The sequence below is a fragment of the Dicentrarchus labrax genome, unplaced genomic scaffold, assembly GCF_905237075.1.
Source record: "Dicentrarchus labrax unplaced genomic scaffold, dlabrax2021, whole genome shotgun sequence".
Lineage (NCBI taxonomy): Eukaryota > Metazoa > Chordata > Actinopteri > Moronidae > Dicentrarchus > Dicentrarchus labrax.
Genome location: NW_026136702.1, coordinates 5,482,876 through 5,590,820, shown reverse-complemented (window position 1 = coordinate 5,590,820; position 107,945 = coordinate 5,482,876). Strand labels below are relative to the sequence as shown.

The 107,945-nt window shown below is 40.7% G+C and overlaps 4 protein-coding genes across 8 annotated transcripts; 3 read left to right on the top strand and 1 right to left on the bottom strand.

Annotated features, from left to right (window-relative positions):
• The first annotated feature begins 358 nt into the window (after positions 1-358).
• gpr137ba (G protein-coupled receptor 137Ba) lies at positions 359-5,958 on the top strand. The gene is made up of 7 exons (XM_051421233.1): positions 359-1,026; positions 2,375-2,424; positions 2,847-3,069; positions 3,379-3,525; positions 4,447-4,575; positions 5,202-5,323; positions 5,426-5,958. Exons 1-7 carry the CDS (start codon positions 646-648, stop codon positions 5,538-5,540), a joined length of 1,167 nt encoding a protein of 388 aa, XP_051277193.1. The 5' UTR covers positions 359-645; the 3' UTR covers positions 5,541-5,958.
• Positions 5,959-8,355: 2,397 nt separating this feature from the next.
• egln1a (egl-9 family hypoxia-inducible factor 1a) lies at positions 8,356-30,172 on the bottom strand. Of its 2 annotated transcripts, XM_051421244.1 has the most exons (5): positions 29,072-30,169; positions 16,304-16,423; positions 9,236-9,372; positions 9,083-9,150; positions 8,356-8,967 (listed from the first exon to the last, which is right to left on the bottom strand). In XM_051421244.1, the coding sequence occupies exons 1-5, from the start codon at positions 29,810-29,812 to the stop codon at positions 8,912-8,914; spliced, it is 1,122 nt and encodes a 373-aa protein (XP_051277204.1). In that variant the 5' UTR covers positions 29,813-30,169; the 3' UTR covers positions 8,356-8,911. The 2 variants fall into 2 exon arrangements, with proteins under 2 accessions (XP_051277204.1, XP_051277212.1); XM_051421252.1 differs by lacking the exon at positions 16,304-16,423 and having other exon boundaries at positions 29,072-30,172.
• Positions 30,173-31,917: 1,745 nt separating this feature from the next.
• tsnax (translin-associated factor X) lies at positions 31,918-39,556 on the top strand. 2 transcript variants are annotated; one of them, XM_051421265.1, is made up of 6 exons: positions 31,918-32,015; positions 33,549-33,638; positions 33,759-33,873; positions 34,213-34,343; positions 38,205-38,326; positions 38,944-39,556. In XM_051421265.1, the coding sequence occupies exons 1-6, from the start codon at positions 31,958-31,960 to the stop codon at positions 39,319-39,321; spliced, it is 894 nt and encodes a 297-aa protein (XP_051277225.1). In that variant the 5' UTR covers positions 31,918-31,957; the 3' UTR covers positions 39,322-39,556. The 2 variants fall into 2 exon arrangements, with proteins under 2 accessions (XP_051277225.1, XP_051277235.1); XM_051421275.1 differs by having other exon boundaries at positions 31,950-32,295.
• A 3,610-nt stretch (positions 39,557-43,166) lies between these two features.
• disc1 (DISC1 scaffold protein) lies at positions 43,167-88,981 on the top strand. 3 transcript variants are annotated; one of them, XR_007888283.1, is made up of 14 exons: positions 45,241-45,384; positions 48,234-49,144; positions 50,670-50,739; positions 52,312-52,468; positions 53,544-53,631; positions 53,960-54,192; positions 58,668-58,722; positions 60,511-60,613; positions 60,783-60,971; positions 69,546-69,606; positions 76,687-76,930; positions 78,102-78,137; positions 79,302-79,346; positions 85,251-85,303. XR_007888283.1 is itself a non-coding variant. In XM_051428702.1 (13 exons), exons 1-13 carry the CDS (start codon positions 43,730-43,732, stop codon positions 85,521-85,523), a joined length of 2,499 nt encoding a protein of 832 aa, XP_051284662.1. In that variant the 5' UTR covers positions 43,167-43,729; the 3' UTR covers positions 85,524-88,981. The 3 variants fall into 3 exon arrangements, 2 of the variants coding, with proteins under 2 accessions (XP_051284662.1, XP_051284654.1); XM_051428702.1 differs by lacking the exons at positions 45,241-45,384; positions 78,102-78,137 and adding an exon at positions 43,167-43,799 and having other exon boundaries at positions 85,251-88,981; XM_051428694.1 differs by lacking the exon at positions 78,102-78,137 and having other exon boundaries at positions 85,251-88,981.
• Positions 88,982-107,945: the final 18,964 nt, after the last annotated feature.

Here is a 107,945-nt window from a genome sequence, read left to right as displayed (position 1 = left end):
TTTGATTGTGAGTGACTCCAGTGATTTTACACATAAAGATCAGTTTATTATAAGTTAATTAATATCAGTTTATTACTAAATCTAAATAAACTAATCTAAATGAATGTGTTAAATTTGACAGCATTTGACAGCAGCCCTGGTTTTCTTCTGTACCTGCATGTGTTCAGGTTGTTAATGCCCCTTTAATAAGAATGAAAGTAAACACATGTCACAGCTCTGTGCCGCTCTCTGGGGATCAGTGCTGCTGTGGGAAGCCCCATCACAGGGTTAAAGGTACAGCAGCGTGCGTCAGCTGATGCGTAACGTCACGTAAGGAGTGCAGGAGGGGAGGAGGGAGGAGAGAGGAGGGAGAAGGGAGGAGGCTGGTCCTCCCGCTCTGAGCTCCTAGCTGCAGCTTCCTGCCCGCTGTTGGCTCCTGACAAACGGCTCATTCTCATCACTGATCATGTGCCTCTGTGCGCTCTGGTTGTCTCTGCAGCAGGAAGTGAGCCTTGTTTTCTTCCCCCTGCTCGCGTTTTCTCCCCCCTCCTGACAGCCGACATTCACAGCCTGCTTCCTCACTCTCTGTGCCGCGGAGAGAGAGTGAGACAGACCGGGGCGGCGAACACCGGTCCTTCCTCCCCCCCCCTCCACGGCCAGTAGTTCATGGAGGCCCCGGCGGAGGAGACGGAGCCGTCGCCGATGGATAAGTCCCTTCCTCTGCCTACCTTGAGCCCGGCCGTGCCCCCTTATGTCACTTTGGGCCTGACTGTAGTCTACACCGTCTTCTACTCCCTCCTCTTCATCTTCATCTACGTGCAGCTCTGGTTGGTCCTGCGGTACCGACACAAGCGCTTCAGCTACCAGACCGTGTTCCTGTCCCTGTGCCTGCTGTGGTCGGCCCTGCGCACCGTGCTCTTCTCCTTCTACTTCAAGAACTTTGTCACAGCCAACAATCTGGGGCCCTTTCCCTTCTGGCTGCTCTACTGCTTCCCTGTCTGCCTCCAGTTCTTCACACTCAGCCTCATGAACCTTTACTTTGCACAGGTGAGTGAGCAGCAGGTGTTGTTAACAGAGGTTTTTAATGTAGTCTGCACCTATTGTCTAAAGAGATTTTAACCCCCCCCCCTATTAAAAACTTTAAAACTTTGTGTTACTTCATTTGCTGTTTGAGTTTTACTGTGCAGAAGGATGTTTGTGCAGAGTTGTGCTCTCCTCGGGGGTGTGATGTGTATGTAGACCAGGATTTTAAAACATCACAACAAGTTTGGTAGTCAATCCAATGTCCAGTATGCAACTTTCCTAAGATATTAATAATAGTTTCTGGACTTTTAACAAGGTAATAGACATTTAAATGTGCAAAAAACTTTTAAAAAAGGTTAATAAAACATGTCTTTGGATCTTTTATCGTACACTGACCTCTTGTGACCTGGGGGATGAAGCCTTTTTGGCCTTGTGCAGCCACTGAACAGAATATAAAATGGCTTCCAGTAATCGTACAGTAACATCATTTAGACATAGTCTGTCTGTAATAATCATTTCCCATTATTGATCTGTCAGTAGTCTTTTTCAATAAATGAGTGGTCACTGTCATTATGTTGATAAAAATGAATGTAAAATGTCACAAGACAACATGTCACAACTTCCCTCATCTCAGTGTGGGGTTTTTATTTGTCTTACTTTGTCCTACCAGCCTGTTATTTACCAGCAAACCAGCAAATGTGTGCTCGAGAAAGCTTGAGATTAAATGATTATCTATTATTTTCAGATAAAAATATATTTTTCCAATGCCAGTACATATCAAGATATGTATATTATGTATATAGATGTTTGCTCTATATCTAAAAAAAAAAGCTTAAAACCAAACATTTAACATCTGATGTTGTGATTTTGTGATTAAAATTTGACTTAAATTTCAATTTAAAGAATTTTGTAAATCAATAACACAATATAACAACACATTATCACCCGGGCACATAATAAAACACATTTGATACTGTATGACACTCTAATAGTCACTACAGACTGTCCAGTAAATATAACCTGTTGCCATCAGTGTAACACACTCTCATTCACATCCGCTACAAAGTGCAATGCAGTGAATTATTCCTTCATCTGCTTACTTGATCCAAATATCAAATAATAGCTTCTCTGGCCTCTATGTAAAGTTTATTTTTAGCATAATCCTCTTGTGCTGCTGTGAGTCACAGTTGATACAAAGCATTGCATGCGGCCCTGTTCTGTGTGACTACTGTGCATGTAGTCAGAAACTCAGCTGCGACGTTCCTGTTTCAGAAAAAATTCTCAGAAAAGAGCAAGAATACAGAAGTGAAAATGGGCTCGCCAGACAAGCATGACGCATTTGCATCATACAGAATTTCTTTGCTTTTCACAGGTTGTTTTCAAGGCGAAGTCGAAATATGCACCGGAGCTTTTGAGATACAGGTAAGATCAATTCAATTCAATTCAATTCAATTTTATTTGTATAGCGCCAATTCATAACAGAAGTTATCTCAGGACACTTTTCAAATAAAGCAGGTCTAGACCGAACTCTTTAAAACATTATTTACAGAGACCCAACAGTACCACCATAAGCAAGACCTTGGCGACAAGGGCAAGGAAAAACTGCCTGTTAAAAGGCAGAAACCTAGGACAGATCCTTCGGCTCTAGGTGGGTGGTCGTCTGTCTCGACCAGTTGGGGTGAGAGAGAGAGAGAGAGAGAGAGACAGACAGACAGACAGACAGACAGACAGACAGACAGACAGGTGTACAGGTTTCACACTTCATTTTATGTTAATGTAGTAAAATATATGTGAGTTATCTTGGCAACCTTTGGAGTTCATATGTTTCCCGTCTCCACCCACAGACTGCCGCTCTACCTGCTCTTCCTGTTCATCAGCCTGTTGTTTTTAGTGGTGAATTTAGTGTGTGCCCTGCTGGTGAGGATGTCCTATGCAGAAGCCCACACCATTGTGCTAGTGAGAGTCGCAATCAACGACACACTCTTTGTCCTGTGTGCCATCTCGCTCTCCCTGTGTCTTTACAAGATCGCCAAGATGTCTCTGGCCAACATTTACCTGGAATCCAAGGTAGTGTGTGTTACCCTTGAGAGTAATCTATGAGTAGTTACACCCTCTGGGATCAGAGTGGCTTGGGTTCTTGTTTTATGAAAAGGTATTGTGATACAGCACACCCCTCTTGTGAAGATGCACTTCTCCACGTAATTCATGCTTTGTACATAGCTATTGTTTCCTAGCAACACAGCGCCGTCCTTATGCGTGACTGGTTGTACTGTGTTGCGTTCACAAGTACAGCATGGTTGGTTTCAACCAGATTATGTTTCATTTCCTCTAAAAGTAGATTTGCCATTTCCTAACGCAACTCTTCAAACTGTGCAGGGGACGTCAGTGTGCCAGGTGACCGTCATAGGAGCCATCGTCATCCTCCTGTACGCATCCAGGGCCTGCTACAATCTGGTCGTACTGGGACTCTCAAACAAGAGTATCAACTCCTTTGACTACGACTGGTACAACGTTTCAGACCAGGTGAACCACCAGAGGTCATGATGCCTTTCAGGAAAGGGTCGGACATTTTTGGAAATATCCTTATGTGCTGTTTATCTGATTGTTAGATGAGAACATTGATAACCGCGCTCTGTATTTAAAATACCAAGCTGCAGCCAGGAGTTGATTATCTGAGCTTAGCATAAAGACTGGAAATAGTCCACTAATTAACATGTTACATCTCATTTGGTGGCAAGAGGGTTGCATGGAGACTTTAAAGGATCAGTGTGTTGGATTTGTTGTGAAGTGTGTAGTAATGCGCCTTTGTCTACAGCCAATGTTTGGTTTGTGTTTGCTCATCCTAACGTGACAAAAACATAATGATGCTTATTTCTTAGGCGATTATACACAAATGAAAATATTATATTCCATTTCTGTCAATAGATCCTCCTAAATGTTACACATTGGACCTTTTTACCATGATTTTTAAAATAATTTATAAATTTTTAGCACTTTTCAACAATCTATTTATTACTTTTAGTTAACTATTTAGAGTTCTCTGCTCGCTTACTAATTAGTTTTCATCAATCGTACAATCCTGTTGTTCAGGTAGAGCTGATTCAATATGTTGATATATAATCAAGCAATCTTATCACGTCCAAGTACCCCTGGTAGGCAATCACTGGTTGTACACGCTGTATTAACTATATGTTGGCCGGGCATAGCAACTTCCTGCAGTCTTTTTAGGACTAAGGTAAGCTTATTGGCCGCTTTCTGTAGCTTCTTATTTACAGACATGAGATTAATATCAATATTTTCATTAAGTCTTAGCCAGACAGCGAATGAGTGCATTTCACAAAATGTCCAACTATTCCTGCAAGTATTTTATTCAGCAGTGATTGATCAGGTGCATTGTTGTTGTTGAAATAATGAATGAAATAGATTTCTTTGTTTGTTTTTCAGGCGGATTTACAGTCGACTCTGGGCGACGCCGGCTACATCGTCTTTGGAGTGGTCTTGTTTGTATGGGAGCTGCTCCCCACTTCCCTCGTCGTTTTCTTCTTCAGAGTTCGGCAGCCCAACCAAGACAGGGTGAGTCAGCAATTAACCTGGGAGTCAGGAATCTTCCCAGGGGGTCGCGAGATAAATCTGAGTGGTCGGGAGAAGATTTATAGGAAAGCAGATAAAATACTGTAGTTCAGCTACACAGAATCTGTCTCCCTTTCTGTCCTGTATTTCTTCAGGCCTTTAAAATGTAGTCTTACTCCTTGGTAAAACTGCTCACAAGTTTATTTTTTTTACAAGTTTTATTCCATGCACATTACAATGTAATATACATTGTTATCTCAGACAGTAGTGTGTTGTTTTAGATGGGTTTTTATGAATGAATACAACAAAAATACATTAGTTATTACTGTAGATTTCAGAACGTGACTGGTGTTTAAGGGAGAGTGGGGAACAGTATGTCAAATGCATTATTATACGTCATATATACATATATAAAGCTAACCAGTAACAGTCTTAGATTAGATTTGCTGTCATTTAGGATGGGAGAAAAGTGTTGGTGACTGAGGAAATTAAGGAAAACAGCAGCATGCGTGAGAGTTAATAGTACAAAGCGGACCTTAATCTGTCCACCTATAGGTCTAAAGGTTTTATAATGTAAGAAATTCACTCCATCTTCTACTCGTTTGTTGTCTTGTTTTCTTGTCCTGCAGAGCGTCTCTGGGCTTCCTGGTCATGTCTTCTCCTCCAGGTCTTATTTCTTTGACAACCCGCGGCGTTACGACAGTGACGACGACCTGGCGTGGAGCGTCATGCCTCAGAACATCCAAGCCAGGTAAAAAAGTCACGATTTAAAACCACCAAATCACTGTACGTGAAGCAGGAACGTGGCTAAAGGGAACAGAGTTCAAAACGCTTGTTTTATTTGATTGTCCAGTCTGGCTGCTGACAGCTACGAGTGGGGGAGCCAAAGCAGCGGCATCGGTGCCTACATCGGAGGGGACGATAGTTACCACCTCCCACCTCCTCCAGAGGAGCTCAGCCATTACTGACTGGAGTTCCCAGTGACTCCCGCTGACCTGTGGCATTGTTTTTGTATTTGTATATTTTTTGCACAGTCTCTCGTAGTGACAGAGGCACATGGGGCCGAGAAGTCGCGCTCTACTCGATACATTCAGTTTTCTACTTTGTCTAGAGGAGAACTAACAGACCTTTCTCTCTGCCAGTATATGAAGGTCCACTAATGGGACATTAATTTTGCACACTCCTTGTATAAAGTATGATCTAATTTTAACTGCTCTTAAACTTTTTCATTGTATAGTTTTTATTGAATACTGCGTAATATATTTCCTGACTCTTGTAATATGTACTGTATTACTATTTTATGTACTGTCTTTTGTTCTTTTTCATACAGATGTTGTTTATATAGAAGAGATATTCATTTAATTCATATTAAAAAAGTTAAAATGCTGTGAGAAATGCAGTTCATTTTTAATATCATACCAATACTTTATTGATAAATCATGTTGTGTTGGAGAAACATGGATTTCTAAAAGGATAATTGACTGATCACAGTTCTTCTTCTTCACACTTATTATAATATATAACTTAAAATATCTGGAATACCAGACAAGAAACAAAAAACAAAAGCTGTGCATTATAGTGTATTGAGGTATAGCTATCTATAGAGCTATGAGTGCATTGTTCCAGGCCAGGTAACCTACTGACATAGTTTATTAATGGGTTTCAGTTTTATAAAATCTCTTAATAGAGCCATCGTGGGTGCATCTTTTTTTTCCCCAGCTTAATATTCAGCATCAGATCTTTAATCCGCTAGTTGTGTGTGATGGAGGGATTACATCTTTCTATTTGAATATTATTGAGCATGCAGCTACTAGAGAGGGGAAACGCAGTGACCTTCTGCAAGTGAGCAGGGCGAATCAAATCATCTGGAACTGAGAATTCAACCAAAAATAGCAATAGTACGAGACGGCACAATATTACAGCGTCATGCCTCTGAAATGGAGTCAAAAAAGGATGACGGAAAGGCATAACAAGGCCATTACGTGGTGAATGGTCACTGGGGTCAGTTTGTATCCTAAAAAGAACAATGTCCCATTCCTCATCTGACAACAGTACCCCTACATCATCTTCACGTTGTTCTCTAATGTGAGATATAGATGGATTATATCTATCCGTGATCTCAGAATAAATCATTGAGAGCCTGCCCTTATTTATTCATGTTGACCTTTAACGAAGAATCAAGGCGAGATAAAGGGGGGCTAGTTGGAAGAGTAGTACGAAGTCCCTGATTTGTAGCTAGTGGAACAAGTGAATATTAGTCAGTTAAAGTGTTTACAGTTTGTTTATGTAATATTTTTAAGTCTCTGGAGTGTTCGAGTACATTAACAGACTATGATGGTGACTTTTTAAGGGGCTCCTCAGTAAACTGCAGCGCCCTCAACTGTTCTGATTATAAAGAAGACCTTTTTTTAACAAATAAGACTGTCAGAGGTTTTTAGTTATGAATCTAATAAAACTGTCTCATTCTGAGAGCGGGAGAGGCACAGGAAAATGTATTAATACCAGAGTTTACAAGTTAACTGTTCTTAATAGTTGTATCAGTTTTCTCTCGTATGAATCATGAAATCTATAGTTTTTTATCTTGATATTTTCCCCTTTAGGAGCATGCAACATTGCCTTTCTTGTTTATGTAACATACATCTTGAATCCTGAATCACATCACAAAAAGGTTACATAAAACTATCTTACATAATCACTATAATAAAATGCTTACTGACTGGTAATAATGACTAATGAACATACAGGAAAGCTTCTCCGAACACAACCAGATGAACGGAGCAGCTGAAAAAGATATACTTTCCATTCCAGTGGGGAGCTGGGTGGAAACCATTTGCTTTGCTCCAGTTAGATAGGAAACAAGCAGTGGAAGAATAATAAAGCCGTGTTTCACTGAGTTAAACCACTGGTTGAAATTGAGGACAGCTGACACTGTGGTTCAGAGTTGGGACATTAAAAGAACGTTTATTAGATTTTCAGTGTCGGAACAAACGGATCAGCAGGCCGGACGTGTTTTTGTACTGTCACCCCATTTTATTGACGAGCTGTTTTCAAAGATGGTTGCGTTCTAAAAGCACTTAATACACGATGTAGCAATGGAAACGGACACAAGTTAACATTTTTAAATTAAGCAAGTAGCTGATTGTGAATGTACTTGTGAGGCTTAAGTTTAGAGGCGGTCTGTATTGGTTTTTAAATGATACAGATTAGATTAGTAAGTCATTTTATTAGAGCACTGATTTGTCATCTAATGAAGAAAGTGTAAATATAAAACTGAAAGACTGAAAACTAACTTTGGTACATAGTGCAGGACATTAAATAACCTCATCACTGAAATAGTGTAATACTGTAATACTTTAATCACATTATCTGATTTCCTGTCGCTGTAGTTTTCACAGCAGCAAAGACAACACTACAGATAATATTGATTGGGTGAAAAAATAAGTTAAAATTTGCTGTTGAGTGAAGTATTTCTTTCCTCTAAGTGTGAAGAATTTCTTTTCCATTTTGAGTCCAGAAAATGAAAAAAAAAACGAATAACTGCAATCTGATGTCGACCTGCAGAGGGCAGCACAACACTGCACATAGTGCAAACAGGACCACAGCAGAGGCAGTTAACATACTGCACTGTGTCCTTAAACCACAGGGAGATGTACTGTATGTGTGTTTCTTCTTAAATTCAAATAATCTGTTGTCTTTAGAGAAATCAGGAGGAGCAACATCATAAATGACACCGTGAGCGTCTACTGTGCCGCAGATGAATGAATTCAAACTAAGACCAACGGATTTCTGTCAGAAAAAGGGTGTTTTTTTTTTAATTCAGATCATTCCTCGTATTATTGCAAACTCAAGCACATTTTGCCATACAGTAGCTTATAACAGCTGATTCCATGTGAAAAGCATAACACGTCAAGCATATGCAGAACACTGTACCTTTTAAGAAATTAACTGCAAAAACCAAAATATGCAAAAGATGAAGATTCTCTCTGAGCTTAATTCCTGTTTGAATTGATTTTCTGAAAACGTCTGCTGTAATGTAAGCGTTCCACCGAAGACGTGAAAGGAAAAAAAAAAAAAAAAAAACAATCCACACAATCCCTTTCAGTACAATGTCATGACATTCAAGGTCCGCTGGGTTGCCCAGGTTTGCTGAAAATGAACAGGAATCACTTTGTATTTGTTTGTTTTGTCTCCATAAGCATGGATCATCCACCCACTCAAGCAAAAAGTCAGCTGTTTTGCCATGTAAAACACACACACATGCTCTCTATAGGCCACTTTCTTAGGACAGAGCACTTAATGGCTGTTTGGAGGGGGAAGGGGGGGGGGAGCAGGCTTCCCATTAGCTGGGATCCGATGATTTGCCGAGTTCAACCTTTACTCCTTTTTCTCCTGCACCTGCACACAAAGGAAAGACAAACACGAGAGATGACGTGAAAGAGCGTAAAAAAACCAAAAAAAACCACTGAAACAATAGAAACAGGATTGTGCAGTTTTGCACATGAAATCCTACCAGTTAAGTACTTTTCTTTAGCTCTGGCTCGCTCGTCTGCGTCAAAATACCACACCGTGATGGCATACCTGCAGAGAGAATTAGAACAATGAGTCACCGTGAAACAGACCCGGATGATCTGAGCGCGTGCAGCGGAGAGACTCGAATGCCGACCTGGTGGCGAAGGCGGGCTGAACCTCGTGAGGGTTCCTCCTGTCTGACCAGAAGAGCAGCAGACGGTCAAATTTGGGCTCTATGTCGGCAAACTGGGCCTTTCCTTCTGGGAAGATTCGAAGAAGGCCACCGTGTTCCTGGAAGAGCAGAACAAGAAGAAACAACCAGTTATGTATACAACTGAGGACAAAGCAATAGCAGGAAGGTAAAGAGAGACGGTTGGAGGCCAACACTAAGTGAAGCCTATGCCGTGATCACGCTTGTGGGTTCGATTCCTGTCGTGTTCATCCACATTAAAGAAAAAAAGTCCAGATTCAGGGAGAGGGGATGTCTCTTAAAAACTGCATTTTTTACACATATAATAAAGATTTTTAAAATACACCTCATATCTCAGACTTTTTAAATGATCAACATAGGACGACAATGTTAAGGAAAAGGGTTGTCCGACTCCAAGGGCTAGGAGGAAAGCTCAGGATCGGAAGCAGCAGCGGGGGGCGGCCTTCCTGTGGAGGGATAGGAAGAATAACTCACAGGAAAACTGCTCTGGCTGGATAAAGGACCTGGAGAGTGAAAAAGCAGATTGCTGTAAGCGTGCCGCTTAAACTCTCACACAGCTGATATGATAGGCCCCTCTCTTCACACGCAAACTAGCAGAAAAGAGTTCACACCCTTTGTTGGAGGAGTAATGCCATTTCCATTTATACTACTTTGAATGAGGGGGAATGCCGGTGGTGTGACCAAACTAAATAAGGCACAATAGGGTCAAAGAAGACAGGAGAAATGTTTTTTTTCCTGCAACACGTGAGCACTGATTTTAACAACTGTTTGCACGTATAACCACACGGTGTCGACGATCACAGTGCGGGCCTGTAGATGGATTTGGGCGAACACCTTCGCCTGCAGGACATGACCTTCTGACCTACGGATGGGTGACAATTTAGAGGCACTGACGCGACGGCAACGACTAGCGCCGACAAAAGCCGACTGTCGCCTCACGTTGCGTTTAGGCAAAAAAAAGTGAGACTAGAACACACTGCACGGACTACAGCGAACGGCCAAGTAGCACGTACATTCTCCGCCTGCGTGAGAGGTGATAACTCTCCATACCAGAAGAGGGCGGTAGTCTGCATTTGTCATTCAATTTCAAAAAAGAACACTGGAAGACAAAGAAAATGTCTGATAAGTTGAAAAAATTTCGTGATTTCTGCTTTGCTCCCTCTCTTGCACTGATTTGCTTCAGTCAGACGGCCAATGAGAGTGATATCTAACACCAACGGCCTCCACCACCGATTACACATGCTCGGTCGGCCAGAAAAAGTTACAGACACTCACCGTTGAACTGGTGTGTCAGCGACTTAAGGGCAAAACCAACACAAAGCTCCCTGGTGTTCAAATGATTCATTCAAACCACTCAGTGACTCAGGATTTTTTCTTGAATTTGTCTCCTGTCTGTACATCAAGCTGATGTTCTCTGGATGCGTACAAGCAGTCAAACTACACCGTGACCCAAACTGGACTGACCTTTGACATTTTTCAAGTTTTAGAAATAAAAGAAAATATTCCTTAGAATACAATAATTCTTTTGATCTGCAGTTTGTATCATTTCGGTGGGAACTGGTTTGACCACAGCAGGTTTTATTTTAGGAGAATACTTCTCATTCTCATACAGCACATTAATATAAAGTTCTATAATTTGCAATATTTAGCCGTAATCGACTACATGGATTTTCATGGATATGCAACCATGTTTCTTTTTAACCCTTTATACCTATAGACCTTTAGGTTGCTATGCAACCATCCCCAGTTTTTCATACTATTTATGGTTGTAATGTTTTCTGCAATAGTATTTACATCTATTGATACCTCTCTATATCATAGGTTTCATTGTTAAAGGTCCAGTGTGTAACATTTAGGAGGCTATGTGTATATAATATATATGTGTGTATGTTGTCATTATTGTATAATCACCTGTATATAAGAATTGTTATGATTTTCTTACAATGAGATGTTTTTATCTACAGATGTCGAAGGTCACCCTCCGCCACGTTCACCATCATGTTTAGTAGCCCAGAAGGGACAAACCCAACCCTGGCTCTAGATAGGAGACGTCCACGTTTTTCACGTTTCACAGACACCGTAGTTTCTCCTTCGCGCTTGAAAGGGGAATGTCAAGAGATCTGCAATTACACTTCTAGATGCCACTAAACCCTAAAACACTGAACTTTTAGTGTACAGCTCTCCATTCCTGCGCTGGATTTAAATGGCTTATTTAAATATATTACTTTATTGAAATCAGCCTCATGTTTATTCTCTCACAGCCACATCAGAGCTGTTCACATGGTGTATTCACAGTACCAATGTACCACCAGTATGAATGTTTATCAGTAACAAAGTTTCCTGTTTAATCAGACCTCATACTGGTGTCATTTCTGTTGACACTTTAGTGTTTAACTGAATTTACAGCTAATGCAAATCAAACATTAATGTTTTTGTGACATCGGTTAGTGCTGACTGTGATTGTTCATCAGAAAGATGCATCTACAAAAACAAGGCACTGGATCAGTTTTAAATATTGCATTAAGTAATGATACCAGGAGGAGCAGCCTCAGTGCTGCCGACAGAGGGCAGACTACCTCAGCAAGGTAACCAACTCCTGTTTACTTCGTCTCAAGGAGTGTTTGCTGTAGCATTGAACCACACTCGCTGTTACCCAGACAACCGTGACTGTCACCAAATCAACCAGGAATAAATCTTCGGTCTTCGGTCGACAAAAAATGTCCTCAAACGCGGCTGTTGAACAATATTCGAGCTGTGTGAGCGTCGAGCCCTGTGCTACAACTCATGCATCCTGCTGTAAACATATGCCTGAATTTCCTATAGAACAGAATAAGATTATACATCATTTTTCTTTGTTTTGATATCAGCATTATATATGTATGTGTATATATATATATATATACATACATACACACACACACACACACACACACACATATATAGCTGCCATCGGCAGCCTTGCTCTCTAAATATCCCACATCGGTTCGACCAGTATTAAGGATTATAACTAACACAACAGCATTATTTAAGGGCTTTAATTCAATATTCAGCTGTATATTTGTAACCGTCTTATCTTTTTACGCTGTTCTTTTTGAAAATTACCCAAAAGACAAGCCCTTTGAGGCAAATTTGTAATTTTGGGCTAAATAATAAAAAAAAAGACTCGATAAGAATCTTATCAAGACACAAATATATATATTTCATGTTTATATTCATGTAGCTGTACTTCAGTGGACTGTGAAACTTCTACCACTGCCCACACACAGAACCAGCAGATGGTTATGAAAATACCAACACAGATTATTTCTAGAAGTTTGGTTTGTAGTGGGTGGAGGAAAAAACAGCGGATGGAACAAAGCGTTTTTTTTTTTTTATGTACGACACCCTGTCCAAGCTAAATAAAATCCAGCCAAACCTGACACCCACATGGCTGCTGAGAGCCTTAAGCACAAAAGGAAGTCACATGGTGTACCCACAGATACCAGTATGAATGTTTATCAATAACAACAATGTGTCTTGTTTAATCAGGCCTCATACTGGTGTCCCTTTTGTTTGACTTTCTTTAGTGTTGAACTGTTGGTGAATTGGAGGCATCTTGCTCACACTGGTAAGGTGTTGGTGTGACTGAAAAATGTTACTATCTTCAATCTGATTCATGTGATGTGTGAGGGTTAAGGCTGTATAGTTATGGCAGGAATGATGTGTCCTGATTGCTGAAAAGTAAGAGTGGTGTAAATGCGTTTGTATGTCTCCACAGTGCGTGCCAGCTGTAGCAGACCGATGACCTGTCCTTGTCTCTCACACAATGTATGCTGGGAAACACTCCCACCCCCTGCAACCCTGAGCAAGGTAAGCAGTTTAGAAAATTAATGGATATTCTATATCTTGCTGCAGCAAAAACATTACTCTATGGCACTTTTGCATCTTAACACACAGCATTCTGTGTTTCTCAGAATAGCAGCAGTTGCTATCTCATCAAAATTAAATATTGAATAGCATTTTTTTTTTTGTGCAGATTAAACCCTAAAGCATATTTTGAATCTGTACTAGTTATAGAAGGGAAAGTATCTCCAGCGGCTGACTCATTTCCCTCCACTTTTTATTTTTGCTTGCCTGAATCTTTTCCCTCCCACCAGCGCGGCTCGTTTCTTTTATTTCTGTCACATGGGTGCACCGGGGAAAAAAGTTGTGACTGGTCATGCATAAGTGAAGTACACCATTTACCACACTTTGGGACTTTGAGCAGACTTGGGAATATAACAAATAATGCTCCACACTTCTATGACTATTAAGCGCTGAAAGCACTTTATGCATACAGAACACATGCAGCTAACTCAACAACCTATACGTTGTACAGTATTGACGCAGTTTAAAGGACATGTTGGTGAAAATTAGGGGATAAATAACTGGAACAACTGAACCTGAACATTCCAAAGCCATGTCATTCTCTCACGGAACCCCGGTATCCAGGCAACCGCATTCTATGAAGGACCGCTCATCACACGCCTAATGAAACAGCCAATCAGAGGCCAGATTGGAATTACTGTCCATAACATGGCTCATTTGAATCACTGAAGCCTGTGCATGAAAAAAAAACAAAAAAAAAAACAGCAGAAAGCATGCAACAGGGCAGCGTGACCCACCTGATGCATGTTGTTATAAGTGTCAACAGGAAAAGAAAAAAAAAAAGAGTTCTGTTGGCTATAAAGAGGTGTGGTGTGCGTACCCGAGAACAGGCCCGGCCATTTGTGCCCAATGTGCAGGTACACTGGTTAAAGAAGACGCTTACTGTGCCTGCGGGTTATGCGAAACAAAAATCATGATAACAAATGCAAAACAATGCGCATCAACAGAGAGGAACAGCAGTCACATGTTGAAACCGGATCGCTATGGAAAATTAGGGATGCATATTGATTTTTTTCAGGCGATAAAATAACAATAATGACTTGCTTCTCATGACCGATACCGATAAGATGACTGATAATTTCACGTTTCTGTATTTTAAAAAAAGAGTTTCATAACCTGTAGTTTATGCATGCGAGATGGTAAGATAGATGTTCTCACCAAATCTAACTGAAAACAAAAACAAATGACAGCTTTGTTCAAATGTAGTATCAAAAAACTTCAAACTTTCATAGAGCATAAAGTCTGAAATACTAAATTATTATTAATATGGACCAATAATTTGTTCAGCTGTAATTCTTACAAATATACATTTCCCATTATCAGTCACTGATGTATCTGCCCTGATAATTACTGTGCATCCTTAATGGTAATGCAGCATCAGTGAACCTTACTTAACAGTTTGAGTACTGATCCATTAGGTGTTTGTTATTTTAGTAGAAGACAGGTCCCCAATATCACTGCATTCAAACTGCCCTATTGCTTGTGTGATGACAGTTAATAATGGTCATAATGGGTTTAGTTCTCAGAAAGCAGACTTATGCATGTTTGTGGTAAGATGCATGGGCTGCATTCTATCACAAACTAGTATCCAGAGGCAAAACAGAGTTTCCTGTAATTACGTAATTTTCATATACAGGTCTGGAGGTCAACTATTTGAGGAAATCTGGGAGACCATCTCTACTTATGAGTCTTGTAAAGTCCTCGGAGAAGCACAAAAACCACCATTCTGTCCCACAGTTGTTACTTTCTATTATAAAGACTGTTGTTACTTCCTGGCCTTTATCATCCTGCTTATCTGTCTCTCAACCTGGCAGATGACATGAGGTAGAAACAAATTTATGTCAACAAAGGTTGTTGTGGTTATTCTGGTCAGCCAGGAGGAGCACCCAGAGCAGGCTAACAGCTGTGTTTGGGCATTGCGGTGCCTTTAAATACTGAATTCTTCCCTTCACATTACCATCAGTAGGTTGGGTTATCACATTCGCTACCGTATTCCACTGGACACCCTCTCTTATACAGTTGTGATGACACGGTGATGGCTGTCAGGCTACAGACTATCTGCTTTATGATGTGCTTGGATTAAATGCAGTTTTGTTTTGATGTTGATTTTAGTATTTTATTGGTTAAAATTGTCTCATCTTTGACAACCCTTAAAAAAAAGGTCCACTGTGTAGGATTTAGTGACATCTAGTAGTTAGGTTGCCAGATTGCTACCAATTGAATACCACTCGCAAAAGGCCCCATTTAGAGCCAGTGTTTGGTTTGTGCGTTCTGGGCTACTGTAGAAACATGGCGGTGCATCATGGCACTGTGGAAGGGAAATATTATATCCCTTTTATACCATGATTTCTACCAATAGGTCCTGAAATCTTACACACTGTCCCTTTACATGTACGGTACAATACTGAACTGTTCTATTAATTTGAATGCATGAATGTTGCATGCCTGTATTTAATTTATTAAGTCACACATGGGCCAGGTGGTTGCTTTGAACACAAGGTGAGTCAGTGACAGAAAGGCTCAGGCTTTTTCAAAGTTAATGTATTTGACCTTTATATTAATATTTCTTCGCAAAACACAGGCAAGTTCATCAAAACACCATAATTATTTGAAATATATATAGTAATTTTACAGTGATACCATAGTAACAGCTCAATGTCTGCCTGTGAATCCACTTTCCTGCAGGAGGAACAATGGATGTGTAAAAAGACAGCATTGGGGCGCTCTGCTCCCTGACTGGGTGTGGCTGGATTAGCAGGATTCTCTGAGTTTTAATGGGATAATAAATGGGGAGAGTGGCCGAGCAGCACGTACCGGCACGTAACCTATAACACTGACTCCACTCGAGTGTGGAATAAAGCAGCATGGAGGATGACGACCCAGCCACAGTGACAGGAACTGTCATGTGTTTCTGACAGGAAGTCCAAGTGGAATATGAAGACCAGACACAAGGCCTTTCTGCAAATGATTTTGTTTTGATGGTCATTTTAGTGATAAATTGAAATCACAATTGAATCAAGCAAAATTTGAAACAGAATTAATTAAGTTCAAATTCAAATCAATAACACTAACGAACATTATTTCCTCCACATATCACTCACATACCTTGGCAGTCCAGTCTTTATTAAGGTAATATATGCATGTCACACACCGCCCGTCGCCATTGGGGTTATCCACATGGCGCACGTATCCTGTCCCGTTTCCAGGGTAACATGCCACCATTGCCTGAAGACAGGAAGATGAAAAAGCATGATTAGTAAAAAGCAGATACGTTGTGACGAAAGCACAAACGTACGCATACAATCTCCTACGTGTCGTTAAACAAATCAACAGGTGTACAGCAGGAACATAAAGAAGGAACCGTCAAGGTCACTTTCAGATTGTGCACATTGGTGCAAATGCAACGGCCGGCGTGTATCCAGTGAGTTAGAACCGAAGCTGTGGAAGCAGCTCAGATTTGCCTTTGTTTGCCCGTGATGTGGATGCAGCAGACGGTCTTGGCACAGTCAGATTGCATTGTTCTTGCCTCACCTGCACTAAGACTGACACAAGCAGAGACTGACACAACACAGCTGCCTCATTATAAACTTTAAACTAGCGAGGAAATAAACCGGAGATATCATGCTGCACGTCAACTTCCCCTTGCCTTTTCCTGCTCTATTAAGACTTGCATGATCTGCTTGGGTGTTGGCAGTGAACCCCTATGAGCTCTTGTAAACTTCTTGGTGTAAACAGCGAGCTAACGCACTCATACAGCACTGTAAGTTCCCTTGGGAATAAGACACACAGACACACAGACACACACACGGTGACTCGCATAATGCCGGGAGGACTGTGACTGTCATTTTCTTCAGAAATAAGACTTCCATGGAAGACACTAATAGACATAAGACATACATTTTGTGAGAGAAAAAAATCCATCTGTCTTCATAATCTTAAATCATTCAGTTCTTCCAGGGCCTGTGATATCAGACTGCATATAGTATATCAGATATTAGACCACAAGCACTGGAGATTACAACCAACACCAAAACACTGTGCGTCTCTTCTGACATGAAAGAGGAGGCGTGCCGCGAACGTGCACAAATGCAGAGGGCAGATTCAGCCCTCATGCACCGTGTCTAAGCAGTGATATGACAAACAAAAGGCAAGTTCCTCCACATTCTTCCTTGCACTTGGATCAACATAAACCATAGCAACATTATTATAAACACTCACAGCAGACTAAACTCCTTCACTTGGTCACGTGCCAAGCAAAATAAAGTTCTCCCAACCACAGAGAAATGATATGGTTATAAGCTGTATTTTAAAATATTTGGACTTGGACAAAATCAACTAAAACTATGTCTAAAAGGTTTATGTCATTGTACTATATAACAACTGTATTGCAAAATCTGTGCGTGCAAATTCTTGCAAGGCTCACTGAGAGAGAATTAAATCATTTACATCACACATACGTCTGAATCTTATTTTCCTGCGCATCTGACCATAGTTGCCTGCGTCAGTCCACATTGTGCTCACATCTTTTGAGTGATGCAGGTTACCACTGGAATGCACAATATCAGGGCCTTCAAAGCCAAAAAACAACAAAACTCCAACATAAAGACAAGGAGAGGTGAGGAGTCTTGCTCCGGCTGCACAGACTGACAAACTGCTTTATCGATTTAAAAAAAAAAAAAAAAGAAAAAAGGGTGGGACTCGGAAGACACGGCTGCTGGGAATAGAGGCGGGTAAGGGGCACGCAAACTGACAAAAGGCTTCCTGTCACTAAAAGGCAATACAGTAAGCGGGGGGGGAGAGAATGAGGGAAAGAGGCACAGACAGAGAAAGCAGAGGGGTGGGGCTGGAGCTGAAGAGAAGAGTGAACGGCTGTAAACTTTGACTCCTGGCCTCCCTCCAGCGGGAGCAGTATTTTAATGGTTGTGCTACGTGCAGAGCGTGAGGAGGGTTGGCTGATCCTCGGCTATGTCACCCCTCCCACCCTTAACTGCTTGGCTCACGCTGCAAGGCTAGAGATGGGTAAACAGTCTCTGCTAGGAAAAGTGTGTTTGTGCGGATTCAGATGTGCAAGGATGTGTGTGTGTGTGTGTGGGGGGGGGGGCTGACTGAAGGTGTGAGAGCTTTGGCACTCAGTGAAAAATCGGACACAGCAGTTTCGCCTTTCATTTCCTTAGGCTGGACAGCTGGTGAAACTCTATAGAGCTTCAACTACGGCAGGAAAGCTTAACTCCAGCACAAGCTCAATTATGCAATTGTGAGCATGCTGGCTAGTGTTGTTAATGAATGATTTGCACTTCTCGAAACCTCAACAAAAGTAAAACAGTAATAAAAGCTTGAATAAAGTAGAAATTAACATATGACATGACAGCATACAAGCACATGTGTACACCAACTATGTGCAGAAAATACATGGAAATGGAATGCAGATATGCTATCTGTAAATGTCAACCTTGTAAGTGAGTGTTTAACTCCAGTTTGCCTTTCATGTGTTCTGATCATGAAGACCCAGCAAGCTGAAGAACCAGGAGAGGATTGATTGATCAATTCCTCAGTCACAGAACCACAGATGGCTCGGAGCTAAAACCCCGAAGGAAAATGCAACTTCGTACTGGCAAGATGTGGAAGAAAATCAATGATCCTCCACAACAAAAGAGATGTATTACTACTGTATCTGCTATTCCCTTTCTCTGACTGCACCACTACAAACTCAATGTAGGTAAACTAAATGCAATAATCTTGACAGAATTCAATATTTTAATATAGCCTGGTTTACACTGCAGGAGGGTTTCCTTCCTTGCCATCTTCACCTCTGTCCTTTATCCCTGTTTGAGCTTCCTTTCTTCTCAGCCACTTATTCTTCCGCATTCTTCGGTGGCCCTCATTAGGAGTTTGACCTCGCTCGTCATGCCGTTTATTTACATTCCACAGCCACGGCTTCGGAGGCCGACTGGCATTTACAGGCAAATAGCGAGGAGTAGAGGTCGTCAAAACTAGATCACTGAGGCCAAATTAAAGGCAAACGTTATGCCACAGACACATATATATGTGAGCATCATAGCGTCATAAACACCAACAGTCAAGGGTCACATTAAAGAACGGTTTCAGTGGCATTAATGTAGGTAATAAAAGGAAAACGACCAGCATTACAGCTCTGCTTTAAGCCTGTTCACTGCAGGTGTTGGTGTTTATACAGTTACTTTAATATTTCCTTTTGTCTTGAGACAACGGCACAGCTGATAGAGGTCATTGTAATATCCTTGAGCATAATCAGTTTTTGTTGGGCATCTACAACAGTTCAATAACTGAAAGATGCTCAATCCCTTTATATGTGAGCTGGACACTAAAGACAGAGGATCTCTCTATGCGGGAGACACTAATCTGTTCCATGCAAGTTGTGCGCTACTGTTTATTTTTCTATCTCATTATCGTATTTGTCTCCGACAACTGCAACTCAAACCTCAAATAAATCAAGCTTGAACTGGATGGGACATGACGAGCACAAGCAAGACTAACATTGTTTATTCGAGGCTAGACCCACAGATTTACTGTAAACTAAAAACAGCTCTTCTGAATGTTTTTCTTCATGTACTCCCAGTTCAGTTTAGGGATACAACTGTGTTCAAGTGCTACCACAGTAATATTAGTGTAAACCAAAAGCTTACATTTGATTGACTTCAAAAATACAAGCTGCTATGGGGTTGATAGAAATATTACAGTGATTTCTCCATACCTCCAATGTTACCACGCTAAGTGTAAACAGGTGACTATGCTGGCAGTTAAAACACTTCATTGGTTAATCAACTTAAGTCAGACATGCAGAGGCTGCCATGCTATGACTTTATTCAAATAATCTGTCTGTATTATAATAACAAAATAACTAGGAAGTAGGGGGACACACAATACTGTCAGTTAAAGTGGGAAAAGCTTGAATTGACATCTACTTCAGTGCAGCCAGTGGAAAAAGCTGCAAGAAACACTGCTCAGCAGGCGTGCAACTCCAGGCCAGCTCCCATACCTTTGGATAATGATGCTTTTTACACAATTAGTGTTTTTGATGTCAACTGCGGCGGTCAGCTAAGAATTTCCTTCCCTTGCCCAGAATGTAAACCTATACCATATGCTGACAGTTTCATGTAGAACAAAAATTAGTTCATGTGAATGGTTCTGTGGAGCTGAGAGAAAACCTCAGTGTCTCTGCTTCATGGGGCCATTTGTGGTACGCCTGCAATTTTGTCTCGACTGCCACAGAATCATAAATAATACAAATTCCATTAAGAAATCAAATGGATATATAAAGCTGTGCCAAGTGGTGTTCAAGTGAAGAAACAGCCCTATTGTCGCTCATGTGGGTGGAGAGGAATTTGACCAGACAGAAGGAGCATGCTTCAAAACCAGTTCTCAAGGTCTATTTCTGAAAGGAAGTGAGTGGTTAAAAGGTAAAAATGCTTTTCATTAACTAACTCCAGAACTGGCGCCTGTAACCAGATAATCATTTTATTTTAATAATTTTATTTATTTCAATTCTATTATTTGTACTCTATTATTAATCAGCTTTATCTTGTAGAGAATGTTTTTCTTAAACCTTTTACAGTACGTTATCATCATTAGTATTTAATTCAGAGAATCAAGAATATTTCACAATGTTCTCCTGAAAGCCGTAGATAAAAAACATCTTGTTCTAAGATAATGAAAACATGATTCTTATTTTCAGGTGATTATACACTAATGAGCACATACCTATGAATATTACATTCAATTTCTGCCAATAGATCCTCCTAAATGTTACACTCTGGACCTTTAACTTAAAAATCGTTTCAGCGGCTAATATATCTGAACATATGTTATGTTCCAAAAAGACCTCAATCGTCTCTGTCCCCAAAAAAGTCCAAAGCTCTCTCCCTGAATGACTACCACCCAGTAGCACTTACTTCAGCCATCATGAAGTGGAGTGAGCAGTTAGTCAAAACCTTCACCTTCTCCCTCCCTGACTCACTGGACGCACTTTAATTTGCATACTAACCAAACAGATCAGTAGATGACGTCATTACCTCGGCCTTCCACACTGTCCTCTCCCACCTAAACCAGAGGAACACATAAGTGAGAATGCTGTTCAGAATTCACCATTGTGCCCTCCAAGCTCTTCATCAAGCGCAGGGCTCAACGCGGCTCTATGTGACTGGATCCTGACCCTGACGGGCAGACGCCAGGCTGTGTGGATAGGCACCACCACATTCTGGAGGGTGGTGAGAACAGGGCGCAGCTGCCATCTATAGAGGACCTCTACCCCTAGCGGTGCAGAAAAAGGCGGCAAACAGGATCATAAAAGTCCCCAATCACTCCAGCCACAAACTGTTCAGCCTTCTGCCGTCCAGCAGACGATACCGCAACATCCGACCCACAGCGCCAGGCTCAGTTTCCTCTCAACTTGGCTTCTTTCTATGGAAACAGATCACACCCGTTCTAATTTACCTAGGGACGTCGTGATTGAGTTTTCTTTTGGCCCCTGATCCGACCCGAGTCCTTAAATATTGAGTATCTGCCGATACCGAGTCCCGATCCGATACTTGTATTTTCTTTTTTAGATAATACAGAGCACAGTGCAAACTTCAACTACATTAAAGTTATTAAAATCAATCCAATGTATGTGCTTGACGATTAAAGAGCTCCGCATTGCATTAAGAAAAAAATGCCCGCATCGAACTCGTTCCTTAAAGTTTTTTTTTCTTTACACAATAGAGTATAAAAATAACAAACCCTCTGTTATCTTCTTTGCCTTGTTGCTGTCTGGAGGGAGTGTTTGTTGCTTGGGTGCGGTCTTTATCTGCGTTACCTGAATCAACTGTATATAAGTGTTTATTTCCGTCGTCTCTACGTCTTTTGCGCGGATCACATTCATTAATTACTCTTATTAGCTACTTGTTTGCAGTGGCCGGGGCTGCCTCTGCTCTTACACAAATAGAGCTCAGCGAGGAGGAAAGAGACAGCAGAGAGAGTTGAAGTTCAATATAGCCGATACCGATCAGTTAAAAAATGCCTTGATCGGTGCCAATACCGATCGCTGAGATCAAATAGGGACATGCCTAATAATACCCAAATACCTCGTATGCTGTTCCATAAAACACTCATGACAGGACAGTCTTAAGTCACGCAGCTTTAATTATGTATGAGCTACACAACTTGGAGGCAATTTCCTCAAATGCAGCAAGAGAAAAGGAGCACACATACCAAAACTTAGAAAAGACAGCGTCATCCAGCAGGCCGCAATAGGACTCTCGAGCTCGTCAATACGACAATATACGTTTATTAGTACTCATTTATATCTGTACACGTCACAGTATGTATATTTTACTACCTGTTAATAAGCTGTACACATTTATATGCATACCTACCAACAATCTGTTCTCACTGTGTATACAACAACACATACTACATTACAGTTTATACTTTTTAATATTATTAACCAGGCTAATACCGGATTACCATATCTTACACTTACATGATTTTTCTTTATACATTTGCTATGTATATGGAGGAAGCCTGAGGCTAACGACTGCTACACTATAATTGTTGTAATAAAAGATCTTGACCAGGCATATTCTTCAAAATTGCTCATCACTGCTACTTTGGGGTTTTGAGAGAGGGGAGCTGCTTCATCAAACAACTCAATCCATGACCAGAAACGAATTAAGAATAAACCTAATTCTCACCCTGTGTTAACCCGATCACTTGGGTGGACACTGTGATGCTATCAGTGAGTCCTCGGTTCACGCGCCGATCTGAGCCGTGAACTGGGGTGGAGCAAAAAAAGGAAAAGCTGCAAGGGGTCTGCTCACTTCACAGAAGAGATGCTTATCCAAACACGAGCACAAACAGTTGGGATGGAGACCTTGTAGTGCAGGGGAGTGTGGGAACCAAGACAGTTTGGGCCCCAGCCCGGGATAGTTGCACTGTTTTATCTGTCAGACAGTGGTGCTGCCTCCAGAGGAAATCCCTGTTTAAAGTAATGACCTAGTTTATTCTTTTCTTCTTTACCGTAGGCTGTGAACAATAGAGGGACATATACAGCAGTGGCGCTACCCCTTCACCCACAACATGTTGCAGCGGAAACACAAGCACAGTTTCTGGTATCATTACGCAAATACTGTGAAGGGGATTGTGTAAAGCTGGCGGCCTTGTACATTCAGCACACTCTGCTGGTGTCTCCCATTGATAAACAAAAGACAAACGCTCAGGCTGAACTCTGTGAGCTGCCTAAAGCTTCATCTGGAATAAACTCAATGCTGGGATCCACTCCCATTAACAGGTCTGCTGTTTCTACTCTTACACTGCGACAAGTCATACAGTCACGTAGGATGAATCAGAGTGTATCAGCTCATCTTCGAAACTGTCCTGCAATCAGTCCGGTGGTATTTATAGCACTGTGCAGATATCTACAGCGCTGTGTCTGTTCTGTGCAGTAACTTCTTAGCGATTGCTCGGTCGGACTGTATGGCTCCATCGTGCCTGTGTGTGAGCCAAGTGAGCTCATTTTGTAATTGGATCAGTCACTGATACTTTCTTGTTGCCAGAGGTAGAAGATTGAGCACAGCGAGAAATATCAGAAGAACTGAATACATTTTGAGTCAAAGTGCTTCAGCTGCTTTGAAGAAAAGGAGTAGGGAAGGTAATACGAGCTCTAAAATCAACCTTAAGTTTACAGCCCTCTCTCATTCTGTACAGAAGCATACAAACAATTATACTTATCAAAGAGGCTAATTATGATAAATTACTTCAATGATATCTTTCAAACACATTTTATATTGAACTGATGTAGTCCACATTATCCTCCGCCCACCATAAATCACCCCCGTCTTCAACTCCACAGACTCAAAGCTCCACTTGGATCGCGGCCAGGTCCTGCTTAGACAGTCACGGCATAGTAAACGAAGAGATAAGCATGTGCTCAAAGTTAGGACAACACCTATGTGGATTTGAGTCAAGTCTATCAAAATGCTTAACGTTTGCTAGTGAGCAGGTGTTCAGACCCCGTAAATAATACAACATATTACAGCCATACAGCGTGTCACATCCAACTACCAGTCTTCCCTTATCTCTCTGGTATGTCACGCATACAACAACAAAAAAAAAAGGTACTATAAGCATCATCAGAAACTCACAGACAACGGGCCTCTAAGAAAGAACAGGCTGCGCGTCGGCTCATACTCGGATGACGGTTATTGTTTACTGTATGATGGTAAAACAATAAGCAGGAAAAAGGTGGCATGCAAGGTTGTGCCTCGGGCATACCGGTGCTGTAGGCGGAAGAAACGAGCGGCTCGAAAACAGCCTATAGCGTAATGTACAGCCGGCTCCAACACTCAGAGGACCCCCACCACATGACTTCCTCTAGCCTACTTACTCTATAGAGCTTTAAGATTTAGGTCAACGGTCAACTTCCTTATGAAAGCACACATGTCCACAGTTGCTCTGTGACATTACGAATGACGCAACAGATAACTCAACATTCAACAATATAAAAACTCTGTTATGTTCATTATCAAACACAACACTTGGGGGGTGGATTTGGTCCAGATTTATCCTGTTTAGATTATACTGCTTCTGAGCATCTGTCAGCAGTTTTCAGTGAAAACGAGAGGCTGTGGGTTGAATGCCATGACGATATACTTGCATGCTGTGAGACAATATGGATTCTGGGATACTAGGAGCCATTAACCCAATAAACGTTGGTATTTTATCTCAGGAAGTTTTTCCAATGGAATTTCCAGAACAAACAATTATTTTCATTAATGATTAATCTGTTGCCTAGTTTCTTAAATCAATTAATTATTTGGTACATAAAATGTCAACATATTAAAATGTCTCATTTTATCAGACCAAGGGGTTTTCTGCAAGTTTCAACCAGTTACATTTGAGACTTCTTAAGACAATGATGAGCATAATTTAAGACCTATTTCAGGTCCATACTGGCAAATAAGAGTTTGTGAAGGAATTTGTATCTGTGTTGATTCCATGATTGTTTGGTTTTGTAGTTGTTACAGCATGATCAATACATATTTTCCACCTTAAACACATTTAAAATCAGGACTGAAAAATGCAACTTTATACAAGTAGCATTAACTTTATTAATGTACTTTAATTGTATATTATAATGATTTTTAAGGCCAGTCAAGATCACATTAACACATTTTAAAAATTCAGACTATTTTAGATAGGGTTTTAGAGTTTTTAAGACCCTGTGGACAATCCTAGACGCTAGAACGAGGGAATGTTTGGCTTTTATGCAACTAATCGATTATGATTTTCTTGACTGACTAAATAATTAATGAAATTATCGTTTCAGCTAGTTGTTGTGTTTCATTTATTGCTAAAACAAAACACAAATTGAGTTGATTTTAATGATTTCCATATACATTATTCTGAAGTATTAGAAGTATAAGTATATTATAGAAGTATAATATTAATTATTGACTTCCTTTTCCACCTATGAAGAGATCTGGCAACATGGCACACAACACGTGTATTGTTATTGTTTATCACAGTGGAATTCCTCATCTTTCAATAAATGCCATATTATACTGTATTATATTGTTAGGAGTACAGTACCTGGGGCCAAACAATAGCACAGTTAAATCCAGTATTTAAAATTTCTACACTGAGCTACATAAAACTGGCACGCTAGACAGAGTTATCATGTTTCGTGTACAACATAACTGTAGTGCAGCTTTGCATAGTAGCAGTAAGAATGTTTATAATGCAGCCTTGGCTTATCAAGCTACTGTTTTAACATGCTGGGCATACCAACATTGAAGCCGGGAGCAGTGAGTCAGTGATAGGACAATCATGCTGCTGCTCCAAACTTCTTTATATGTTCCCTGACAATGCTATAATGGCGTCAGCGAGCCTTCAACATGCTGGAGCTGCAGAGAAACAAACATGTCCTGCTGCCTGCGACTTCCCACAATGTTATCAAGTGAAAAGGGGGAAATGGAAACAATGACATTAAATAACTATTTGGGCAAAATCTTTTTCCTCTATCTTTCCCAACGCAAATTGTGCTTACATTGTGTTGTATCCCTTTGAGCCATTGATACTGGCGGCCGTCCATTTGTGCAAGTCATGCTGATTTCTGCTGGTCGCGGTCCAGGCGTGTGGTTTGCCAAGGCAACCGGGGCAGTAGGTGAGGAAGTCAAGTTCTCAACAGAGTTTGACTCAGAGGCCAGCTGCGTGGATCTGCCGCACAACCTGACCACTCACTGAAATAATGTGCTTTCATGTCTGCTAAGAATCAGCCAGGGAGAAGAACACAACTGGACAGGAGGAGTAGCCTAAAAATAACAGCGGGCGGGCAATCAGAGCTCTTTGCCAGCACAGAAAACCAAGTACCCGAAGCAAGCGAAGGCCACGGGCTTAAATCCAATGTGTGTTCTTTCATCGCTAGATCCCTTAAATGTCAAGCGCTGCGATAACACAACACGATAAAGGCAAGGTGACAAGTATTAAACAGTGGCGGCCCTGGGTGGGGTTGGCTTAGTGTTCAGGAGTATCATTTTTTATGTGCTAATCCTAATCCTTTTAGGGTCTGACTTTTAGCTCTTGCTCTACCTTTGGCTTCTACACTGACCATGTTGCGGGGGTCACAACCTTCGGCTCAAACACTGCTTAACATAGAAGTGATTCAGCAGATAAAACTAAATGTGAAAACAAAAACTGAGTTAAAAACAAGTGCTGATTTAGCACACCAAGTATCTATTGTAAATTCCTCAAAAATGGAAAGAAAAGACCTTGTGAGGCATTAAGATAAGACAGCATGTATCAGATTAACACCAACAGCTCTGCAATAAATCTTAGCTTTGTGAAGGTTATATTGTTCAGGTTTTATATTCTAAAGAGGTGTTCATTTAATGTTATGGCTGCAGTTTATGGTGCTGTTTCATTTAATTGTGTTATACTGACTGATGTTCCTACTATCTAAATCAATATTTTTTGATATATATGGGTGGAACAAAAGCCCCTCTGAAACTGTGGCCTCCAAAATGAGCATAAAGCTTATTTAACAACATTTAAAAGCTAAATTCATGAAGGTAGGACTTACAGCAGGACTGCATAAGTGTTATTTAGACGTATCTATTATATGGGTTTGCATTTCTTAAATAATTGGAAAGAGGATTCAGAATAACTTCTCTTGAACAAAATTGTGTGACAGTCTACTCCAGAGTATTTCCCCCAGGAGGGGCGTAAGAGAGCGTTCTCCTGGGTCCGTCTCATATCACAAGGTCATGGTGGTGACCAGATCTGGTTAAAAGGAGAGTCACAGATCACACACAACTCAACAGCCGCACCGGAGAAGGCTGACATTGCTTAGGGCTGACGTAGGCTGCATTTATAACACACCGCAGTTGGAGAACAGTAACAGTTAGAAATGACTACCGAGGTGTCGGGACAACTTGCTCACTGTCTCAGGAGGAGCCACCCTGAATCGTTGCCTATCACCTCTGATGTTTTCTTAGAAAACGCACCTCCGTGAAACAGAAGCTGCCCACAGTTTCCTCCAAACATTAACTGAAACGTGTAGCTCTGTCTTACCAACTGTGAGCAATACTGAACTCCTTTAGCTTGCCACCTTTACACAGCTGGGTCAAAGGTTGCAGTCGGCTACAGAACAGGGTCCCCGGGGATGATCCAGCAGCACAGTTTAAAGACCTCACACTCCCTGACATGGTCACATTCATCCTACTTCACACACATCATGTTTGTTTACTATAGTAAGAATGACAGCGTCGCGCATCGTGTCATATGCACAATTTTGGTTAAGTGTGTTCAGACGTCTTTCCTTGTTTCTGTGCGTGCATTAAGCTGCAGCACATGTCCATTAGAGCAGCATGATATTGAGAACATGCAGGATGTTTTATAGTCCCAAAAAAAGCCCAAATCTTTCCTAGTTACAGCTCCTCAGTTGTGGGGATTTGGAGCTTTGTGATAGTGAAGTTAATATCTTTGGATTTTGAGCTGGGGTTTAGGTAATTCTGAAAGGCATTTTCAACTATTTTATAGACCAGATAATTAATTGAGAAAATAATCAGCAGTTGCAACCAAACAATCCTGCATTAAATCCGACCTTTATGAACATTTCAGTACTCAGATTCAGTTGAATATGTTTCAGAGAGGTGTCCAGTCAATATATTGGGTAGATAAATATTAGAAAATCAAAACTAAACCCTCTAAAATGAGTATATTGAGTCAACACCTCTATAAAAACAGCATCAACTACATCTGAACCTTACACTCTTAATTAAGGTAGGATTAATTACAGGACTGCTGCTTACCAGAAAAATGTTTTATATGTTTATAAGTCCGAGGAGGAGTTCTGAATGCTGTGTATTAAAGATATAATCCACCTTTCTGACTCAGGGCATTAGCCACGCTTTACTGTGGAGTTAGGGAGGACTCACTAGCCTCTTACACTTAAAGTCAGGTCTAATTAGCAAACAGGACTAAGATACTTAAAGTAATGGTGCCTTTATGAGAGAATCCATATGTCTGAAAGCAATGGGTTTGACCAGTGACCACCCAAATACCTGCAACTTAAATCTTGCATGGCAGGTGTAACTCATTTTCAGGTGATTTATCTAACTGGTTAATTGATTTTCTATCACTTAATGCGGCTTTATTTAAGTCTGAATGTAAAAAAATGCACATATCTGGACAATTATATGCATTTCCCACCTTCTTTCACACACTTATAATTAAACATTTTCCCCTTTTTGAGGTGATAATCTCTATTTTCCCTTGTGCACGTCCCCACAGGTCACACAGAAACCCCCTTTACATATAAAATATACTTGCTTGTGTGTCTCCACCTGCTGCCATACTTACTTTTGTCCTTCCATTTATTGTGTAGTTTCCCAGTTTGCCGTTACAATGTCTAATCAGGTCGTCCATGCGACTCATTAGAAAGCGGATCTTCTCGCAGCCGGGCTCCCTCCCCTCTATCCACGTGATTTTGTCACCTCGGATGTCTTTAGTGGAGTCACTTTTCTGACTGACCAGCTGTCCGTCCGTGAACTTGCCGGTTTTGTGCAGGGCTTTGACATTGTCCAAAATGCCCAGCCCGGTCTCGGCTCCTAAAAAGTTGTCCACCACGCAGATGCCATGCTTGTTCATGCACGGGACAATGTACTCCGTGGCGAGTTTCTGAGGGGATGAGCTAGTTTGTCCGTTAGGTGTGGCGGTGTCGTTGGAGGACCCGTCCTCTCCCGGTCTGTCGCCGAGCCCAGACGCGTCTGCGGTTGGTGGTAGAGCTGCGCTGTCCGCCTGCTCCGGGTGTTTCTCCGGTGCCTCGTCGTCCCCCGGTGGTGGCGGCGGCGGCGGCGGCGGCGGTAGTGGTGGGGGTTGAGGCGGCGGCGGCGTCGTCTGCTCGGGCTTCTGTTTGGGAAGCTGCGCCCTGTCCGCCTCCTTACAAATGAGCTTGTGTTTCTTCCAGTGCTGCTTCTGGTGCTCCTTGCTGCAGTAGAAGGAGCTCCGGCACCTACCGCACTTGAGGAGGTTCTCCATTTTCCCACAAAGTTCACAGTACTGTCGCTCTCGCTCCAAATCGCTCTGCTGCTGCTTCTCCATGTTTGCGGCTCCAACGGCTCCAACGGCTCCAACGGCTGCGCGCTGCCCCTTTAAGTCCGATCCTTCACACGCGCCCTGCTAACCGACAACTTTGGGAACGTTCCACTGCCGCTGCCACGCTACACCGCGCGAGACGGAAAAGTACGACTCAATACATCGCCATTTTTAAACCACACGTAGTCTCTTCTTCACACCTGGGAGCGGCGACACAACAGACGTTTGCCCCTCGGTCGAGCATTTCGCGGCCGGGGCTTCAGGTGGCATTTCGGCTTGGCTAGCTGTCGGTGCGACGGTAGTGCATGGCGCCGCTCACAGTGTGTGTGTGTGTGTGTGTGTGTTCAGCCTCGCTCTCGCTCTCTCTCTCTCTCTCGCTCTCTCTCTGACGTACGCACACAAGACCCCGCCCCTACTCGTGCTGCCTTCAGGGAGCTGTCGGAGAGCGGAGAGTTAATCGATCGTTATGTCTGGTTCAAAGGGGGGGAGCGTGTATGTATGCCCTCTGGTAAATCAATAAAACTGATTTATTTGTCATCTTGTGTCGGTGATTATTCTCTATGACCATGTTCATCGATAGAGTGAATTCTACAATTTAAGTATTTATCCATAAACATTTCCACTTTATGCTGATTTATACTTTATCAATTCTGATTAATAGTTATAGATTACCAAACAGTATTAAAATATATACAATTAGCTCATTACAATGCTTCTTACACAGTAATGCATCAGAATAATTCACAATAATAATAAATATTAATTGTATATATTATAATTATACAATCTAAAAGGCAATATCCTGCATTCTGAGTATTATATAAAATATATATTAAAGTAATTATACGTTACTATACTATAATGATAATACATCTACTAATACTTTTTAAACTTTTGAATGCAGTGCTTTCACTTGTAATTAAGTGTTTTACAATCTGGATTTGCCGATGTAGTAAATCTACATTTTACAAAACATACTTTCTGCCTTTTCTACCTCATCCAGAGTCTGTGTGTATTAATCTCTAATACCAAGATGGAACAATAAAGTTTTTTTTTTTATTTAAATATGATCCAAACTGCATACATTTGTTGCAGGAAACAATTATGTCATGTGTTTTTAAGAGAATCAAAAATGTTGTGACAATAACTCCATAACACAAACCATTGGAAAACCCCAGCAGGTTTGAAGCCTCGAATGTCGGAGCTTGAAAGGAGCACCTGAAGGCACCACCACTCTACGTCACCGTCAGTGTGTTATGCCCTCATTCCTGGCTTGCATGTGTGAAATTCCTCTCACACAACAAAAGAATATTTTGCATAAAGATGTTGGTGCTTTCAAGGTTTCTAATTAGTCATTCATCGGTCGGTTTATAGAGTTCATAACTGCGGTGGAGGGGAGTTTAAAGCAACTATCGGAATGCATACTGCGATGTGTTTTGTTTTGGTTTTTATGAAACATAAACTTGTGTTCGGGTGGATATGTCATTATGTTTATATTAGTGGGGTATATCACTCTTCATTGCGAGTGAGTGGCGCGGGTGATTCAATGACAGGGAGTGTGCTGTGCAGAGGCAAAGCTCAAGTTGGCACCCGTCGTGTGGCACGTACACAGTCTGCAGGAGTCCCTGGAGGAGGGGTTACTGGAGAGGAGCGAGTAATCTGATCAAGAAAGGTTGGATGAAACATACTTTAATAGCAGCAAATGACACTGAGGCCAATCTGGGATGGCAGTCTGGAGATGAGGGGTTGCTCAGTTTGGGTTTTTCACTTGAAACAGAAAGTGTTTTTGTTGCAAGGGCGGGCCTTTGTCACTCCCCACTCAATAGATTAAACACAGGATTGTGCCTGGAAGTAGATGCAGTATGTACAACAATGCATCAACCATGCATGACACTAAAATGAAAAAATAAATCAACCACAAGTAGAAATATTGAGGTGAATTAGTTATATTCCAGGATGAGCTCTTAAAATAAACATTTCTGTCCGGTTTCTACAATCATTTGTGACTGATTTTAATTATTTTAGAACATATATATACATAAATCAACAAATAAAACCAGTAAATTGGGAAACTGCTGTAATAAAACACATTACGTTATGTTCCTACATCTCCCATGATGCACCGCTCGCCACGTCCTGCTACGCGTGTAAATGGCGCAAAAGCCCCGCGACGAGCGAGGACCAGACGAATGCCTGTCATTAAAAACAAGTAAACACGATCTCTTTCGCTTTGCGCGACATTTAGACTTTATCCAGTGAGTTTATTATTATTTACAGATGTTGACTTTCAGGTGTAAACGCAGCTGTGTTTCAGTCTGTTGACCTTTAACCCCTAAAGTAAGTTAACGTTACTCTGCCGTCGTTACATTTGGTCGGCGGCGGCTCAGATTATAATCCCGACCGAGTTTAATTTAAGTGTAGTTTTAATATTTAATTGTTAAACACAGTGGATTGTGAAGTAAACAGTGAAGGCATGAATAAACGAGAAGGTAAGTCCGAGTTTTTGAGACTCAACGAAGACTCACAGCGTTTCCTTTACAGGTTGTATTGTTCGCTGCTATCACTCAGCTAGCTGTGTGTTTATCAAACTATAACATAAATAATAATTATTAATAAAATAGAAAGTCACAGGAAGGGTTGAAATGTGTCGACACAACAAGCGTGAGGAGGTTTTGGTGCAGATGTTTGTTGAGACTGGGAGGTTTACATGTTTGTATTTTAATGCCTATTCTGAATAACCCTAAATATATATTAATAAAAACAAGCAATAAAAACTAGACTGAAACAAGTAAATCCTTATAGGAACTCATAGAAACTAAAGTGGATTGAAAACATAAATTAAATACGAAATAAGAACTCATCAGATATACATATACAATAAAAATAATTTACCAAAACATAAAGACAACATGACTGACAAAGATAAATATATACAGTATATTAAATAAATAGAAATAGAATAAATAAATAACCCAGGGACAAAGCTGGCACATTAAGCACAACAGGAGCATGCTTTATTTAAAACATGATTCAGAAGATCTTTAAAAGTGTTCTCAGGATGTCCCTCATGTTTTCATAAGATAAGATGTTCCTTTATTGATCCTCCAAAGCGCTTTGAGGCTGTCGGCTGGTTCGGTCCTCCTGAGCTGCCTCAGCTTCCCTCTCTCCTCCACGCTGTCCAGCTCCATCCCCACCACCGAGCTGGCCTTCTTCACCAGCGTGCTCAGCTCCTTAATATATATAATATAGCTTGATTTGTCTGACCAGCAGTCACTTTACTGTTTCAGAAAATTGGGAAATACGTATTGGAGGAGCTGGATTGTTGTTTATTTGGGTGTTTTTGATTTTTTTTGGCCAATTATTATAAGTGTTTAGACTCAAATCTAGCAGAGGCCAAACTATCCTGATTTTTAGTCTCTAAAATAGGTAAAGCCCCCCCCAAAAAAAGCCAAATCCTACAATTCCCAAAACACTTCTCTAGAGCGTCTTTTGTTAGTTTCCTATCTGTGTAAACGTCAATGCCTTTCAAGCTCAATATCCACTCTTTGTAACACAGACTTTCCAATAAATATAAGTCAAACCGAAGTCATAATAATCTCAATGACATCAGGATAAACAATTAAATCATCATGTGCAGAATCGTTGGATTTGACTAACCCAGTTTAAGAGAAAATGACATTAACCAGAGGTGTTTATTATAACACAAACTGCGGTATCACCAGACCTTTTCTGCCTCCGTCAGGTGAAGGATGTCCCCGGAAAAATGCTGATGCAGTGCAGGATCGTGACGCGAGCGCCAACCCATCCTCCCCCATCATCGCTGTGTTCAAAGGTAACTACATCCTCAGCACTTTAATGACATTTTGTCACCCACACGGTTGCTGTATGTCATCAGTGTTCAGACGTCTGCATTCAAACCTGTAACCTTAAATGTCTGTTTTATGTTTTAAAGTCTTCCAGCAGGAGCTCGACACCAAACACGACAAGTATGAGCGGCTTGTTAAGATCAGTCGAGACGTCACCATCGAGAGCAAGAGGACAATTTTTCTTCTACACAGAGTGACCAGGTATAATCTGTGCACTTTGGTTTGGGAAGAATGAGATTTCTTAATTTTATTCAGCTGCTTAACTTCAAGATTTACATGTTATTACACTGGCTTCAGTTTTTATTAGGAATACACTGTCTGATACTGTGCTCATGTACTTGTGCTTGTAATCATAATACTACTCTTATACCCCTTTATGGTAACTACTAGTAATGCTAGTACTTATCTGGAAGTACCCAATACTTGTTCTTGTGGCGTAAATGCTGAAGAAGGGAAGTTGTAGACTTTTAGAGAGGATTTTAAGGGTAATGTTTAAGTTGTTTCTAACTCGTATTCTGTTTGTCGTCTCTGGATCGGAAGTGTGCCAAATGCAGAGGATATTCTGAATGAGGCAGACGTGAAACTGGATGCAGTCCGACAGAAGATCGGTCTAATTGCTGAAGAGCTCAGAGGAGAGGACATCTATCAGTTTCACAGAGCTTTCACCGCAGGTCAGTTTATGGAGACCTTTTTTTTTTCCTGTAAATGAACTGTAAGTAGTTGCATTAGAGGTTCAGGAAAATAGTTATTCAAAGATATCCATCAGTATAAAGAAGCAAACTCAGAAAATCTTTTGTCTTTGGTTCATTCATTAAGCAAAGTAAGAGGCATTTAATTACAAATTGGACACTTTTAATTTCCCAGATCAGTGCCTGTAAAAAATGTTACTGTAGATATCAGAGAATTTGTGTCAAGCTGTATTTTCTTCCAGCTTAAAAATAGGTCTGTTTTAATGATCCTGATTTATTACATTAAACACCTTAGAGATCTAGATTACATCGTGATCCTTTATAACATTCAAAATAGTACTGACTTAATCAAATTGTGTGACTTAATTAAGTGTAATCATTGAATCAATCTCATACGCCATTGAATATCCAACTGACTGTGTTTGCATTTAACTAAACTTTAAACATGGTTTGATATACTCAGCTCAGTCATACTGGTTGAATAAACATGAAAATATTTGAGGTTTATATCCAGTTAATGAGAAACAAGAATATTCTTGGTGGGTATTCTTGGATTAAGACGTGCTGTAGTTACGTGTTGATAGCTACCGATTCATTCAACGAAGGCTTTATTATGGTAAAGAAATTGATGGAAAGTTGGTGAAACATTACAAAACCTGTAGTTTTACACACCTGAGGGTAAGAAAGAACAACAGTTCTGACTCTTTCTAGTAATGTTCATTAAAAAACTTTACAACTACTTTGGCTTTCAAAGAACAAAAACTCTGTCAATCATTATACATAAGAATTCAGCTCAAAGCACCACAGTGCCTCTTAGTCTTGTTAGCGTTTGATTAAAGGGACAGAAACTACACAATATATGTAATTAATTGAACTATATTATTGATTGCTATTGTTGATAGTCAAGTTTATAGTCTGCTTTTGTAACATAAGAGATGTATGAATTAACTTTAAAGGGTAATTTCTTTCTACTGTATAAAGAAGCAGAAGAATTGTATTGTATATTATAATAATATAAAATACAACGTACCTACCCAGATGAATATATTTCAATATATGCTCATATAGATTATTACATATGCAGCTTTGTGTACCTACAAAGCTGCAGACAAATATATCCTTTTCTCCCTTAATCTGTATTTCAATATTATATAGTAATTCTCATTTTATTTATCTTCTGAGTAATGCATAGTTATTTCCACTGGAATCAACCTGCCCCGCAATTAAATCTTAATTTCTTTCTGTATAATAATATAATCCTGAATTGTGAAACAAACTCCAGCAAAATGTTGCAGTTAAAAATGTAATTACACTGGAGCTTTCTCTAGAAATGATCTTTGCTGTGCTGCTATCGCCTCAATCTTCCTATTTTTGCTTTAGATTTATTGTAAAGTCGCTGATAGTGTGAGAGCGTGACTTTGATACACGCCTGGATTTGATAGACACACCCTCTGATAAACTTGTTATCCCAGTAGTATCAATATCAGTTTTTGTCAGTGTAGCCAAAATGTCTGCAGAGTTTGGAGGAAAACATTGCTGAGAGCGAGGGGTTGGCTGTTATCTAGCAGCTGGGGAAGTCATTTTTAGATTGTGGTCACTCAGGAATCACCGCTGCATCCTCCGCGACGTGACCAGTGGCAGTTCCCACCAATTAGACGCTTCATTTTTTTTCCATTTTTATCGTCTTTATTAGATTGAGACTGGGCTCGCTGCACGGGCTCTCCAGATAATGTTGGCTGGACGTGAAGTCTCCAGGCATGTGTAATGGGTCTGCACTTTTTATATAAGGACCATTAAAGATATTGTGGGCTAAATCTGAACATAATTGCAGCTGATAACAGGGCAGAGCGGCTCTTTGATAAGCTCTTTAGTTTGACCCAGCCAGAAGCTATGTGACAGTGCAAACACAAGCACAAACTGGTGGGGAATTTCCCAGGGTTCACCTGCAACCAGGTGAACCGCTCTGTGGTCAAACATTAAGCTCAATTCATCTGTAAATCATCCATGGACATGCATACGTGTTTGTTGAATTTTCTGATTAAACCCATTAAAACTACTGATCCAGGCTTTACGCACTCACGGCCTTCGACTTTTCCAGCTGCCGTGCCAGTAAAAGCGCTCTAATTTCCAGCTGGTTTTCCTTGAGTCATTGTTTCGACATCATCTCCAGTAATATTTTGTTTTTTTTCTGGGTCTCAGTGACCAAAGGTGACTGCTGTTTCAGAGTAAATAACACGAACAGCTCCTGGCAGTAAACTCAGGAACTGAACTCCGCCTGCCTGCCTCAAAGCCTGTGTAACCTTTTCATGTCATATCCTGTCCGCCTCGGATTTTGTTGAATTCTCTCTAAGCCAGTGTCACAGCTGCGGGGCCACTGGCAATATTTAGATGTTTGGATGTTGTTTTTTTTGTGTTTGTTTTGATAAAGGTTATGAAAAATCTGGGTCTTATTTGTATGACTACTAGTACTTAATACATGAGAATAAGATATGGTCCCTGTAATAAACAGTGAGTTTAAAGCCCCTGAAAATGTAAACATATTTATTTTTATCCTATAACATTAAATATTCCTGACTAAATTAACAATAATCAGAATAGAAGAGTTTAAAAGCTCTCATCAGTCTGACAGGTGCAGTTGTTTAACGGTATTAAACAGTTAATTTGGATGCTTATGAGGCCTTTCATTTACACAGAACAGTAAGTTATAGACAGATCGTCTAAATTTGAACAATACTAAGCACTTACACCACCCTTACGCTGCAATTTAAATGACTCAAATGACTAATGAATCATTTAGTGCTGTTCAATTAGAATATGAAACATTTGCTTAAACATGTGATAGCGTGTCCAAGCAAACATTTTCCAAATGTAGGCTGCTTTATGTGTTCACAGCACCAGATATAACATACCTCGCTCTGTTTACCACGAGTGCAGTGATGTTCGCTTAAGGAGAAAACGCACTTCTCCCCTCCGGGCTGAAAATAGCACAGGAAAGCTGTGAACAGCTCACAGATTGTAAGAATGTAAACATGATCCACGCGATGAAACTACAGAAATCCCTCATCTGAAATAACCAAACTATGGGTCTAAACATATTTTTTCAGGTGACTTTTTAATAATTCATACACTATGAAAGTCAAATCAAGGTTAAAAGTGAATAATATATTACCACTTTATTTGATTTTTGGAAAAATGTGTATGCAAGCTGTAATATTTCTCTCCTGTGCCAACTATTGTGAATGCAGTGCAGCTCTGGTGCATGTAAACACTGCTGCAGTTTGGACTAAAAAACAAACGGGAGCAGTGAAAGTAATTTCCAGTGAAGTGGAGATGAACCGTGTTCTCCTCCCGTTTCTCTGTAGCACGCTGTGGTTAGCTACGTGGAGATAGGAGGCCCTTTGAAGTTCAATTGCCGCTCCAAAAGTAAACTTCAGACACAAAGTCTTCCGTCCTGTGATTATTTGATTGTTGTTTACACAGGGCCAGAAAACAAATGAGGGGTCATCTCAGCCCGCCACAAAAAACGGCCACTGTTGTTAAATCAAAAGACAGCGACAGGAAACAGGTTTTATGTGAATCATTATCTACATCTGTGATCTAAACCGAGCAGATACCATGTAGTGTTTATACACACTCTGCGTGCTGTGCTCATTTGATACATAGTTGACCTTCTTTCCAGTAATAGTAGTATTTTTTGGTAAATCACAAATGCAAATAAATGGAGAAAATAAAGGCACAATCCCCAAATCATATTTATATTCTACAGCTAGAGCAGTGGAACATTTGGATTTGTGCTTCCCAATGTCTTGTGGTGATCAATTTCTATGTAATTTCATGCATTAGGGATCCAGGAGTATGTGGAGGCCGTCTCTTTCCTGCACTATATCCGTCACCGCAGCCTTATCAGCCTGGAGGAAATCAACGCCAGACTGGTGTTCATGAGAACAGAGAAGGTCGATCCGAAGGTAAAGTTAAAGAAGACTTTTTTTTTTTGTCATCTTCTATAATGTTCTCCATTTTTCATAGACAAATTTAACAATATTTAAATGAATAGTTTGATTTTTTGGGGAAATTCACTTAACACAGTAAAATCTGTGGCTTTGTATTCACCGTGCAGACATGAGAGTTGTATCAATATCATCATCTAACTCTCAGCAAGAAAGCAATTAAGCATATTTTCCTCTTAAAGCAGTGGTAATCGCACACAAAGGCAACAATGAGAGTTACTATGTCCCACATTTATAAGCATTATGTGTCATTATGTCATTTTAGGCACTCTGCCTGTTATTGTCAAAGATGATGGGCGCCTGTTGATGCACACAAAATTGCTTGAATCTCAATATGTTTTGGTAAAAGCTTGAGGAAAATTGGACTTTGCTTATTTGTGGGCTTTTACTACAAGCACAGCTGCACAACAACAATCACATCTTGTAAACACTGTTGCCACCATCAGTCTTCTGTATATATCCTGTGCCCAGAGGGTTTCTGTGCACAGTCTGTCCCAAAAGTGCTCAAAATCTGTGTCTTTTGTTGACATTCATGTGTGATTTTTCTTTTCTTTCTCATCCTGTTTTCACCCCAGGGCTCGGACGAAGCCCTGCCGCTGGGAGCTCAGGTCCTGACCTTCCATGTGACCCCCTCGGACTACCTGCTCGGCGTGGCCGACCTGACCGGAGAGCTGATGCGGATGTGCATCAGCAGCGTGGGCAACGGCGACATCGACACGCCGTTCCAGCTGAGCCAGTTCCTGCGGCAGATCCACGACGGTTTCTCCTACATCGGGAACACGGGCCCGTACGAGGTGTCCAAGAAGCTGCACACACTGCGACAGAGCCTGGGCAAAGTGGAGGACGCGTGCTACGCCCTGCGTGTCCGAGGCTCAGAGATCCCCAAACACATGCTGGCCGACGTGTTCTCCAGTAGGACCACGCTCCTCGACCCGGAGGAAGGAGTGGTTTAATTCCTGCACAGTTTACGTTATGTTCCCTAGGGTGTCATTGTCTGCTTTGAGTTTTTTTCTCCAGTTTGATGGTTGTCTGAATTTTTAATGGAATTTGACAGATGTTTAAAATGTTTCATGCTGTTTGTTATTGTTGTAATAAAAACAAATTAACAATAGACAGTTTTTTTTTCTTTGATAAAGATCTGATGACTTCACTTGTTTTGCATGAATAAAAGTTCTGTGCCAAATATGCCATGCGAGTCTTTTTAAGCTGCTTTGATAGTGTGTGTGTGTTTATTTTATTTTCCTCTCTCTGCCCTTCCCTCCCTCTCTCTATCACGCACAGATAATCTAAGGTAAAACCATTGGCTGCCTGCACTCACTGCACACTGTGTGGAGGAGGAACATGTGACCTTTGTACATTGTACGTGCCTATTCTCTGGTAGGCCTGCTGGCACACACACCCACACACAACCCCTTGCCTCCTCATCCTACCATCTTTAAACAATCCTCACCGCGACATTAATTCAAAATAAGCTTCTGGAGCGCGCTGAGACAAATCCCTGGCAGAGAACTGATATTATATTGCTGATCCCTGATCACCTGATGGTGTCAATTATTGCTCTCCAGATGGATGTTTGAGGCAGTGAGAAACAGTTCAGCTGTGCTCGTGGATGGTCACAGAGTAACGTCTGCGTAATCTATAGTCAATAACAGGGGGCTCTTATTCCTGTTTGAGGAAACGATTTATTTTAAGAGGAATGGTTACTTGTGAGTGTGATCGTTCGAACCAAAACAACAACACTGCCTCTGTTGGTTTTCTGTCCTATAGCAGCTGTTGTGCTTCACAGTCTGCAGTTTCTCCTCTCTGACAGCCTCGTCTGCAGCTTTAGGGTCAAATGTTTGCTTCTGATCAGTTCTACTTTGTGTAGAAAATGTAAGACATTTGGTATTTTGTTGGCTAACTGATTTGTATAGCCACAAATGAGATAATCTCTGATTTAATTCCGTTATGTTCTTTATGTGATTTGAGGGTTTGAATGTAATAGAAATCTGCCACCTGTTGGTCGATATCAGTACTACCAAAGGACAACCTGAATGCTGTCTGCTATGACAGTGTTTTTCTCTGTTATTGAGTAAACTGACGACATCTTTTATGGCTATTTCATTTTATATTCAGCACATAACAGTAACAGTACAGAACAACTGATAAACTGTACAATGAACCCAAATAGTGGACGCAATAACTGCAGGAAGTTTGTTCTTTTATACAATTCCCTGATTGTGTTATGTATTTTCTTTATTTTTAACAATCATACGTAATTAACAGGTTTCTATTTTGACCAATTCAGTGTTTACTTCTCCCTGACACTTGGCCATTATTCTGTTAGCTTAATACTTTTCTAATGCCGGTTGAGGCTGTTTAGCCTCACAATAATCCAAACTCTATAAAGAACAAATTTATTTAGTTTTCTTCACAGAAATTGATGAAAATTAGTTAAAAAAATATGTTTTTTTGTCACCCTCTTGTGAGCCCCTGTGAAGCTTTGGTGTCCCACAGGCTGGAAACCACTAATCTCCAATTTAGACGAGATCTAATTTAATCAAACAACAGAGCTGTCTTTCACACATGTATAAGGGGTTTCTGAGTTTTATTTAGGGGGGGGGTCTGAGAGACAGAAAGAAAACTGGTTTTGCTGTTTTGTTTTTGTTTGGTGTGTAAATCAATTAAGCAATTCAATCAATGAATGCATAGATTTGGTATTACATACTGTATATATGTAAAGTTGTATTTAAATAAGTGAAATCATCCTTCTTGTCTTAGTAAGGTTCTGTATTGTCAAGTTTTCATGTTGTTTTCCAACAAAGTAGGAATATAAAACATCACTTTCTATGTAGCAGGTGAGAGACAACAGTGTATTTAACTGTATTAGAATAATAATAATATAATAAGAATTTCTTATGACCTAGAGAGGTTAAATCACAATTGAGTTGTAGCAGTCGGTCGGGAGCTGCAACAAGAGCGTGCATCAGGTTATTGCAATAAAATCTCTCAAACAAATGAAAAACAAAACACTTTTGTTTTAACCAGATATTTGCAGCAAATGATCTCTTCTGAAGGTCAAAGTTAACATATTAGCAGGATTAATGTAAAGGGGATAGTTAACTCAGACAACCAAACAAACCACTATAATATTTACAAGTAACTAAATGAAAGCTGTGTGTGGAAGTAAACCCCATACCTAAATCTGTGTGAAGACTGACATCTACTGGTGAAAGCTGGGTACACTATCTGTGAAGCACAGCTTTGGATGCATGAGGAATACAGTCATGGTGGCACATTCACTCCAGTGACATAGCAGACATAGAAGGAATAATTAATATTAAAAATAATTAAAGGTTCATACATTTTATTCTTGTTTAAGTGACAATATGTCTGTAGACATAGAGAGATAAAGAAGCCTCTGCTGGAGGCCACCAGTGTTAATTATTAAGCACGAGGAAACACTGAGTTGTTTCATGAGTCATGAGTTGTTGTCCAGAGACATTAGGTTCCTCTAATCTTTAATACCGGACAGCTGACCTCACTCTACAGCACATGCATGGCAGTGGATTATAGTGTGTGGCCTATCTAAGTAAAGGCTGCTCTCTGTCGTTGTTATTGTTGTTGTGGTGTCGGCTGAATTGAGCTCTTCATCACTGAGTCTTGTCCATCAGCCAGCCGAGCTGAATGAAAGGACCATTCCGATGTGTGGGAGGGAGGATGAAAAGAGCCAGCTCTGTGTGGGGTCTCTTCTCATTCATTCCCCCCACTGCATCAACAAAGGGAACACTTTTGTGCTTACACCAGGATGTGTTTGGGGTGTCTAAAAATATGCAAAAATAACATTTTTTTGGTGCAGTTTTGTGCACAAACAACCTTTTGACCTACTTATTTTATGGCCAGAATAACACCTGGATAGTCAGGGACATACTGTATGTGTCTAAATATATGTTTATTTATTAAGTTTAGAAAATACAATTGTGAATCTATATTTCAGACAACAAACAGGGGCGGACCTAGAGAGGGGGTATAGGGTGATATGGGGTACAAAATGTGTGGCCACCCCAGTTTAACACCTTAATTTAGATTAATTTTAAAGATAACTTGGTCAATTTGTTTTATTATTTTAATCTGTTATGGCCAAAAAGTGGGAAGCTTAAGTTCAATGAAAAAATACTAATGTATTTAGAAAAATGTCTAAAGATTTGGAAATAAAACAGTTTACTGATTTCCAACTCCACTATTAGATATTTATATTCAGTGCTTTACTAGTGTGCCACAATAATGTAATATTTTTGAGTCAAATATCTTAATTTGGGGACTTTTACAGGAAAATATGGATGCATGTTATTGTTTGTGATCTGAGTAATCAGCATATATTTCTACCACACCTTAAAGTCTCCCTGCAACCCAAAGAATATTTCTCTAGAGAATGTAACAATAAAGAGTAATACAGTTTTATTATGGCTCTCTTTGAAAAAATAAGGTAAAATAAAACATATGTATTATCATAGTCTACAACAGTTTTTTTTAAATAAAATAATTTATATGTAGTTACCTTTAAAAATTCTATACAAAACCCAGTAACGACAATAATTATACTAATAAAGCTCATTACTACATCATTAATACATGCATTTGAACTTGTACTATGGTTTTTGTGACTTTAACAGAGTTGAAGGAGCTGATATTCTTCCTTCCCTGCACCAGCTGCAGCTCTGATGCTGCTAAAATAAAAGTGCAGGGCTGAAGCGATGTGATGTGTCCGCTGCAGCACTCATAGGCTGCAGAGCCGCTGAGGTTATGAGGCGGTCTGACAGAGTCTGGAGTCAAATTCCTGAACACGTAGGAGCTCCTCACGTTGCTCCAACACGACGCACGGACGCAGGGACGCACGGACGCACGGGCGCAGCAAGTAACGGACCACTGATCAACTGATCGATGACACACAGATTTATCCCGGCTATCACTTCTACCACTACAGCACATCATCATCGGGTGTTTTTCTTCCATTTTTTACTCCCCCCCCCTACCACCACCACCAGAAACATGACATGAAGACTTCATCTTTTCTCTCCATTCCGCCTGTTCGTGCGCATCTGGACCCACTTGTTTGCCGCAGAGGAGAAATGTGACAATCTGGAGCACAAGCGGCAATACTTTGGGTCAGGAAATGTTCATTATGGACAAAGGAGCGCGTGTAAAAAGCCGGTTTCACACGTTAGTCCGAAGCGAGGGAAAAAAATAACAGCCTGGGTTCACTTTTCCACAACGGAAATGAGATCAGACCCATTGCCTGGCTCCACTTCTTCTAAAACATGGTCGATGTGAGTCCATGTAGAACCGGGATCTGACTCAAAACAGCTTGTTGTTAATGGAAAGATGTTTGCTGGACTGATGGGGCTTGAATGTCACAGTAACTCTCTGCTTCACCACCGCCAAGCCATGGAAGGTAAACACACATCCTCTTGTTAACTATTAACTGTCTATTAAACAAATAATAACCAGTGTATCTTCACTATAAAGTGCCATAATGCTGATCACTGTGTTGAGCTTCACATTTATAATAATGTACAAGAAAGTAAGAGGTAAGTCACTGGAGAGGAGAATAAACTCTATTTAGACGGCATAGAGTGAGTCTGAACTCATCCTAAACCTGCACTGTGGTGCTCAGTGACTCTAAATAATCAGTGTCTGACTGAAGGAAGAGGAGGATCTGTGTGTTTTTGAGTCCTCCAGCTGGTTCTCGGCACTGCTGTGAGCTGTCTTTGCAGCATTCAGGTCAAAGAGGTCAAAGGCTCCCTACATGAGTGATGATAGGTGATGGTTAAAGTGAATGCTTTTATTCCTCTAAATGTGTAGACGGCGTGGAGACTTATGATGGTTCTCCCTTGTACATTATCTATCCTGCATAACTTACTTGCATATTTTGCATACAGGCTGCTGTGGGACATATTTCTGCTCATTCAAATCAGGCCAAACTTAAACTCTCTATAATCAGGTTACCACCTTAATGTGTTTGGTTCTTTACTATTTTAGTTTCAAATCTTCCAAAAGTAATGAGATTAGATAACAGGTAACCTAAGATTACTGTGATTTACCATACAACTTTATAACTTTCAAGTTATAAACAGGGTCCCATTTAGATGCAAACAAATGCAGGTCTGAATTAGACACCTGGTCTGGATTATATAGAAAATCTTTGGATGTATAAAACCACTTAAAGCTCTCTTGAGCGAGTTCTAAGCTGCTTATGTTGCATACACAGATATAAATGTTTAAACTTTTGTCAGTGTGGACATTAGTTAGCCTACTTTTTATACAAGTACTCTTAATACTGGTTTAAATAAACAATTTGATAGCAAACAGCATTTAATGTCTATGCCAAATAAAGGCAGGTTAAATAAATCAGATGAATCCATATATCAAATGATCACAACTCATCTGGATAGTACAGATCAGGCCATCTCAAGTGACATCAAAATAGTTAGTACAGTTTTTAGCAACAGTAACAGTTTTAGCATTTAACTGCATGAACAAATTAAATAGTACTGTAGGTTTTTATAGTTTGTGCATTCTCACAATGTCAGTCTCTCACTGTTGTATCTTCACTCAGCTCAACCATATTCAGCTGGTTTATGATCCCCATGTGACCGTACAGGAAGTGCGGCGCTATAAGTCTCACCAGAGCAGAGATTCAATTCAGAGAGATAGATTCGCTTCTAGGCTTCGTCACCGCCACTTTTTAGGACTCATCTGTGACTTTCACTTCCCCATTTTCTGTTGCTTTGGTTGGTCACAAGTGGTGAAGTGCTGCTTCTCAGGAGGCTGCTGACATGCAGATCTGCTGGTGTGTGTGTGTGTGTGTGTGTGTGTGTGTGTGTGTGTGTGAGGGTGCTGAGTTTGTTCCTCAAACGTTTGTGTTTTTATGAGATCCTCCGCATTCCTCCACTCTTTGGCTGAAGCACTTTCAGACAACCAATGGGACGCAGTGTTTAACCTAAGGGCTCTGAGGAGGCCCTCTTTAATCTCCAAAGGTAAATAATCTTGCCTCCTCTGGTTGAGATGTTTCTCAGACTCTATGCAGACTGTCTTTAACTTCATCAACAAGTTGCAGTGAGAAGAGAGAGCGGGAATCATTTGGTCCTCGGTGCTGAAGTCTCCCTTTCGCTTATTTACCGTTTCTGCCGGAATTCCTGGCAAACTATTTTAGCACAAAGCCTGGCAGGAAGCAGCAAATGACATACCTCTGTAGGGGCTTCAACTGAGACGTAGATGCCCCCCAACACACACAGACACACACAATGGGCCCTGAGGCATTTCCTTCCCCTTTACGGGGAAGAGCCGTCTTTGTGTAATCGAAGCATGGCGAGGATACAGTAACGCTTTCCATCAGCAACTCCTTCCCCTTTCGGCTCCTGAGCTCTTTGACTCTCTGGAGTGGGCTCTGTGTTACATGTTGACCACACCAGATGGTGGGTGGTGTGCGGTTGTCTTCAGTGCCTACGGTGAGTGTTGGGTTTCTTAAATTGGTTATGGAACAGTGGCCACGTCTGCAAAGAAACACTAATGGAGCTGTATGTAACCTGAGCTTTAGTGTGGTTGTCCCAGTGGACAGGAGACTCTTATTGAGTCACACACACAGACAGTCTGGGTACACCCCTGTGTTACTCTCACTACAAATCCTGCCTTCCCATCAGTGTAACATCCCAACTCTCCCTTAAGTGGGGTTTTTTTGGTGTCTCTTCCTCTCCGGTCACATGGGATGGTTTAGGAGTGACATCACTGGAGGTCATGGGGGGTTGAGCAGGGAGCTGTGGTTGCTTTGTGGTGGTCATGGTTTGTTTGGTGCCCCGCAAACTGTCTTCACGTACAGCCACAGACACTGAATTTGTAGAAAAAATAAGATTAATACATTTTTAATAAATAATAAAACTGATAATAATGCAGTATGAGGTAATCTCTAGGCTACAGATATGTTTGATTGTTACTAGTAATGACACTTTAAAAAAGTGTAACCCGGTTTTACAATGACCGTAGGATGAATGCTCCCACTGTTCCCAGCACAAAAGTCAGTGTGTCTGTGTGTCTCTGTGTGTCTCTGTGTGTCTTGAGTGTGTGTGTGAGTGGGAAGAGAAAATTGAGAGGCAGAAGTGGGAGAGAGAGCAGCACAGCTGTACACAAAGGGCCTGTTGATTCCCCACATTATCAGCCTGCCTGTCTCTCTGAATCCTACACATTATATGTATTAATCACGTGAAGCTGCAGCAGGTGTCCCGCTCTGAACACAAACTGGTCTTTATCATCCTGCTCCAAATACTCTTTATACTGATGTTTTTATCACTTCTCATTGCTTGGCTTGGCCACGTTTGTCTGCAGTGTTTCTCTTACTGCCATATAAAGCTATTAAATCTTATTCACCCAGTAACTTTATAGGGAAATCAGTAACATCGTTAAGACCATGAACTGTTTCTGTGCACATTTCTGCTGTGGAAATTATTAAACTTTTCCCAAACTGCAAAACCTAAAAGCAAGACAGACTTCATCATATATTGATTCTAAATGTGTTTGTTTCGATTAATTTGATCGGTTTTTCCTTCCTTCCCTATCAGAAATTCTATCCATCTTGTATTTAAAGCTGCACCAATCAATACTATGTATTAATGAATTCATGACTCAAATGACTATATGTACATATGTGAAAGGAGTTGCTAATAATCAAAAACACAAAGAGAGTTAATACCTGCAGCTCTCCGTTGTTCCCTTCAGGTCTTTTATGGCTTTAAGTTTACTGTTTCGGTTGAGTTTCCAGGCTGAATATCTGGCCTATATTCATCAAGAGGACATAAACACTACTTCAAATGAGTGCTAATGTTGATCTGTATCTGCTGGATGTTTTAGCAGCAGAGTGATACACACTTAAAACTGCTGGGTTAAAAATAACCCAGTTTGGGTTATTTCGGTAACCAAGTGCTGGGCCAAAAAGGGGCCGACACAGCCACAGGTTATAATAACCCAGCAGGGTTGGGTTACAGAAATAACCCCAAAAATTTGTAAAAATGACTAGTTTGTTGGGTGAAAGCTAACAAAAAGTTGAAAAAAACAACTCATTTTGGATAGAATATATTTTGCTCAACTTATGCATTAAGAAATACTGATGAATTGAATTGTTATTAATTGATGAAACAAGCACACAATGCCCCAGCCATTATTTAATTGTTCAAGCTAAAGCGAAGCTCCAGTATATAAAAGTATAAAACACATGAAAATGTTGTTTAAGGCTTGTTCCACTGCCCCAATTTGGCAAAAACAAATAATGCTGCTTTAATCATATTGATTTCTATGATTCACTTTTTTCCTTCAGAAACAGAGCTGGTCCTTTTGCAGCTTGCATCAGAGCAGTTTTGTTTGTTTGTTGTTCCGACGTGATTCATTCAGCTTTGCTTCCCCTGCAATGCCTGTACGCCCTCAGTATGAAAACCTCGGGTTTCGAGCAACACTGCTGTGTTTTCAAAGATCAACAAATTCAACTTCAGGAAACATTGTTCATGCCTGCGACTCCTCCACCGAGAGGCGTGTCTTAACTCAAAATGACTGTGTGGCTTTGGTATTTCCCAACAGCTGGAGCAGAACTCTGGGAAATGTCACACAGCTGCCCAAGTTGTTTTTCATTCAGTTAGCGATGCTAGCTTTAAGGGGCCGGGTGAAAGTCATTGTGGTTTGGAGTATTAACTCCATGACGTTTTAACATTCTTGTGTGATTGGCTCATTTAGCGTCACATTTTCCTGATGTACTCCATGATTGTGCAGTTAATCCTGTGAGCTCACTCTTTATCTTCCTCATGACCGTGTTGTCCAGCTTAATGGTTAATCTCTGCATCGACAGGTGGCAGAGCGTCGGGGACAGCTGGCAGCTCCGGTCGTAAGAGGCTCCACCGAAGACCAGGGTACATGAGAGGAGAGCAGTCCAGACTACAGAGCACTGCTCATGGGCAGGAGGAGGAGGAGGAGGAGGAGGAGGAGGAGGAGGAAGGGAGGACCACTTGCGTTAGGAATGGAAAACCAGGACGCCACACTGACATCACTGAGGCAACCAGCGCTCAGAGGATGAGTCTAACTGCTGTCAAAGTGTCCTCAAAGACTCAGTCTGATAAACTCACATGTGGCTCCTGGAAGAGTAAGAGTTTTCTTTGCTCTGTTAGCCGTCCTCTTCCTCCTGTGGACTGCAGCGCCATTAATGGTGCATCCAGTCCTCAGGGTCCGTCCTCTCTGCCACAGAATGAACTCGTCGTCCAGTCCTCACCACAGGACTTTAACTCCAGCTTCAGTTTCATCCAACAGTCTCTCAACTGCAGCCAGAGGACAGACACAACCACACCGTCCCGGGAACCACAACCACTAAATCAGTCGACTAAAGCACCTTGTTCGCCTCGAACAAAACCAGCAGCTTTGTCCCTTGAGCACAATATCTTAAAGCAGTCCACTCCTGCCCAATCACTGCCCTCCTCGGCCCCGGGCGGCCAGGCAGACAGAGAGGAACTGTCATTAGGCGGGAGGTTTTGGCAGGAATGTCTGTGGGGTGGCAGGGAGGTTACGTCCGACCTGCCTGACTGTGACTCTCTGGATATAGAGATCACCTCCTCGCTGTCTGTGGACTCAGACACGGCCTCCGCCTCTTCTGTCACCTCCGGCTACGAGAGCGCCACGCCTGCCTCCGACCAGGCCTGGGACAACCTGGTGAAGAAGTACGAGGGTGTGCTGCAAGACTGCCTCCAAAACAACCGCACTCACACTAAGGTGGGCATCACTGGTTTCCTGCTGGTTGTGATGATGAAACTCCTCTATTGAGTTTAAATCGAGTCCGACATCAGGAGTCAAGACTGAAACCAAAGCACAGGATAGAAATAGTTTGACATTTTGGGAAAAACACTTATTCGCTTCCCTGCCAAGAGTTACATGAGAAGATTGATGGGATGTCTGTACCCTAAATACAAAGCTAGAGACAGCAGTTAGTTAACTTAGCTTAGCATAAGGAAACAGGGGGAAAGTGCTAGCCTGGCTCTGTCCAAGGGTGCAATCTGCCTTCCAGCTAATCAATTAACTTGAAAACTCTCTAATTAACACATAATTATATAGTTATATGCTGAACTATTTATAGTCTTCCTCCTGTTTCCAGTCTTGGTACGTTCAGTGTGGTAGGTGGCTAACCAGCTGCTTGCTCTAGTTTCATATTTATCTTATCTTTATTGATCTTCTCATCTAACTCTTGGCAAGAAAGCAAATAAGTGTATTTTTTAAAATATATTTAATACAGCCAAATAATACAAGTATCACACAAGACAATGTAACCCCACAACACAATTGGACAAGAAAGGAGTGAATAAAAAAGACAAAACAAAGTTAATTGGATCTATGAATAATTAGATTGACAGTACCAGTACTCTTAGAGAACTGAAATATAGATATGACATGGTAGCGTATTTAGAGCGATATATAGTCCCACTCTTCACTAGAGGAGTTTTTCCCCATTTCATATTGTGTTGTGAAACGTAATCCTTAATTCAGATTAGTTATCTATGATTATTAAATGTGAGTATTTTACCTAGCAGAATAATTAAATTAATTATCTTTGTACAGTTTTTTCATCCATAACCCCAAACATAATGCTTACAGGTGTAAGTTCAAAATAAATGTTGTGTGCTCAATTTTGGATATTAATCCACAAACTTACAACATTTGGACCACAGAAAAACAAATGCAACTGGTCTTCCTCTTCGTCATTACAGAATCTAAACAATGCCATAATGTCAGACTTTCTTTAAGACCAAGAGCAAACTAAGAAAATGAAAAAAGTTACATAGAAAAGAGTGAGTTTGTCCTTCTCAGGTTGTTTGAATTTGAATATTCTTACAGACTAGAAGAGGAAAAAACTACCCAGAATTTCATGAGAAAAAGCAAAAACTGGAGAAATGTTTCCAAAAGTAAATAGAATTTGAAGTGCAAATGTTTTTAATGCAAGAGTTTATGTACTAAACAAGTGGAATCCATTAAGTCTGTGACAGACAAATGTTGAGAAGTTAAAGAAAAACATATCTTTTAGGTTTATTAGTCTTCCCTAAAGAGATACAGTCTGATCAGCAATATTTAGAGGTGATGATGAGGTTTTGAGCCAGTCTTTATCTTGCTGACCCGGTATCACTGACACGGTCATTGCACCCACATTTTTTTTTCTTTTTCTTGGCCTGTGACTGTTTAAAGAGCATTGCCCTCTGCGCTGTTGGGTAATTTGTTCTGTCTCCTGTCTATTGTATCTCTCTCTCAGATCGAGTCCATGATGTTGAGGCTGCAGAGACTCCAGCAGAAAGCCATTCTGGATGATGACTATGACGCAGGTGAACTAAGACTTTCAGTTGAGCCGATGCTTTAATAAGTAGGTCAGCTTTGCAGTTGTGGATGGATGCAGAGAGCTTACCTTGAAGTAAGTTGAATATTAAAGAAGAACATTGTCTTCATTTAGTATAATGGAAAGAGGACAGTGAACACTAACTAACTGTGGGATTTTCCATTTATATCGACTGACATGCTCAGTCAGGATCCAGATCAGTTTGACGGTTAAGAAGATATGGGACGTCATCCAGTTTCCTTTATTGGATTTCTTGCTAACTGAATTAGTTGTGAATCATACTAAGATGATAAAGCACGTGAGGGCAAAAGGCCGCACTTTAATTATAGCTGAACAAATGGTATGTTGTGTACTGACTGACATACATTTCACATCGAACTTACTGGAGAGTTATTCGTCTCTTATTGTTAGTCTGTTATTGGAAGATTAGTACAAATAATACCATTCCTCTCTTGTTTTTGAGGACTAGTTTGATAGTTGAGTTCCCACTACTTAGTTTTCCTGATGTGTACACGTGAGTGCTCAGCACATCAGATCTGTCAGCCAAGTAAAACTAAAAACTGGGACATTGTGAAACTACTCAAAGTAGCACAGATAGTAGGTAAAGCTTTGTGAAATTCCACATTTATTTACAAGGAAAACCTGGCTCTTCTGGGGCTTTGTGAACGCAAACTCATGTTTCGTCATCCGCGTTTGACTTTGAAGACTGCGTGGGAACAAGTCCTCAAATTTAATCATCTGGACTTGGTTTTGAATCAGTCTCCAGAAGAAACTACATTCATTTAAGTTCCTGTTTGACCTGAATATTTTTTCTTGCTGTCCTGAGGAAAGTTTATTTTCAGAAGAAGGCTGTATTTTGACCCATTTCTTGGACCTTGTGACAAAAATAAATACCAACATCTGCTGCCGGCTCCCTGTAGACCTTGAACTTTATAAGCGATTAAGGGATTATTTAGGTCAGTGTGTCTTGTCAAGTTTTCTGTTTGCCTTTTGATATTGTGCATCACAAACCTCTCCCTGACATTTTAAACTCTTCTCCACCCTGCTGACTTTAGTCTCTGCTCATCTGTCAGCAGGATTCCTGAAAAGCTTAAGAACTGCTTTCCATGAAATGCTGTAAACAAGAACTGAGGCAGATGATTAGATTTTCTTACTGATGAAGATTTGGATGTTTTACCCTTAGATAGTTATTATTTTTATCTTAACCATGAACCCAACGAGAAGATTGATCACAAATCCTACATGTGTGTGCCTTTACAGGGTCAAGAAATGAAGGATTCTTAAGATTTCACGGATAGGAATTTTTGAAAACATCGAGCTGAGAATCATTTTGTGTTGACAGAAGTTTGCTCCCTTTAAGTGTCCTCTAGTTAAGGGATAATTGGGTAATTGAATAATGAACTAAATAAATGTTATTACCTAGAGAGTACTCTGCTTTCTGTACAATCACAATACAAGTTTCTACATTGACTTTCTGACTTGAACCTAGTTGCTAATAACCAGACTTGTTTCGCATTATGTTGCTGTGCGTTATTCAGTACGTGTGCATGTGTGTTTTCAGCTGAGCGTTTTGGGAAAAAGCTGGAGGAGCTGTGCAGGGAGCGAGGCGCTCTGAAGCTCGGTTTACCCTCCACACAGCCCAGCGTGGCTCTGTTCCTGGAGCGTCTCAGACAGGTGGTTCACAGCGCCCTCCAGAGGGCAGACTGCAGTCAGTACAGGTCAGTCACGCAACAGTGGCACTGAATGACAGCATGATGTATTACTAGTGTAGACACACACTGTCAATTTATAAGCCAAACCCTGATTTTCTGATATTATATAAGTTAATAACAGTAATCAACAGCTACTGTTTTGACACTGAAGTATAATGTTTCTCCTTATTGACATATTGGAGAATCACATGTTTAATAATGTTTAAATGGATGTTAATTGCAGTGAGGTAAAAAGGTAACACGAAATGTGGTTAAATTCATTTTTATTTTAGATTTCATTTTATGGGAGACTTTAATTATTTCTGTGTAATTTATTTAGACAACAAAATTGTTGATTGTATTGTAATTTAATCACAATCTGATACTGTTACTGGCGATTAACAGTACTACTACTACTGGGTTTGCAGAATTGAAGTCGACAGGTTGCTCAGCTCCTGATCGTGCTCTATCTTTCATTATAATGTTGTAGGACAGAGCGGCTAGGGAGGGATGTCAAAAAATAGCTCTTGTAGCAGGAAGGAAATCAGGTGGGGCGTCTCTCTCCAGAGGGTATCCTGAACAAATCTAACCTAAAGCTCATGCAGCAGTGGGTTAATGTGTTACTGAGTTTTCCATGCATACCTCGTACATCTCAGTCTCAGTTTATAACATGCTGAAAAACAGGAAAAAACACGCCCCCCCCCAAAGATTGTGTTTCCATTTATTTCAGTGAGTTGGAGGAAAAGTGAGAAAAGGGGGAACACACTTTAGTGGTAATGGTCCATTAAGCATCCAGCAGAGTTATTATAGTTTTTATTTTTCTTTCATTTCATTTCCAGAGTGTGTTCTCCTCATTTCAGTTTAGTTTTTTTGTTTGAAAATGAAAGGTTTTAGTTTTTAGTTTCGTTTTAGTTATCTATAATAAGCTGGGTACACAGTGCACTTGTTTTGCCCATATAAACTGACTTTAACTGCCCTTGAAAAAGACCAAAATCACCCTGAAACGTAGATAAAGGTTATGAGAAAAATCCTGATTAAAGATATTAGAACATCACTGCTGAGACTTGTGTAGTGACTTTGTGTTTTTGTGACTGGTTGTCAGGGAGGGTGTGGAGCCTGATGCAGGGGACTCATCGCAGGGTCCACTGCATCGAAGAGATCGTCTGATTCAGGAGAAACGGCTGGTTGAGGTAAATCAGTCAGTTTACATCATGTCATAAAGGCTTACAGTAGTCGTGTGTGTGTCTGACCTGTCTGATGTGCTTCTATTGCATTTTATTTCCTCGCTCATCAAAACTTCACTAAATTTGTGAAATATCTTGAGTCACTAACTACATTTAGTAGTGAGTTCTATTTCAGGTTATGTACTTGAATATACTGGTTTGGATAATTAAAGTGCTACTATTTCATAAGATTTCATATAATATATTAGGATCCCAATTAATTAATCAAAACAGTTATTATTATTCCAATCACAACTACTGTAAGAACAGATTTCATGTCATGAAACTTGTGCAGGAGGAGATAGCAGAGCTGCAGCAGAGGCTGACGGAGCTGAAGGACCGCAGCCGGTGCTTGGAGCAGCAGATCCAGCAGGAGGAGCAGCAGGTGGAAGCTGAGGAGCTGGAGGGCTCCGTGCTGAGGAGCTGCACCGTGGCCCAGCTCCGCGACATGAGCCGCACCCTGCAGGACCTCGTCACCTCTGAAAACCGCACGCAGATCTCCGTCTCTCCTCCGCCCTCCACGCTAAGGTCAGCGTCACACACATGCAGAATATTTCACCAAATGTTTTTTATTATTTTATTATTGTTCTTTCTTAACATATTTCATATAAATGCTTTATTCCCATTAGAATGGTTGCATGAGACTCTCAGACTCAGGTTATTTTGTTTTTCTCAGTATTAGTGAAGTATTAGGCTCCATAAAAATCTCTTGGTCGTGAGTTAATCAGCCTGACTGATCCTTGGCACAGGACTTAATTTAGGGAAATATACACATTTACTGCAGGTCTTTGGACATATTATGGGCTTTTGCCGTCCAGAAGGCATTTGTGCCTCAACAAAGTTAAGAAAATGTGCAAATCTATGTAAATTCAAATTACACTTCTACACAGTGTTCTTTGAAGAAACATTTTCACACCCTAGATGTTTCCATCTTACACCTTGTTGTGATGGTTCTTCCTGTCCTCACATATACGCTCACAGTCTAGATCAGGGAGGTTTTGATGGGTTGTAGTGGACAGGAAACTTAGAAACCATTACGTTATCAAACAGCAAACAAATGCAACAACTATACAAGCATCAACAACAACAACTTTCCCTCTATCACTGCATTTGTTTGTTCTTAGCTCGCATCTCATCCCAAAACATTAAAGAGCTGCAGTCCCCTAACTAATGGAGCGAAGCCTGCGAGCTAGTTCAGGCAGTCAACTCGAGCTGCGCTGATTACACACATGACATGCCTTATTCCATAATCACTAACCAAGCACACCCTTCCAATCTGGCAGTCTATTTAAACTGCACAATTTCCCAGCTCTCCCTCTGCTCTGTCAATGCCGCTGTTGCCCTGCATCCGTATTGCTGCTGCTACTCTGTAAGCTATGGCTGCCTGCTGCGCTGTAAGCCCCACCACCACCCCAGCATCCACCTGTAGGCTCCGACTGGGGGTTAAGGTATTTGCGCATCACTCCCCAATTTCTCTATGTAAACATATCTGCGGGGAGTGAGATCAGAGCCTAGACACCAAAATCTAAATATGCTATACTGCTGTAATAAACATTTCAAACGTGAGTTGGCTGACTGAACTGAGTTTGTACAGTGAAAAAGAAACACAAACATTTGTATTATCAATTATTAATGACCAGTTCTTTAAACATCGCATGCATCACTGCATCATCTTTAAACAACACAGAATAAAGCAGTTTCACCTTAAAAAAGGGGTCCTGTCAGGATAACTTACGATCCAGACGTCCAATGACTAAAATCTTCATCTGATTAAAATATATAGTTAAAAATCACCAAGATCTAAAAAGTGTATGGGAAAAACATGGCTTAAAACTGGATAAAAAATAAATGTATGACAACCACAAAGCTGATGCATGAGGAAAGTAGATATTATGCAGTAGACGGGCGAAACGCACTCTTACTGGAATAATATGACAGATTTCTCTGGGTTTGAACATTGTTGGAACACAAGTACACAACCCAACAAAATATATAACATAGGTCTAGTGTTTATAGAGATTGTAATGTGGAAATGTTACATATTATATCTTTAACTCGAATGCAGAAGGAGATTTTATTGTAACCTGAAGGACACTGATTAAGTAGGCTGGTAACATACAACAAGTACATAAAACATTTTAAGAGATAGATGCCCTTCTTATGTTTCTGATTTTACCTGAGTTTTCCTTAAAAGAGAGACACATTAGAGAGACTTATTATTGATTGATATGATTATGATAATATAGCAAAATTTGGAAATATTTGTATCAGTGAATTTAAAAAAAGATCTGTGGAATACAAAGAATCAAATGTCTCAAATAGCTGAACAACAACTGAAAGTCATGTTTTGTTTTTAGTTAGCAGTACAATTACTGTTGCCCCCCCTGTTCATTTGTCATCAGTGGCAGAGAACAGCTGTAAAATAAAAACTTTTACATTTAAAATGCAGTGTTCTGGTCCATTTGTGTTTTTAGTATAAAGAATTAGCTTAGCATAGGTTAACAAGCACTAAACCTTATCATGCAATCTGAGGATCATTCTCACAGTCCCAGCAGTGCTGTCAGTCACCAGTTGGGGCTGCTAGAGAGCCGCCAGTGGCAGTGACACAACAACAACCATCAGTCCATGAATGTTTTCCCTGTATCATGGCACGTATTTTCTTATCATTAAATTGGCTCGTTTGGAAGAGGATGTGTCAGTGCAGATTCTCTATTTCACTAAATCTTTGCCTCCCAGCTTCATTCATTCCTCAGACAAACAAAGTGGCATTTTGAATAAATCTGGCAGCAGGATCGTCTTATCTCGCGCCAAGAAAGTACAACTGAGTACCATCGTGTTTCAACCCAATTAACATCTCCAATAACTGCACGGAAGAGCTTGACAACTGAAGAAAGAAATACAGATGTAGCATTTTTACGTACAAGAATGTAGCTCTTGTGACTATGAAGGTTGAATGCGCTGATTGTAATTCGACAAAAGAGCCTGCCAAATGAATGTATTGCAATCCAATAATTTGTACGACTTTATGAGGACTGATTTATTTATTTTCAGCTTCAGAGAGGATCTATCAAGCAGCCAAACTACTTTTTCTTTATTCCCCGCATCCCCTGTGCCCTCAATCCTCTTCTCTCACACCTGCTTGAACTTGCTTTGAATTTTAATGGTTTTTCTCAGATGCAAATGATTACTTTGCATCATATCCTCTGAAGTTAATAGCTTGAGAGGGAGCACTGTGGAAAGCCTCTCTGTCTTGCCACTCGTTAGAAAGACATGTAAATTGTACTTATCGCCTTCTCGATGGCGTGACCCACCATCACTAGCATAATTTGATATCTAACATATTCTCACCCCAACTGGAACGCGTTTATACCCGCTACTGATTGAAATTGCAACCTCAGATTGGATATTCAGCTGCACATCTCCGGGTGGCTTGCTTTGGGTCATTGTGTCGCAGTTCCCTTTCCAAATAACACAGGGCATTTTCTTTCTCATATCAAGGTTTCCTTACGGGTACTGGATTAAAGAAATCTATCCAGAGTAGCTGCATCCCTAAAAAAAAAGGGTGCTGTTATACTGATGTTCAGAGACAACATTTTACTCTGACTCACCCTGAATATCAGCTTGAATAACACAAAAAGGGCATACTGATTTTTGTGATATGAGACGATTGGGACTGTCTCAAGGTGACTGTGTTGTGGATAATGGATTTCATGCTCATTTTTTTCCATCTACTAATTGATTTATATCTCTGTCACCCAATAATGTGACCTTAATGGTTTGTCCTGTTTGCATGTTTACACACATGCACAGTAATAACATTACTGATGATATGTTTACCCTTGATATCTGAGATGTTCACCTAGACAGTTAATGAAAACTAATAAATTAAATCTATATATTTTCTGTTTTTGTTATCATGAAAATTTAGGTTGCCATCATTGTAAGATCAATATAAGTCTAAGTCAGCTGTATGCTGTATTTGACAGATCAGTTTTAAATGTAAGAAACAAATCCTCTCACAGAATAGTTTTGATGCTTTCCCAAAAGTTTTATCCTCTTGAACACAAAAATGATTTTTAAAAAGAGCTTTTAGAAACAGTAGTATCTCAGTTTGCATTTAGAAATGATTAATTACAGACGGTAACAGTTACTGGATAATGAACAACAGGCAGGACTTCTCAGTGTACACCTATATGAACTGGAATAGTTACATTTGTTCAATACAAAACAAAGCAGGTAGGAGATCACTGCAACCAGCCAAGAAATGATCTCCTAATAAAACCACAGATTGTAATTTTTACTCTTCCATTTTGTACCGACAAACAAGACATAAAGTATTTCCAGCTGTTTCCAGTCTTAATGCTAAGCTAAGCTAGTTAGTGATCGAGTGGTGTCAATCTTTTAACTCTCAAAGCAAGTAAAATATTGAACTTAAATTGATCAGAAAAATCATCTGTAACATTTTTGATTGTCATTTTAAGAGATGGAGGTTCAACATGGCGGCCTCCATTGAAGGAAGCAGTAGATAAAAACGTCTCATTCTAAGATAACGAAAATGCATCATCCTCCTAAAACACACAGGACCTTTGAATTAATCAGAAATGCCTAAACATCACTGGTTTGACTTTTGGTTCTCACAAAGGTCACAAAGTACAGACCCTATGCTTTCATGTTAGCACACAATATCAGTCTGAATCAGCCTTTTATGTCCTACTAGACAGTATCCACTGCGGGTGGAAGGATGTAGACTTATCAGTGAATAATTACTGCTGACTTTTTTGCTCTTATCCAGTGGACAAGATCTTTTAAGGCATTCCTTTATAAACATTATAAAAAAATGCAGTCTCTTGATAGCTTATTAACCACTCTGTGTTTTGCAGCCAGATGAGTACTGGTGAACCCTCTCTCGCCCTCTCTTTGACATTTATTGATTTCACTTGAAGCCCTCAAAATAAAGAAATTACTTTCAGTGCTGCACTAACATTTTCATTTCCTTTTTGCAGACTCCAGGAGCAGGAGCAGGCACTGAATCTGTCCATCAAGGAAGCTACTGCTAAAGTAAGCCACTGTTCCTCTGACCCTGATTTAGTCCATTACAGCTCAGCCTCCCCCAGCATGTCAACAGTAACTGAATGTGTATGAAGATCTAATGAGTAGTCTAAATAGAAAGTATGTACTGTGTACAGGCTCCAGAGTGTTATATACGCATATAAAATGTCAGTGTCTGTATTCATGTGCTTATTTCAATTTGACAAAGCAGTGAACTCTCCATAGTCGAGTTGAGTCATGCAAGAAATGCTGTTTTGAAAAAATCCTCTCTGTAGAAAAAAAACAAATGTAGGATTTTCTGTCTGTTTCTGATGAGAAATAAGCAACTAAATAAGTAAAGTTTGGAATTTATAGTGAATTAATGGTTGTAGTTGTTATTTTGCTGACAATGGTCAGTAAAATCCATTGATATATGTGTACTACGTATGTGAAATATCTGTTTCGCTAGCATGGCTTTGGTGGGTTTTCTATGCGTGTCACTGGTGTATTCCTATGTGTGAAAGGCTTTGCTTGCTTCCCTTTGTATGTGCTGTGTGTCTCTGGAGTTCCCCCTTCCTTCTCAGGGGTTTGCTGTTCCCTCTCACTGATCTCTATGCGTGGATCTCTGCTGCTGGAAAGAAGCCAGAAGCAGCAGAAATCTTTAAGAAATAGTGGTTTAAGGATAGAGGGAGAGAGGCACAGCAGGGGACAAGAGGCTTGAAAAAGACCTCTTTAATGTTACTGTGTCCTTTAGAAAGCTATCATTAACTGGTTGGTTGATGGTGCAACTGCACCTCAAAGGAATATATAGGCTGTCCACAAAGAGACACTTTCAGCACAATCAGTTAAGTTGGAATGAAAAGTTTTGTTCCTACGTGAGGTATCCACCATGTGGAAAATGGCACACCTGCTGTGACAAAATGATTGCCTGGCATGAAAGAAACTTTCACTTTCTCTATTGACTTTTTCAAAATTGACAAATAGCACGATGGCTTGAAATTTAATCACCAATGTCAGAATTTCTACAGTTTGAAAAGCACTCCAGAGCAGTTTCCAGTTCATGTAATGTGTGAAATAAAATTATGCAAGCCTGTTTTCAAAAAACTGTTTTCTACATTTTCTGTTGGAAGAAAACTCCCTGGAGATGTTCTGCCTCAGAAATACCAACCTATTTGACAGCCCTTTCAAAGTGTTGCACAAAACTGTGTCAGATTCAAGAAGAAAATGCGTCAGAAAATCCAACTCTACATCCCTTTGAGTGATGAAAATAGTTCCTCAAAAGAAGGAAGCGCATGATGGGGATTGTATCTGGCTGTAACTCAAAGTGAATACATTGGAAAGAACAGAGGTTTAAAGGGCAAAGTGAGGGCAGAGGGGGGCCTGGCCGGCTGTATCTGAAGCCATCAACTCCTCTGTGAATACTGCAGAGCTGAGGTGCTGCATCCCCATCAGGCCTGTGACATTCAGGGCCTTTTTCCTCTCTGACATTCTAATGGCATCTTTTATGGAGATTTCACATTTCCCTGTCTGTCCATGTGAAAGGAGACACACTCTCTTTCTTTCTAAAGGTTATAGACAAGGTAACACACCGGCGTTGATGCTCTACTGTGTATTCAAAGCAGGGCGAACACAGAAGGACGGAAATGAATCGGTAAGGTCTTGTAAGAATGAGTGTCAAAAAGAAAATGAAAGTGGAATTGGAAATGAGCTATGCATCCTGTGGGATCCATGTGTCTGCAAAGGTTTTGTTAGTTACCACCCTCCCTCCCCCCTCCCACTTTTCTCTCCTCCTCTTCTTCTTCTCCTTCTTTTCCCCAGGTGGTCATGAGTCAGAGGCTGGGCAGCAGCCTGAGGAGGAAAGTCAGCGAGACTGAAACTCAGCTTTTGGCACTGCATGAAGCCAAGCTGGCAGCCATCTCAGGTAACTCTCCACTCAACCACACCCCAATACAACCCTTCACTTTTCTTTTATTTACCTCATTTACTTGAATCGCTCACCATTAGCCTCACGTAATGGCGCTATTAATGATCGAGACGCTCATTAATGGGTGGTGTAAGGCTTAATGTCCTCCTGTGGTGCGCCGGTGCAGGTAATGACTTCAGCAGTGCCAAAGAGCTGAAGGATGAGATGAAGGCGGTGTACCTGGAGCGCGATCGACTGGAGGCTCTGGCCAAGAGGCTGCACAGCCTCAGCTCGGGGAGCAGCCAGGAGCTGGCCAGGATGAAGGAGCAGCAACAGCAGCTCAGGCAGGACTTGGAGCAGAAGGAGGCCCAGCACGGTGAGTCATTGAAGCCAGTCTACATTAAGATAACATGTACTGCCTTCATCCCAGGGGAGAAGCTGGGCTGCTGTGGGCAATATGATAGAGCTGAAAGCAACAAATCACCCTCATTACTGTAATAAAGACTTTCTAAGGGCACAAAAGATTCTCAGTAATGGCTATCAGCAGCTTTAAAGATATTTGTAGTTACATTTACATAACTTAAATGAATAGTTTGACATGCTGAGGAGAAGATAGGTACCACTCTTTATCTGTCCATTAGATAGGAAGCTACCGCTAGCACCCTAATAGGTTTGCTTAGTTTAAAATAAAGACTGGAAACAGCTAGCCTGTCCAAATAAAACAAAATCTGCCCACGGACACCTCTAAAGCTCGAAAATAAAGATGTTATATCTTGTTTGTTTAATCTATACAAAAACCTACATGTGTACAAATTGGGTTTTTATGATGTGTTATATTTGGTACTGTAACTTCCTGGAGTCTAGTCATTATGGTGAGGTCACGTAAATTTACATTTTGATTATTTATTTTTACATTTTATACTTGTTAACATTATCATATTTATACTTGTATGCTGTTTTAACACATGTAATTATGGTAATAATCTTCTCAACATAATTATCCATAGTTGATCCCTTTCCCAGAGAATCATGACAGAAATGGTGAAGATGATAGTGGTGTGCTGTTCTGTATTCCTCCTGCCCACAAACAGCAGCCTAACTCTCTAGCCATTTTTGGGGCAATCAATAAATGATCTTTGCCCCTTTCAATCTACATTGAACTGATTTGGGGGCAAACAAGCTGTAAACACAACACTGACATATACACCTTTTAAGTTGACATGTCGAGGGTGTTATCATTCACTCGAAGTCGTGTTTCTGGCCACCTGTGAATGTAAGTCCAATATTCACTTTGCGTTTAGCTCTATTTTTGGTTTCATGAGGGAAACATCTGGCTCTTAAGCAACTAAATGGTCCACTATGTTCACCAGCTAGTAGCTAGTGTGTCTGTATGCCATTTGGTGCTGGGCCAGTAGTGTACACTGTGTTTTTTTTGCTGAAAAACAGGTGCCTGTTGCATTTGGAAACAACACTGATGAGAGCAATAAGAGTGAAGCAAATCAAGTTGCTGGATGTAAAACCAAAACAATGAGCTGAAAGATACTACAACGCTCTCTGTAGAGCTAAGGCGGTAATATTTCTCTGTGTATTCCTCACTATGAGCGACCCCTTTCACCTTGCACATAGTCATTTGTGCCATTTTTAATATAAAAATATTGATTACTCCAGCTTTAAATAACTATGTAAAAAATATTTAATTAAATCCATGTTATCTGAAAGAACACTCACCTACCATCTGAGACCAGGAAACGTTTGTTGTATTTTTGAAAGGTACCTCTCTTTCTCTGTGAGTACAGCTTTCAAATATCAATTCAAATGTGAAACATGAGAGCTCTCTGAAAGAGAAGTCCTCTCTTGATGTTGCTCCATGCTGGGAAGACATCAATGGACGATGACTTTTCTCCCAAATGAAGGAGAAGTGATCTGCTGTCGGTGGGGACTTGGCACCAAATGAGTTAGCAGCGGGATTGGCAGTTGTTAAGAGCAGGGTGAGGGGTGATGGGGTGGGGAGTGCAGGGGAGATGAGCTTTAGATTGTGTGAAGTAGCCAATTACCTCCAATCCACTCAGTGCGGACATGATGTATCAGCGCTTGCATGCTCTCCAACTAGAAGAGATCTGAATTCTGCTTAAAGAAGGGGCTTGCTTTTTATTGGGGGCGGAGCGGGTTAGATTGGTTTGGCCTCCTGGCACTGGCAGAGAGATAAATGGATTTTGACGGCACCACCTGCAGTGCTACTCTCTCTAGTCCATCAGTCACAGGGAGATTTCTAAAAAAGGTCACTTACTTCACTCTCTGAGGCACTGAGACGGGAGCGCAGAAAGGGAAGGGGAGCGCTGAGGTGACGAGAGCAGAGCGGGTAGTGAAAGACCAGAGACTGGAGTTCTGGACGGGGCTCCTGCTGCAACCCCAAGGCGTGCAATCAGCCGTCTAACATACGATGTTATGTATATCATTAAGGCCTATGGCTGCAGCAACACCATCAGTGCCGACCTATTGTCTTGTCTTGAATGCACCCTCTGCTGTCACTAGGGGGCACCCTTTCATTGTTGCTGTTAGGCTGATATGTTATTGGGTTTATGGTAATGCATGGACTTATATAGATATTTTTGTTGTAAGGTCCATGATTTTATATTATTGTTTTAGAAACCAATTTATTTTACTTGCTAAATATATTATTTTCCTTTTTCTTTCACCTATGAGCAAGAAACTCAGTCACCTGCCTGATTTTCTGCTGCTGAAATACAGCCCCAAACACCTTTACTTGCTAAATAGCAAGGGATAGCATTAATCTCTCCCCTGACAACCACCAAAGACATGTTCAAGTTCACCCCAGCATCCTAAATACACTTGCGTGCCTCACATAGAATAATGCAGCTCTCAGGGACACGGAGGCTGGGAAACCAGTGACATGCAAATGCTCAGGCTAAACAAAGGAACGGGAATCAGGTGAGTAACACGTCACAAATGTGGGAAGAGACGGCAAGTTAATGATTGGTTGTGCGGCTTGCTCAAATGTTCAAGTGGGCGCACACAATATGGCAGCAGGCACAATTTCACAATGTGTTGCTGACACCAAGCAAGGGGCTCATTAAACTGTCATCCTATTTGGTAATAAGGGGCTGGCACACGCTAGCTGGAAACTGATAGCCCACAAACAGCACATTACCATTTCTTTAGCTGGAGGGGATTAAAAATTACAGTCTACTTCAAAGTCAAGATGGCCATCCTTTTGGTTTCTGAGGCATTTCTAGCACATGCTAATGACACTAGTGTCATCTTATAACAGGAAAATCATACGCCTGTTCTTGAAAAGGCCTATTGTCGTGGCATGAGCTTTAAAGCAACGCATAGTTCAGCTGACACCTTGACAAAATCTATACGCTACACAGCTTGTTGAGCGTCTCCGCCCGGCGTACATCGTGGTGTGGCGCGGGGGGGGGGGTTTGGCCTGGGAGCCATTACGTTCCTAATTGCCATTGGCACGAGTGCTGATGAATACTAAACCCATTATAGCCGGAGGTTTGATTCCCTGCTGAGAGTATAATTTTGTCCCCAAGAGAGATCTGGAGTGATACTAAATTTACAAATAAATAATTGAAGAGCTGAGTAAATGACCCCCAGGAGTGAGGACATTCAAATGTGGTGGCAGTGTCAGTGTGTGTTCCTCTTGATTTATCAAAGAATTCGAGTAATGCTTATTTAATGCTGTTGTTAGTATGCAGGAGGTATATTCTGTAGCAGTCAGGTAATTTGGCTATCTGTGATAAAGATAGTAGATAGAAGTTGTCTTCTCCACATGCCTCCACTGGAACATGTTTAATTAAGTGTGTTTGTAGAATCTCCAGCATCTATTTTTTTCTTCATACTATAGCATCACCTTCTCCGTGGCAGGATTTGGGAGCCCATCCAGTCCAAGCTTTAACTGTGCATACCAGTCCAGTATCTGAAGTGTACATCAAAAATACCATCACTCTGTATTATTAAACACATGCAATTTCCCAATAATGGAGTGCCAATAGTAAAGGCCAGGACATATATGATTTATTCATGACTCTGCCTCTTTCAGGGTGCTTCTGTTGAGAACATGATGGAACGTATGACAGCTCTTCTCCTGAAGAGTGTCTGAATGATTGAGAGTGGTGTAGTGGTTAAGTGGGCCTGGGAGAATGTTTCCTGGTTTTTGTCTCTGAAGTTTTGGCATTATTCATTTTTCCTGTGATTCAGCAGAGGATGTCATTCCATTGTTAGTTTGTCAGGAGTGTTATTGCGTCCATACTCATAAGAATTCCTGCAAAAACAAAGGGGAAGTTGATTGAGGTACCACTACAACTCCCACCACTCATCAATCAATTTCCTTTCTTTGAAGGACCAATGTGGAGGATTTAGTGTCGTCTAGCGGTGAAGCTGCAGATTGCAACTAACTGTACACCGCTCACGTTTGTATTTGACAACCTGGGAAGGTGGACTGTGAAAAGCGAAAGGTCCTATCTAGAGCCAGTGTTTGGTTTGCCCGTTCTGGGCTACGATAGAAACAACATGGCAGACTTCATGGAAGATGACCCACGACAACTGTAGATAAAAATGGCTCATTCTAAGGTAACAAAAACATAACGATTTCTACATTTAGGTGATTATACACATAAAACACGTGAATATTATATTCCATTTCTGCCAATAGATCCTCATTATTGTTACACACTGGACCTTTAAATCCATCCACTCAAAAGGAGATTGAGTTAATAGAGTTGGATGGGTTATATCAGCTTTAGGTGCACTGAAAAGAATATAAAGCTCAAAAATGTTGTTTACAGCTGTTTGTTTTTAGCTATGCTGGCAGCATGGCTCTAGGGATAGCAATGTCAGTCCACCACTTTGGTCCAGACTAAAATAGCTCAACAACTCCTGAATGGATTGACTTTCTATCTGGTGCCATCATCCAGAGGTGGATCCAGAGAAAGTACTCATGGGGTTGGCAAAAGGGCAGCATGGAGATGTTAAGGGGTGGTATAAATATATGCTGACAATTGTAAACAATCACATATATAAATATTGGAAAAGACCCCAAATAAACATAGGTGACAAATTCAGAAATGTGTTTTTTCGGAAAATGTATTAGCCAGGTGCTAATTCAGCTTCCCAAAGGATACGGAGGAAATAATAAGATACCAGTTTAATGGAGCAGGAATGTGAGCAGGTGAGCTGTTGAGGGTGTTGTAGAGCTTTTATGGCCACACAGTTTAGGTGAGTTCCTCTTTGTAGTGCTTCCCAGATTCAGTCATCTAAAAAAAGTTTATTTTGTACCCCAGCACAAAGTCAGTTTTGAGTCTCCTCTAAACAAACTCTGTTTACTGAGTCATAACGACTGTGAGCATGTCTAACATTTCAGTCAGGGCAATTCAGCGCCCAGAACTGAAATATGTATATATCCACTCAAGCACAGATTTTGTACACACAGCCAATTTTTTGTCAAATGATTCCTTTTGTTGGGTATTCTTGCAGAGCCCCACAATATGTTACGCGGTGCCAGCTGCAATCTGTGTACTGCAACGCTTTGTGATCCCAGAGCCTTAAAGCATCATGGGTTATTGAGTGTCTGTCTGAGATATCAGCCTGTCTCTCTTCCTTCATTAGCTATGCTGCTGGGCTGCTGTTACGTTCACACACTTTTTATACAATGTGAGTGTCTACATATGCTGACTGTGTGTTTATGGTACCTGCAGTGCCGTTGCACTCAAACAGCCCGAGCTGAGCTTAAACACATTAATCACAGTCGGTGCCTTCAACTCAATTACAAAGACACACAATTTCTCTTCTGCCTTATTATTCACAGGCTTTTATAGCTCGCATATCCGGGGTGCTGTGTTAGCACGGAGCCGCCTCTAATTGGTTTGACAACACGAAGGCCTCACAGATGTTGGGTGCTTTTATTGTTACAAGGCAATGAAGAAATTACTGCATTATTCACTTTCAATTAGAGAGCTGCTCAAATGCTCATAATGCAGCAGCAAATCCAAACACCTTGCCATCGTTAACTTCTGCAGGCTCATTAAAGCCCATAACTTCATCATCGGGAACTGTCTGCTCTGTTTGCTTCTACACGACTGATTCTAATCATCAGATTCATCATTTTTATCAACTTTACATCTATTTAGCTGAAGTAATTATTTCTCCATTAGACTAATGAATGAGTATCTTGACCTATATGAAGCAAATGGCCTCTTTGCAACATCCAGTAGCACATTCTCATCCTCTTTCAATAGTGTCTCAGTTCTTTTTATTAAGAATGAATGGCCTCTTCGATTTTGGCCGCGGTCCTTGGCAGCAATCAGTGATGTTTAGCGCCTGCTGAGATCACGGGAGGCTGAGCTCATGAATTTTCCAATGCCGGCTCTGTGAACGCCTTTGTGAGGTTCCTTCAACACCAAATATACTGCCGCATGTATCAGGGACTAACAGAGTGGCTCTCTTCTTTATGGGCTTTTTAGTGCCGATTTTATTCGCATGGCCTGCCAATGACAGCAGCCTCCCGCAGACTTACAGGAATTGGTAATATCACCCAGTGCTCTGGTTCCACTCAGCGCAGGAGGAGGCTCTGCTGCTTGATGTCTTGTCCCATTCTATAAAGAAAAGATTATTTTCATCTGTCACGCCCGAAAAGGCTCACTAGTTTTGCCACCGGTTGGCATGGCGACAGCATGGCATACTGACTCTCCTCTGCCTATGACAGTATCAGCGTAGATAGAAATATTAAGTTAACACTCATGTCTTTATCTTTTTACCTTCTTCTGCCATTTTATATTGACTGTTCCTATTCCTCGCAGTATATCATCTTTAAATCTGGCTCTTGCTCTTGTTTCGAGCCACAGTCTACTTTGTCATCTTGCATGTGTACATGCTCTGTGCCATCTGAAGTCAGGCTTAATGCCCCCCCATGTATTATTTAGTGGCTATCTCCTTGCACGCGGCTTAACGGAGCCGGCATGAATGGAAGTTGACAAGGGAAACTCTGTCAGGTAGGATAGGATCTCACATAGCAATTAGGGGGGTGGTAAGTGAGCTGTCTGGTCCACATACACCAGATCTGCGCACCAGATATGTGATAGCTACTTCAGCGTCCTCCCTCTTGCCTCTGATTGAGCAGATTTGGCCACTTTGAATAAAAACGACTCTCAGGCAAGATCTCTCTTTCTGTGACACACACATGCAACCCCCATAAATAGCCTTACTATCTCCATCTCATTTCTCCCTCAAAGTATGGACAAGAATCGGTGTGTGTAAGAGTGTGTATGTGTATGTGTGTGTATGTGTGTGCCACAGCCACTTAGTCTCAGATATTTTCCTTTTCTACCCGCTGTGCCAGCCCCCAGCTTGTCTCATCCTGGCACTGAGGCTGTCTAATAACCGCCATCAAGACAATGATACAAATTATATTTCAAACTTCTGTGTGATTCAGAGCACCCAATTAGGTGACTTTGTCTCTGCGTGAGATCTAGTCAATGTGAGCAACAATCTAAGTGGCATTACATTAGAGTAGTTTTCAACTCTTTTTGGCTTGTGTTTCCTTAAAGTGAAGCAACGTCTACTTGTGTCCCTTCTTCATAGGTTTATGTACTCCAATAATGTCTCTATTTCACATTTTGGGAAATATTGTTCTTGATGTGAGTTAAAGGAGAAGTTTGAAAACACTACCACCAGCAGCCGATTAGTTTAGTATAGCAACAATTAACTTGTTTGTTCAAAGTGTGTAGAGTGTAGGTTTATTTCTTGCAAACAAGAGATGACGTGTGTTAAATTGTGAGCTTTAGAGGTGCTGGTAGGCAGATTTTGTTTGGACAGCACCAGGCTAACTGTTTCCCCCTATTTCCAGTCTATATGCTAAGCTAAGATAATGAGCTGCTGATTGTAGCTTCATAATTAATGTACAGACATGACAGTGGAATCAACCTTTTAATCTGGCTCTGCATTTCACAGCTATGAAACTATTTCTTTAACCAATTTAGTTACTTTCCCTTCTAAGATTATTTAATATTAATATTTTACAAGAAAAGTAGCTAGTATTTCTGCGAGAGAATAGTAATAACTAGTCTGAAATAATATACATTATTGTGTGTTGCAGAGTGTTTCTTTCTTATCCTTTTAATCATTTAATGACCTCTGTGATTTATCTTGTGACCTCTTTGGTGGTATGGACCCCCACTGCAGAAGAGTGTGGGAAAGAGCTGTTTCTGACTGGTTGCTGAGTTGTACAGATGTAATGATGAGCAGATATATGAGACCAGCTTTGTGTGTGTGTGGGTGTGTGTGTATTTCAGTGGGGGAAGGAGGAGGGTCATATTGAACCTTATAGCTTGTGTGCACATATATATGCAGCGCAATTTGATATAAGTGCATCCTATTGTGTTCAAAGATCTTCTGCTGCGGGGGGCATATTCTCATGTTTCATACATGAGCTCATTAACGGCACTCAGATTGCCCTCCTCTCCATCCCGACTAACGCTTAGCCAGCCTGCGTCTGCCTCCTCAGGCACAGCTCACTGCTGGCAGAAGGGCTCAGGAAGCAACATAAGCTATCCATCCAACTTCATGCCCCACAGAAAATCTGGCAGGATATGAGGACCTATGCCATGATAAAATCCCCTTTTATCCCCAGGCCGTCTCCGATTTTATCTTTTCTCAGAGCAGTGGGAATGATGCTTCAATTGTGTATTTGTCTTAAGAAAGAGCCAGCTGGGCCTTTGCACTGAACTGTACTGTTGCAGTTTCTCAGCACAATGCCGTCACCAACTGTGATGACTACTTACCTTTCAGACCGCATGTACCATATAGCTAATGACAAGTCAGTTTTAATGGTGCTAGAGCTGGGATTTGTTGCTAGGTTACCCAATCATGACTAATAAAAGTAGTAAATGAAGTGTAAGTAACAAGCTGTTGTTCTCTATCCTTACAGAAAGCCGTCTGAAAGAGAACACGGCCAAGTATATCAAGCTACTGGAGGACAGATTGCACAGGTAAGAGTGTTTTGTGCTGTCTCTCTCTTTTAGTGCTGACACGGAGACTCAATATTCCACAGGAGTAAAACCAAACAAAGAGACATGAGCAGAGCAACAGCCTCCAAGGAATTTCCTCTCACCTCTGTTGTCCTCTAACCACAGCACCGTCTCTCCAATACATCACCTCACCCGCCACATCATGCACTCACACCTTTTTTCTTATGCCGTTGTCTCCCAGAGCCCCTTTCTCACATTTCACTCCGTCTCACACCTACGCAATTTGTCTTCCTCTTCCCACCTTCTCACATATTTTCTGTACCTTTATTTTTTTATACCTCCACATCAGTTCAGTTTCCACCTTTTTTCTCTCGTCTGTGTAAATCATTTTAGACAAAACAATATCTTTTTCTGTCTGTTTCACTGTTTTTATTTACGTCTCGGAGCTCCTAAATCACTGAGGAGAAGACTGTTGTGTTGCGGGTGGTCGCCCAGCGCGCCTGACAGTTACACAACGGGATTGTGATGTGCTGAGTGGCTGACTTTTTCTAGCAGAGGGTGTGGAACCCAGTCAAGTGTCGGCACCATACGCCTGTTCATGCTTCTTTATGGAGATTAAAGCTCATCTCCTCAGCACACAGGCAGCACCGAGCAGCTGCGATTCGATCGGCTCTTATTCTGCTGCATTTTGGAACCATTTGTGTTTTACAGATGGATGAATAGAGCTGGTAATGTTTTTGTGTACACCATATGAGCTTTGCTTTCCACTCAGTGTCTTCCGGGCAACAGCCACGGCCGGAGACATTATGTTTGCGAGTTGTCCATCCGTCCTATTCTCATGAACACACTATCTCAGGAACGCCTTGAGGGAATCTCTTCCATTTTGGCATCAATGTCCACTTGCACTTAAGAAAGAAGTGATTAGAATTTGGTGGTCAAAGGTCAAGGTCACTGTGACTTCAGAACACATGTTTTTAGCATACAGTAATTTGCTAATTATGACAAAATTGAACATGAATATCTGTAGCTTCTTTGCAGCAACATCCTCATTTAAAGCATTGTCTGCTGTCATGACTAAAAATGCGTTCTGTGAGAATCAGATTTATTGGCCAAGCATGTGAACCCATACAAGGAATGTGACTCTGTTGTTTCTCTCAATGCACTTACACACTTATAGACATACAGCAGAACAAGAACAACAAAGCTTAAGTCAAAATAAATCAATTTTATATATCTCTATATGTGTCACACATAATAAATTTGCCTCAACATCCACTATCCTTAGACCCTCGACTCGGATGAGCTCCCATTAATGGGCAAAATAGAAGAAACCTCAGGAACAAATGTGAAAATATGACATACTGTAAATATACATGAAGAATGGATCTGGGAGGACAATGAGAAACCCCACATGTCACCAAAAAGACCCTGAGCCACACAACCTCCACTCTGTCATCGAGGCCTGGAAGAGGACAGAGCAAGAACGAAAGACAGAAAGAAAGAGGCAAGATCCAAACATCTGGAATGAACATGGATGTAAACTGCATCTTGACTGGTTGGTGGGGGCATACAACTGCGAGGGGCTGGCTTTAAGTGTTCGGAGGGAGAAGGTTAGGCCGCTTGGGCTTATTTTGAGCCAGGAAAAGCCTATATTGTCAGAGACAGTGTGTGTCTGCTTGACCCCTGTCTCTGTGTGTAGTGTGTGAGGGTGTAAACTTTCTATGTCGCATCCTTGGAGAGGCAGGGTCACCTCTTTGGATGGGAGCCAGGAGTCAGTCACACAGGGCTGTTTGTTTTTGAAGGATGCACAGGCTGGGGCTCTGCGTGGTCAAGGAGCAACATGGTTGCGATCTCAGTGCCCAGCAGGGAAGCATGCCTTTGGACCTTTTCTGTCAATAGGGCAGATGGCTGCTTTGTGTTTTGTTTGTTTGATTTTTCAGAGGGAGTTTCAGAGAGAGAGTACCTGTCTGTGCCATGTGTCTAATGGGAAAAATAGGAAAATACAACTTGGCAACTACTAGCTGACTTACTGGAAGAGGAATCTGTCAGGATACAAAATGGGTAAAAGCACAGCCTGTACATTCACTACAAGGAGGCAGACACAAACAGTAGATGGCGAGCCTTTAAAGCAGCGGTCTCAAACTCTAATTTAGCCGCTTCAGTGTTCAAGTACTACAAGAAAGCTAAAAATATTTCCATTACTAACATCAGGCTTACAAAAACAGTAGTTTCTATACATTTTTATATTAACAGTATAAATAACAGCCAAAAGCATCTCAGTCACAAAATACCATCCAGAAAACAAGAACCGAATTTAATTTTAGTTTCAGTCATACGAATGATCAAAATCAAGGACTTTTAGTTTGTACTATGGGCTGAGATCCAATAACGCTGGATCAATAGGGTAATTTGTTAGACGCTCCCTGCCTGCCAATTTGTTAACCACACCTGCTTTTTTGTTTTCTAAATAACTGTATAAATGAATGCTTATCCCCTACAACCTCTGCCTGCTGGGTGCTTTGTATCTCCCCTTTTTGATGGAGTTCCTATGTTTGCTGATCCTATCCTTTTGTTTTACTAATAGATACTTTATTGCATGAGTAGCTGATTATATAGATTACATGTATCTAACCACATCACCATTGAAATAAAAATCACATTAAAGGACACCTTCTTGGGTATTGGGTACTGAAAACTAATTTTCCTGCTCACCTCAGCCTATATTAATAGATTGGCTCACCAGCCTTGGATCAGCTTTCATAACCAGAGGCGGTCCAGATCAAATCACAAGCACATCTTTGGCTTTAGGCAATGACCAGTAGCTTCCTCCAGCTCCACAGTCTGGCACAGTGACACGTATTTGCCTTGACTGAATGGACAGTTGTGCCCACATGCACATATATACACACACACCCACACACACAAATACACACCCGTCATCCACTGTAAATTTTATCAGTCAGCTCTAATGTACATTACTGTTGATGAAGTGCGGTTGGTGATGGGAGGTGAGGAGCGGAGAAGGGAGGAGGGGAGGAGAGAGGCAGATTAGTACTGGTGAGATGTCTGGTCTCCGTGGAGACGGATGGTGTTGAAAAAACCAATTATCTCTTCCTTGCTAAAGACTAGAACAGGATGTTAGAGCAGCGCAGATGCTGTAAGTGTGTCACCAGAACAAAAAACATTTTATTCAGATTAGCAGCACCGCACAGTTGTTTAATACATTATGTAGATGTTTCGTTAGGAAATGCTTCTCGTATTTTTCCTACATTTATGCACTCTTTTGGATTTCATTTATCATATTTAATGGATACAATGCAACTGGTGTAGAAGTCATTACAATACAACAAGACATGTTCTCTTAGTTAAAATTGAGGACACACTGGGAGCGTCTAAGGAGGGAAACTGAGTGGAAAAAAAACCTCTATTATCACGTTTATGTACAAAATCTTGACTGTACATGAGAGAAATGTGAAGTGTTTGAAACAAAGGGACTTTAGTTGCTCAGCTGGCTGCTGTCAAAACCTCCGCAGACATCAAGCCACCCACCTTGCAAACAGTTCAGTTCATCCACCATCCATCACACCTCATCCAATAGTCACCACCTTGTATTTCACCATATTATTAGCACCTCTCCTCTGCTGGTGTTATTTGAGATGTTGCTGCATGATTTACCATCATTACCATCTCCTTTCTAATGTGTGAATGCTCATCTTTATGGCTTTTAAGGGTCCTAAACATCACAGGCGCTCATTGTAGGTAAAAGTTGCATTCATTTTATTTTATTTAGGATAGTCATTTCTTGGGGAGTTGGTGCTTACTTAACCCAAAGTCATAGCCTGATCTTTAGATAGCAAAAAAAAAAAAAAAAAAAAACCCAGCTGTGACTGAAGATAGGAGCTGTTTTCCACAGTCTGTCTGTTCTTGGCTGAACATATGGCCTGATGCTGGGTAGAGTTCAGAAAATTGGCCAGACAGTGTGTGAACCCCCAAGAGGTCTAGCAGAACCTACTGGTACCAGCAGGACTGGACCACTGCTCCTTCTTTCAACAGTTATATTTATAATCCTTCCGCGGTAGCTGTCTGCGCGCGTACATATTGCCTTGAGGAGAAAGAGCAGTCCTGTCAGTCAGCAGTCCCACAGGGGGGCTGTGAGACTGTAGAAGGAGTGTGCCTGCCTGTCTCTCCTTCTTATTACTGGGCCATCAGTAGAGCAGCACACCCACACCCTGCCACTGTTAGATGGCAGGCCGAGCGGCTGCCACCAATTAACCCCCGGACGAGGAGTTCATACCGACGGGCACCATCACAGGGGTGTTTAGGAGCTGACGTGTTGTCTGCGTGCATTTTCAGTACACAGAACCATCATGTCGATGCCAGTTGTTTGTAATGAATTGTGGTTGTCATTGAAGGGAAGCTTTTGCGATAGATGAGGCCAGCGTTGACATTTTTAGGGGAATTTATGATTGTACAACACTGATCCCCATAGAGAATGATGAATTACGGGTATGTGTGCGAGTAACATGTGTGCCCACCCATATCTGTCTGTGTGTGTGTGTGTGTGTGTGTGTGTGTGTGTGTGTGTGTGTGTGCGCGTCCCTCTCCACTTCAGAAGAGACAAATAACAATGAAAGGGCTCAGTGGGTGCGTCCCCACCATAGCAGAATTCAGAAGCAGCGGCGTTGAGTAGCGAATTGGCGAGGGCAGGGGGGCTGGGCAGAGCAATTTTTCTATTGTCTGTGTGCCAAATGAAGGTTAGAGAACGGCTGAGAGGCGTGCGTTGGCAGGGTACAGAGGTTGGCAGCCTTTTCAGGCAGGAGATGGGCTGGAAAACAAGTGGCATTCAATTTTCAGGGGGCCTCATCACTGAGAGATGGGAAGGAACAGAGGGAGAGATTAAACAATATTGTTTGGGTGCATTTTGCCTTTGCATTTGTTTATGTGTGATGGGGTATTTCTCAATTTCTCAAGTCTAACTGCGCAACAGGGAAGCACTCTCTAGGTAAAAATACTGGATACTTTATAGAGGTTTTTATGAAAGTATATTTGTGCTTAGAGTATGAAATTTATTTTTATCATTCTGAGTCAGTCAATGTGAGAATTAGTGCTTGTGACAGAGAATCTCCTCCTGGGTTGGAAATCAGCACGTACGTAGCGACTAAGGACATTTATTCCTTTAAGATGTTTGATGCATCTCATACTGTATGTATAAAACCCAAGTCTTTGTCCCTGCATCCTGTCAGCTTTAGTTTGCGCTTTACAGAAGATGGATTCCTGGAAACAAGGCTTGTATTGAGTTGTTAAGTAGAGGCAGATTGTGTTTCTTACTTTGAAGTATTTATGCTCTTTATTGGAGGTTTTGCATTTTTCTGTGTCTCTTAAACCATGTTAAAGGCAGAATTTCCAACAAGATCAATGGATTTGCTCCATAAAATGTCACCTGGGACTACAATTTTTTGGGAATGATTTGTTATCTAAAGGTCACTGAAAGAAAAAGAGGAATAAATATGAATATTTTAAAGGTCAGAGGTCTCAGCTGTGAGTCAGGAGGAGTATTTAATTTGAGGGAAATGGAAAAGCTTTTTCTGGCAAGCCCAAAAAGACCTGATACAATAAAGTGTCTGGTGTACAGTGAAACAAAAACATTTGCTTTCACACGGTGACCAGCTCAACCTAAATAATGGAACAATGAACGGAGACCTCCACAGGTCAGTGACCATACTGCTCATTTTCTGAATAATATATTCAATCACATGTAGCTGCTTTAATTGCTGTCTTCTGTTTTTACACTGGGAGCTTGCATCTGGGATGTCACCAAGGTCAGAGTGAAGAACGATGACTGATTGTGACTCAATGAGTAGATAAACAAAAAGCAATCTTCTTGCCCTTACCCTGAACTCCTGCTCAGTGACCCCAGCAGAGATGAACACATCCAGGCTCTCTCTGCTGCAGCTCTTTGAAGAAAAGGGCAGCCTACCAGGAGGACATTCACTCTCATTACGTTTTGTCAATGGAATTACAATCTTTGAATGATTCATTTCTCCCCTGTCCCTCTTTTGTCAGTGCGTTATTATAGAGATGTTATTCAAGATGTCCTTTGCTGTGCCTGTACAAGTATTGTGCTCTGTTATCATGCAGCAATTATTACCTACGTCTATTTGTACCTATTTTTTCATTATTTTTGATGTTCTTTTATACAGATATTAGTATGATCGTGATGTTTTTTCAAATTATATGTTTATCATCATCATCTAACCATATAAATGGGAATTAAATGTACATGCACAACATGCTTAAGCATTTTTCTAGTGCATTTTTCTAGATGAATAAAAACTAACAATAGTTCTGCATTTTGAGAAAATATAATCAACTTTCTTGCTGAGAGTTAGATCAAAAGGTCAATACCACTCTCTTCTCATAGCATAGCATAGCAAGAACTGTAAGCAGAGGGTAACAGCTGCCTGCTTCTTAAAAAATACACTGATCAACACCTCTAAAGGTCACAAATCAACATGTTATATACGTTGTTTAAGTTGTGGTAACGCAAGGGTTTTTTCTTGTCTTGTGTCCAAGTGTTGTCCAAACAAAATGTGACTATACAAATTAATACACACTAATATATCTACTTCTGTGTAGTATGGTTAAAAATATCATATCACCATCATCATCATGTTTAAAACAGCTACATGGAATTTTCTGTTGATTCTGGACAAAAGCTGTAAGGTTTCTACTGGCTCGTTTCACTAATTTCAAGGGGAAACCGACTAAATCTGACCCAGTGGCAGGCATTAAGAATACCTAAATAGATTTGGGCAATTGTTGAGGGTGTTGTTTGCCTATGTTAGTCATATAGAGGCTTCAGTATTAAATTTAGAGGTTTCATAACCAATTAAAAACTCCTTGTTGTATGTTTAACTGTAACATATTATTAATTTACTGTAATTCTAATTGTACCATATCACATCACATGGTGTTGTGTCATGTTTTTTTCCCTAATATTTATCATATCATATATCACATATCATAAAGTTTATTGTATATTGCATTGCATTGTATAATATGGTATGTTATGGTAACACACTGGCCTGCTCCTCTCTGTAGCTGTGGCTGTCCAGGCCTGGAGCGGATCTGGGAAGCCGACCTGGAAGCATGTCACCTGTTCTTGCGTGGCCTCCAGTTGCGGACTCCCAGCTGCAGTGGAGCAGACATTGAAGACCCCCCGACTGCAGCAGTTTATCTTCCAACCCAGCCGTGCACCAAAGAAGAAGAAGATTGCGCCATGCTGACTGCGTTAGGAGGGCGCTGGTGTCCTGAGGCCAACTTACAGAACTCAGAGTTCACTAAGGTAACACAACAGCAGCTTGTTAACAACACACAATGTATTATTCATTTAAACGCCTATGCATTCATGCATGACAGATTGATGGATGCAGACTGAGATTCAGAGTATCTTGAATATAAAAGATGTCCTCCCTTTCAATTGCTGAAGTCTCATATTTTCTACACAAAACCCACTTTCAGATTGACTTTTTTATTACTGTGGTGTCAAACATGAACTCAAATAAGTTGTTCCTGCTCGGTCAGTTTTACCACTTGACTGGAGAGAGACATTTTTAGTCCGTACATTCATGTAACTAGTATAAAAGACTGTCGACTACAGTTAGATGAGCAGCTGTCTATTATCATGTTTGCTCGAAGGTATTTTATAAACGAGGAAAATGTGGGCGTGAGGGAGGCAACCATTTGGAAATATTTTAGCCTCCTTGAAGAGTTTCATTCTACAGAGTGCAGATTTAAGAGTCTGTTTCTGCACGATTACATGCATTTAGTGGGAATGCATGTCTGTGGTGTGTGCGTGTGTGTGTGTGTGTGTGTGTGTGTGTGTGTGTGTGTGTGTGTGTGTGTGTGTGTGTGTATGGTGCGTGTTTGTGTGAGCGCGCTGTGCTGGTCTGTCCCACAGTGAATTGAGGTCCACTGCCTCAGGGCAGAGTCCGACTCATTCTCTCCTCCTCTCACACTTTCCTCCGCCCACGTAGTCTGACAGACTCGTCGGAGATAGGAACAAAGCCAACAGAACCAGTGTTAATAAAAAAATAGCACACTTGCCAGACATGTTTTTATGAGACTATATGTTGTTAGTTTGGCTCACAGCTTGTGATTTAACATGTTGTTTTTAACAATATAACAACAATATTGTATACTTTAAATTTCCAATTTGCTTATTTCAGTATGGATTTAATGGACTGTGTCCATAAGGAAATATATGTCAGGGATCTTCACTGGTGCTGTTGGCAGAATGTCCACTTGCATGTATTAAAACTTGAAGCTTGAAGTCATGTTTAATAACTCCTTCTGTTGCACACTCTTTACCCTCTCTCACAGTCTGTACAACCATAAATATACACTTTGCATTGATGTCTTCTTTCCCTGCCCTGCCTGACTGCATTTTACAAACTGCATGGATCCATTTTCTGCTTTCCCTTTGTTTCTCTCTGCTTTTCTTTCTCCTCCTGAAGCCTGGCCCCTCCTAACATTTCTCCAAGAACTAAAAGGTGAGACAGCCAACCATTCCTCTCTTTTGTCTCTGTCCTGTACACTCTATTTTCTGTGTCCTCCAAGTCAGGAACACTGGATGTAGCAAAATGTCCTCTGAATTCAGCCTGGGTAGTATAAATCCTTGAATGTTTCAGAACATCAGTGCACAGCTTCTCCAATTTAGAACATTTGGAAATGAGTCACAATTTTGCTTCAAATTAATTTGCACAGAACTCAACAAAAATTATCTATGACGTTCATGGACAGAGAGGCTGTGAGGAGAACACATTGATGCTCCCAACTAACCAGCTAACATGTTTTTCATAAGAACACCTTGTAATCTCTTATCAAAGAGAAGCTTCACAGCACATTCAGTTGCAGCTCTGGCTTTTTCTCAAGGGAAGCAAACACCATAGAGAAATATGAGACTTATTTTACTGTTATTCTTATATTTCAGCCATTTAGTTTCTTTTAATATCTTAATATACTTCACTTTTCTGAAGATTGAAGGACCCACATATCAAAAAACGTACTTTAAATTGGAGTTGGTAGATATGAGTGTTGTCATCTCAAAGCAAAGGGACAATGGAAGAGTATTTTATCAGCTGGATGCCAGAAAACCTTTGCAAGCTGTACCTTGAAAACCGCATGTGACAGATGATATGTTGCTGTCAGATGGATGTAATTGGAGAGAGCAGAGACAATCTGGTTTGTGTGACTGCTTGTAGCATATTAACAATCTGATCTCAGATACATTAGTTATAGATGGTCAGCTGTGTTTACTGGAGAGCAAAGCGATGAAGGCTGTTACACATTTTTTAATTAAAAATAATCATTAAACCTTGCTGATTATTATTTGTTGTAGTCTGCCTCCTTATGTACTTACCCTAAAGCCACAAACAATATGTTAGCGTCCAATAGGTACAGTAATTATTACCTCCTTCCTTAGTGAAGAATGTACAATTACACACTTTGAATACTAACAAAGGAAAGCTGCAGTACAGATGAGGCGGTTAATCTATTTTCTCCTTGTCAGTTTTGGTGATGAATAATTATAACCTCCTCTCATTATGATGATGCTGCACACATACAGTACACAGCCAACATAATTGCATTTTCAATAATTCATGAGCAGGTTTATGACTGTGTGGCCTTAACAAACCTTTCCCTTTCTGTTGCAGAAATTGGAGGAGTTTTTGTTCTGCATGGAGGATAATCACCCAGAGGTTGGTAATGCTAACACTGTCACTACACGCTTGAATGTTATCAGTGTAATTAAAGTGTCAGTTACGTTGACGCTGGGTTTACTGGGACACAGAGGAATCAATTAGTTGACCGTAACTTAAACATGACCTCTGTCGCCTTTCCGACTGTCTGATCAATACTGATTTACATGAGAAGCCTCGGCTGGTGCCGTTTTACCCGGCCTTTAGTAATGCATGGGGAGAGTTTTGCTGAACATGTATTCTCCTTTCAGCACCTTCCTGCTTTAAATTCATACATTTATACTCTTTCACACCTGGTAGACAAACAGTAAAAAGGGCACCAGAACCAGAATAAACTGATGTGTCTGACAGTGGTGTATGCATGTCTACCAAATGCTCTAATAGATATAGAAATAGATAGTAATTTAGCACCTAAAAGAATTACTGCAATAGATAGATAGATAGATAGATAGATAGATAGATAGATAGATAGATAGATAGATAGATAGATAGATAGATAGATAGATAGATAGATAGATAATAAATAAATACAACAATAGAATAAAGTACTGAGGTAGAGAAGATAAAAAAGATAAATAGATGGGTAAGGTAATATCTCAGTGTAATGTCCGGCATGGTTGTCATTTGGATTTCTCCATGTGTTGAAGCAATGTGCTGCAACATTTGGAAAGTTGTGCCTTTCCAAAACCAAAAATACAAGAGCAAAATTGTAAAGAGTTGATTTAACAGTGTGTTTATCTCTTCTAATGTAAGCTGCATATGTTAGCGTGTCAGGCTAATTAGCTTACTACCGGCAATAGTAACCTAACCAAGCGATACTTCCAATGCTGCTCCAGCAACCCCAGGAAACTCATTATCTGAGATAGTGTTTGTCCAACTCATCACTTCCTCAAAGCTTCTTCCTAGTGTAATTTTAAATATGAGGGTGACATTATTTTTAAGTTTCAAGTGGTTTTTTTTTTTCTTTGTATTTTTTGGGGCATTTTATAGCCTTTAATTGATAGAGACAGCTGAAGGTAGACAGGAGAGGGGGGCAGAGAGAGAGAGGGGATGACACGCAGCACAGGGCGGCAGGTCGGACTCGAACGCTGGGCCGCTGCAGAAAGGTCTCAGCCTCGGTACACGGGACACCAGCTCTACCCACTGAGCTAACCGGGCGCCCATAATTATTGTTTTAATTACGGGGAAAACTTGCTTGTAAGCTAAGTCAGACAGGGTTATATTAGTGTGATCCTGCATTTTTCCTTGTTATACTGCAATACAATAGGACACTCTCTTTTAAATGTGACTGCTTACTGATGAAGATGCTAACTTTTTGCCTGGGATGTGTAGCTTTAGCATCAGTCTTTTAGCATAATCTTATGTATATTAATATTTAAGACCATTTTATAGAATTTGTGTTTTAAATTAAATTACCTGAAAACCTTGTAAGGTCAGTTGGAGAGAGCGTTTTAAGCCAACTCATGGAGCTTTAATAGTTAGCTACAGTACAGCCAATACAATTTGCATTTCAGCTGTATGCTGGCAAGAAATGAGACGCCTGCTTTTGTCCATCTCTGTGTGTAATCAATGACCCATTGTCTAACAAAAATGACCAAGAATTTTAATGGAAAACGTGTCATGATTATTATAAACTTCATAAGTGCTCTGTGAGGATTTAAAACCTGACAGGCGACAGGTACCAAGACAGGAATGGCCAATTTATGCTCATGCACAAGGTGTATAGGGGCAGTGAGTTGTATATCAAAACTATGCAACTTGAATTATTGAAAACTAGTTGACATAAAATGCCTCAATCACAATAAAATATGATGTATCACGCAGTCAGATGATATGATGGCTGTTAAATGATATTGTATCTTTGTCTTGATGGTGTAGTGATAGCACAATGGAGGAGCTGGATTCGTCTGACCTCTTTCTCCTTTCCATAATGACTTTAAGTAAATGATTTCCACTTAGCTGCTGCCATGCTGCTGCCCTGCTGCCACAATGGAGATTGATTGGTGTGTGTGCATGTGCGCAAGTGTGTGTTTAAGCACTATTCTTTTTTCTTCTAATCTTCTACTAATTGTTCTTTTATCCTCTCAAGGTCCTTACATCCCCCTCTTCATACTGACCCACTGTACCGAACAGGAATAGAGACATTATTAATTTGAAATGTTGACGGCTTTTGATTAGCTTTGTTAATCAGGTAGTTTTTGTTTACACCAGCCTTGTGAGAATCAAGAGATGAGTGCTTTGGCAGAATTCCTTATTGCATGCTAATTGTACACAGTAGCTATTATATACTTATTATCACTTATTGTATACAGTCAGTGTACAAGAAATATATGCAGGTTTTCATTTTAAACAGCGTGTACGGACATCAATCAAGCAATGTATGAATATCAATCAAACTGTGACTCATACCCCAAATTAAATTTAACCAAACCACTATTTTAAGACTTAATATGTTTTTTTTTAAGCAACATTATCTAAGAGCTGGTATTTTTGCAATTTGATGCCCCCAGTGTTATTCATAAATATCATAAATATGAACAGCTGTACACGTGTACATTATTTTGCTTACACAGCCAAACATTAAGCAAGTGCAACAACACTGGACATAGCAATAGCCATCTAATGATGTCCATAGTGGCTCTCGAGCCTGGTGACATTTCTTCTGGTGCCTATTTCGGCACAGCTCCTCTGCCCTGGGCGTACAAACCAAAGCTCCTGTTGTAGAGGGCTAAACACAGACACTCGTGCTCCAGTGAGCTCCCAGTTAGCTGCAGTGCCTCACTTTAGCAACAACCAAAGCTTTCTGTCCTGGAAGAGATCAGAGGGAAAACCAGAAAACATTTTCTCCATAACATATGACCCAGTTTTACTAAAATCAGTGACTGGTGATGCGTGGCTTGCTGCTGTAAAGCTTTACACGCTTCTCCAAAGTCGGTTACCAAAGTTACATGGTGCGAGAGCAGGCCTACGGGGTGCTGAGTGGGAATGACAGAGGCACCATTCACCTTATTACTGTGGACAATTGTGTATTGTGGGAGAGAAGTGTGCACCAACAGCACACTCAATAACTGAAGCTATATCCAAATTCCACTTAACACTTGAATAGTGACTAAATTAAGTACTCAAAACTGTCATTATGCCGTTTGATTTTTGAGAGAGAAAACTGTTGATTTTGAGAGTGCTGTTGATGGGCAGCATTGTGACACATTGAAATGAAAAAGATTCAAATAAATTGTGATTGTTGGTGAGATTTTTTAAAAAAAGCATTAAATCAAACGATTAAATATTTGAAAAAGAAAAGTTTGCTTCCTTTCTGTGAAGTTTAATCGTCAGTGACATTTCAGAGTCGCAGTTTGATTGATGTCTAAAGGTGCACATATTATATCATTTCCTTTTAGTTGCTTGAGTGGCCAGAGCGCCGGATGAAGAGAGGCGGACTGTGTTTATGTCAATGGTGCTCTGTGCTTAAATGCAGTCAAAGTGGATGGACACTGTTTCTTTTTATGTGCAGATGAAACCATATAATCATCATTATGTTGCTGTAATTAGTATGCAGTATGGAACTGGGACACAGCCACTGACTAACGCCTCATACTGTCTCTGCACAGATTTGTAGATGATCTTGGAAAGTGACAGTATTTCTAACTGTGGACCCATTGACTTACTAACAAGGCATCAACGATAACAAAGACACTAGTTCATCATCAGCTAGTTAATATCCTTTTGAGTTTAAAATGAATTCACCTACTTTATTTTTTGTAAAAGCAATTATGACCTTGAGTGTAATACCGGTGCAATATTATTGCTTTATATTGCCCGCTCGGCACAAAGTGTCGGGCCTAACAGCACCCATGGGGACTCACGCAATAACCTGCTGCTTCTCACTCATTATTGTTTAAATAACCATACCAGCGCATACACGAGTGTGGATATTGAATTTCTAAATAATTTGCTCAAGTTCATGCTTCTGCAGTCTGCTTTGTTTACTTTTGGTCTAATAACATTAGCACTAATGTACATCAGGAATCAACACGCCAATACATGCGTGCCTGGGATTCTATTATACAAATTGACATGTTGTTGAAATTTCATTTCGCATGTTTTCTTGTTTGTAAAAGGCAGTGGTAGCACAGAAAGTTATTTGTATTGTTTTGATCGCCACCAGGAGCTAAATAAAGCTTCTGAATAGTCTTAACAGTTTCTTAAAAGGTTTTGTCTACAAAGTTGACAACAGACTGTCTCGTTTTCAACAGTGTCACGGTGAGCTTTTGTTTTTTACCTTGTGGTTGTATTGACTTTACAAATGTTGACTGGAGGCTGTAAAGTATAGAATCAATCAGTTACAGAAACACAGGGCACTTATCGGCAATAGAAGGCCCTAAGGTTGACAAACAAACAGTTCAGTGAATCTATAGGTTGACTGTCTACTGTCTTTGTACAGGGATCCCGGCCCCACATAAGTTGACGCCAGAGGACAGACGCGTGATTGTGTTTGTTCATTTAAGTGCCCCACACACAAACACAAGATGTTTTCTTTAAATATTTTGTCCTGTGGGTTGTTCTGAGTTTAAGTCTTACTTAATTCCATAATTGCATCTGGGATGACTTGTACACACCGTTGCGCCTCTGGCTCATTGTTGTTATACACTTCTTTTGGGGTGTTACATCATCCAGAGAAGCAGTGCTATTCCAGGACAGAGACCAGAGACATGACTTTCAAGTGATTGTTCTGACACTTCTGAGCTGCAGGGAGTTGATATTTCCTACCTGCAGCTATGAGTCAGATTAGACTTTCTATGTGTTGTTTGACGAGAACACTGGGTCTGTGTGCATGTGCGTGTGTCTATTTGCTTGAAGTGCTTCTGTGTACTCTCCTGCGTGTGTTTGTGTTCTCTATGCTTGATAAGTGTGAAGAAACTAGGACACGATGTCTGCAAAGGGGCCTGTTCTAATTATGGCCAGCTCTGCTCTCTGAATGCTCTGCCCTACTGCACTCTGCTCCCCCACCAACCTGACATCCCCATCACCCTCCAACACACACTCAGGCCTCACAGCATCCTCAGGTGATCTGCAGATCAATGCTGTGCACACAGGCCCTCTGGTGTGTATTGTGTACATGATGACCCTGGTGCTTTACCAAACAAAGATTTTGGCAGCCTTGTGTCTGGCCTGCTTTTCTCCACTTCAGACTTGTGTCTGGTTGAAACGGTGTCAACGATGTAGTGTGAAAGAGATTAACTCTGGAAAAGCTCCATGTTGAGCTCTGACTCATGGTTATAAGAGCGCATATGCAATCAATTAAACCAATTAAAACTAAGATTAAAGAGAGAATGAAACAACTCAAGTCAGGCAGTGTTGTATAATGTTTTCAGAAAAGCAATCCTTTAAATAAGACGTCTATACACTAACTTTAATAAATAATATATTCATTTATATATATATTCAATTGAAATATTATAACATATACTCACTGGTCTTAGGTGTTATAGTGGTTTAATATGTCAGTATCTACTTTATTTGTTGATGATTTGTTGTATGACACAATAATGCTACAGGTGTTCACTCTGTAGCACCATTCAACATTCACTTATTGTAAGCATAAGTGTGTCAGGTTTAATTATTGTCTAACGAGAAGACATGGGTTATAACACAATATTTTACTGCATGGATCTACCTGTGTAATTATGGTGATTAATGAACCTTGTACTGAATATTTCTACAGTAGCCCAGAATGGACAAAACCAAACGCTGGCTCTAGATACCAGTACGAAAAAGTTTTCCGTTTTGCTTGTTGTTATTGTTATTCATTTTCAATATCAGACCCATATATTTGAACCATTGCAGCTTCACTTGTTGATCATTTCCTTACCAATCATTTCATCCCTTGTTTCCTTTTCCTGCCAGGATGGGTGCAGCGAGGCTGAGGCTGCCGACCTGACCGAGCGCTGCGAGCTGATCAGTGACAGACTAATGACCTTGGAAGATGAATTGCAGACGGCCATACTGAACCGGGATCAGGCCCTCACTCATATCCTTTCACTGCTCTCTAAATGTACACACATCATTGAAACTATACTATCTGTGTGTGTGTTTCTGCCTCCGTCCATCCATCTTAAGGACCCAGTTTTCCTCGAATGCCTTCCAACTCTCAAAAGTACACATCCAAACTACCTTTAGGCTGACTGATGTTCTGTGACTTTACCTTTCGAGAAAAAAATTTCATCCTGCTTTATCTGACATTATGGGTCCATTCAGGGAGGGAATTGAAGATAAACTGGGATCAGAGGATTTTTCTTGACAGGCTGGACGTGCCAACTGGAAAATGAAAATGGTAAAAGTCCAAGCGAGGTTATTAGAGGGTCCTTGATGTGGGCTGCCAGTCACCACAGGCTGAGATTAAAGTCGGCCGACAGGGGCAGCGCCGCAACAGATAGAGCAATGTCACTGTAATGACTGTGCTCCCGTCATATCCTAATGTCCATGCTCCTGCTGACCCTCCCCTCCCCTCAGTCGCCCCTTCCTCCCCTCCCCTCACCTCCCCTCCCCTCCTCCGTCTGCCCACTTCCACTTGCTGGTATCTGGCTGGGAGGAAATTACAATATCCATGATAATGACTCAAATGAAACTGTTGAAGCTGATTACAGGTCACAATACATCATTTTCCGCGCTAATTAGAAAGCTGATTGGAAATAGATTAGTGTGTTTTTCTCGCTCCACTTTTCCCCTCTACACTGTGTGCTTATTAAGACAGATAGAAAAGGCAATATTTCAGCACGGGGTTGAAGAAAATTTGCCACCTAACCTGCTGTTTATCTATTTATTTATTTATTTATTTAGTGTCACGCCTCATTTCTCTTCTTTGAACACGAGCAGCCAGAAATACTTTCCTAATCTGATGAAGATGTTTATTTAGTTTTATTTATTTACAGTGCATCCTTTACTCTCGGTTGAAGTGGGGCTGGACTGTTTTCACATCTGATTAGAGATTCATGTCCCCCGCTGTGCTGTCAGGGGTCAGTGCGGGCTCCGTCGCTGTTTGCATGATATCGATGCAGCCTGGCAGTAGGAGATAGACACAGATTGGCCCGCCTCTCTCCACCTTTCTGTTTTTGTGTCCTTACACGTCATTCATTCCCAGCCTTTTGAAGTCGATGGACACTTGAGGACACTGAAGATGCAGGCCAATATTGTTGTTGGGTTGCAGAAATTGAAACTCGGGATGGCGCTGCTGTTGCTATAGTGACGGGAAGATCAGACCTTCAGTCTCTAGGGGTCTTAATTGAGTCCCTGCTCTCAATACAGGGAGGTGGAATGGACGACCACAGAGACTGGAATTTAAAAAAAAGAGTTGAATGGGCAAAATGTTGTCAGTCTCTGTGGTTTGTCTTTAAGGCCTCCAACATAATTCGGATCGTCCCATTTGGACCATGTTGCCTTAAAAGTTTGGTCGAACCTTCTGCAGTATTCATGAAAAGCTCTTTAACGGCTGGTTAATTATGAATGAGGACAATCTGTGTCCATTCAGACAGTAAAACGAGCCATCAGGCCCCATCTGCCATCAAAGCCATCCCTTTGATTTGCCACTTAAGCCGGACACTCACACGATTAATTTGAGTTTCTAAGCAGGTTAAACAATCCCCCCACTGATGACAGCCTCTATCCCGTTTCATTGCTGGTTTATGAATAATTTAGCTGGGCAGCCTGTTTGCTTGGGTCCCCACACTGCCACCCAGCTTCACAGACAAGATGAGCTCATGAATACTGAATTGGATGGGGTTAAATTGGGTATGACTTGATGATCTGTCCCAGTAATCCGTTTGGGGGCCAAATTGGAGATTGATGGCTTCATCAGGTTATGGCTTTCCACTGTTGTTACCATTAACCATAGAGGGCCACAAGTGTCACATTTGCCCTGATATTTGCCTGCTGGCACGCTCTTTTATTTACACGTTAATGTCCGACTCTCGGTTTGTGTCCGCAGCATCGTAGTCTTCCTTAACCCACACTGCACAGTCGTTGGAGAAGGAGGTTCAGGAAGTCAAAACCACTCTACAAACCATGCTCGCACAGCTCAAAGAGGAAGAAGAGGAGGAAGAGGAAGTGAGTGAGTTACAGGATGATGACCTCATGAAAAATGAGACTGAGGAAGAAGAAGAAGAGGAAGAGGAGGAAGAAGAGGACCAGTACTTCAGTGACAGCTGGGGCATTTGAAATGGATGCTAGTAGTGTTTTATGACCACTCACACACAGACCGACTCTCTAAGAGCCTGACCTCAGCTTTGCAATAGGAGTGACCCCATATCCATTTACTGTAAAGCCTCACTCAAAGGGCTTTGCAACCAGCCTCTTTGGTACTGCTGAAAGTTTCCAGTACAAAGCCTTAGAAAGTCTGTGTAACATTTTATACATCCACAACTGGGAAAACATATGAAGGATTTTGATATGAATGCAAAATATAAGACACTTTAATGAAATTGTTCCTCAAATCTTGCCAGCTGAAGTTTAACCAGGTAAAAAGTGCCTTAGGCCACAAAGCGGAAATACTGATTATTTTTTCAATGAAGATGTTTTTGGATGCAGTTTTTTTTATGTCATGTCATACTAGTGCTGAGCAATCACGTGAAATTTTTGTGATTATTTGGTTATTTGAAGAGTTTAAGTTCAGATTTGTGGCAAGTAAGAAATGATCAGCCTCAAAGTGAGACTGTGTAACTTCGACTGAACAACAGCAACTTGTGGCCACTAGTGAAAGTTAATGAATTATGGTAAATGGTAAAACATATGTAACAGTAGAAAAAGAGGAGTTAACTGACTCAGTAATGTCTGTTTGGTGTTTGCTTAGATTAGCTAACATTAGTTAGCTGTATCACCAAAATCCCAGAGTGTATCAAATTTATCAAGGGTGTTATAATGTGTTATTTATTCTTCCAAAAGTCTCACTTTAAAATTAACGACAAAAACAGTAAGATAGCAAGCCTGAAATCAAACTGACGTCGAAAAATCACCAATCGCTCACGGCAGCCACCTGTTTGAATTTTGACCGGGGACCAAATAGACAATCCAAACATCTTTTACTGGTAACAGTCTTGCACATAAACGAAAACGTATGCTTCATTTTTAGCTAGCCACTTTTGTGTGTGGTTTTTTGTACGATTGGACTTCAGTTACGTGTAATTTTGTCCATGAAATAACTCATTGTGGTGCTACAGAATGTGAGCTAACTTGAACACTTTATTCTTTTCTTTGTGTGGAAAATGCAATATTTAGATTTTATTTCCCTCCCTGTCTTAAAGCAGCGTATGCTTGTAGAGATGCTCTGTATTTTAAAATACATGTTTCTTATTGTAGGAAATATTGAAGGATAAAACATCAGTGGACTCATAAGATATTTGCAACTGCTGTCTGTTGTGTTTGTTTGCCACTGATAACGTGTTGTTTTAATTTTATTTTATCTGAATATTTTTGTTCATTCCACTGGGTGTCACTTGACTTTTTTTTTTTTGCCAGAAACATTTTTTGTACTTTCACCTATTAATCAGTTTTTAATTTACTGTGCAGCTTGAACTTGCTGTATCATATTTTATATTTATTCCTTGCAGCATCTCACTAATTACAGCATGTACCATAAAGTCTAATGTTGTGTCCTGCTGTTTTCTTCTTGTATTGAGTTACAACCCCTCTGGTGATTTTCCCTCATATAAGATGTGCGGGCATGCTGCCAGGCAAGTGAGGGCAGTAGTGACATGTAGGAGATATCAATACGGTAATAAAGGTCCTCTAGTGAGGTCTTTAGGGGATACATGGACTTCTATTGTTATCTCGCCTCAGCAGCGGCGGTGTGGCTAATTGGGATGCAGCCTCACAGAGGACATGGCGGAGAAAAATGGGATGGTGTTGCTTTGTCTCCATCTGATTCTGCTCTGTGTTTTTAGGAGCGGGAGGCTGTTGAGGGATCCTCAGAGGCGTGTCTGCAGTCCCGCGCTCTGGGCTGTAAACACAGCTGAGTGCTCAGGGTTTTTCCTCAGAAGCACAATGGGCCTTTCTGACATTACTGACAGGTTGCAAACCACTTGCCAGGCCAGAAGTCTCCACATCTATCAGCTTCAGGCAGCATACAGACAGAGCCTGGCACACACACCTTCCTGCCAAACGCCCCCACCTCATAATTGAATGTGTGCTTGCACCATACTGTGCCCCACGTGGCAGCTCTGCTCATAAAATGGCCACAGAGAAAAACCCAGATGGTTTTCAGCAGGCAGATATAACCGGGTGAGATGTTTCCTGATGTAAAATGAAGCACCATGCAGTGCAAGTCCTTTGTCTCTGCAATTCCCAATGTTGTTATATGGTATTCTAATTTGTTCTTTCCATACTTTTCCTATATAATCTAGTCAGATCCACCCCTTTCTTGCTGATAACAGTGAAGTTTACAACTTGAAATTCATTCACCATTGTTCGGAAAATAACTGTTTTCCAAAACAATGGTCCCTTGATTTCAGACAGAGGTAAACAACTGGTGGCTTCTCATTTCAAGCCAGCAATCATTGATTTGTCGGCTGAAATTACCACCGTGGCCAGCAGGTTGTATCACCTGGAGCTAGCTTGCTAATCAACCTAACATCAGCTTTGTGAGTTGATTTAAAATATCATCACCGGCTAACTTTTTGATGTTTCCAGCTGACTTAAAACACTAACCCTTTAAAAATCGCAATTTATGGCTTAATACATGATATTGTGTGACAAGACGGAGGCTAAACCCACATGTCCCAGGCCAAAAATTAACATCATTGCTGTGCAGCAGGAGAAATACTACAAAGAGGAGGCATGGACAGACTTGTTTTTTAACATAACCTTTAACCCCACAAAGCAATGTCAAATGTTGGATATAATTATAGGTTACTACTGTAGCCAGGTACTAATTTAGTTAGCCAGACATGCTAACATTTGCAGCTTACGTTAGAGCAGATAAACACACAGAGAATCACTCTTTACAACAGCCACATGCAAACCACTTCAACATGTGGAGAAATCCAAAGCTTGACAGACCTGCCTGCCTAGTTACAGTTGCTAAGCTATGATTGGACAATTGCTATTTGGCAAATGCTGATTTTTTTTTGTTTTTTTTTTTGTGCAGGCAGCATGGAACTGTTCTACATTGAATAAATAAATCAATCAATAAATGTAGTGATGGAAAATTTGCCAGTGAGGTGAGATAAATTGGTTTGTTTCCAATCCAAATTGATTCACTTTCAAGCATTTTCCGGTGTCACTCAGGCAAACAGGAGTCTGCCTGAGGAAAATAAACCATAAAAGGTGAGAACAGAAAAATTCATTAAGCATCTGAAAATGACATGCAAATACAAGTGATTTTGTCCCACTCCTTGTTCGAATGTTTCTCTGGATTTATGAAGAATATTTTATGACTGAATATGAATGAATGATTTCAGGAGTGTGTCTGTATCAGGGGATTTGGGTCTGGGATCTGGATTTGTTTATTTGATTCCCTGCTGAGTTGTTACGTTGTCTGACAGGTACATGTACAAACTCTCTGAACCATGGGAGAATCATAGATCGTGTTGCAGATTTTCCTCTCGCACCGCTTCAACCAGCGTCACAGACACCACTAATGAATGCAAATTGAGTTTTTATTTTGTATTCATGCCTTTCACACCTCCAGAGATTTCTGTATGCTCCTCTGAAACTGACACCTTTTATTACGTGTGAGTGACTGCATGTCAGTTCTGGTCATTGAGTCAGTGAAGTTAACTCTCCTGAGAGGTATTTTTTTCTACAGAGCAAACCTGGACACCGAACTCACCGCCGCGTGCAAGTGGCCTTTTATTTGACTCTTTCCAGTGGTTTTAGGAGCTCATTCAAATTCACTCTGCACTTTACTCAACTGTTGAATAAATTCAACCCAGCAATTAAACAGGGAGGAAATTCCTGTGGAATTAATAAGCATTTTAAATTGCTAGTCTTCCCTACTCAAAATCTGCATATTCCTCTGTCAAACCAGGAACGGAAGTGTGGCACAAATGAACAACAGAGCAGACTGTGCAGAGACAACAGGAAATAGCCTGCCTTATTCTTTTTCCTGTGGTCTGATCTTGATGTTGAAAATCACACTTAATTATAAACACTGTGCCAGTGGGAGCTGCAGTCTCCTCAGAAACAGACCTATTTCCATCACTTATGGCTGTATGAGAAATTACAGCACTGGAGGAAATGCACTCAGAGAGGCAATCACATGTCTATTCTCATTTTTATTTTGCTATATCTAATTTACACACTGGCCCTTTCAGAAATTACACATGAAAAATTGCGAGACCTTTCCAAGAAAGGCAGGCGTTTGAGAGAACAAGGTGTGTGTGCAACACGTGTCTGTGCAAGTGCAGAGAGAGATTTACTGATCCTGCAGGAACCCAATCAGAAATATTACTCATTTACATATTTAATCATTCAGACTGAAATTCGGAATAATTGGCCTGCATGTGATCTATCTGAGCAGTAAGACCCCCAAGGAAAAAATAATAGAACGCGACACTAAAATATATTTAAATCTCTGATGATTCAAGCATCTGATATCTAATGTGCCTTAATAGTGAGAGACTGTACTGTGAACCACTGGGACTGGACTGAGGGTGGAGGTTGTGGGACGATAATACTGTACTGAGACAATGATACACCACACTCCAACTTTAATATCATTTTCATAGAAGAACATGCATGATTGAACCAATCCACGTTTTATCTCTTTCCCAGAACAACTCATCTGGCACACAATCAGTCTCTCATTTTTGAGTTTCAGGGAATAAATCAAGGAAGTACTGGGTAGTTAGTATAATAAAAAAGCTTGCATCCTAGAGAAAAGTAACAATAAGGAGCTCTATGTGTGTCAGACAGCCACAGCCATAGCTACCACCGAGGACACCGAGGTCATATTCCCCGCATCCTGTTATCCATGTTAAATGAACTATGACAAATAAATACATTTCAGAGATTATTTTTAGTTTCTCTCTCTCTCTCTCTTTCTCTCTAGGATTAGTTTGAAGGGTCTTTGAGGGCACTCATGACCTCAGTATCTTGTATCTAAGATCCTAACTATCAGCGTGTTGGGTTTACAGATCTTTTCTCAGATCAAACATGTACATTTGTCCGTGTTACATAAAAACACTTCAAATTAGACACAATTTACTCCAAGGGACCCTGAAGAAACATACAAAACAAATTTTGGATGAATTTGACTGAAAGACAAATACTTCTGAATAATGTTACATGCTGTGTATTTAATCCCAGTTAGAAGTATAACTGCTGATGTCAAATGGTTTTCTCAAAGGCAATCGCTTTAAAAGCTTATGGCTTGCTTCTCTGCCCAAAAACCATCAGAGTAATAAGATCAAAGCCAACAGGAACTCTGTGTGACACACCATCAAATCTCTTTAAGAAGATTTACAGTATCCAAGTTCCTTTGTGAAACATCACTGTCAAGCCTTAAACAACAGTTATGACAGTGTTTTTTTGGGGGAAAAAATGGTTTTGGTTTGTTTTGAGCTGCTTTCTCATGTGTAATATCAAGAGGAATGGGATACTCTTTTTTTAGCAAGCTGTGTAACCAGCAGCATAAGCAACAGAGAATTGATTATTACTTCAATGTCCAAGCAGGAAAAACATATTGTTAGTAATTCCTCCAGAGAGACCTCCTCCATTTAGATCTATGGGGGAGCACTTCCTCCAAGAAGCCCAGACATTGGTTCACCTTGTAACATCCCTGGGGGACGCGGCTGTCACTGGAAAGCTGAAATATCATGCCAGCTCTGCCATCCTTCCCACTTACTCTCAAAAACAGGCAGGTACCACACCAGGGGGAGACAGGATCGATAGATCTGATGGATGGAGCTGGCTGCCTTTAAGAGAGGGGCTGGGGGACGGAGGGGAAGGGGAGAGAAGTAATGAGAGCTCCTGTGAGCGATGGGGAGGTTTTTGCTATGGGAGGCTGGGCGCACGGCCCTCGTTCCTTTCACTTGAGCTGCCAGTCTGGCCTAATGAGACTTAGAGGAGCTCCTGTCCTCGGGAGGGAGGTGGTGATGTGAGATGCTGCTTCTCAGCAGCTGTCGGTCTGTCTAGACCAGCCTGCACCCACAGAGAACAAGAAACACAAGCTATGCCACACCAGAAGAGTATGGTAAGTTTGCTTTTCTGGGTGTGGTTCTGAACCCAGGACTGCTTCCAAGCAAGAGAACTGATACTCCAGGTGTAAAACAGTACTAACAGCTGCGCTCATTAATATTTTTAGATTAACAATGGATCAAATGGACTAAACATAATAAGAAAGGGGTTGCTCATGGTGATGAACTCATAGAGAAGTTTCACAGATTCTGCTTTACAGGGCTTTATAGTGTCTTTAAGCTCATTGTTTTGGTTCTGTGGTCCACTGCTTTACTGTTTTGGTTCACATACTCATGAACCTTGTTTTTAACTGCAGCAATTTTCAACAAAAAAGCTCTAAAAACTCACAATATGCTGCCAGCCTGGCCCCAAACAGCAGACAAACAAAGTTAGCAACTAGCTGGTGGATATAGCGGAGCCTTTAGCAGCTAAAGAGCCAGATATCTCTCTCTAAAGTCAGTCGAGACCAAAACAGAACTCAACAAATCCCCTGCAGGTTTAAGGACTAGGATTTTGAACCACTATATTATGTACGATGCGGCCCATGTGGGTTTCTGAGTGCCTATGCTAATGCTGCTAGTTTTACGCTGAAGTTGCAAACTGAATGCCATAATATTTCCCCATTGTCCCTCTAGAAATAATGGTGTTTTAGTCAGAATTTGTTTGTGACTAAATCCGTTTGGTCAGGTAGCAGCTCCTTAAAGTGACACAAATCAGTAGTATCAAACATTAACCCCTGCACGCCTTAAGGTGGCTGTAAAATGCACTCCTCCAGTGACTCCATCCTACTGCTGAAATATGCACTGCACTCATGTCACACAATTGTCCTCCTCGAAGCGCCAGAGCTCCACATGAAGAGGATGTTGGGTAAAATATCACTTTAATTAATTAAATTAATGCAATAAACCAATAGGGATTATGGATAACACTAAGGTACTGTACATTGCTGGCTTTTAAAATAATGTATTTACACATATATTTACACTTGCAAATAAGTAAATATTATGCTGTGTCATTGCATTGTGTAATGATACTTACATATCACTATTATAGCTGCCATATATTTCAAATAGCGCCTCTGCTGACCTCTGTGACCTCTGTGACCTGGTATTACAGTGAGGTCTTTTTACATAACTGATGACTCAGTTGTCTGTTGGTTGACGCATCACCTAGTTTATGTTGCCTCTTCATCTGAAAGGGGTCACTGTCTGCGTCATGCTGATCTGACACTGAATGAAAATGTCTAGGTAGTGACGGCATATGACCTTCTGACCAAACAATTGGAGTTTTCAGCTTTAAAGGTCCAGTGTGAAGGATTTAGGAGGCTCTATGGCATGAAATATGAAAGATAATACTCATAGGTATTCTTTTATTAGTGTATATTCACAAGCTAACAAAACTATATTGATTCCTATATACAGACAATTTTACTCTAATAAAATAATTTCTGTCAATAAATCACACAGAATGGTCAGTTTGTGTCTTCTCACACACACACACACACACACACACACACACACACACACACACACAAAATTCAGTAGAGCCCAACAGACTATTTATAGCAATTTAGCCTTGAGACGTGCAACATTTTAATAAATGTGTCAGGAGCAGCTATATAGGCCCTCTTAAACTTTCCCATCCTTTTCAGCGGGAACACACTAACGCAACAAACAGATGATGAAGAGCAGCCCAAGGACATTAGTGCCATTTGGAATTTAAAATGGATGCAGGGTGAAAAAGAGGGAAAGAAATGGAGAATGACAGAGAAAACAGATAGCAATGTGAGTATTCCTGTAGGGCAGGATGTATATCTCTAAAAGATGCAGGCTGCAACAGACTTTTGAGAGCAGATGCCTGTTGGAATATGCAGCAATTCCTCAACCACCAACAACACAAGCGAGTTCTGAAATGTTTTGCTGTTTAACAGGAACGCTCGACCCTGGATGTATTATTAATTACATTGAACAGCTACAAATGTTTGGAATTACGGCTGCCTACATCTGCGTGACAATCACTCGGCATGAATTATCAAAATGAAATGGAAGTGGTAAACCTAGATAAGCAGACTTACAGCTACAGGAGACAAGATAAATATAAATGGAAACATCAATATTCATCACAGAGCTTGAGAATGGATTAAAGCTACATTTTGTGTGATGAGACACCAAGAAATGTGTAGCAGTCAGGTGAGGAAATGTGTGTGTGTTTGTCCAGGAGAGTGGATTTCCTTAACTGACTTTAGATCTTTCAGGTGTTTGAAGATTTGCGCTCACTGACCCAAGAGCTCTGTATATTTACAGAAATGTCTGTGCTTTGATTTTACCTCAGGCAGAAACTCAGTTTGACAAGGAAATCTCAAGCACTGAATTTTGTTTGGAGGTTTTTTTTTTTTTTTTTTGGATGCAAACCCGTTCATCTAAATTTGTGTCTATAAATAAATATAGGACCTCAAACTGTATAAAACAATAACAAAAAAATAAGTCTAAGGCTTCAAATCAGGTTTATTTAACTAATTTAGTCAAGTTTAATTCAATCATCATGGCTGTTTTTTTTGTCCTGCAGTGGATTCTCTTCTTGTATTAGTTTGCTCCAGTGACTTTCACAACTGTATAAACAGCCACAGGGGCACTGAAACGCGAGAAACACTCAGTTAGCACAATCTTTTAAAGCAGCTGGAAAAGGTGGAGGCCTCTTCAGTCAACAGGAAAATCAGAGATGTGGCCACTGAATATCAATTGATTAGAGTGGCACTTAATATTTTTAGATTAAATCCAATACGTACAAGTCCAACACATGTGAAATACCCTATACACATCCTAATTCACCCTAATCCGAATTAACCCCAGTTTAACCTCGTGGTCACTTATGTATCATAAGCTGGTTGCATGTCACACTTACATATTAATCAGGTGTTTATGGACATTTTGTCGTGTTGCCGCGGCCTTTATCGTTCATCTATTTATCTAGTTTTAATCCAGACATACCCATAAAAGAAATGACAACATATAGCATGTAAGACAGGGATGACGAGACATTAAACAAAACGCAAATATACATTAAGAGAGCAACAAACAAACAACAAAAGGAAAGAAAATGTGCATTCATGAAAGATACATTCGTGAGAATAGTTCATATGCCAGTCAATTAAATAACTGTTTAACATCTGGAGACACAGTACATTTTCAAAGCCTTAGAATGAGGGAATTTTATGTTATTCTATGTGCCTGAAGGAACTACACATTTTCCTTTCGATATACAACCTTGTGTTGTATAATGATGAATACATTTTCTCGATAACTTGATCTGCTCCTGAATTTAAAAGCATTTAGTTCTGTTTTGACACATTTCTTCATTCAGTTTGATCTCCTAACGAGCCAGGTGTCTCCAATAAAACCTTGAATTTTATCTAATAAGTTTCCCTCTCACTTCATCCATGTTTTCCTGAATACATGCTATTAAGGCTATTACATATGTTCTTCTGTAATCTATAAATGATGTTATGCTGTGTTTATGTGTGTGAATATAATATTACACATACGACACTTCGCTTGGTTCTTATTCACTCATGGTTAAAATTAAATGGGCCTTTAATGATACGGTCTCTAATTTGCAAGTGGAAGCTTGGTGTGGATCTCAACACATAACCATCAATAAGCTGCTTAGCATCATAGCATGCATATTTGAGAGTGTGTGCATGTCTATATACCGGTATGCGTGTCTAGATGTAATTTATAGCCCAGCTAAGGGGATGGGTCTCTGTGTTGTAATGTCGCTCTGTCGGTCTGTTCATCCACCATTTTGGCTCAGATTGAAAATACACATACAAACAACTATTCAATGGATTGGCATGAAAAGAATGATGAAGGGGCTTTTCATCTACTGCCATCATCAGGTTAGAATTTCAATTTGCCAAACACTAAAAGCAAGATGGTGAACATGGTACGTTATCAGCATGTTAGCATTATCCCAATAAAATCCCCAATAAAAGCAAAGTTGTGTGTCACTATGACAGAAGACAAGAGCAGAAAAAAATATGTGTGTCTATCAATGAAGAAATCAATAAAGCTAAATAGAATTTTATTACACTAAAGCCTTTGTTTTGGTCAATTTTGTTCAATTGGCAACTATCACTTGGTAAAAAAGGATGGGAACAATACTTGAGGCATGGTTCCTCAGTGTACCAGGATTGCCCCTAGTGCTTTGTTTCATCACTTTAAATTGTCAATAAACATTTCTCTGCTCATACAGAAAGGTAGAATAGAGATAATTGGGTTATGTTTTTCCTTTTGAGAATCCCAAAACAGAAGTAGTTCTCATTTTGTTTTTCTTCAAAAACCTAATGGTTCATTGATTCACCTACCAAAGCTCGGAGGAGCAGAAAAAAAACTCTCTTAAAAATGACCACAGTTTGACCCCCTCCAAATATCTGCCGCAGCATGAAAAAAATACAAACTGCATTTTGTCCTCGTATCTTACTGACCTTGTCCAGTCTGGAACATCATGTAACATTATGAATTAATACCGCGGCAGTTTCAAGGGCAGAACAAGCAAACATGCAGTGGCACTATGAGTTGAGGTCTTTGAGGTTTATTTATATACAGCTGGCAGATTAATAATATATAGCTGGCAGAGGGACAGTGGAGGGAGCTGCCATATCCTGCTCTGCAGCCGGTCCACTGCAGAGCCATGGGGTCACTTTGTTGTGTCTCCCCAGGTGGGCTCCAAAAGCAGCCATTCCTCCCACAGTGTAGGAAGTGAACTTGAGGAGCCCTTTGTAAACACCCGGGGGAATCTGTCTCTGAGTGACCCTGAGGTCATGGACACGGTAGGAACGCCTACAACTGAACTCTATCTCTGTCTGAAAATCAGCCATCCATTTTTTTCACCCCCATTTCTGTTCTCTCTGCTAATTTTTTTCAAAATCTTTTGCTTGTATATCTTCCACTGAGCTTCATTTGTTACAAAGTGGGAAGGGAAAGGCATTTTTTAATTGAAAACGTGCTAAAACTATTTCAGGCGAGCACACACACACACGCACACACACACACACACACACACACACACACACACATGCGGTTCATTATTCAGGCAGAATCTAATTAATTTTGCATCCAAAAGAAGTTGTATCTGATTTGGGAATTATCTGCAATGGGAAAAATTGTCAAATTGCATCTTCTGTGTTGTATTTCTCATTTATTTTTGCAGCATATGTACAAATGTTGTATAGAAATCAATTGAACCCTCCAGCATTCATGAACTGTCAGCCCCAGTGAACATCTTGTTATTGGTGATAAGGGAAATCCAGGAAAAGAGCATGAACAGTCGCCTTGGGAGTCTTAGCTATGCTGCCTCCCCATTGTTTTTGTTGCCATGGCGCTGGCTCATCCATTCCTCACATTTCTCCCTGGCATTTCACAGTCCAGATAGTGTTACTATTACTCACACTCTGTAAGACCTCCCCTTTGCACGTCCCCGTGCAGTCTCCAGTACACCAGAGTGCCCCATCAGCACCACCGGGCCATCTGCAGGCGCAAGACTCCGAGCAAACCCACAGGGCTTATCCGTCACTGAGCAGACTGCGGGACAGGTGAGGTGGCGAGGTGAAAAATAACCTTCTGGCTGGTTGCTCTGAAGAGCCAGAAAAGAAGAGGAACCTCCACGAGTAAAGAGAATGAATTGAAAAAGAGAAGTGCTTCTTTTCGATGGGTGCTCTCATTTCAACGGCCTGCTGCTCGTGTGCGTAATGTTTTTGACAAAACAATCAGGGAAGCAATAATAGCTCATTGTGTGAAGGCTCCCTGGCTGGGTCAACAATAAGACTCTGTGATCTATGATATTGATGCCGTGCATACAGAGGAAATTATACAGTTTCAGTTTTATCTATTCTTTTCTCTCTATTCATGCATAAATGCATTAAATGCTGTAATGAGGAAATTAGATTTTGGGGTTTGGCAGCACCTTTAAGGTAAAATTTTATGAGAAAATGGTTTGCTGCTAAAAAGGTGTCCCGTTACTTCCATCAACAGCCGTGGCAGCTTTGCCAAAAATAGTCTTGTCGTCTCCTTCCATCCATCAGTGATGTGGTTGACTGCCTCGCTATAAGCAATTACCGCTCCAATTGGGCTTAATGACACTGAGAGAGAGGCAGATCTGCAGCTTGGGGAGCAGCTATGTGCTATTTATAAATCTTTTGAAAAGACACCTGACGCTGCTCCATCAAAGCTGTAGGGCTCCAGCGAGAGTACCTTGATCCTGTTTGCCAGCCAGTGATTGGCTCAGGTGTTTCTCTACCATACCATGACCTACTTCTGTAGCTGGTGGACCTGAACATGCATGGAGTCAACCAACAGGAGGACAGTTATCACTGTCATCATTTTTTTATGCAGCATCACTCTGAAAATCATTTGTGTCACGCTGATGAGACACATCAGGGATGGGCATTCACCCGCTGTTCCTCTGAGCCTGATCAGGTTTTTTTCCCCCAGTATCGCATGCAAACCGAATTTAAATTCACCCAATGTTGAGTCCTGCTTGAATTGCATTCAGCTAATTATTCTCCTGTTAAGAAATATTCCCTGTGTCGGGATGTGACATCCATCTTTATCTGTCACAGCTCACTCCAGCGTGGTGGCACATGACAGCTTCAGCGTGAGTATCCACAGACTGATTGATATCTCCATTGGCACTCCCACTCAGGGATAATGGAAATGAATGACAGCAAGCACAGAACGTCTCTCAGGCTCTGCATGCTACATTACCTACTGCCAGTAGAGGTTTTTTGCCAGAAGCACAGCTCCACTTCCTCTCCGCACACATGTGCCACAGGACGCATTTTGGCAGCTACACTACCTTTAACATGACCATACTTGCACTTGTATTTTTTATGAATACACTTCGTGGAGGGTGTGATGAATCAGCCAGCTTTGGTCTTAACAATGTGCTTATTATGTTGCAGGTTTGAGTTCTTGTCATCCCACTGCCTTTCTTCTTTCGTGGCATTGCACTGAGTGATGGGATGAAGGTTATATATATGAAATTCACTTGCCACTAGAAAGCATCCGCATCTCAGACCAAAACAAATAGGCGCTATGGCTCACCAAACTCCATTGACAAAACCAGTCATTTTACCTAATCATAAAACTCACTTAAAACTGGATAAAAACTAAATAATCAATATTAAGTCTTAGTCTTTCTAACAATTACCTGGTTTGGTCGAAATAAACTCTTGATTCACAGAGTAAGATAAGAAAATAGCAGCGAAATGAGCCGCTATGGCTGTCTAAGGCTGGCTAATCCTTGGGGACAAATGTGCCCATCAAGCTGTCCACTAAAAGTGTTTGTTTTTTGCCACTGACCGGCTCAGATTGTGTCTGACAACACTATCAAAAGGATCCCTACAGAGATGTATTGCACAGTTGCTATCGCCTGCAACCAGACTCCATAGACAAAAACCTTTGTTTTTTACCTTGCATAGCATAGTAACATCCTAACTTTGTTACGAGTGGACAGAAACTAAATAAAATCCTTCAAAACGTCTTTGTTACACACTACGGAAGGTGCAGATCCGCAGATCTGAGATACAGCTCATTCTAAGGTAACAGAAACACAATGATTCTTATATTCAGGTAATTATACATTAATAAAAACATACCTATACATATTATATTCAATTTCTGCCAATAGATCCTCCTTAAGGTTACACACTGGACCTTTAAGTCAATTGACAAATCTAGCCAATTGTGACATACAGTGTCCAAGAAAATATAATAAACATATTTAATGATGCAGTTAAAATTAATACTATATAAAAAGCTTAACTTTATTTCCCAGAGGCCTGGAGTAATTTACTTCTCTCCAGTTTGGAAAGGCTAAGCTGTCAACAATCTGTGATCCTTTAAAAATCTGTAATTAGCTTGTAAGTATGAAAAACAAGAAATACAGATAAGAAAGGGCTGCATCATCTATCATCATATGGTAATGATTATAGAAACATGCCCAAAGAAACTGCCTCAAAGTGAATACACTCAGACCGATGTTTCTTGCACATGTAAATCATTATCATATTTGGTAAATTCAGATTCTTGCCTGACCAATAAAACCACAACAGACCGCAGATTGCAGATTTTCCAATATGCTCAGAGGACTGTTGCTTGTCTTTCACACTTCCAGTTCACACACTCCAATTCTCTCTGCCAATTACACATTGCATTTCACCCACACACTTTATCTGGAATCAACTGCCAACCACACTGCTATGTTATTATCAGTCCAGTGTATTTCATCTAAATCCAGTCACATTTAGTAGCGTGGCATGAGAGACACGATTTGGAAGAGCTGTTGTATGAAATACCAGCACGATGACACTGTGACCTTTAGGTAGAAAGACGAGTGAAGCTCTGGAAAGCTTCTTACGGTAAGTCTTAGCTGCCGCAGCCCCAACCATCAGGAGAACAGGAGTGGTATCTGATTGGTCATGAAGACATTGAATCGAGGGAATAGGAAGTAAAGAGACTGTTTACAAATGTCAGGCTGGTCCTGCCACACTTGTAAAAGATAACATTACAGAGCTCAAAGAACGGCCGACTCCCACAATTGGAAGATAATGGAAGGTGACTTTTACAAATGTGAAGAGGTGGCCTTTTCAGAAGGCATTTCATCAAGTGTGGCCATGGCTGTGCTGATTGCCCAAACCACTAGTGCATGCTGGATGTAATTTTTTCTATCTGGAGGCCAAATGGCACTGCCAGTAATCAATCCAGATATACATACTGATACTGATATTTATTACATAATGATTCTCTCTCTGTGCCAAAAGCTGATTGGGACTAAAAATATCTTACACATTTATAAATGATGGTTATCTCAAAGATCAACATAGACAGCTTTTAGCTCATGTAGTCCCTGAGAAAATGAATGAAATGTATGTAAGTCACTGGCAGGCTTCCATGTGAAGCTGATATCAAAACCATAACCATGTAATGCATTTACCAAATGTTGACAGCTTATGTTTGATATTTTTAATCAGACTAGCCTATATGTATTCTACACAGGCTTTTTAACTAGAGATCATTACAATAAATTCTAGCATGGGAGGGTTAATTACCTATCTATTTTTACTTTGTGCAGCTGTGTCTGTTGGTTGCATTGTTTCATCATTAACTATTCCTGTATTTGAAAACATATTAAATCTAGCTGCATCAATTCATGGGGAATAATGAAGTGCCCTTATATGTTTGTGACTTCTCTGTCACAGTCAAGGCAGCAAATCTTTCACTTAGCATTAATAAATCCGTCATAAATGCTATGCACTGTAGCTTTTGTTAAGTTGCAACAAAATATCTAAAAGAGTTTAAAATGCTGTATTTGTATTTGTCTGGAGTTCCAATTGAGACACTTCTAGATTCTGGATTTCTAGTCAGTACAGGAGGCCTTCACTTGTTGTTAACATTAGCATGGCACGCTCATGACGGCTATATTAACATCTTCTTAAACCTGAATTAATAGATTTCTTGGCCACTTCTCTGCAGTGCAATAAGATGTGAAAATGTATATATTATCACGATTTAAAGTTGATATCATGGCTTATTTACACATCAAGCAGATGTACTGTCAATAGCATTTATTTGGATATTCACTCCTCTTTTAGCTCTGTTTTTGGTCTCCACCAACTCCTGAGGGAAATATCTGGCTCACTAGTCTTTATCTGTGTAAATAACTTGTGTCGGGACAATCTTTGGGATCAAAAAGTATGTTTCCTCCAACATGACGACTCCTCCATCTACCTTTATGCTTGGCTCCCTCTGTGTTGCAGACTCAGAGAGTAACAGCTACTAATGCACTGACCCCTCAACCTGTGTAGTCCTGCAGACCATTGAGAGCGAGTAAGGCTGATGCCCCCGGACAGAGCGCCGGATGGAACAAACCTCCATAGAGCTCAGCTTTTCTTTCAGTGGAGGAACATGACTACACATAAGAGAGCTCACTTTTTTCCAGCTGAGTGAATGATTTTCCATTTCCTCTGGGAGTTGGTCATTCTTCTGAGTGTGCTGAGTGGAGTTTACTGAATCTAGATAAAATTAATTTTAACATAAATAGGGTGTTAGCGCAATGCCAGGTGCTTAAAACTGCAATAATTGGTGAAAAGGCAATTAATTTGATTGACATGAATGCTTGGTATGTTATTTCCGTCTCCTCTCGTCAGTCTGTTAGTGGATTAGTCCTGAGGCAAGAACTGTACTCCCTTTGACCTGTTAACACTGCAGAAGGTCAATGCATCACTGGTGGCAATGGCAACACTTACGTATTGTTGCTCGACACTCTCCCTGGGGCATGTAGGCGTGAAGAAAGTAGCCTGTATGATATATAGGCTATCCTGCTTCTGCTGACAACTCTGGATGTTTTTCCCATAATATGGTAAATTCTGTATCTATATTTGGTCCCGCAAGGCAGTGTGTCTAGCATTTATTACTGTATATTCTCTGGAGTAAGCTACACTGGTGGATGTAAAGCTGCCATGTACAAAAATTATCTCCGGTCCCCACAGCACTGTTAAGTCTTTAATTCTATAGACAATGGCTAAATAAGCATCCATACCAGCCTCTATCTGCCTCTATCTGAATTTCAACTACTAAAGCACGTTATAATCCATATAATCCATTCTCACAACAGTGACTAACCTGACATTTTGACATTAAAAGAAAATTTAAAGTGATAGACAGCTCAAATGAACCAGCAAATGTCATGTCTTTTCCAGACGGGCAGAAGATTCCAGCAGATGGTCTCTTTATGTTCAGCATGTGCACAATCACCGTGACTTCCATCTTGCTCAGTGGTTTCCATCCAGAACAACATTCGCTTGATTCTAACATTGGGAAGAAAATGTGCAACATATATACATATTAAATTCAACAGTGACAACTGTGTTTTTCTTTTACAGAGGCAAGGTCAGTTTAAAAAAACCTCTATCTATCTTTTTATTATAAAACACATTTATTTCTTCCTCTTAAGACATATTGAGAGAGTGGGCTCTGTTTTCTGTATCTGACAGTTTTCATTCAGAATTTGAATTGAATGAATGAATGGAAACTCACGAAACCTTAGCGCCGTTTTAAGACCTTTGCACAATAACAGCAATTGATACTTGAATGCAGCAGTTGGCAAAAAGACCAGGCAGACAAAAAAAACCTCTCAGATAGCTATAAGTTATATATTATTGAATAGCTTTACACTACGCAGTGTTTTTTTGAACATCATACACATGTTTGAACTTATTATACTATATATTGCATCATAAACAATACTGTCAAAGTAATGTTAGCATTCCAGTGTGTCCAGTAAAGGTGGGGCTGTCTTAAAATGAACTAGCTCGTACAAAGTGTCATTCAGCCACGTTTAAAGGGGAAGATAAAGTGCTGGCCGAGATATGATAATTGTTATTAAATAATAATATTGCTACCCACTTTAATAGGATGTTATTTATATAGAGATGTATAATACAGTATGTTGATAGAGACAGTATGTTTACACCAGCAGTGGGCCTAAAATATTTTTGTTATATTCTGCACATTTTATTCTCTGTAGGCTTTGTGCACACAAGTACCATTAAGATACAAGATGCCCATGGCTCAGTTCTCCTGGAAAGTGAAGAAAAGTGTTGAAATGGAGAAGAAAGAGTTGAGCGAGGGAACCTGAAAGGAAGCAGGTGCAGGTGAAGAAAACAGAACTAAAAGTGGACGTGTGCAATTAAAAGGAAAAACAGCTGACAGAGTTTATTCAGTTTCATCGTGCTCTGTCAGGGTTTTTCTTGCTATGGTGGGTGCCCGGTCTTCTGGGTTTGGGGAGCAGCCTTGTTTCTGGCTGAGGGACGGCGATGGAGGAAAGCAGATGGAGGATTATAGCTGGCCTAATTGCCTCTGCCCTGCTAACACACCCCCATCTGCTGAAAGGAGATCCTTGAGGCTTTCTCCTCCTCAGCAGAAGCCAGCCTTCTCCAGCGCTGCCATTGTCTGGATATGACTGATGTGCCCGACTCTGACCTTCACTTCTTACAGATCCAGCCGGTGTCTCTTGATTCCAAACTATAGATTTGCCACGGCAGAATAATTCACTGTGATAACATAATGGAGCACAAGACACACAAAGTCAATATACATCTTTTAATATTTAATATTCTTTCTGCTGCTGTGCAATAAGGCACGTTATTGAAGGTATATTTAGACACTGAATTCTTTGGGTGTTGCTGTGCATTGTTTCTTCTATCTTCGCCTTGTATTTATTGGCTGCCTGGACGTCTGAGCTGAGACATTCAGAGTGACAGCAGATCCCCTCTGCTATAACTGTCAGAACACATCAACATACTATCTCACTGTTGCTGATAGCATTCATGGCTTAGGTCCATGACACTGCATCTTGTTTAAATATATTTTTAAAGGAACAGTTTGATATTTTGGGAAATACACGTAATGTGCTTTCTTCCCAGCAGTTAGATGACAAGATTGATACCACTCTCATGTCTGTAGGATAAATATAAAGCTACTGCCAGAAGCTGGTTAGCTTAGCTTTGCTTAAAGACTCTGACTCTGTCCAAATGTAACAAAATCCTCCTAGCAGCACCTTCAAAGCTCACAAATTAACATGGTATACATGGTTTGTGTAAACCATTAAAAAATGTAATAGTAAAAACAAATAAGAAAGACAATTCTGGAGTCTCAGCTGGTTGCTTCAGGGAGACAGCAAAAATTCAGGAGAGCTAGCAAATGTTATTTAACAAAATGTTAAACTATTTCTTTGAATAACTCATGTTTTGTTGCATTTTGCATTATGTTACAGTTCAGTTACATGGAATAGATTATTATGTAAATGTGAAATATGTACAGTGTTTGGTGTCTAAGCGCTGACCTTGTTGGTTCATTAATGTTACAGCCCCTCTTCACTCAGACATGTACTTTGCTGAAGGGGGAAATATTCTGTTTAAACCTTAAATTGGAGTTTAAGATGTATATGTACGAGCATAAGAAAATGATGAACCATATTTGCATATTCACAGATTCTGCACTTTTCAAGAGGGAATAGATTTTTAATAATTTAATTAGACTTTTTTTCTGGGAACAGAGGTTATTATTCCAAGCAGAGTCTATTTATATGTCTTAAAACATGTCTGGAGGAGATCTTTAAATTATTCTTTATCGTATAAAGAATATATGGACATAAATAATAAATAAAAAACACAACTGATGTTAACCTTAGTTGGTGAGATAATCTCAATTAGTGTAAATTCAGAGGGTGCCATGCTTTTGTTGCTAATGTCGTCTACTTAATGATCTTTTACTAAACCTAAACAAGTATTTTTGTTGCCTGAACCCAAGCATACCATACCATAGAGCTCAACACTGACAACTTTTTGAACAGCTCCGAACCCAGAAGTGAATTTCCCATTGATTCACTTTGGTGCCTGGAACAAGGCCAACCAACAACATGAATTGTGACCTTAAAATATTTGATTCAGAGCAAAAAGAGCTAGCCAGCTAACTTTACCAGTCAGAGACGTCGCTATTACATTTTAGGATTGTGGGTACATGGTTGATATAAAAGAGGTTGATATCATACAGGCTTCTACAGGGGCATATACCATTGTTTCACAGTCTCATAGCTCGTGGAAAGTCTAGCTTGGATTGTTGTGATATTACAGCCAATAATCAAAATCCGCTATTCAGAATATGAATGGGATTTTTTACTTTCAGAACCTCACTGTTGAGCTAAATTACGCCAAAGGTCACCTGATGAAGGTCATCTGATATTAAGGGCAAAAAACTCCAGGGAGAGTATGTATTTCGGAACAACGGACCAGCTGTGGGCTTTTGTTTTTGGAGTAACAGGCTGTCGGACAAATGGGCTTTCGGACCAATGGGACATTTTTGGACAAGTGGGGTTTCAGAATAATGGGCCGTTGAAACAATGGGCAGCTCCAAAAGAGAGAGCATCACACCTGAACCATGAACACCAAGCTCTGTACTGAGAGCTGCAGTCTGTCCATGCTGGCCCAAGGCTCTGTCTTCTGTGTGTATACATGTATGTGTGTGTGTGTGTGTGTGTGTGTGTGTGTGTGTGTGTGTGTGTGTGTGTGTGACAGTGACACTTCGGGGGCTTTCATCAGTAAAGCCTGTCTGGTGTGCAAATCTAGGGCTTTCCTCCTCCCTGAGCCTTTTGGGCTTCAGTCTCTCTCCCTTTCGCCCTCTTTCTCTCTGTGTGTGTGAGTGCTTATATCAGGAAAAACTATTATCAAAAAACCTTTTGAGAAACATATGGTGCTCCAATTTTGCTACAGATACCTCCTGATCTTGTTCCGTATGGTGATTTGCCTCAGGGTTTAACAGTGGCAACACTATTGTCCTGTGAAATTGCCAAAGGCATATGATTTAGAGGTGATTAGTG

Excerpts from the sequence above, each read along its gene's own strand:
- gpr137ba (XM_051421233.1), top strand. The coding sequence starts at position 646 with ATGGAGGCCCCGGCGGAGGAGACGGAGCCGTCGCCGATGGATAAGTCC. Across the intron at positions 2,425-2,846 it reads CCGGAGCTTTTGAGATACAG|ACTGCCGCTCTACCTGCTCT; the intron begins GTAAGATCAATT and ends CTCCACCCACAG. Across the intron at positions 3,070-3,378 it reads ACATTTACCTGGAATCCAAG|GGGACGTCAGTGTGCCAGGT; the intron begins GTAGTGTGTGTT and ends CAAACTGTGCAG.
- egln1a (XM_051421244.1), bottom strand. The coding sequence starts at position 29,812 with ATGGAGAAGCAGCAGCAGAGCGATTTGGAGCGAGAGCGACAGTACTGT. Across the intron at positions 9,373-16,303 it reads ATAAAGACTGGACTGCCAAG|GAACACGGTGGCCTTCTTCG; the intron begins GTATGTGAGTGA and ends CTGCTCTTCCAG. Across the intron at positions 8,968-9,082 it reads TAAAGAAAAGTACTTAACTG|GTGCAGGAGAAAAAGGAGTA; the intron begins GTAGGATTTCAT and ends CTTTGTGTGCAG.
- tsnax (XM_051421265.1), top strand. The coding sequence starts at position 31,958 with ATGGCGCAAAAGCCCCGCGACGAGCGAGGACCAGACGAATGCCTGTCA. Across the intron at positions 32,016-33,548 it reads ATGCCTGTCATTAAAAACAA|GTGAAGGATGTCCCCGGAAA; the intron begins GTAAACACGATC and ends TGCCTCCGTCAG. Across the intron at positions 34,344-38,204 it reads TCACAGAGCTTTCACCGCAG|GGATCCAGGAGTATGTGGAG; the intron begins GTCAGTTTATGG and ends TTCATGCATTAG.
- disc1 (XM_051428694.1), top strand. The coding sequence starts at position 45,276 with ATGAGATCCTCCGCATTCCTCCACTCTTTGGCTGAAGCACTTTCAGAC. Across the intron at positions 52,469-53,543 it reads GCAGACTGCAGTCAGTACAG|GGAGGGTGTGGAGCCTGATG; the intron begins GTCAGTCACGCA and ends ACTGGTTGTCAG. Across the intron at positions 54,193-58,667 it reads CCTCCGCCCTCCACGCTAAG|ACTCCAGGAGCAGGAGCAGG; the intron begins GTCAGCGTCACA and ends TCCTTTTTGCAG.